We start from the raw sequence: 130,820 nt of genomic DNA on the forward strand, positions 1-130,820 counted from the left end.
CACTCCCACATCCGTCCTCCTTCCATGCCTCTCCTCAGAGAATACCCATGTTACTGTATATGAAAGAGAGAAACTCCTGACAAATGTTATGCACATACAACCATAAATACACAAATACCAGAAGACTTAGATCCACGTCCTGGCTCTACACTAACCATGGAACTCTGGAGAAGTCATTTAAACTCTTAGTTACAGGGCACATCTGCAAAGTGCCAAAAAGGATGATTAGGTTTCTTTCAATTCTAAAATAGCTCAGATGATGAAAGCTGACAACAGCAGTTTATCCCTCCATTTATTTTCATCTTGAAGTTGAAACATCCTTCTTTAATCTACAATAGGCAATTTCATCATTTTCTTACATGGCATGAAGAACAGGAACTCACATGCTGTCTGTAACTTCTGTTTGCCTCCCCTTCTTGACGTCTATGAGCTGAAAGAATCAGAACTCTGCCTTGCAGACTATTCATGGACTCAAAACTATTCCTTGTCTTCAACTCATTGATGTCCTGAGGAAATGCAGGTTCACAATTGCCAGATCTTTAAATTTTTCAAGAGAAACCTTTAACCCAGGTTTTTAAAAGTCTCTTGATTTAAAAATGTTGGTAAGCTTTTAATTATTTTTTCAGTTCAGTTTATACATATACACCACATCTTCTTTATCTTTATTCATCTGTTGATGGACATTTAGGTTGTTTCCATGTCTCGGCTATTGTAATTAATGCTGCTATGAACATAGTGGTGCAGATAGCTTTACAAATTAATATTTTCATTTCCTTTCAGTATAGTCCCAGAAGAGTAATTGCTGGATCATTTGGTAATTCTAGTTTTAATTTTTGGAGGATCCTCCATACTGTTTTCCATAGTGGTTGTATCAATTTACAATCCACCAACAGTATAAAAGTGTTCCTTCACTCCACATTCAAGCCAGCATTTATCTATCTTTTTGATGATGGCCATTATAATAGGTATGAAATCATACCCCATAGTTTTAATTTGCATTTTCCTAGTGACTAGCAATATTGAGTATCTTTTCATGTACCTGTTGGTCCTTCCTACATTTTCTTTGGAGAAATACTTATTTAGGTCTTTTGCACATTTTAATAGGGATATTTGGGGGTTTTGTTATTAAGTTATATGAGTTCTTTATATATTTTGGCTCTTAACCCCTTATCAGATATACAAATTGCAAATATTTTTCCCATTCCATAGGTTATCTTTTCACCTTGCAGATGGTTTCCTTTTCTGTGCAGAAGCTTTTTAGTTTGGTATAGTCCCACTTATTTAATTTTGATTTTGTTGTTCATGTAATATCCAAAAAAGTCATTACCAAGACCCATGTCATGGAGTTTTATTCCTGTTTCCTGTCTTCTTCTAGGAGTTTCATGGTTTCAGGTCTTACATTTAAGCTTTAACCCATTTTGAGTTAATTTTTGTGAGTGATATAAGATATGGGTCCAGTTTCATTCTTTTATATGTGAATATCCAGTTATCCCAGCACCATTCATTGAAGAGACTGTGCTTTCCCCACTGAGTATCCTTGTCTCTCTCGTCAAATATTAGTTTATCATATACGCCTACATTTATTTCTGCACTCTCAATTCTGTTCAATTGGGCTATTTGCCAATACCATACAGTTTTGATGACTGTAGCTTTACAATATAGCTGGATATCAGAAAATGTGATACCTCCTGCTTTGTTCTTGTTGCTTCAGATTTCTCTGGCTATTCGGGGTCTTTTGTGGTTAGATATACATTTTAGGACTGTTTTTCCTACTTCTGCAAAAAATGCCATTGGAATCTTCATAAAGATTTCACTGAATCTATAAATGGCTTTGGTAGTATTGAACATGTTACCAATATTCATTCTTCCAATCCAATAAATGGAACACAGGATACATTTCCATTTATTTACATTTTCTTTAATTTCTTTCATCACTTTTTTTTTTAACATTTTTTACTGATTTATAATCATTTTACAATGTTGTGTCAAATTCCAGTGTAGAGCAAATTTTTCAGTTATACATGAACATGTATATATTCATTGTCACATTTATTTCTCTGTGAGCTACCATAAAATCTTGTATATATTTCCCTGTGGTATACAGTATAATCTTGTTTATCTATTCTACAATTTTGAAATCCCAGTCTATCTCTTCCTACCCCTCGCCCCCTTGGCAACCACAAGTTTATATTCTATGCCTGTGAGTCTATTTCTGTTTTGTATTTATGCTTTGTTTGTTTGTTTGTTTTAGATTCCACATATGAGTGATCTCATATGGTATTTTTCTTTCTCTTTCTGGCTTACTTCACTTAGAATGACATTCTCCAGGAGCATCCATGTTGCTGCAAATGGCATTATGTTGTCATTTTTATGGCTGAGTAGTATTCCATTGTATAAATATACCACTTCTTTATCCAGTCATCTGTTGATGGACATTTAGGCTGTTTCCATGTCTGGGCTATTGTAAATAATGCTGCTATGAACATCAGGGTGTAGGTGTCATCCTGAAGTAGGGTTCCTTCTGGATATAAGCCCAGGAGCGGGATTCCTGGGTCATATGGTAAGTCTATTCCTAGTCTTTTGAGGAATCTCCATAGTGTTTTCCACAGTGGCTGCACCAAACTGCATTCCCACCAGCAGTGGAGGAGGGTTCCCCTTTTCTCCACAGCCTCTCCAGCATTTGTCATTTGTTTCATCACTCGTTTTTAGTTTTCAGTATAGAGATCTTGCACTCCTTAGTTAAATTTATTCTAAGTATTTTGCTGTTTTTGATGATTTTGTAAATAAGATCAATTTGTTTACTTCTTTTACAAATATTTTGTTCTTAGCATATAGAAATGCTATTGATTTTTGTATGTTAATTTTGTATCCTGCAACTTTTCTGAATTCATTGATTAGGTCTAACAGATTTTTTGAGTCTTTAGAATTTTTTATACATAAAATTATGTCATATGCAAATAGAGACAATTTTACTTCTTCCTTTCCAATTCTGATAACTTTTAGTTCTTTTTCTTGTCTATTTATTCTAGCTAGGACCTCCATACTATGTTGAATAGGAGTGATGAGAGTGGGACCCCTTGTCTTGATCTTAGAGAAAAAGCTCTCAACTTCCCACCACTGAGTATGTTAGCTGTAGACTTGTCATAATTTGCTTTTAAAATGTTAATCTATGTTCTTTCTATGCCTGATTTGTTAAGAGATTTTATAATAAATGGATGTTGAATTTTGTTAAATGCTTTCTCTCTATTAAAATGATCATATACTTCTTTCTCTGATTCTATTAATGTGATATATTGTATTGATTGATTAGTGTATGTTGTACCATCCTTGCATCCTAAGGGTAGATCTCACTTGATCATAGTAAATGATCTTTTAAATACGCTGCTGAATCTGGTTTGCTAGAAATGGATTGAGAGTTTTTGCACCTGTACCCAGCAGGGATATCGGCCTGTAGTTTTCTTATCTAGTAATGTCCTTTTCTGGTTTTGGTATCAGAATAATTCTGGCCTTGTAAAATAAGTTTGCAAGTGTTTCCTCCTCTTCTATTTTTGAAAGAGTTTGATAAGGATTCAGGTTAATTTTCCAAAATGTTTGGTAAAATTGACTAATGAAGCCATCTGGTTCTGAGCTTTTCTTTGAGAGATTTTTGGTTACTGATCAAATCCCCTTAATAGCAATTGGTCTAGTCACATTTTCTTTTTCTTTCTGATAAGGTCTTGGTAAGTTGCATGTTTCTAAAAAAAATCCCATTTTTTTCTAGATTGATAGTTTATTGGCAGATAACTGTTCATAGTGGCTTATTACGATCCCTTGAATTTCTGTGGTATCAGTTGTAATGTATCCCTTTACATTTATAATTTTGTTGATTTGGGTCCCTTCTGTTTTTTTCCTGGGTGAATCTAGCTAAGGGTTTATCAGTTTTGTTTAGCTTTTTAATGAATCACCTCTTATTTTAGTTAATCTTTTCTATTGTTTTTTCAGTTCTCTATTTCATTTATTTCTGTTCAAATTTTTATTATTTCCTTTCTTCTGCTGACTTTGGGCTCAGTTTGTTCCCCTTTTTCTAGTTCCTTAAGATATAAAGTTAGTCTACCATTTTAGTTCTTGGATTCAAAGTTAATAGAAATCTAATGCAAAATTATCCATAGCCTTCAGCAATCATCTGAAGAGTATTTGGCAAGCTGAGGGAAATATTTTTTGTACTGTGATTTCCACATAGTATCCCTGACAAAAAAATATAAGAGCAAACAATGTTTTCCTAAATTTTCTGCCTAATGTATTTTGATTAAACACTTTCTCATGCTTATTATAAACTATTCATGTGTCTCACAGAGAGACTTCTTTCTGTGAGTGACAGCTCTGTGATTTATAATTAACACTTTATGAGAACAAAGTGGAAGGAATATATTCCTATGGTTGCTTTACACTAAGCACATTGACAATAACTTAGTTTTGCTGAATGTTGATAACATTCTGCACAGCTACTATCAGATTTTGGCATAAAGATTCTCAGAGAGCCTTGTTAAAACTTACTATCATTTATATCAAAGATACTGGCTTTAGTATTTCAATAACTAATATTCTCCCAATCACAAATTTATTCCAAGCTCCACTCCAGTGATCTGACTCCATTTTTACTGGCCTGGAACCCTTCTAAGCTCCATTCTCACCAGTAAAAGAGCTTGTCTGGAAGGTGCATTTATAGAAAGCAAACTTTAAAAAAATCTAGCTTAATTATTCATTCATTTGTAGTGACTTTGTAGTTTGACAAGGTCATGGTGGTAATTATATGCAGGTGCAATTAAATTCTTGCAAAGCACAACTAGGATTATTATTGTCCAAGTCCTGTCTTCCATGTTCTCACATACCATGTACTGAAAAATCTCAGAGACTCAACTCTTCATTTACCAAAGATTCCTCTGAATTCCACTCTTCTTAGCGAATTAACTATATTAATGTAAACCAAGAGCATCTATTTAATCTGCTTTTTTAAATCACATAGCCAGTATGAAAACTTAAACACTGAAGTAACTTTAGAAACTGACTTCATTCCCTTGACTTTAAGATGGCAAAACTGAGAACTTCTTCAAGTTGTTAATTCATAACAGTCATGCATTTGGAATCTGATGCCAATTTTTTCTCTGTCTCATCGCAGAAATTTAAGCACTTGTACAAAGCTAGGCTAAGCCAGTTTCAGACATTGTCATAAAAAAATATAGTTTAAAAGAGATAGTACCTTCTTGTGCTGCATGCTAGATCATATCCCTTACAAGTATTGAATTTTGGTTGGAATCATATGAAAGATAACATAAGCTGTGTAGAAAAATCTTTATTAGCTTTTAATGTGTATCATCTGATTCCCCAGGTCTATCATGTATGCATATAGAAGAGATAATACCACTTAAACAACAAGCTTAGGAGTCCCAGGTGCAGGTTTTCCTTGCTGTAACAATTTGATCACAAGGAAGTAACTTTTAGAATGTTGTTTAAGGTTGCAGACAGCTTTTTGTTTGTTTTACTCAATGAAAGGAAGTTTGGTTCACCAATAACATGTAGAACATTTTTCAGCCTACTTAAAGTTATTCCATGAATATAATACTAGTGTATGATATTTAAGGTACACTCAATAATAGTTATTTATTCACTTAGTTTTACTAATTAATATACTTCAGTCTAGAGACCAGACTGATTAATAGGCAGATGTCTGCACATGTAGAGTGCTCATAAAAATGCAAATTTAACTTTGTCACCTTTAAATACAAAAATACTACCAGAAGAACAGACCTAAAATTCCTTCTACATACCTCTCCACCATTATATAAATAGAAATTGCAATATTTTAAGAGGAAATAACAGGTGCTTAAAGTTCCATTTGATTAGAGAAGTAATAAGTAGTTCTGGGAACTAAAATTCTGTACTTAACAGTGATTTGCTGGGAGGAACAAAAGTTTGATAGCATTTCTTGATGACACAATGAAGACATTAGTGCTAAAAGGTACACTTGTAATTTTATCTATTTTTCAGCCAACAGGAGGAACAAAAGCAGACTTCCAGGAAGCATGTCATATAATCAAGGAAAGAAAGGCACGTGTGTACCAGGTGATAATTTGGATATCCATGTTACTATGCTCTTTAACTTGGCTTTAGGAAAATCATGTCATTTTCATGTTATAATAGCTACTGTATTTTAATTGGACACATAAATATAAAAAAGAGTCTTATAGCATCTTCTCAATTAAGCATTAATAAAAGATATGTTTAAAAAAGAAAAAAAGTCTTATTGTAATTTTAGATTAAATATCTCATATACACATATAGCTAGAGAGTAGGCAAACATATTACACAGTATTAATTCACATTATTTTCAGAAGATGGGTTCTGATTTCCATTAACCTTGAATATCTTTACTTGTCAAGCAATTAATATGACAGACAAAATAACAGATGTACTTTTCCCATTAACCTTCAGAAAGGAGTGCCCCTTTCCCAGTATTCATAACCATCTGACACAATCTATTAAAGCAATGGAAACATTCCCCCACTCAGAGACCTCCAGTTTGCTCATTATGGATAAAATAAATATGTAACCCAAATTTAACTTCCCTTTCAAAGGCATATGAGACTGTCTCCTAACGTGTCTTGCCAATTTTTAAAATTTTTATGATGGTAAATAAACCCTGGAAAATTCCTTCTTCGATTTTACCACCTGAAACTGCTGCTGTTGGCTGCCACTATCAAAGCCACCCAACTCCAAACTCACGTGCAAACCTCATCAAGGGCAGACATTTCTAATTGATTCCAGAAGTATTTCTTTTGCTGAGATCAGGGGGCAAAGGAAGAATAATGAGCAGCTTTTTAGAGGGAACTAGGGGGTTAGGGTGTTGAGGAGGGGGGCTTTTAAAATCTCGGGCTGGGCCAGAAATGCATAGCAACTTTACGGTCAATTGGCGAAGAGTGTCTGGAACCAGGCATCCTGGCCTTGTAGTTGATGGTAGTGAAACCAGCTTACAGGCAACAGCAAGCCCATAACGAGTCCCTGTCATGTACTAGTGGAACCCACATTGATGTTCTGCCAAATATCCCTGCACCTTTTTCTCAGGGTCAGGCTTCCCCTTAGAGCCCTCATCTAGTATATGAAATCCTGCCTACCCATGGATCTTAAGTTATTTCAGCCATTATCAAAGGCAACGCAAAAAGAAAGTCTAAAAATTAGAACTTGTCTGTGTTTAATTCCTTGCATGCTGACAAGGCTTTATATCACAAGGCTGTGTTTGCTTTCATTCAGGGGATATATTTCAAACACAGCGGGCCATCTTGTTAGTGCATGGAGAGTGTCGGATGCTCAGGTCATAAGTCACAGCACAGCACGTGGCACACTCCGACTAGAGAAGACAGAATTCGAGGCTCTTTGTTATTTCAAATGTAGGACAGGTGATTATAAAAAGGGGCAGGATTTTTTTTTAATGCCAAGCAGAAAACCAAGGTGATGTGGAAATCATTTCTTATGAGTAAATGATGTTTACCCTAAGCTGCTGCTTGTAATTCACTCTTCTGACATTGGTAGATTACCCCCATGAAAGGACAGCCATGAAAAATGTAGAGTGACGTAAATCAACAGGATGGACACTGGTTCAGTGGTCAGGAAGGGGAGATGCAGAAATCTAGACTCCTAACATTCCCAAATTTCCATTTTAATCTAAGCAATATAATTAATAGAGACAGTATTCATTTGAGAACTCACTCAAAATTCCAAAATTTGTGATAGTGGAATAAATTCAAGATGTTTCTTCGTCCAGTTAATCTACTCTTGGCAAGTAAGCACTTCTTGTTTTCAAACAAGAGAAGTAAAATAAGTGAAAAAGCAAGACCAACTAAAGGAAACATACAAAAACTAAACAAAAAGACATGCATTTAAAATGTTTTTTTAAAAAACACTCAGAAAACTCAATATATATTTTGATGTACAAGTCTCCTTAAAACATCTTCGCTTTGATGATTTCAGCATAAGTTAACAGAAATATGTAAAATCAGTGCTCCTCATAATACATGTAGTATTAAAATGTGGGGGAAAATTGCTTGATAGTGAAGATTTCCTTGAAGCTAGTGTTTGCAAAAGCATCTGTACTTGGTAGTTGCCCACACTGGTACTTTTCAAATAAGAGCCTAAATTAGAAGGGATGGCATGATACTATATACACAGAAACTACTAAAGACACTACCAGAAAACTACTAGAACTCGTCAATGAATTCGGTAAAGTTGTAGGATACAATATTAACATACAGAAATCTGTTGTATTTCTAAATAGTAACAATGAAATATCAGAAAAAGAAATTAAAGAAACAATGCCATTTACCATTGCATCCCAGCGAATAAAATACCTAGGAATAAACCTACTCAAGGAGGCAAAAGGAACTGTTCTGAAAACTAGAAGATGCTGATTAAAAGAAACTGAGGACAACACAGACAGATGGAAAGATGCACCGTGTTCTTGGATTGTTAGACTCACTATTGTTCAAATGGCCATACTACTATGAATTTTTTGATAGTTATTTAAAATTTTTATACTTTTGAATATACATTGCTTCCTATGAAGCAGTCTTTTAAGTCCTTTCTACAAAGCCACTCTCTGTTGTGTATTTAAACCCATTTGCATTTAATATTTATGAAATTTTAAATACATTTTGTAAAATTAAAAAGAAAATAAAGTAGAATGGGCGGGTGGGTAAGAATATGTGATATATTTGTATCTCTTAATTTTTAACCATCTTAATAGGAAACCATGATACTTAGAAAATTATTATGGGTTAACATTTTCTCATATGTAGTTTCAAATTTATTTAAAAATCTCACACAAGGGCCAATACAATTCAGGAATTTTAATGTGATCATCTACAATCTACTGTGTCAAATGTAGCCTTTCTCTCCTATCATGAAACAGAAAAGCATATATTCTAACATTGCTTTATTTTGTTTACCAGCTGTTTTGTTGCTCATAGAAAGAAAAAGTAATTATTTCTAGAAAAACAGAAGAAGTGGAGAGGATTTTTGGAAAAATAGGCCTCATATAAATCATTCCAATTAGTTTATTTTCACCTGCTATTTAGCCTGCTACACATTCAATACATTAGTTACTTTCTATCCACGCTTATACAACAGTACATGAATGGACATGAGACATATATGTGCGTTATGAGTGAGTTTACACATAAAGCTTTCTGCACACGACCTAGAGCAGAATAAATGTATTTTATATTTGTGTTATTTGTATGTGATAATAAACCTTGAAAAATGTATATCTTTAGATTCTAAAAATGCAAGAATTATAAAGGACTGTGAAAGAGTAAAATATTTTATTTTATTTTATTTTTTATTGTAGTATAGTCAGCTTACAATGTTGTGTCAGTTTCTGGTGTACAGCATCATGTCTCAGTCATATATATGCATACATATATTTGTTTTCCTATTCTTTTTCATTGTAGGTTACTGCAAGGTATTGAATATAATTCCCTGTGCTACATGAACAATAAAAATATTTTAAAAGAAAGTGCCAGTGATAAACTGAATTAGAGGTAAAGACAGAAGAATGAAAAACTTTATGGTATGAATATGCAAAAAAATCTAAAGGGAATTTTCTAATAACCTCAATGGTTGTGTATTTTATGCCATTCCACGAATGCTGCATATGAGGCTAAAAATAAAAATCTCCTACATCCTATAAAATATATTCTCTTATGTGTCACCTGCAAGTTATTTTCAAATTTCTTAATTAATAGAGTAAGAAGGGATTACGTTCTGGGATGTGATCTGCCTCGTGAAGTGGCTTATATTCATGAATCTATTGGTAAATAGCTCATTAACAGAAAGAAATAGCTAATATTTGGTTTATTTAATAGAAGCCTCATATATTCTCTGCACATAAGTGAATTCCAATACATTTTAGTACTTTTGATATTATGTAAAGATTTTGGATTAATTTTGTTTGAATACTCTTCCCTGCAAAAGGATAGGGGAAATTCTGATCTGTGCATTTAAAATTCAAATAATTAATAAACTTTGCTAAAGAAGCCATGCTTGTGGAATTAATCTTCGTATGTTAGCTTTATATTTTTACATAATTATAGACTAGATTCATAACACTGTCTAAGATTCATATAGATGTATTGGTGGTTATAGGAAGAACCGTAACTGGATACACCTAGCAGTACATATATGGGAAAAGTATATGTTTTTCTGAATTAGTAATGATGGATGGTTTAGTAGTACCATCTTCATGTATAGAAATAGAATACTATTTATATGGCATTGCTTTATGGAAATAAAATGCATTTGAGTTCAATCAAGGGGCAATGAGATAAGCTACAAGTTGAGGAAAGATATTTTTGACAAATATAACTGACAAATGACTGTTATCATACATAGAATTTCTAAAAAGCAGAACTAAATAACAACCAAATAGAAAAAAATGCATAAGTGACATGCAAAAGCGTATTGCTAGAAAAGAAACATAAATGGCCAATTAAGATGAAAAAGTGATCTGCTTCACTCATAAACAAGAAAATGGTAATTAGGAATACAATGAGATATCATTTAGACCCCCAGATGAGCAAAAGTTAAGAAATCTAACAATTATGATTTATACTCTTACAGTGATAAATTTTACAACTCCTTTGGAAGACAAATTAGCGTTCTCTTAAGAATGTAATCAGGCCACATTTCCTACAACCCAGCAATTCCGCATCTAGCTGTATGATTCCACAGAAATTACATATATGTCATGCGCACTAGAAGATATGTGCATGAATTCTCGTGGCAGCATCATAAAGTCAAAGCTAGAAACACACACTAGAGAATAGATCTTGGACATGGTCATACAAGGTACATAAACAACAACTACATGTAAGAAAAAGGATACACTTTAGAAACAATACACTTAGTAAATTAAAGGAAATTGTAGGAAACTATATACATGTAGTATGATACCATTTTATTATACTGAAGATTTTTTTGATAAATCAAATATTGCTTAATGATAAACTTAAGAATATATGAAAAAATAGAATGTGTTCAGAAAAAGCATGGCTATGATAAACACAAATTACAATTTCATGGTAGTATCTGTCAGAGTATGAAGTAGAGGAGGGTCACATGGACAGCAGATCATAGTGTTAATAATACTTCACTGGTATTGTAATATTCAGTCTTAAGGTATGCGGATTTCATTTTATTATCTTTTAAAAACCATTTTATATAATTTAATAGATAATAAATATTATATAATGGAAAATTATAAGTTGATATGAAGAAAGTATTGTTTAAAACATACATAGCTATTACTCACAAATGCAAACTTTGTACAGTTGATAGTAATATTTGAGACTTGAAAAATATTGAAATAGGTTAGTTAAAATTGCTGGATATTATGAATATTCACAAATCAGTGCGTATATGTGTGTATGTGTGTGTGTGTGCACGCTATTTTCCCCCTTAAATCCATAATTATATTTGTGGCAGATTAACATATATTTCATAAAAAAAAAACTTGGGTGCAATTTAGTCTTCACATTCATAACATGGCCAGGTGTACAGCTGAAATGAACCGTCTAAGATGGCTTTAGACAACTATGTCTACATTTTGTGATATGCTGATTATCACTGTGACATAAACCTAAGTGATATAAAACCCAAGTGTGGTGGCTTGGATAATGGCCATAAATTTGGGCATATCCTTTTTTAATTGACTGCTCTTCTAATCAAGAGATGGAGTCCATTTTTCCACTCCCTGAACAGTGGCTGGCCTAGTGATGTTCTTGGAATGTGTATTAATTATGATGGAATGTGACAAATGGAATGTGACAAAACACATTCCAATGGAATGTGACAAAAATGATGCTTTTTGAGTTCCAGAGCCAAAGCTTCAAGAAATGTGGCAGATTCAATTGTCATGATCCTGAAATTGCCAGATAAAGACCAAGTTTGCTCCACTGGCACGTGAGAAGTCACGTGGAGGGAAATTAAGGGTATTCCTGCCAACAGCCCTCAAGTGACCCTCGTGCATATTCAAGCCCAGCTGATCCCCACACTTAAAAAAGCCTGATGAGTGAGGCCAGGTGAGACCAATAGTGGAGGGAACACAGAATAGTGAGAAATAAAATTTCATTGTTTTAAGCCATTAAGTTTTGGGTTGGTTTGTTGTGTAGAGATAGAGAACTTAAACACCAAAAAAAAAAAAAAAAAAGTAAAATGATTATAAATCAATAAAAAATGTTAAAAAAAATAAAAAATAAATTAAAAAAGGCTGAATTTTACTTGAAAAAAAGAAAGAACAAAGGAAGAATCCATGAAAATATGAAGCTGGTAAGAACTTTACTTTCTGAGACAAGCACTTTTACCAATTATTTAGATAACAAAGGACATCTGAATATGCAGGTTATTAGAAGTCAATATTTAATTCAGCAGTCTATGTAAGTTTAAATTCCAGCAACTTGCTCTCCTCCACGTTGGTGAGGAACAATTACAGAGCAGGTGACGCCAGTGCATATTCAAAATTTACTGAATAAATAAATAAATGTTGAAGCATCTTTACCATATTCTGCTGGCTAGAAGCAAGTCACAGGTCTCGCCCACACTCTAAGGAAGGGGATTCTGTGGACTGACAGGTCATAAACAGCAGGGACAACGATCACTGGGCCACTCTAGTTTCTATCTGCCACAGCTGGAGAGGGTGCAGAAAATAACTCAGACAAATCCTTATACACATATATATTTATATTCGTATGTGTTCATTAGCTACTGGGATGTACTAAGGTGAATAATAAATCAGGGGTGGAGAAGGCAAAATTAGAAAACAACAACAATAAAAATGGTACCCAGGGATGCTGTACATCAGAAATTGAGACAACATTGTAAACCGACTATATTTCAATTAAAAAAAAAAATGGGACCCAGGGAAGGTTGGCAGCATATTAGTTAAGACCTGATGTGAGGGCAAAATTCAGGTGGATTCATGGGAAAGAACAGGCAAAGGGAAAATCAAGAACAAAGCTCCCGAGGCAGGGTACACTGAACATGCTCCTAGAACACTGCACATGCCCAGAACTGAGCAAGCAAGAAGGAAAGTAATAGAAACATGGTCAGAGCACTAAAGCAGGGTCAGCTGATTTTCACTCCATGAAAGTATCCTGGATGAGCCTGGCTACATCAGGTGAGAGCCCTTAAAAGAGGGACTGAGCCTCACAGAAGCAAGTGTTTGTTCTTGTGGTTGGATGAAGTAGGCGGCCATGTGGAGGAAGCCCAAGTGCCAGGGACCTGCAGGCAGCCTCTAGGACCTGGGGGAAGCCCCTAGTCCAAAGCCAGCAGAAAGTGGGGCCCTAAGTCATACAGCTGCAAGGAAGTGAATTCTGTCAATGACCTAAGTGAGTTTGGAAGTGGATTTTTCCATAGTTAAGCCTCCAATGAGAACACAATCTAGCTGACACCTGAAATGCAGCCCTTTGAGACCCCTCACAGAGAGAAGAGGATAGAGAGAAATTGTGCCTGACCTCCTAGCCCGTGGACACTGTTAGATAATAAATGTCTGTTGTTTTAAGCCACTAAATTTGTGGTTATTTGTTACAGCAATCAAAAATTAATACACCAGTTTACATTGAGTCCCACAAAGGCAGGGCTTTTACTGTGATTTTGCTGCAGCAGGCATCTAGTAAGGGTTGAATAACCATTTCTGCCTGCCACTTAGAGCACTGGGCCAGCTGGGTTCTGTCTTCTGTGAACATTTATTTATCACCTATTAAGACCCACTCTTTGGGCTGTTGCTACATCTCACCACTTAAACAGTCCACGGTACCCCTGCTTCCAGCCTTTTCACTGTTCTCTCCTTTCAGCCAAGTGTTCACCAACTTCCACTCAGCTTGTTCAAATCCTACCCATCTCTTGTGCACATCTTCAGCAGATACAAGTTTAGAGGTAAGGTGCTTCCATTTTAATTTTAAACAAAAGCTATAGACCGGATTTTAGAATTTTTTTGAGGTCTAAATTTATAAATATTGCATGTTCTTTTGGAATCAGCTAATAAGCAGATATTCTCAGGTTTATGTTTTCATTGATTTTAATACCCTTGTTCTCAAAACATTATTTTAAGTGTGTGTGTGTAGTTTGTGTACATATGTGTGTATATAGTAAAGATAAGATCTTATATAATAATAATCTTATATAATAGTATATATCTTATATATAATAAGATATAATCATTATTAATGCTACTACTTACATGCTAGAACTTATGGTAGGTTCTGCAGACTGTCTTATTTACTCCTTTGAATATAGAAACAGCTCCCATAAGTTTTTTATTCTCCTTCTTGCTGAGGGATCTAAGGTGTGATTATTTTAGATAATTCCTCGAGGCCATACAACTAATTGGCAGAGCTGAAGATGGCTGTTAGATTTGTATGACTTCAAAACCAATGCTTTTTTCATTACCCTAAACTATCTCCTTAATTAAATATATAGTCACATGAAACAAAATATACATAGTATCAAAATAAATGCAAACAAGTATTTCTTATTATCTCATATACCTACATACTTATCAAAATAGCTATTCATCTTTCAACTTGCTATCTTTGTTTAAGTGTTCATCAGGTTAGATATCTTTAAAGCTACTGATAAGAGAAATTAAAGCAATCTCACATTCACAGGTGTACCTTAGAAAGAAAAAATTATACCTGAGCCAGCAGGAAAAAAATGTATGTGCTTAGACGGGATTTCAAAATTGTAGAATAGATATACAAGATTATACTGTATATAGCACAGGGAAATATATACAAGATCTTATGGTAGCTCACAGAGAAAAAAATGTAACAATGAATATATATATGTTCATGTATAACTGAAAAATTGTGCTCTACACTGGAATTTGACACAACATTGTAAAATGATTATAAATCAATAAAAAATGTTAAAAAAAAAAAAAAGTGAGCTCAGGGAACCAATAGAATTTTAGGGGTAAGTAAGCCATTTCAGAGGCAAAAAATGAGATAGAGCCTCTGGGCCAGGGAACCAGGTGGTGCTGGCAGGAGAGTAGTGGCCCTGCCTGGGGGTCCTACTGGTCTTTTTATGGGGCTTCCCACCTTACCTCAACATAATAAAGGTCATATATGACAAACCCATAGCTAACATCATGTTAACTGGTGAAAAGCTGAAGGATTTTTCTCTAAATCAGGAACAAGCAAAGGATGCTCACTCTCACCACTTCTGTTCCATTTGGTACAGGAAGTACTAACCAGAGCAATTAGTAAGAAAAAGAAAGAAGAGGCATCCAGATCTGAAAAAGGGAAGTAAAGTGTCCCTGTTTGCAGTTGGCATGATCTTTTACAAGCAAACTCTAAAGATTCCACCAAAACGGTAGAACTAAACAAATTCAGCAAAGTTTCAGGATACAAAATCAACTTATAAAAGTCAGCTGCATTTCTATACACTAACAATGGACTATTTGAAAAGGAAATTTATGACACAACATTGTAAAATGATTATAAATCAATAAAAATGTATAAAAAAAGAAAAGGAAATTGAGAACAAATCTCACTTACATTAGCATCAAAAAGAATAAAATACTTAGGAATAAACTTAACAAAAAAAGGTGAAAGACTTGTATATTAAAAACTACAATTGCTGAAAGAAATTAACAAGACACAGATAAACGAAGACATCCTGCATTCATGAATTTGCTTTATTTTTTTAGTGCTTGCTTAAGCATTTACAGTATGTATTTTTACCTTAATTTAGTCTACCTTTAACGAATATTGCACCACATTCCATGTTATATACGAACCTCACCATAGAATGTTTCCACCTTTTGCATTCTGTTCTCTGTGCTGTTGCTGTCATACACCTTACTTCTGCATATGTTATAAACCCCACAATACATTGTTACTATTTTTTTGCTTTAAGAAGTCTATTGTTGTTTAAATAAATTTAAAAATGAGAAAAAATTTTTAAAAATGGGTGAATGGAAGAATGAATGGATTGTTTTTCACATCGAATTTCTCATGAATAGAAAAGCAAGTTTAAAAAAGGTATGTGAATTGGCCAAAATACTGATGGAACTATTCAAAGAGAAATGTACAAGGGCATGGACTAAACTTTGCTCACACTAGAAAGATAATCATACATTGTATAGCAGTAAATTTTGCTCATAAGTAGCAAGAGCACTACACTCTTACTTAATTTTCTGGATATAAGCTAAAGGGAATAAGATTTCCACATGGAAATCCCAGGATCAAATTCAAATTATACTTTGTATTTCTGTCTCGGATTTAAACTACCTAAGAGCTGCTTTATAATCTAAGTGAAAAATAATTCAAGATCAATTTTCCAGTCTGTCTGTGCTCATGTGTATGTGTTTTTAGCTGAAAGTGTAACCAGCAGTATGCTTGTTTAGTGTAGGACTGTTGTCATACACACCTACGGAATTAGACTTTCAAAATAAAGTAACATAACAGACAGCCTCCAACCAGCCTTCTAGATGAATAGAGAAGAGTCACAGGGCTACAAGCTGATGTTGCCAGTCAGTATATACTACACTGATTTATAGAAGAAAGAGAATTAATTGCTTCTATGACACTGATTCTAATTATAGCCTCAAAGAAAAATGATGAGAACAGTCTTGTAGGATAATCACTCTTCGTTGGCCTTAATTCATATTGAATGGAGTCACTGAGGCCATATATTAGAGTTCTGGACAACTTGTGGGATGCAAAAAAAGTTTTATTAACACTATGATAAATAGCAAAATTTTACATAAAGTTCTAGGAAATAAAACTGCGAGGAAAACACAAATTTGAAATTCACAATTAACAAATAAGAATTGGTAACTCGTTTTAATTTTTAAATTTTTGAGCTTTAAAAAGAAGTGGAAAATGCAAATCAAAACTACAATGAGGTAGCACCCCACACGGGTCAGAATGGCCATCATTAAAAAGTCTACAAACAGTAAATGCTGGAAAGGGTGTGAAGAAAAGGGAATCCTCCTGCACTGTTGCTGAGAATGTAAATTGGTGCAGCCACCACAGAAAACAGTATGGAGGTTCCTTAAAAAAGTAAAAACAAAGCTACTATATGATCCAGTCCTAGGCATATATCCAGAGAAACTCTAATTTGAAAAGATACATGCACCTCAGTATTTATAGCAGCACTATTTACAATAGCCAAGATATAGAAGCAACCTAAATGTCCACTGACAGATGATTGGATACAGAAGTTGTGAAACACACACACACACACTCACTCACACTGGAATAATACTCAGCCATAAAAAAGAATGAAATATTGCCATTTGCAGCAACACAGATGGACCTAGAGGTTATTATACTAAGTGAAGTAAGTCAGACAGAGAAAGACAAATACCATATATCACTTATACGTGGAATCTAAACAAAAAAATGACATAAGTGAGCTTATTTACAAAACAGAAACAGACTCACAGACAGAAAACAACTTATTGCTACCAAAGGGCAAAGGGAGGGGGAGGAATAAATTAGGAGTTTCAGATTTGCAGACACTAACTACTATATATAAAATAGATAAACTACAAGATCCTACTGTACAGCACAGGAAAATATATTCAATAGCTTGTAATAACCTATAATGAAAAAGAATGTAAAAAAAAAAAATATATATATATATATATATGTATAACTGAATCACTATGCTATACACCAGAAAATAAAATTGTAGGGAGATTTTAATACACAAATGCCATCAGCACACTTTATTTTGTCTTCAGCTGCTAAAACTTCATGGAACGAACAAGAAGGATGTAATATTACCAGATACATCCACAAACAATGGCTGCTAGAGTAAGGCTTAGTTAAACCAAAAGTTACAGTAATTTTACTTACCTCTTGCTGGTGATTTCTAGTTTAGAAAGTGCCTCATATACTTTATCCTTGGATTGTTAGCCCTAGTGTAAAAAGAGTATAAAAATTAATTCAAAAATTGAGTGACAATTAGCAGAGCAAAAAGATTATCAACTTAATTCAAGAATTGAGTTGTGCTAGAATTCATTTTTCTAGCACAGCAGAAGCATCATTTACATAACAATTGATATGCTAATTTATTCTCCCCTAAGAACTCTGCTATGTGGCAATCCTTTGCCAATAAAGTTCAAGATATTTTGTTATTTGAAAGTTCAGAATTTGATAGGTGATAACTTTTTTTTGAGGGTTTTAAACTATAAAATCAACCTTAGGTTAGTGTGACATGAAAAAATTAAGATAAAACAGATGAAGAAATTCTTTGGAAGGAAGTTATTTGCCATTTAAGCAGAATATTTTCCTCTTTGCCCCTAAATAGGGAGGAATTCGTGTCTCTTTTTGAGAATGTGTGAAAGTTCTTTACTTCTGGTATTATATCAATCTACCGATCGGTAATTTTCAGATGCAGAAAGTTATGCCCCCCACCCCTTTCCTTCAAAATTTCTATATTTAAGCTTTTCACAAATTCATACTGACTAAACTAAGGAGGCTTAGCTATAATGATGATATTTTTCTAAACCATTTAAAGGATGATTCCAGATTATTTAGAAACAAATCACTAACTAGAGGATCTGGTCATGATAACAGATTGCACTCACATTGAAGCCTTATTCTATGACTCCCAAACCCTGGAAACAAGATAAAATAAATATAATCATCTGGTAAATCTGAAACCGCTCTAGAAATTAAGGACAGCAATTGAAGAACAAAACTATGAGGTTCTTCTAAAGTATGGAAAGCAGACAGGTCCAAAATTTTAAAACCAGAGCTGGAAATGAAAGAACTGCTGATGGACGGATGGATGTATTCCAGTGTACCAGTCAGGGAAGCAGAGAAGCAGGACCAGTAGTGGAGGTATCTACATCCCTGTGGACAAAGAGATTTGTTGCAGGGAATTGGCTTACCCACTTGTCCAAATGTGGAAGCTAGTTAAGCAATCTCTATGAAGCTTTGTCTCCACATTTGAGGCTGGAGATTTAAGTCCACAGGGCGGGCAGTGAGTGTGGAAAGATCATGAGCAGAACAGAACCCACAAATGCAAACTGGAACTTCATAAGGAGAGACTGAAACCTGTGCCCATTCTTGTCACTCTTGACCTTGGTGTTATTAGCGCCACTGTGTTATAGAGCTAAACCTGCAAACCTGGCTGAGGGTCAGAGAAGTGGGTCCAGGGGTAGGCAGGCTAATTGCAGGCCTAGCTGCAACCGCATCAGCAGATCAGTAACAACATGTGCACACCCAGACCAGAAACATACAAGAAAGGGAATTCTGGGAAATGTAGGTCAGCCTACTAGCCAAGGTTACCACACTACAAAGCTATATATTCAAGAGGAAGATGTGGAATGCAAGGGAAAAAATAATCAGTGAAACAGCTTATTAAATCTAAATGTGCCCAAGAAAGACAAATACTGTATGATTTCACGTATACATAGAATCTAAGAACCAAAACACATGAACAAAGGTAACAAAGCAGAAATGAAGTTGCAATACAGAGAACAAACAGGTGGTTGCCAGAGAGGGAGGAGGTGGTGGGAGAATGAGATAAATAGGCGAGGGGTACACAGAGGTTCAAACTTCCAGTTACTGGTAGAAAATGTACAGAGTGGGCAATATAGGCAATAATTATGTAAGATCTTTGTATAGTGAGGGATGGTAACTAGACATATCACGGTGATTATTTTGAAACACAGAGAAATATCCAATCACTATGTTGTGTAACAGGAACTGACACAGTGTTGAAGTTCATTATACTTCAAAAATAAACAGACAAACAAGCTCATTGAAAAAGAGATCAGATTTGTGGTTACCAGAGACCAGGGGTGGCAAGAGGGGGAATTGGATGAAGGTGGTCAAAATGTACAAACTTCCAGTTATAAGATAAGTAAGTATCAAGGATGTAATGTGCAACATGATAAATATAATTAACACTGTTATATGCTATATACAGAAATTATTAGAGTAAGTCCTAAGAGTATACTGTTGTAAGGTTATTATACTGTATATGCAATGATACAATATTATTTGATGATAGAATGTGATGATAAAGATGAATACTGCAAACTCCAGAACAACCCTCAGTACCTTCAAAAACAAACAAATAAACCAAACAACAAGCAATTCAAACAGATACAGCTGTAATGAAAAACCAGTAGAGAAGATACAGGGGAATACTAAAAAAAATACTTAATTAAAAAGAAGGAAGAAAAAGGGGAGGGGAGGAAAAAGAACATATGGGACAAATGAACAGCAAAGAGCAAGATGACAGACTTAAATCCAACTATATCAGAATTTAAATTAAATTTAAGTGGTCTAGACACTCCAGTTAAAAGACAAAGCCTTAGTGAAATAAATCAGAGGAAGGCAAATACTATATGATCTCACTTACAAGTAGATTGTAAAAAATAATACAAATGAATGATATACAAAACAGAAACAGATTTACAGACCTAAAAACAAACTTGTGGTTACCAAAGGGGAGAGGGATGGAGGAGGGACAAATTAGGAGTATGGGATTAATAGACACAAATTGTTATACATAAAATAGATAAGCAATAAAGATTTACTCTCTAGCACAGGGAATTATACTCATCTTGTAATAACCTATAATGGAATATATTCTGCAAAAATACCGAATCACTATGCTGTACACCTGAAACTAACACAATATTGTAAATCAACTACACTTCAATAAAAAAAAATGAAAAAACCTGCCAAGCAGGATAAAATATAAATGTCAATTATGCATTTCTTAAAAGAGTTACATATTAAATAGAAAGATACCAAAATGTTGAATGTTAATGGATAGAAACAGACAAATATAAACCATAACAAAAGAAAATTGGCATGGCTATATTAATACTGTTTTTCTGGCTTGCATAGTTTCAGACAAAAAGACGTTCTCTTCTTTACATTTGTTCCTTTGTATATAATGTGCCTTTTTTTTCTAGCTGATTTTAGAATTTTCTCATTATCACTGTCATTGTAGTTCTACTTTTTTTAACTGATTTTTTTTCTCCTCCTGAATATGAGTCACATATTCTGCTTTTTCGCACATCTAGTAATGTTTTTGGATGCTGGATGTTTGGAATATTATGTTGTTGAGTGTCTGAATTTAAAAAAAAAAACTTTCTTTAAAGAGTACTGAATTTTGCTATGACTGGTACACAAATTATTTGTGGATCAGTTTAATCTTTTTGATGTTTATTAGGTTTGCTGGGGGGGGGGCAGCAGTGGGCTTTACTCTAGGCTGCTTTAGCTCTGTTACAAAGTTTCAACCCTTCTAAGGTCTCTGCTGAACAGTCCAGCTTTTCAGTGTAGTTTCACTATTGTATCGAGTTAGAAAATAAAACACCTCCCAGCCCCACATGAGCTCTGGGAAATTTCCAGCCTACAGCTGCTTTGCAAAGCCTCATGGAGTTCTGCACAGCATTCATGTAGCTTAGTATTCAGCCCAAACCTCAACAGGCCTTTGAACAGATTTGCAGGTTTTTGGAGCTCAGACTCTGCACAACCCCCTTTCTCCCAATATTTGCCTTGTAAGTTCCATTCACCTTGGCATTCTCAAACTCCAGTCCCTGTCTTTTCAGTTTGGAGAGACCGCTGTCATCTGCCTGCTGCCCTCTTACTATGATCCAACATGGAAAGTACCTCTGGGAAGAAACAAATGGTGATCATCAGTTTCACCTTGTTTCATTTTTAAGAAGTGTTACAGCCCTGACTGGTTTCCAACTTCTGAATGTCTGTTGTTTCAGAGATTTTGTCCAATTTGCTGATTGTTTATGGCTAGTTCAGTACCAGGTATTCTGTCATGGCTGAAAGAAGAAATCTTACATTTTCTCTTGGTTGTATCATTGAACCAATGACTCCCATGAAAAATGACCTACTTCTGGACTTTTTAGATACATGAGCCAATGAATTTCATTTTTATTTTAAGACAGAATGAGCTGGATTTTTCCGTTGCCTACAACCAAAATCTGTATCCCAAGTGATATACTCTATAAAGACTTGGATTCAGAGCCAAGAATTGAAATATTGATTTGCTATTTTCTTATTTCTCCTGTATTTTTTCCCAAATTGATCTTTAGCAATGCAAGCACTGTTCTAATTCAGTTCATTTTCCTTCTATACACATTTACTGAAAAGTATCTACATACATTGACCTAAATGTAATTCTGTGATATGCTAGACACCAAGATTATAAAGATAAAGTTACTGCTCTCAAGAAGCTAACCGTATCCTAAGGGAAGCTAACACATGAGCGATTAAGGGCAATACTGCTTATTGTGGATAGAATTGTGTCCCCTAAAATGTTATGCGGAAGTCCTAACCTCTGATACCTGTGAGTGTAAAATTTAAGAATTTGGAAAAACGGTCTTTGCAGTGGTAATCAGGTTAAGAGACGGTCATATTGAATTAGTGTAAGCCTTAATCCAATGACTGCTTATCTTTATACAAAGGAGGAAATTTGGATACAGACACAGAGAGGAGGGTGCCAAGTGAAAACAGAAATGCAGATACCAGGGCAGAAGGCCACATGAAGACAGAGGCAGAGAGGAGAGTAATGCATTGACAGGCTAAGGGATTCTAAAGTTTGCCAGCAACCACTAGAAGCTAAGAGAAGGCAAAGGAAGAATTCTCCAGAGCCTTCAGGGAGAACACGGCCCTGCTACCACCTTGACTTTGGACTTCTAGCTTCCAGAACTGTGAAAGAATACATTTCTCTTGTTTTAAGCTACCTAGTTTGTGGTACTTTGTTATGGTGGCTCAAGGAGACAAATTCAGTTTTATACACACAGTGGTGGAAACACATGGCAAAGAAGCAGCACAGAGGAAGGAACGAAGCTTCTCTGGAACTCATGTGCTGCGATGCATCCGAGAGAGGCAGGGAGCGAGGGAAAACCAGGGCCCATTGTTCAGGGACTTCTTTAAAAAGTTTAAAATTAACCTATATCCAACTTCAGGAAATACTTTTGCTTGAGTGCTAGAAGAAGTTACCTTGAGGGAGCAAAGAGCACTGGCTTGACCCAACCTACACGACCACATGCTTTGAGGGTCCGGCTTGCTTTTGCAAAGTGCTTTCTCTGCAGAGCAGAGCAGCCTGGAGAATGAATGTGAAAAGAGCAGCCAGTGCGAAGATGACAAGAAGCCATCAAGAAGATGAACAAAAGGACCCAATAGAGGGAGTTCTTATGTCAAGCTTCCTGGCATATGGCTCCCCCACCCCTCCCCTGGAGCAGAAAAGCAGCTTTTCCGTTTGTCCCTCTGCCTCAGCTGTGAATTTTTCACAGCTGGGCCCACACATTGGTGGGCTTCCTAATTCAGTACTCTCACCACCCGCTAATACGTCTATTAGATGTGAGCTGAAGGACAAATTACTAGACACTGAACCAAGGTGTCAGTCAGGAGAAGAAAGACGGGAAGGGGAAGCAGAAAAATATTTCAAGAAATAACGGCCAAAATTTTTCCAAAATCAAGGAAAACCTTGAACCCACATATCCAAGATTCTCAAAACTCAGGGGCTAAAAATGACAAAGATTTCTCATGCACACAGAGCTTACTGCATTTTGGAAGAGCCTCCAGGGCACCTGTCATCCAGGTGATGGCTTCACAGGATCAGCCTCGGCTTTCCAGCCAACATCGCACCATTCTCGGGGTGGCCCCTAGCTGGTGATGAGCACGTCAGTATATCAGGCACCTAGTCATTTCTGCCCAATGCGGTACCCCTTTGAAGGGCAATCTTTGCTCCAGAGTTCTGTCTTTCTGAGCCAGAGACCCTGCCCTGCCTGCCCTGTAGTCTGACAGCCCCTCTGCCCAATCCTGCTTCCTCCCCCTCTCCTTGGTAACTTCTCCGTCATGACAAAACATTGACACTCCTGACTCCATCACCACAACTGCCTCTTGGAGAACCCAACCCGGGATCCTCCTCTTAGCCCTCCACCCCACCATCAAGGGAGGAACTGGGAAATCAAAGTAAAACCCATCGAGAAAAGTAACCTTCCCTGTTTGGCTCATAACGAGATACTTCCTGCTACACTGAGAGCACGTTTTAACGCAAACAGACCCAGCTAGAAGGCAACTTCTTTTCTAGCATAATAAGAGGTGTTACTGTGTAAGATACAGAGCCTAAGTCTTGGTAATAGGAGGAAGAGGCTGCCTCAGAAGAATACTAATTCCTGGTTAAGTCAGTGGAAACCAGCTGCAATCTATCACTGGGAAGAGAGGCCAAGTGGTCCCGCCCGGCAGCCAGGAGCCAGAGCCCCTTTCCTTTCTTTCAGAGCCAGGCCAGAGCTAAGGCAGAGGGAAACCCATCCACAGTGAGGTCTGGGTTAGCAGAGTTCACAAGCCCTTCAAAAGCAGCAGGATCTGACACCTCCTTATCTTGCAGGATTACCAAGCTTCCCCCCAAACGGGTGATGCAAAGAGATCTTAGGCGGCAAAATCCCGACCAGCCGACCAGCCGTGTAGCAGTGCTGTGCTGTGCTGCACAAGGATGCTTCCAGGAACAATCAGTGACAACCTTTTTATTTTAAAATTTTGTACAGGCTGCTTTTACCTCCATCTCAGTTTAGGGTGGTTTAATCTGGGAAGTGAGGCAGGCAATGTTTAGGAAGGGGCAGTTTCTGTTCCTAATCACCTAGTAGGTCACTGTCGGAGACAACCTTGATTTCTGTTAGTGATCCCTCTCCATAGAGGGTTGCCAGGGACATCCCGGTGGAATAAGGAAGTGTCCCCACCCTACTGGTGATATGATGATCTGTCTGGGTGTAGAATTTCCTGGGTGCAAATGGGTCTATTTTAATTTTATGAGCCTCCATAGTTGGTTTATTTTATAAAGTGGTTTCCCAAAGTGTAATGGATAAAGCTGAATATGCTTTGTATAAACTTCTTGGGCATAAGGTCCCTGCCCCTCCTTACAGGCTCTGTCAGCTCATGTCACGATAACTTTCTTGCAATCTGCAAAAGGTATTTTGTTCCTATTATGTCCTCTATCTGAAATGAGGTCCGCTCTTTGTCTATCAGGCTAAAATGAATCATTTCAGGAAATTCAGCTTGGATTGCCTGCTCCCTGGAGCCTGCCCACACCTTCTTCCTTCTCTCTTCAACCCAGGGCTGTCCTGTCCTATTGCACTCCTCTGATCCTTTTTATATCTGTTTATTGAGACTGAGAACTGTGAGTTATTGATGGAGTTTACATTAAAAAAAAAACAAACTAATATTTTTGTGGCCACCAGTGAACTCTTCTTGTAAATACATCTATTTCTAAACCAGTTCATATCATCCAGATGAACTGAAATGGAAAACATTTGTGAAACAAATTTTTAAATAAAATACCTTACTTAACTAAAGCACAGTATAAATATCCTAATTGATACGTTCTTTAGTATATACTCCTGAAAAGGGGGGCCTTAGCGTTAGTTCATAAAATATATGATGGGCCAAAACCTCAACAGAGGGGTGAGGTATAAATTTAAGTGATCACATGTAGTTTTTCAATAGACTCTTTTTGGTTGGGGGGAGGGTATAGCTCAGTGGTAGAGCACATGTTTAGCATGCATGAGGTTCTGGGTTCAATCCCCAGTATCTCCATTGAAAAACTAACTAAATAAATAAAACTAATTACCTACCCTCTGCAAAAAAAAAAAAAAAAAAAAAGACTCTTCTTGGCAGTGTCAACATTTTGCTTTTGAAACTATTAGTCTAGACCCAGAATTGCCAAAGCAATATTGAAGAAAAAAAGAATGAAGCTGGAGGAATAACCCTCCCAGACTTCATACAATCTCACAGAGCTACAGTAATCACAACAGCATGGTATTGAAACTGTTAGTCTAATTAAGAACTAATGCTAGTTCCAGTGATGGAGAATGAGTAAAATGCTCATAAGTTTTTATCTCCTCCCATCTCCTGAGACAGAGGGGGACAAACAAGAATAATCTTTGATAATGTAGGAATTCCCTCATTAGAGTTCCTTACTGTTTTAAATGGTAAGAAGATAAGTGGATAGAGTTGTTTCTGAAATGCCTAAGCTTCTTTTTTTTTCTCTCTCTCTCTCATTTTATTTCAATGAAGTTATCAGTAAAGAAAAGTCACATGACCTTGGTGGGTCAGATTTCTTAAACCCTGCAACACGAGGAACTCTAAATACATTAAATATTGTTACACATTCACACTTCCAATGTACAGGTACTTGGAGACAGTTACAGCCCTCACCAAGCTAGTTTGGGGACATGAAGTCCAACAGCATATGAAATGCTGTGAAGGTATAACTTTACAAATAGCAATGTAAGCTTACAGAACTTGCCTTCATTAAGGTGGTATGTTCATGTAATCCCAGCACCTTCACAATATAATGAACCAAATTTACTATACTTCACTTCTAAAAACCTAGATGAAACTTGAAAAAGAAGACATACGGTATAAATTGCAACTTCAGGAAAAGTTCTTGCTTTATTATTCCAAATAATTTTTCACATGTGAAATAAATGTCCGATTGTTCCTGGTATGTGGGAAGATAATATGTGTTAAAGTCACAGTGAAGCCTTATTGACGAAGCTTGGCTATCTAAACAGCACAAGTTGAGAAAAGGTTTAATCTCCAAACCTGTTAGACTGGATGAAATAAGATTAGTAATGGCCACCTTGCGACATTACGGGAGGTCTCATTCCCATCGGAGGTCGAGGAGGCCCACCTTGGTAAGGGGGCACCATTGATGGTCCCTGCCCATACAGAGGCATTGCACCAGGAAGGTAACCTGGCATGCCTTGATGATGACCACCATACTGACCATGAAGTGGCCTTGGGGGTCTTATTCCTTGCTGCTGTGGGATGCCTGGCTGTGGTGGCATCGTACCTCTAGTTGGTCCAACAAGTGGATTACCAGTGGGAGCCTGTCCTAGTCGAGGAAGATTACGTTGATATTTAGGTAACTGCTCTCTCTTTTCCAGTGATATATCCTCATCTGGATGGATCAACTTACTGGTTGCACTGGTTGTCATAAGTGTAGCAGGCTTACTTGTTACTGAAGCTGCTGGTTTAGCTGCAGTGCTATTGGTTGTACTAGTGGTCAAAGCTGTAGACTGTGTACATGCAGGGAATGTAGGCTATGGGGGTTCTGTAGTTGTTGCAGGGGTACTATTTAAGGGCTTGAAATCTGTACCGACAGGTCCTTGGACAGCTGCCTGAGCCTGTCCCGCACTGGGGAAAAGAGGCTTAGTAACTGGAGGCTATGGAGCAGGAACTGTTGGTGTTGGCGCAGGTGGTCTGTTAAGAATCCCTGGTGCTGAACTTGAGTTCAGTGGAGCCTGAGCTTGAGTCAATGGAGAAATCCCAGGACGTGGAATAGGAGGTGGCATATCCGGCATCAGAGGTGGTGTTCCTGGTCCAGGTGACATTATTCCACCCATTGGCATCATTATGTTTTCACCCCAGAATGACTGGGTGTATTTTCTCTGATGATGCAATCCAGGTGGCATGCCTGGCATAACTGGTGGCGTGCCTGGCATCAGAGGAGGAACACCTGGCATTAATGGAGGTATGCCTGGGGGCATTCCTGGTGCTCCCAGAACTGGTGGTGGTCCTGGTTGTGCCACTGTGGGGATATAACCTTGCGGAGGTTGAACTGGCTGTGGCTGAAATGAAGTTGAAGCTGCAGAGTCATCATCATCATATTCATCAGAATCATCCTGTTGGTTCATTTTTTGGCTCTCTGCTTGTGTTTTTTGCTCAAGAAGTCTTCTTCTTTCATCCATGTCTTTTCCTGGAATACCTTCCATATCATATATTTCCAGTTCTATGTCTGTTCTCCCAGGTATTACATTTGGCACAGCATCTATTGTCTCTTTATGCACCTGCATGCAATGAATAGCTAAGCCAGGTCTTATATACACTTTCTTATGACATATATAGCATTTAAAATGCTTTGCTTTTTGGTGCTGTATAAGGATATTCTCATCATCAAAATCTCTATTACAATACCAGCACTACGGCTTCAGCTGCTGCTTCTTCTTGTGTCCCATAACTGCCCTCTACTGAAAAAAAAAAAAAGGAGGATAAAACAAGCAGAAAAAATGAGTCAAAATTTGCTCACTCCTCCGACCCAACTGCCACCACCACGTCCCACAGGAAACCTGAAATGCCTAAGCTTCTAAGGAGCTAGCTTCTTCCTCCACTGGTTGGAGCAGGAGAACACTGGCATTGGTGGCCTCAGAGGAAGGGAATGGGCTTGCTGTGCATCCTGTCAACTCAGACTGTCCCTTTGGGAGGGGGCCAGAAACTCCAGATCCACCCATTTTGTCAAGCCAGACAGGACATTCTGGGTATGGGCTGCCCAGACACGTTCCCTGTTATTCTTTCCTTTTTGCTTTAATTTCCCACTTATAAATTATCTTATCTTTAAATAGCTAATGTAATCACATTACACAAAAGGGATCCAGTGTTATCCCGTAAAGAATAAGTCTCCTTCCAGCCCCTGCGCTCAAACCATCCAGTTGTTCCCCCTCGATTTGACAACTATTATCACCTGCTTGTGTGTCTTCTAGTTTTTCTCCTCAAATTGTAGCATAATATTCATGCTATTATGCACCCTGCTTTTTAACTTAGTATCTTTTTGAGATTATTTCAAATCAATACATATACATCATTCTTTTTTTAACAACTGCATATTATCCTATTACTAAATGAATTTTATTTCTTTGCAATTGAAAATCATGCTAGAATGGATATTCTTTCTTTCAGTTTTACTGAGGTATAACTGACAAATAAAACTGTAATATATTAAAAGTGTACACTGTGATGATTTGATAAATGTACACATTATGAAAGGATTCCCACCAAGCTGATGAACACATTCATCACTTCTCATATTTACCATTTCTTTTTTTCTTGGTGAGAATGCTTAAATTCTACTCTCTTAGCAAATTTCAATTATACAATACAGTGTTACCAACTATAGTTGCCATGTTACACATTAGATCTTCAGACTTATTCATCTTACAGCTGAAAGTCTGTACCTGTTTACCAACCTCTCCCTATTTCCCCCACCCTCCCAGTCCCTGGCAACCACTTTTCTACTCTCTTTATATGATTTTATCTTTTAAAAAATTATTCCACATATTAGTGATACCATGCAGTATTTGTCTTTCTCTGTGTAGCCTATTTCATTTCACTTAGCTTCATGCCCTCCAGGTTCATTCATTCATGCCTCCAGGTGGCAAATGGAGTTATCCTTTTTTTTATTATCCTGAATAATATTCCATTGTACAGATACCACATCTTTATCCATTTATGTGTCGATGGACCCTGAGGTTGTGTCCGTATGCTGGCTACTGTGAATAATGCTACAGTGATCACAGGAGTGCAGATAGCTCTAAAGATAATGATTTCATTTCCTTGGAATACATATCCAGGAGTGGGACTGCTGGATTATACGGTAGTTCTATTTTAAACTTTTTGAGGAACTTCCATACTGTTTTCCACAGTATCTGTACCAGTTTACATTCCCACCAACAGTGTACAAGGGTTCCCATTTCCCCACATCCTCATCAGCATTTGTTATCTCTTATTTTATTGATAACAGACATCCCAACAGGTGTGAGGTGATATCTCATGTCCAAGGGTTGCTCTGACAGCAGTTCTCACTCTTTATCCACAAGCATTGGTTACACATTCCATGAGGGCTGGCCAGCGGCAGAAGCCATTCTGGGGCACCCTTCAAAGGATGAGATGTTATTTCAAAAGGATAAGTTGTCTCAGGTTTTTGCTAAGTGGGGTGCACCCTATCTTTCCTCTTAAGCCTCCAACCTCTAGCAAACAAGCAGGTACCTCCACCATGCAAATTACAGAAACTGAGTTCGGAGTCCAAAGAATGTAAAAACCAGACTAAGCGCTAAATGAGTAAGCAGTAAACATGCTACATATGGACCCTGTCCACTGAGTTAAGCTGATTTTAAAGGCCTGGAGTCAAGTACACAATGAGCAATGTTTACTTTGAAACTCTATCTTTCAGGCTTTTCAATGATCTTTTTAATAGTGTGGCTGCCTTTCGTGTGAGGGGGTCTTATGTTTCACAGTGGGTGCTTAGCAGTATTACCCTTTTGAAAAGCCAGCAGGGCTCCCCACTGTTTCATGACCATTTGCAGAACAGCATCAATCTCTGGGGCCCCTTATTTTTTTTTCTCCCCTGGTACAACAAGACAAATGCACTGAAATTGTGCCAAGATTTTGCTTCCACCCTAGCGTGAGATAAAGAGGATTTACAGGCAAAGAACTCCCTTGAACAGCAGCCAAAAAAGCAGATAACTTTTAAATAACACAATGTGGTGGAAGAAACTGCCTTGTGGCAGTCGACTGTGGAGAAAAATAGCAACTATTTACAGTACATGTTGGCAAACTATCTGTGTTTATGTTCTAGAAAAGGTGAAAGGTCACCACGCTATTTCTGGCTTTCCTCACATCGCTAACACTTGAAGTGAATATTACAAACAGAAGTCTTACATTTTTATTATTTATCTTCAGCCAAGTTCAGTTGATTTACAACAATCAACCATCTGACTAATTCAATCTGAATGGAAATGAATTCAAAGAATACATTATAAGGAACCTATTATGATAAATTACCTAATATTATACAGATGCACCCCCTCATTTTAAGCAAATTTTGATTTATAAAGTGGATAAATAATAGATAATTGCTTTCTTTTACTGAAGGGCTCTTTTCTTTTTCTGTATAAAGTGATTCATCCTCAGATTCCTCTAAATAGTGAACTCTCAGTGTTCTTCAAGTATAATTAGATTTCAAAAATTCTTTTCAAAAACATATTTTCTGGACCACATCTATTGAATCAAATGAAGCTTGTTGTGCTGAGACTCTGCAGCTGTTCACATGGGAGAGTTAGTGTTAGGAGGTTTAATTAGTTTTCAAAAACCACAGTACTTGGGTGGAGCGTGATGGTGAGATTACCTAAGGACACTGACTTTTAAACATATATAATATGAGGCAACGAAACATCTTGTAGCCATAGAAATAGCCACACAGACTGCAACAGGGTCCAGAAGAGAAAGACACAGAGTCTGAAGGTTAGCACAGGCAAAAAAGAATTGTTGCCTGTGGTAAGGCAAGAAAATCCATCGAGATTTCTCCCCTCCCCTAGCCCTAGTTTCTATTCACTCACAATGTCCCAATAGTTAATTTGCCGCTCAAATACCTTAACACCAGGAAAGAAAGTACACTGATTCAGCGGAGCTGGGATTAGTGCTCATTATATGTTGTTTAACAGACATGTTTGATGATCTCTCCATGTATGGATAATATCAAGTTACTGGACTCGAACCACTGGGGACAAAGTCCTGTAGATCCAACAAGGGGCTGGTCAGCAAAAGACTTTAGATCAGTGGTTCTCAAACTTCTCCACCACATGGCACATTCAGAAAATGATAATATGTGCAAGTCACACTGAGATGAACTGGGAGGGACTTAAAAAGTCAACATGGGGCTAGGCGAAAAAAAAAATATTAACTTTTCTTTATATTGCACATTTAAGATAAGGAAAATAAAAATTAGTAGAAATATATTAAATACTATTCATAAAACATTTACAAATAAACTAGCCTCACATGTTTAAATGAAAAGTTGAACTAGCCATAGTGCTTCACAATAGGCACTTCTATTTCACCATCGTTTAATATAGTAACCTATTCTTAATAAGAGTCACTCACAGTTTATAAATGTCCTGGTATGCATTCTTTATAGTGAAGTATTACTACATTACACCTTATTTATTTTATCAAATCAGTATATTTTCTGTATTTAATTATAAAATGTTAACTTAGTTTTTGAAACTTTTTGGAAATACATTTTTTCCACTTGGCCCTATGGTTTGTTTCCTACTTAGCTGAATATGTAATGCAGCTTGTCCTAAGGCTGTCCACATACTTAATTTACTTAAATATTCATTTTAAGTAAAGCTCTCACTGTGTATAGGAATTTATATTTTGGAGATGCTTGATCTATCTACAAAGAAAAATTAGGAATTACTTTCTTATAAAATGCTCCTAGAAGACTTAATTGTGTTTATTTAAAAAAAAAAAAGCAAACCTGTAATGTTAGACTTGTGTGCATGGAAGTAATTAAGGTACATTGTTATTGTAGTCTGAAGTTGTAAATGATAAGACATATTTTGTTTGTACTGTAGGTTTTTACTGAATGATCTATTCCCCATCCCAAGGCAAGAATGAATAAAATTAGGTTAAATGTGAAAAAAAGAAAGAAAAGTTGAATTTGTTTCTGTAAATATTTTACACACATGCACACATACCCCCACACCTGATTTGCAGGTTGAAACTGCTGGATGTAATTCCTGATCAGAATCTTTCATACTCTTCACAGTTACCTTGATCAGCAACCACATTTACACAAGTAGAGGTGGCAAATAACAGACTGTCACTTTTCCTTTAATGAATGAGAACTACTTTCTTACCCTTTATCAGATAATTTGATCTTTAATTTTGCAAATTTTTACTTCATAGGTTTATAATTTTTAGGCATAAAAACTCTCTTAACTTTGCCAAGTGCAGCACTGAAATATTTTGTGATAATGAATAGATACTGAATTTTTTAAAATGTTTTCAAATTAAGTACTTCCAGTTTTTAACCAAGTTTTTATTCTAGCATAAACATATTGTTCTGCTGGTCTTACTAATTTTTTAGTATTCTAATTTTAACACCTGCTAAACATCAGTGGTGATTTTTTTCTTTGAATTCATTAATGTTAGCAGTACACATTATTATAATTCCTGTGGGCCTTCCAATTTTGGACCACGTTCATTAAGATGCTCAGAATATTAGTTAACACATTTTTTTAAGCCAACAAGCCAAACTTCAAATTTGCAAAGAATTATTTATACCCACACTTGCACTCAAAATTTCAATTCTTTTAACCTCAGAAACTCTTGAGAAAATTTTCGCTGGTCATCCTCTTTGGTACCAATTGGCAGAGTGTTTTTTGGGTCTTAATTTTTGCATAAAGCTGTAAACAGGGATGACTACTGTGTCTTGGATTCACCATGTTAAGACTATCATTTACTGTGCAATATAGATCTGTGGAGAACCGTTTACACCAACATTTTTCTGTAATAAAAACACTGAGTTTTTCACTGATAGGATTTTGGGAACAAACTACGGATGTAAACCCTTTCACCTGCAATTAAAGCATCAAAAGACACATTTAAGCATTGTTCCTAATATATCTTATTTATTTCCACATATTCATTTAGCACTTTAGATATCTTATCCTAAGGTCTTTGTTTTGGTACCTCTTTGCTGAATAAACAATTTTTTTTTGAAACATTTATCTTTAGGTTGTGTGACCAGATCTATTCACTGGACATGTTTTATAATGTCTGTAAATTCATCAATCATTTTTTGATTTAACTATCTTCTAAATTAGTGTTATCTTGAAGGCACTGCACATGCCAGAAATGCATCTACTTATGGTGCTATTCAAAAATGACATCTTTTCCTTGCTGGTCCCAAACATAGACAATTTCCACAGAAGCTGTCAAACTGAATGATTTTGCAACTGTGTGAGTGTGTGTATGTGTATGAGTGTGTGTGTGTGTGTGTGTCTTGGCTTTAGCTATGAAACAGCTTAATTTCCTACAGGTGTAACTAATTTCATAAGAGAACTTCAATTTTTATTTTGAACTTGCAGTTGGTCTAAGAAGTACAAATCTTTTTCTCTTTAAGGCATACATTGTGTGGAGTGGAGCTGGCCTGATTTGTTAGCTACTTCTGCTTCACTTCATAACTTTTCCATGACCAAAAGAAAAAAAAAAAAACAAAAAAAAACGTTGAGGAGGAAAAGAACAAATGGAGACTATAAATGCTAATTTGAGATAATCCTCATTATTCTGCACAAAAGTGACTTAAGCCTCCTGACTCCTTGGCTTGTTTGGCCATTTCTGCAGTATTTTTCCCCCAGCTGTATTGACATAAAATTTACATATAACATTGTATAAGTTTAAGGTGTACACTGTGATGATTTGATATATATGTATTGAAAAATGATTACCACAATAAGGTTGGTATCTGGTATACCCTTCACCCCACATAACCAGCATCTGTCATTGTGATCACTGTTCTGGTGAGAAGACTAAAGCTCAACTCTTGTAATAACTTGTAAGTGTACAATACAGCAGTGTTAACTATAATCACCATACTGTACATTACATCCCTGGAACTTACTCATCTTATAACTAAAAATGTATACCTTCTGACCAACATCTTCCCATTTCCCCTGACCCTTCAGCCCCTGGCAACCATCATTCTACTCTGTTTCTATGAGTTTGATGCTTTTAGATTCCACATATAAGTGAGATCATACCGTATTTGTCTTTCTCTGTCTGACTTATTTTACTTAAACATCATGCCCTCAGGCCCATCATCACTGTCATAAATGGCAGGAGTCCCTTCTTTTTTATGGCTGAATAATCTTCCATTTGTATATAGATACACATTTTCTTTATCCAGTCATCTGTCATTGGACACTTAACGTTGTTTTCATGTCATGCTATTGTGAATTATGCTCTGCAGTACTGTTTTGAAAGCCATCTCCAAAAGTTTAGCCCAGAACCTGTTTCTCCAGTGTTTGCAGCAATGTTATAAATCTCTAATTCCCTGCTAACCAGAACAGATTTTGTTGTCTGCAGTGGAACTTCAAGTGACACAGTAATTGAAACCAGCAGTGGTTACTGATCTCAGAGGCTCAAAGATGTAAACTTTGGACTGGTTGTTTGATCTGACTGAATTTGAAAACAGTGAAGATTTCCTTACTTTGAGAGGATGTCTTATGAGGAGTCACCTGTGGTGTCCTAGAAAGAATTACCTATTGGAGACAGTTTTGACAGACTGATTGCCATAGTACAGTATGGTGGACTTCAAGGGATGTAGAGGGGTGAATTAATTCGAATTATATTTAGTAGTTCTGAGACAGAAAAGGAGGATTTTAAGTCCCAGTAGAAGCCACAGCTAGAGAACCAGAGGTTGCCTATGACTGCCACACAGTGATATCTCTTATAACCGCAGTCTGGATCTGTAGATTTCTGATTTATAATGTGTGTTGAATTCAGAGCTTCACCAGGCTTCTGAGAGACCTAGAAGGAATGACCAACCTAGTAGCAATAAGCAACCTTAGTGTTTAGATTATGGTCTCTAAATTTCATTTTCCATTATAATGAACTAGAGCAGGAAAAAAAAATTCAAATTATATATATGACAAATGACCTGTATCCAGAATATATAGCAAATTCTTACAACTCAAAAATAAGACAAACAGCCCAGTTAAAAGTAGAAAAAATATTTGAATAGATATTTCACAAAAGAAGGTAGAGAAATGGTTAACAAGTACAGAGAATCAGCTCATCACCATAAGTCACGGAGGAAATGCAAATTAAAACCAGAAGGAGATACCACTATGCACCCAATAGAGTGACTAAAACTAGAAGGCCTGACAATATCAAGTGTTGTAGGATATATAGAGGGATTGAATCTCTGACTCACTGCTGACAGGAATGCAAAAATAGTATAATTCCTTTGGAAAACAGTTTGGCAAGTTCTCATAACATCAAACATACACATGGCATAAGACCCAGAAATAACACTCTTGGGTATCTTCCCAAGGAAGGAGAAACATATGTTCACACAAAAACCTGTGTATAACTGTTCAGAGCAGATTTATTTATAACAGTCCAAAGCTGGAAAGAACCCAAATGTCCATCAACCAGCGAATGGATGTTGTACATCCGTGCAGTGCAATCCTACTCAGCAATAGAGAGAAACAAACTATTGATACACGCAATGCCATGAACAAGTCTCAAAAGCTTTATGCTAAGCTGAAGAAGCCAGACAGAAAAGGTTGTGTATTGTGTGGTTCCATAGATAAGATATTCACAAAAATGCAAAATTAAAGGGAGAGAAAATAGGTCAGTTGTGCCCAGGGAAGTGGGATGGAAGGAGAGATCCAACTTCAAAGGGGCCATGAGGGGAATTTGGGATGATGGAAATGTTCTATATCTTAATTGTGGTAGTGGTCACACAGCTGTCAACATTTGTCAAAACTCATCCAACTGTATAAATAGGACCTCAAAACTAGACATGTGCAGTAAAGACTAAGTCTGCAGGGGAAAAAAAAGAATAAAAAGAGCCATTTTAATTGTTTCATGAAAATTCTTTACAATTTGTTATGACACTGTATTTTCAGAATGTGCTAGTATGATGTGTTGGATCAGAACATGGCTATGACAATCAAGCTGACCACAGTTCAAGTCCTGGCTCTGCCATTTACTGCCAATTACTTATGCCAGTTTTTTCATGTGTACCTTATAGGGTTACAGTGGGGGGTTAATGATACATTTCAATAAGTTCACAAGTGCCTGGCTCATAATAAGCACTCAACAAATAATAGTTATTTGAAGGATATTTAGGTGCAGAGATGCACACATAAGTAAATTACAATATCATGTGAGGAAAGCAGAAACAGAGCAGGTATAAGGTACACTGATGGCACAAAATGAGAAATGTTCACTATGTTTGGAAAAGCCAATTAAGACTTTCTGGAGGAAATCATGATTAAAATAAATTTTGAAAGACAAATAGATAAGTTTTCAGGCTGATTAGGAGAGTGAAGGGCATAAAACATCATGGTGTCCCTGGAGAACTATGAGAAGTTTGCTAATTTTTAAAAAAGTGATTAGAGAAGTTATCGCAGTAGAGAGGAGTCACCTGGAACAAGGTCTTGAATGCAAATTTAAGACTCTTTTTGCATTTCATCATGTATGTGGTGGAGTAACTGGCAACCAGCAGAGAGAGAGAAAAATGACAAAGATTACTTGGGTCATCTTGGAGAAGACGGACTGAAGCAGGAGAAAGCTAGAGGATGGGAGGCCTGTCAGAACACTTGTTCAATGAAATCAAGCCAAGGATGGTGATATTCTGCACCTGGGCTATGGGAATGGAAAAGTGAGAATAAATTCAGGAGACTTTTAAGGGAATCCAGATAACTGCATATGAAGGACAGCAGGTCTACGATGACTGTCAGACTTCATGCTTGGGTATCTAGGTGAGTGGTGGTAGCCCTTGATAAATAGACAAACATGTTTATATTGGGAAGATGATGAGTTTAGGTGGGTAACGTGGACCTTCAGGTGGAGCTTTCCATAAAAAGGATATATGAGTCTACAGCTCAGTATTGGAGTCTGGTGGGAAGATATATATATACACACACACACATATACATATACATATATACATATATATATATATATATATGGCATTTGAAGTCACAAAAATAAGTAAGATCACCCTGGAAAAGCATACAAATACAGCAAGAGAACCAGGGACAGATCACTGGGAAATATCAACATTTAAGACTGTACAGAAAAGACCTTAAATAATGGTCAGGAAAGTAGGAGTATCAAAAGTAAGTGGTACCAAGCAAAGCAAGGAAGGTGTGTCAAGAATGAGGTATCATCAAGAGAGTTACTGGCAGCAGTGATGTCAAGAAAGATGAACACTAAGTAGTAGACGATGGATTTGGGCAGTTTTAGCGGGAGGATCAAACTATGGTTTGAAGAGTAAGTGTAGGTTAATAATGTGGAAGTATCAAACGCAGGCTACTTTGGGGGAAATTCATGGTCAAGAAGAGAAAGGGAAAAATAGAATGATAGCCAGAAGGAGATACAGATTCAAAGGAGTTTGTTTTTGTTTTTGTTTTTTATGAGGCAAACAAGAGACTTCATTGTATTTGCATACTGAAAGGAAGAGAGAGACTGGCTAAAGATACTGGCGTGTATTATTCAAGGTCCAATCAGGAGACAGAAATCACACGTCATTTAACCACAGACAATTTTATTTAAGGAATTGTTAACAATGTATAAAGCTGTTTATCAGGTAATTTAAAAGGTGAGAAGAGGACATACAAGGATATGAAAGAAGCAATTGTATATAAGAAGCACCCAACACTCTTAGGACTGGGGAACGCACAGGAACAGAGACGAGACGGAGTTCAGAAAGTGAGAGAGGAAATCAGGAAAGGGAGAGATTTTTTGTTAAAGTTAAAGAGCATTTTGTGAAGATGGCATTTGAGCAGGGCTTCCATAAGCAGAAATGAAAGAATATTCCAGGAGCTGTACAAGTTGTACATGACCTGGCAAATGGTAGATGCTTAAAAAATATTTGTGGGATAGACGAAATGCTAAAGGAACAGAGTGAGCGAGAATCTAGAGAGAAGCAGGGGAAAATCTAGGGGAAGAGTAATTTGGCTGGGGCTTGTGTTGTGGGGGAGCGGCGGGCTGGCACAGATAGAACAGGCGCAGGGCGAATGGCTTTAGACTGCATTTTAGGAAGCCACTGAAGTTTGTGTATGGGAATGACCTGTCTAGAGCAGTAATTTCTGGAAGGTGGATCTGCGGTAAAAGGAAGAAATGGAAGGAGGGAGAAACAGAAGTCATCACCGAGAAGGCCAAAGATGACGACCTGGAGCAGGGTGACAGTAAAAATTTAAGAGAGGGAAGAAACAGGGGACAAAAAGTGGAGGGCCAATGACTAAATGCTGACTGGAGTTGAGGGTGGAGGAGGAGGAAGGTAAACAGATGTTCCATGCTTTTGGGAAGAAGGGCAGAAACAGGAAAGAAAGGTGTAAGAGGAATAGGTTTTGAAGGGACATGGTAAGTTCTGTGGGAACAGACTGGACACCTTTGTGCATGGAAAGGTGGCGATGCCGGCCAGCACCTCAGCGGAGAACGGGCAGAAAGTGATGATTTGGGAGTCACCTGCACTGAGTTTGCTGAGGCGAACGCTGAGGCTGCACTGCCTGCTGATTTACAGTTGTCACTAGGGCGGGCCCTCAACGACCAGAAGGGGAGGATTCCCAGTGTCTATCCTGCCCTAAAGCCCAGGACTTAGGAACAGGGATGCACACGGACCTGCGGGTACCTGTGTCTCCCTGACAGGACAATGGACACTGCGGACCGCGGAGCGCGCGCTTCCCTGGCGGAGGCGCGCGCAGGCGCGGCCCGCTGTCGCCTAGCAACCGGGCACAACAGTGGACCAGGAGGCGCGCGCCGGGGCGGCGGTTGCGGTTCGTCAGGTATGAGCAGAGACTGTGGGGCGGCATTTCCCGGCAGGTAAAGCAGGCGGGCGGCTGCGCCGCTGTCCCCGCGGTTTGGAGAGGCCCCAGGAAAACTTCGGGAAGGAGAAGGTGCCCCCTCCCCGTCTGGGTAGGGACATCTGGGGCGACTGGGAGGACACATTGTGAGGGCCTGTGGGTCCTGCCCAACACCTGCAGTGTTAGAAGGGGGGTTCTGGTGGATTTCTTATATAAGTGTCCCAACCGTCTCCTATTTAAACAGGTGACAAAACTGAGGCCTGGAGTGGGGATCTTAGGGTCTAAGATTCTGTTACTTCACAGTGAGCAGCTCAAAAAGTGGGTCCCCAATTGCTCTATCCTTTATCCTCAAAATAAATCTCATTAGAAAACGTTTAAGATCACATAGGCTGGACGTTCAGGAGGAAGGTCAGTAAACTTGTGAAAAGATTCCTTTCCAAGAATCAAGACGGTGCACGTTCAAAGCAGATTTGCTTTCATGTGTAGTGCCATGAAGTTCATACCTTTTCAACCAGTTATTTTACTGCTAGAGACAGATGCTGCAGAGGTAGATGGAAATTTTATGTCTAGGGATGTTCGTTTGCAGCCTGTCCACAATTCTAGAAAACTGGAAACCAATGCTCAACAATAGGGGACTGGCTATAGTGGATTTTAAAATATTTTAAATGACATATTGATCCATTGATGATGACTGAAGCAACAAATGGAGACTGAGATTTCATGAACTTGTCCATTAATTTAAGAATTTAGTAAGAAAATGGTCCCATGAAGGGAAGTTGAGAATAAGGGATAGAAATCCAGGTAGGAAGGTAAAAATCAGCATAGAAAACACACAAAAGTGGAACTACATAGAAATAGTGATGATCTCCTTGAGCTTATTTCTGAGTGATTTTTTTTAAAAAATTCCATGTGCCCTTCCTTGTTTTCCAAATTCTCTGTAATGAAATGTAATACCTTTGTTAAGTGTACAGTAGACGTAGAATTGTACACTTAAAATGATTTAAAATGGTAAATTTTATGTGATGTAATTTTTAGCAAAATAAAAAAACACCAATGGGCAAGTGGTAAAATAGTCAAAGAAAACAGACTTTATTTGCTTCAAAAAGTCAAAGGGATTCACTTTCTTCCCTTGACATCTCTATAGCTTTAAAGGAAAGCAAATCTTTAAAGAATAAAATAAGGTAATTTAATTGTATCATGTTGATTTTAAGTGAAATGTTTAATTTACAAAGTTAAAAAAAAACCCTTAGGGTAATCTCTGGGGCTCTCTGCCCCTGATCTATGTTGGCTGTATATTTTCTCCCCCATTAACTGTTATTCCCAATATGGAGAAAAACAAACAAAACGCTTCCCACTCCACAATGTTGCCAAGGACCAGTTCCATCTCTGTAATCCTGTATGATTCATCTATTCCAGCCTCTGTATTTTTCAATATGCAATCACTCAAAACCACTGTCCTGAAATGGGAAAAATAAATTCCTGAGTGAAAATCAGATGACCTCAAGTAACTTTCTACAGGTGTAACTTAATTGCTTCGAGAATGTTATTCATAAGGAATCTTTTGTAAATCAAAGGCTGCTATATCTTGGAATTGGTTATAAAGAGCTATAAAATCTCTTTTTCCTAGAAAAATCATAGGAAAGATTTTCATCTGTCCGTAATAGTCTGTGTGTCTGCCTGAAATGTTACAAGCACAAAGTCTAAGATCTGTGTGCTTTTCACATTTCTGTGAAAGATATTTGAGATCTGAAAAATCAGATTGGCTCTAAAATATGAAAAGCAAATCTGAGAATTAATGTTAAATGTTTTTATTAATGTTAAAGTTACATTTGAAAATTTTTTCTCATTTTGCAAGAATTTCCAGGTGTACAAACTAAGTCATTTCAAGTGCAAAGCTTCCAAACTTTTTATTATGAAAATTATATTTAACGGGAGATGTGGATGCATTTTAATGTTTTAACATATTGTAGTGTGAGATAGTAGTACATCACACAGTAAGCTTACCCAGGCCCTCAAAGATCTTGAAATTTATGTGACCTGAAGTTAGTTACCTGGAATAGGTATCTTTCAGAAGACACTGAGTTTCTTTGAATGTGTGGTTTTTTTTCTGTTCAGTGTCTCTAACGCTTGGGGTTGCTTTTGTCCCTTGAGAAGCCATTTGAACTAACATTGACATTGTAGATTCTCTCCAAAGATTTTCTCCTTTTCAGAATTTCTCTTGAGACTATAGGGATTTCCTTGGGACTAGAATATACCATTTGAGGTTACCATAATGCCAAACATAACCCTACAAACTCTTAATTGGAGAAAACTCAAAAAATTTCTAGTGTTATTCTAACAGTCACCAACATCTTGGAACACCTTCTCTCTACCCAGGTGGAGTTACTCCTCGTGGTATAGCAACTCTATACTATTCTGTTGGCTTTTATCTTCTTAAGCATGGACATATAAGGGCAAACGGGAAAGGGTCTTTACAAGAAGTAACCCCAATTTCCCTAGAATACGTCTTTTCAGATTCTCAATTACTTTTTTTAATTGAAAAGTGGAATATATTAGAGAAGAGTTTTTGCTATTTGAGAAAATGACACAAATGTTCATTTGGACTTGGTAGATCTTGGATACCATTCAGAAAGTAATTACTGCCAGGAAAAACAGAGTTAATGATTTTTAAAAATATCAAATGTCTACTATGTCCAGACACTGTCCTAGGTGTTTGGGATAGATGAGTGCCAGAAAGCAGATAAGAATCCCTCCCTTGGTGGCAGAACGTTCCTGAAAATCTCAAAAGTGGTTTGGATTTAGTCTCCCAAGCCCTACTTAAGTGGGCTATAAGAATGATAAACCATTACCTGTCATGTCGGTAAAATTTACATCATTAATCTAGTCTCCTTTCCAAACTGCAAGGCAGGACTAATGCCCAACAATCTTATCAATAAGTTCCTTTAAAATTGTGACGTTTGGGATGTAGGTAACATATTTGTACATGTGGAATAATTTCTATATGTATTGCATGGCCTCTTCTTAGGGTGAAATTTAGAGGGGGAAGTACATTTCCTCCCAGGGACATAGGTAACTGAGAGATTTGTGCATATACAATGTACAAATGACATTTTAATCATTTGTGGCATCTTTTTCCAGAATGGGTAAAAAGACAAAGAAGGAAGCAGAGCCCCCTCCCAAGGATGTGGTAAGTTTCTGATTTGAATACTAGCAGGACATTAACAACCAGTTTTAAAATAAATTGTTCAAACAGTTTGGCATGTTCCAGTGTATACATGAGTGCACAGTGGCAGAAGTCCAAAGTCTGACTAATGATAAGATTAGTCAGAGAAATCTAACATAATATAAACAAACATTTACAACGTTGTCATTACATAATTAGTGCAATTAGAGAGTAATTATTAGCTTTTCCAGTTATGTGGATGGCATGTTTATAAGCCTAGTTAATGAACAAATAGTTTTGGTTTGTTCTTTCAAATACTTTAAATTTACACTTGCCAGTCTCTCACTAATGTTCATTATCCAACTGAAGTTTTTAAAATGACTGGAAGTTATGCTGTAGCTATTGGATATGTCTGTAGAGTTGTCTGAAGATGACCATTTGGACATCACGAGTCCTGTATTTTCCAATTCTATGGAGAGAAAAGTCTGTGTTCATCACCTTTTTCTCTTTCAAATGCTTGAATAATGCATTCCCCACAACACAAACTTAATGTTCAGTAGGTTGGCTATTTGGGACAAGGTGGTTTTAGAAGATGCAAGATAATTTAAAATCATCATGGTAAATAAGCATGGATCATACAAAAAATTATTTCCATAGCAGTAGTGATTATAGAAGTAAAAAATTAGAAATAACAAAAATGTTTTATAATAAAAAACTTAGTTAAATAAATTATTCTATTTTGATAAAATAAAAGATCACTGAATGTTTGATAGCATGGGAATACAATCACAATATCTGAATTAAAAAGCTATCAAAAAATGAAAGCAGTATTCTATCTTCTGTCCTTAAAGTTTATGAACTACTGAAAGGTAGTGTTAAAAATGGAAATGTCCTTAGACAGTTTTCAATTTAGAAACATTTTGAAACAGACATTTGATGTAGTTTTTCTTTAAGATGGGAGTAGGAAAAAAAAAACGTGTACAGTCAGCATACTCACAGGATTTTACAGTTTGAAGGAACCTGAGCTTAGTGCAGGAATCTTCCCGACAGCAACTAGAACACAGTGGCTACAAATGTGAGCTCCGTCCCAGGTCTGCCCCTGGTAAACACTGTTATTTTGGTGACGTGGCCAAATTTGGAAGGCAGCTATGCTAACCGCTATACCACCAATGCTACGTGGCCAAATTTGGCCAAGGTATTTCACCTTAAAAAAAAATCTCTTAAATGAGAATTGTAATGTCCAGCTTGTTTCGGTTATTCTATGAATTACAATGAAATAGAGCACATGAAGTTTCACAATGCCTGGCACATAGTAAACACTCAGTAAGTAAGATCTGCTATCTTGGGAATCCTTTAGTTGCTGCTACACACACGCACACCCCTGTATAACTTATGTATGATCCTTCAATACAGCTGGAGACAAAGGCTGCAGAAGACCTGTCTGCCCAGGTCTCGGAAAGCTTTGCAGAGATAGTCTCTTGATAGATTTCATCAATCTGGCTGCTCTCCTTTGGACATACTCCTAAAATGTTCTAAATTCTTTTATTTCTTCACTGCACCTGGTTTGCATTACCCCTCTTTTTGCTGCAAAATAGCATTATTGACACCTTATTACCAGCAAGTGGCATCATGAACACAGTACTTGGTGACAAACACTTTCTGATCAAAATTAGAATTAAGGGACTATTAAACAATAGATAGACTTATCTAATACACTTTCCATAATTTTATAATGTCTCGCTGGTATTGTCCTCTGTACAATACCAGAGGGGCACACCAAGGACTTAAGAAACAATTCAAGTTAACAAAAATCTAGCTCTTGCTTCTTAAGGTCACAGCAGCAACCTTGAGGGCAGCCAAAGGCAGGTGTGACAGTTACCAATGGTCCCCGACTATCACCTTTCCCCAGGGTCCTTCCATCCTTCCCCTACTCTGATTTTACGTTAATAAAGCTGATAGAGTAGTATTGAAATATCTAGCTGCTTTTCTATCTTATACGTTCTAATATTTCAAAACAGTATAGCACAATTTAAAATATCTGAACTTGGAATCTATCCCAAAGTATACCTCTTCAAAGTCTGTGAGGGTTTGTTGTAAAAATTATAAATGAAAACCAGATTTAAAAGAGGGATATATATAATTGCTTGAGAAAATAAACTTTTTCCATGTCGACTAATGGCAATTTGCTTCTTGATGATTTCCTAAAACGTTGCTTCCAATGGTTTTTAGTTTTATTAGTCTTTGATCTAGTGGTTAAAATGGGCAGTGGGGATGGAAAAACAGAGTGTTTGGTGGTAAGAGTGAAACAAAAAGCTCCCTTTGCTTTTCTTAGTATTTTCATTGTCAAAACATACATTAATATGGGCATTTATGGTTTCTTGCTCCCCATTTCATCTTGTAAAAGTGAGTATTAGCTACAAAGATGCCTAGATGTGGGAAAGATATGGCTTGAACAACCAATTCAACTATATTCTGCTCTCCCAGATCATTTCGAAGTCTGGCTGAAAGGTGCTTTGTGATGCTTTGATAAAAGGCAGACTTTCTGTGGATTGACTGCATGAAAGAATTATAAACAAAAATGACCTTAATAGGTAATGTTTAGTGTAAAGCAAGATTTGGTGACTAAGCGTATGGGCTTCAGATTTATGCTGTCTGAGTCTGAACCCTTACTTCATCACCCACCGTCTATGATCTGGGGTGAATCTCCTCACCTCTGTATTCCCCAGGGAGGGTGTAATGATGTCCACTTCATAGGCTGTCCATGTCACACCCACTCACAGCAGTGAGGCAAGATTCAGTTAATGAAAGATGCTTAGAACAGTGCCTGGCATTAGATAAGAACTTTGAAAATGTTATTATTAATGTTGTAGTTAAGGGTGCTGTTCATCATTCTCCAAAACTATAGATGTTTGAATGAGAACTGTCAAAGGAGGCAGGGATACCAGCTGTCAAAGACCAGCTGATGGTCTTGACTTTAGTGGCTAAATTCCCAGAGACATAGAGCACGTCCATCATGATTCATGGTCAGGTCTTCGAGTTTAAGAGTATGGAAATTTTATTCCCTTATATCTCAGAGGCAAATGAACTTCAGTGGATAAATCCACAGTATCTAAACTCACAAGAGGCTACGATTTGGCTCTGGAATCTTAGTGATTCTGTATCAGGTTAACTGAAAATTTATGTTAATAGTTCAGTACCTTTTCTTCCTTGTTAAGTGCATACGGGAGCCAAGCACGGTGAGCGGTAAATCAGAGGAACAGGCAATAGCGTAACTGCTCCCTCATGTGGGCAACCAGACCCTGAGTTGGATGTCTCCCGGGGCTTGTTTCTTCCTGACCCCTTTCAGCAGCCTTAGAACTCAACCTTGAACTCTGTCATAGACTTTTTTTCTAGCAATGAAATGTCACAGGGACTTTCCCCCATCTTTCTCCCTCATCACAGATAATGATACAACATGAATTAATAAAATATAGTATAAATTCATAAATAACACATATACAAAGCTGTATAAATAAATGTCAGCTTACTGAACTTGCTCAGAAAAAATCTGCGGTTCCTGTTAAGGCTGTAAAGCAAACTAGAGTTCATTTTAGCTGTTTCCATTTTAACTTTTACCCTTTTGCAGATTTTAACGGCTGTCTAGAGAGTCTGTACCAAAGATTCATACTAGAGTGGTGCAGTCTACTTCCTTCTGTTTATCTGTCTCTTTTCCTGTTCAGTTGGCTCCCTGTGATCAGAGAACAGTGACTTGGTAAACACATTCCAACAGAAATCAGAAGAGCCTTTTATTTGCACTTACCAGCAGCATAAAAATCACTCCAACTGTCATGATTCACCTGTTTCTGCTGAATTCAGCTCTGTAATTTTACATTCTTTTAGACCTGTGCTGTCTAATACAGTAGCCACTAGACACATGTGGTGATTTACATTAAAAATAACTAAAATTATATCAGTTAAAATCAACAATAAAAAATAAATTGAAAAATTCAGTTCCTCAGTCGCATTAGTTACACTTCAAGCGCCCATGAGCCACATGGGGATTGTGTGTGCCCTTTCGGACACGCAGAATCGAAACACTTCCATCACTGAAGTTCTGCTGGGCAACTTTATTCCAGACAGTCTTATTTCCTTAACAGAGGTAGGAAAGTATCCCTACAAGTCTCTGGCTCCTCTAATTGATAGAGCTTAAAATTCAAAGCTCAGCCAAAACGCCTTTCCTTTCTTTCATTCTCTTTCTCAATAATTTTGGTTCATTATTTATTCTGCACGGAGCACGAAATTATAATTTCACAACCAGCCTGTTGGTGGCTGACTGTGAATTCCTCACGGGAAAGCAGATGGGATATGTAATTACAGCCCAGTATTATTTATTTAGTCATGTGGCATTCTGTTACAGCTATCATTTTATTCTCGGTGCCTTTTTTAATAAAAAATTACTATAATGCTGCAGGCTCTGTGGGGAAAACAGATGTCATGCCAATGTCTCCACTGTCTGCCAAGCACTGGTATTCCTCCTCCTGGGACAGCTCTTAGGATTATAACTCTCACATGGTTTTCCTCTTCCCTTTAAGCTTCTTGTACCCCCATCACCTTTTTCTTAAGGATGACCAGAAGATCTGGCAACATTCTGAAATGTCTTCTAAACCACTGACAGAGGATGCAAAGATCCTTACCATAGTTTTTGTTCAAGTGTATTTTCACGTACCGTGCTCCTTTGAGAAGTGTAGCCATTCTGTGGAGATCACGACAAATCTATATGCTTCAACAGAGTATATTTATTCCCATGCTTGTAAAATCAGCTTTAAAAATCTTGAAATATCAGAAGTCTTTCAAGTGAAAGTTCTAAAATGGAAGGGACGGTAACCAGCCAGAATGCTAGGGAAATTGTCTTAAGTGGAAAAGGTGATCGAAGACTGGGATTCTCAAGGGTTTGGTCAGGGGGGTCACCGGGCCTTATGAGGGTAGGGTGGTGACTGCAGACTCTCTCACCACAGAATGCACACCAAACGTTCTGCATGCAATTTCAGAGAGGCAGTGTGTCCCTGGAGCCCACTGATGGCTTCGTGAACCTGAGATTCAGAATCTTCTCTGGCATTAATAGATAGTAGGACAGTGAAGGCACTTCAAGGCCACATAAAAAAGAAGTTTCCAGAGGCACTTTCATACAGTCCCTTATAGACATTTTGAGTATTTCCACATCCCGGGTGTTATTCCAGGTAATGGAGATCGACGACACATAACATAGTCCTTTGCCTGAAGAAAGCCGTCCATTTATTGGATAGACGCTGAGTGCATACCACATGCAAGTGTTCTTCTGCATCTGGGGCATACAGATCAGGCCTCGAGGCAGCTTTCATTCTAGTGGGGGAAACAGCCAGCTAACAACAATATAATTTAGGGAGTGATAAAATCAATGAAAATTTCCCTGGGTTTTGTTGAAATAATCTAGAATTTCAATTCTAAGTCATTATTAACTTTTTTTTCCATACCATGTGTCATAACTTAGGAAATCCTTTCTTAAGAATTATGCTGTGATTCAGACCATCATTATCATTCAGTTTAACTATCAGTTTTACCACATTTATTGATTCCCCACTATTGTTTTTATATTTTGTCCTCCCCAATCTTGGCTGTAGTATTTTCCCAGGAATTTGTTTGAGTGCACAGTTGATATACTTGTTGAGCATGTGAATGCCTGAACATGTCGTTTTCACATATGAATGATGACTTAGTAAGGTGTAAATTTCTTGGATCACAATTCTTTCCCTTTCAACTTTGTTGATTTTCCTCAATAGAGGGTTGGTGAAGGGAGGATCTAGGTCATTTGCTGAGGCCTGACCTTTCCTTATTTTTCAATAATACTTTTGCTTCCTATCACGTATCTTCTACTTAGTCAAGCTCCTATTTTATTCACCATAAACACAACATTCATTCCCATTTTAAACCTTCCTGATGTGGTTCCCCCCATTTGAATATCTTTCTTCTTTATCTCAACCCATCCCGTTGTATCCATTCTTCAAATCACATCTAAAATTCTACCACCTCCACGGCCCTTTCTCCATTTACCCCAGTTCAAATGAATCTCCCCTCCCCCAGCACAACATTTATTATCTCTGCCATATATGTTCTTGTACCTCATGGAATCCTAGAATTTTATACCCAGAAGAGATCTAAGAGATATAATCCAACTCCCTAATTTTTCAGATTAAAAAAGATGTGGTTACTGAGTCATATGTGTCACCCAGATGACTCCACGTCCTCTGGCATTCTGGGGTTACCCTTTAATACCTAGCTTAGGTGATTCTCAAGCCTCCATCCCCGAATACTTTTAGAAGTTCTTCCTGAAAATTTCTGTGGATTTCCAGGTCCTTTTGCTCTCCTGTTCAGTGTTGGAGACACCATCCCAGCCATTGCCCTGGGCTTTCCCAGAGGCCACTTTTTCTCAGCGGTTCCCATCACTGGAACCCATAAGTGTCACAAGCTTGGGGCATGGAAGACTTTTACTGAAGATCTGGCTCCCCAGAAAAGAGTCTAAAAGGCTTGAGACTTTTTTTTAAACTTTTTTTTTTATTGAGTAATAGTCATTTTACAATGTTGTGTCAAATTCCAGTGTAGAGCACAATTTTTCAGTTGTACATGAACATACATCTATTCATTGTCACCTTTTTTTTTCACCGTGAGCTACCACAAGATCTTGTATATATTTCCCTGTGCTATACAGTATAATCCTGTTTATCTATTCTGCATTTTGAAATCCCAGTCTATCCCTTCCCACCCCCGCCACCTTGGCAACCGCAAGTTTGTATTCTATGTCTATGAGTCTGTTTCTGTTTTGTATTTATTTTATTTTTTTTAGATTTCACATACGAGTGATCTCATATGGTATTTTTCTTTCTCTTTCTGGCTTACTTCATTTAGAATGACATTCTCCAGGAGCATCCATGTTGCTGCAAATGGCTTTATGTTGTTGGTTTTTATGGCTGAGTAGTATTCCATTGTATAAATATACCACCTCTTCTTTATCCAGTCATCTGTTGTTGGACATTTAGGCTGTTTCCATGTCTGGGCTATTGTAAATAGTGCTGCTATGAACATTGGGGTGCAGGTGTCTTTTTGAAGTACAGTTCCTTCTGGATATATGCCCAGGAGTGGGATTCCTGGGTCATATGGTGAGTCTATTCCTAGTCTTTTGAGGAATCTCCATAGTGTTTTCCGCAGTGGCTGCACCAAACTGCCTTCCCACCAGCAGTGTAGGAGGGTTCCCTTTTCTCCACAGCCTCTCCAGCATAAAAGGCTGGAGACTTTTGCAACTCTTACAGCTGCTAATACAGAAGCACAAACAACGGCTTCAGTTTGGGTGTTTGATCATTCTGTCCTAAAACCCAACAGCCATCTTCCCTTTAAGGGGTATTTCCATCCCAGCCGTGTCCTTTCAGGTCACTGCTTACTGCCATCCTCTCTGTCTTCACTCTTCTAGCCTCACACAATTATGTCTCCTTACTCAGAGTAATCTAATTCTCCATCTAAAACTGGACATCAACTTTCTGTTATATTCCAAAACACATTACGGTGTCCATTTAGAAGAGTCAACACAAAGAACCAGCTAATGCTCTGAAATTCAATTTTTTTCCTTTAGTATAAGCAGAAATTCCTCTTTTACAGTCTCTGGAAATGGAAGAAAAATAGTGTAATAATTTGTTTTCTCTTTGACCCAAAAAAGCCCAGAGGGGCCATGAGTTTGTTATTGTTCATTTCAGCTACACATGAATGCTCAAGACCTCACAGCAGGATACACGTCTTCATAGAGTCCTCTACTTTTTCTTTATACTGCATTGCCTTTTCCCCTGTTCTAGATTTTACCTGTTTTGCATGGTTTCATACACTGTTTCCTTTTGCTTTCTAGTTGTTTCACACATGTAATTCCTGCTTTCCCAGAAAGGGTGTAGTGGTTGGAAAGCAGGTACTCTTCCCTGAGACTCTCAGGGCATTGAGTATATACAGGTTCATAAGGATTCTTGTGTATTGACTAAGAATTACACTAATACATGTTATTTAATGAGCAGCTAGCATGTGCCAGACAATGTGCTAAGTGCTTTACGTATATGATGATCCCTAATCCTCTCCTTAACCCTTTGCGATAGGTATTATTATACCTGTTATTCAAAGAAGGAAACTGAAATTCTAGCAGCTTAAGTAACTTGTTTGATTCTGCCTGACTAAACTGAGAAACTGCACCTGCCAGATTCTAGAATGCTTTGCTTCTCCCTCCATACCTCAGGAATTCCAGTGCCACCAATGTCGACAACTGTCTATCAGTAATGTTTTTTAAATAAAAACTCCACAGTGCACTTTGTGGGCAATGACCACATTCTTTTTTTATAAGATTATATTCTCTTTAAGTTTCCAGACATCATTCATGTTTTACGTGCATTTTAAAGCTCATGTGTGACTCTGATGTTTTTCTCTCTGCATTTCAGTTTGATCCATTAACAATTGAAAGCAAAAATGCAGCCACGGTGATGTTATTGCTTAATTCCCCAGAAGAAGAAGTTTTGGCTGATGTGTGTGAAGCCATTTATAGATTTGCTTTAAAAGGTTTGGATTTTTTCAGTTTACCTTTCTATTTCATTAACTTCTTAAAATATTTACCACATTAGGGACCCTTTTCTCCCTAGCCTTTAACTTTCTGTCAGATGAATTCTTTCAAACAACCAGACTACCATTTAATGCATTACCTGGAAGTACTATATCTCCCCACCTGTAATGTAGTCACTGGATAGAACAATCATTTTGAAGGTTTCACTGCAGTTTAAAAAATTGTAAATGACACAGGAGCTGAAAGAACTCCCAAGGATCAAAGCTGGAACAATTTGAGAAAAGAAAGGAAGGAAGGGAAAGGAAAGGAAAGAGGGAAGGGAAGGGAAGAATTAGATTATAACCCAAAGAAGAAAATAAACATCTGTGAATCTACATGGATAAATGATTGAGTAAGTAAACAAATGGGAGAGAAAAGACAAATCTCCAAGGCAGAAGGAAGCCAATTTAGGTAGATACTAGTCCTTCAAGGAAGTAGGATGTAACTTCCCACTTTTTAGGGGCTGTGTGTAGTGACATCTTCCCAAAGAGTGCAACACGGGCACAGCGGGAAGAAAGTAAGTTTCTAGCATAGAAGCCTGACCGGTTGATCAAAATCAACAGCCACAGGGATACGTCATTTAATAATAGGTGCCCTTGACATGACATTGACAATGAAAATGACACTTTACTTCTGTGTTATTTTCCCCCTAAAGCTATAACCCCAGTCCAAATATGATTTTTTAATAAATCAAACAAATTCCAACTCAGAGACATTCTACAATGACCTAAATGGTAGTCCTCAAAACTGTCACAGCTATCAAAAAACAGAAACATCTGAGAAACTGTCACAGCCAAGAGGAGCTGAGGACACACAATGATGAAATGTCATGTAGGGTCCCAGATAGGGTCCTGGAGCAGAGAAAGAACATTAGGCTAGAAGTAAGGAAATCTGAATAAACTATGGAATTTCATTAATAAGAATATATCAATATTGGTTCATTAATTGCATCAAATGCCCCTTCTAATGTAAAGTGTTAATGACAGGGGTCACTGGGTGTGGGAAATATCTGTATTATCTCTGAAATTTTTCTGTAAAATTAAAATCGTTGTAAAATATAAAGTTTACTAAAACATTGTAAATATTACACATTAGATTCTATTGAAAGGTTTAGTTCATTCTGAGTGGTGATAAAAGTAGACCTTTACTATACTATGTAACAATGTAAGTGGAAATATTTGAAGAGTTCAGCATAACTTGGTATTTCTAACAAGATCTTTTTAAGCTAAGATGGGAGCAATTTGATTTTAAAGAAATGATACTTGAAACATTGCTTTAGTGACTTGTATGAGAGAACAACAAATCATTCAATTAGCAAATGGTAAAATGCTCACCTGGCTAATTACCACCATCACCTCTTTAGTCATCACTAAGAATTCTGAAAAAAACCAGGGTGCTGCTGGAAGGTCTGACTCACCAGCAGATTGTGTAGACTACAGGGTCAAATTTCAGGGAGACATTGGATCATGCATCTGTATAGCAGCATGAGTCCCGCTCAGCTTTACAGAGTCATCAGGCGTCATCTCTTTTTATGTGACAGGATTTAAAGAAATAGGTAAGCATGTACATTACATGAAATCAACTGAAATTAGAAACTACTAAATCAAAACAAATAATTATAAGTCTGGTGTTCTCTATCAGCAGTATTTTCTGAAATATTCTCTTAAATGATGGGGATTTGCCTTCTGGCCAAGATGGAGTAAGGGGCCAAATTTACACTCCTGCCCAGAACAACTAAGAAAACAGAAAACATGTGAAATACAAGTTAGCAAAATGCTGAATACCAGGCAATGAAGGAGCGCAACTGTTGAGAGACAGGAGAGAAAGGAAACATGTCCCCTGATTATCCCCAGTTTGCTGATTTCAGAGAGTTTCCAGGCCACAGCACAGCATGGGAAGGCGCAACCTGTGGTGGACCCTCTGAGTTGAGACGATAGATCTGAAAATCCAGGCAGCAAGAGACAAAGGCTGCAAGAGTTTTCAGGACAGAGTAACAGAGAGGAAAGAGTTGCACACAGAGAGAACTCAGGAGATCTGTAAAGGGTTCCACTCAAGTGTTCAGCTTGATTCACATGTCCGTATGTGGGGACTAGTCAGAGTCAGACAAAGCACCCAACAGGATTAGATGAAAAGATGCCTGGTGCTCACCAAGCTACACTTCAAAAAACGCACTTAGAATATAATGACACAAATAACTTGAAAATAAAAGGGTGAAAAAAGGATACCCTATGCTAGCCAGTGTTCATCAAAAGAAAGCTGGAGGGGCTGTATTAGTATCGCACAAATAGAGAAAAGAGCAGTATCAGAGGTAAAGATGGCCATGTTATGATAATAATAAAGGGGTCAGTTAATTAAGATGCTATGAAAAGTCCTAAACAGTTATGTACTTAATGTCAGACCTTCAAAATCCATGAAGCTGGAAATGCAAAGAGAAATCGACACCCACAAGTATAGCTGAGGATTTTGACACTCTTCTCTCAATAAATGAAAGAACCACTAGACAGTAAATCTGTAAGGATATAATAGATTTGAATAGCAATATAAGTGCATTTAACCTAATTTATATTTATAGAACACTCCAAGAGCAACAGAGTATATACATTCTTTTCAAGTACGTACAAGACTTGGAAAAAGGGCCATAAAACAAGACTTAATAAGTTTAAAAGAATTCTAGTCATACAAAATATACACTATGCCACATTAGAATTGAGGTAAAAGTCAATAACATGAAGAACTCTGGACAATCACTAGAAATTAGATAACACACTTCAAGTAACCTATGCATGAAAGTCAAAAGGAAAATCTACATTGAAAATGAAAACACAGCATATAAAGATGTGTAGGATGCTACTAAAAGAGTATTTAGAGAGAAATTTATATATTGCACTAAATGCCTGTTAGAAAACAACATCTCTCAAATCAATGACCTCAGCTTCCACTTTAAGAAAATAGAAAGAGAAGAACAAATTAAACCCAGTCATTGGTAATAAGGATAGAAATCAATGAAACAGAGAATGGAAAAAGAATGGACAAAAGCAATGAAATGGAAAGCTGGATTTTTGAGATCGATAAGAATAATAAAACCTCTAGCCAGACTGATAAATAAAAAGAGAGAAGACAAGTTATTGAGATGAAGAATGAGAGAGGGCACATCATTACAGATCTACAGATACTAAAAGGATAATATGAATATTATGAACAATTTGATGCCAATAAATTCTACAACTTAGATGAATTGAGCAAATTCATTTTAAGGCACAAACTCTCAAAGCTCACAAAGAAAAAACAGATAGCCTAAAAAAACCCCTTATCTATTACAGAAATGGAAATCTGTAGTTAAAAACCTCAAAAAAAATCCTTCAGGTCCAGATGTTCTCACTGCTGAATTATACCAAACACTTACGGAAGAAATAATACCAGTTATACACAAACTGTTTTAGAAAATTGAAAAAGAAGGAATATTTCTCTATTCTATGAAGCCACCATTTATTTAAGTATCCTAAAATTTATCCTTAAAGTTTATTTTACAAAATATTTTCATCCAAGAAATTAACTTTTAGAACTCCAATAAAATGCAAATAATATGGAAGATCTGAGAAGGACGTCTGTAATAGTCAGCAATGCATATATCAGCATATTCTTATCAAGTGACAGATTTAACCACTTAGATACAGGGCAATTCCATGGGAAGGTAACAGTCTGTGTTTTGAGAACTGTGTTATCAGAATGAACCTATAACTTTAAGTACAAAATATTTTAATTTTATGAGAAAACTGAGGCGAAAAAGTTTAAAAGACTTTATTATACTCCTAAATTAATTTTGAAGTGAAATCTGTATTTTCATAGCCAGTGAAATTGAAAAGCTGAAATTAATCAGGACCTAAACATTATTCCATACTTTGCAGAATGACACCTCACTTATCAGGATATGGATAAACTGCTTCTACAGTTAGGCTCAACTTCAGCCTCAATAATCTGGTTCTGGGGCTTTTTTTGCCAGAACTAAGGAGTCTCCAGTGACCCGGATGACTCTCCTCTGTGCATGCACCTCCCTGCTGGCTGCAGGCAAACCCATCAGGAGAAAAATGAGCCCTCTAAACTCCATCACACATGCTTTAACTTGAAGTGGGGACTATGTGTGTTAATTTTTGTAATTAATTATGCAAGTAAGTATGATTGAGTGCCCATTATTACATGCCCGGCACTGTGCTAGGCACTGAGGTTATGAGAGAATAGAACAGACAGGGTATCTGTGTTCATGGAAGGTTAAATTACAGGGGAGTAAGCAAGTAATGCACAGAAGTCGTTAAGTGGTATGAAGAAAATAAAGCAGGATAAAGAGAGATCAGAAAGCCTGGGATGTAGTGATGACGTTAGGTAGGGTGGTCAGAGGAGACCTCTCAGAAGGTGCAATGTGGTCTCAGAACCAAATGACAAGAGGGAGCCAGCTTTGTAATCATTTGGAGATGGAAGAGCAGCAAATGTTCAGGATACCTGTGCTCTAAAGTTTATTCTAAGAGAAACACACTTGGAAGCAGAGGAATGTGAAAGGCAAATGGCAAATCAGAAATTGGAATGACACAGAGAAGAATTTTGATGGTACTGCTATCCATGTATGATTTTATTTCAGGTGAGGAAAACAAAGCAACCCTCCTTGAACTTGGAGGTGTGGAACCTTTAACTAAGCTGCTTACTCATGAAGACAAAATTGTGAGAAGAAACGCCACTATGATATTTGGAATCCTGACTTCTAATAGTAAGCATCCTCTTTTAAAACTAATCAAATAATCTCATGTAACGCATTATCTTTCTTTCAAATTTAACTCTAAGGGGTCTGTTTTAATTTTATTTAAACTGACCTTAATGTTCACAAAAAAGTTAAATACATATAATGTATGATTTCATATTTTAAGGGATATTTTTAAATATAAAAATATGTGCACATTTATCCATGCAAAAACTCTCAGGGTTAGTGATGTAGTATGTTCTGGTCTTACAAGTTAGGAGAGCAATCATTGTCTCTTAAAATTAAAATAGTTTTTTCTTGAGTTAGGATAATGTAATTTGTCAGTTATATTTCATGTATATGTCATTGTAAATGAAGCCCAGAGCAAAAAGTTTTGGTACATTTATTTTTTTGAAGCTGCAAGCTATATTTTGCCAACAATAAATTTAGACATGTATTTACCCCTTAAATCAGACTTATCACTTGCTTGAATATTTTCATAGATTTTAATATGGTGGAATGATAGTTAAAATATACTGTCATGTCTATTAGAATATCAGTTTGATCAAAATCCTGCAATTAACGCAGTCCCTGACTAATGAACAGGATATGTTTTCCATTTGTAAGTCATTGTCATGTTATAACGGTGGATTTTTGAGTTAGCCAACAAAAGCCTTGTTATTTATAATAATGACTTTCTTGGTGGAGACTTAATTCTACCATGCAACTCAGGCTGATAGGAATAAACCCGTCTCTCTCTACCATGGTACGTGGCTACAATCATCCTACTTTGTCCCTTTTACCATAATCTCAGCAAAAACACAAGCACAAATTCCTCCTCCTAACTTCCTGCGCTGCCCCAGCTCACTTACCAGGGATCCTGTGTGAGACAGTAGGGGCTGCTCATTCCACGAGGTCCAGCAGGGACTGTGGCCTTGGTGTCTTTAGAGACAGTTATGAGTGGAGGAGGGGGAGGGAGGGGAAGGAGAGCTTTGTCTGGCTTCCTTGCCATTACAGCCTCGGCTGCAGAGGCTCCATGATCAGCACCTGCAGTGCTGGGGCGAGGGTACTTCATAGGGGTTGTTGGTGGAAGGAGTCCTGGGGGCAACTTCAGGAGCTCTAACGATGGCTGTGCTGAAAGGTGGGGGAGTCTCTGGGAGTATTTCCGGGAATGGCAGCAGGCTGAGGACAGTCATGGGGGAATGAATGTTCCACCAACCTAGATTATAACGACACTGGTCAGAATGCTTATCCAGTGCTTACGGTGTGCCAGGCACCATCCTGCACGGTGCTCATTAATCAAATCATCTAATGAGGTTGGAGGTATTATTTCCTTTTCACGTGCAACTGAGGCACAGAGAAGTTACGGTGGAACTCATCTGTATAGTGGGGCCTTCATAAATCTATCTCAGGGGCTGTCTTATAGACTGGTTCTGCCCTGTTGAATGTGTCACAGTGAATGTATTTATAACCAAAAAAGGGAAAATCTTTAATTTCCTTATGTTCTATTCTGTGTACACACCATAGAATTTGAGAACCAAAGGTGCTTTGTAATATCTCTTGTGCAACTCCTCATTTTAAAAATAAGAAAGATTCCTCGAAGGAATCTTTGGGTTCCTTGCCCAAAGTCATGCAGGTGGCCAGCAGCAGAACTGAGATGAGAACTAGGATTACAGTTTTACTCTCTGACTCATACTTCAGTAGACTTCCTATTCACTAAATCCTTTATGATCCTTAACATTGGTGTACATGTTAAGTCAGGTTCTTGTTCTAAACTGGGTGAAAAAAAAAATCAAACCATTATTGGGGTTAACTTATCTGATTTTCTGTTTGAACCCTCTGAAGACATGAATAAAACACACGGCATCCTCAGCTGCTTGTGAAGTTCTTTTTTTTTTTTTTTTTTTTTTTTTTTTGGTTAAAAGAGCCAACACACTAATAGCTATTGCTTCACTTTCCATACATGCCCAAGGAAACGTGGAATGAAACACGAGCACCCAGTCATTTGATAGAAATGAAAAGTCACGTTTCCAGACCAGTATGTAAATAAATACATCTCTGAAGCCACATGGTTAAATCATCCTCTTTGGGAAGACTTAAAATAACTGATGCTTCTTCAGAAATTTGTATCTTCGTATGGTTTCCATGCACATGGTGAAATCACTGTGTTCGTAGTGGATTAACCAGCAGAAAGTCAGAATGTTCCAACATTCCAGTTGCTAAAGGATTGCTGTGAGAACCATCTTTGCCATTTGCCGTTGCAAATAAGTAGTTTTTTTGTTTTGTTTTGTTTTGTTTTGTTTTTTGGTACAATGATTGAGCTACGTGCCTGTGCCACATCTGGGTCATCAAAGATAGGCATTTAAATTACTTTGTTAACCCTTTAGCCAAATGGAAGCTGCTGTCTTCTTTCACCTGCCCAGCTGGTATTTAGTTCAGTGGGGCCATATAACAGAGACTCACTTAACAAAGTCAGCTAAGGACCCTTGTGAGGAGAAGCAGCCTTGGAAGCCCGGACTTGACATCACTTTGAAGAGCTTGCCATCTTAGGAGAAGGTTGATGTAAAAGAGTCTACCAGATCAAGAATAAATTAGATGGTCAATATTATGCAGCCAAAATATTGTGAATAAGAATGCAATGAAAATATACAGCATGAAGGTGCGCCAGGAAGAAAGATGCTGGTGGTTCTGAAACAAGGTAGAATTGCAGATATCACAGTGTTTGGCTAGAGCATGTTCACATGGTCTAACCACAAGCCCAAGTTACCGTGTCTGAGAGTGTTCTCTGGTGAGGAAAAAAGGGGGCAGAGGTCAACATTATGTTCAAAGTGACAGAAGTAGTACCTTGTCCATTATTTTTGCTGATTTAACTTCCAGAAAAGAAGGACTGTTTGAACAATCTGGTATCAAAAAGCAGAATAACAAATTAAACAACTGTGCCACCAGTTTACACAATCTGTCCGTGAATCTGAACCATCCATTGAGCCTTAAGAAAGTGGCGCAGTGGGTTAACTTACCAGATCTGTCCTTGAACAGATTTGCACTAAATTCATATCTGGAAGGGACTTTCATGGCCCAGAGCAGACCAAGGGGTGGTGGCACACACAGATGCAGCCAGGGGCCCCTTCCTATGGAAGCAGATCCTTCCTGCAGAGAAACACGAGCAGCATAGAGTGCCCAGAGCCCGGACCTTCCTGACCTCGTGCTCAGCGTTGCAGCAGAAACTCTGGAGTATGTGGAAGATTATTTTGTACACTAAACAGAGAATGTACCTGGAGATCTAGAAGCCCAGAAGTGATTTTCTGCCAGCATGTAAAAACAGACTTTGGTATGATCTTCAAAAAATCATTCCAAACAACACGGACTGGACTCATAAGAGTCAGGAGGCAATGACAACACACTTTTCCAGAGGAGACAGTGAGACTTACAAGGACCCGAGTATCAGGCCAAGGCTATTATTTCTTAACCTGTGGAGGTAAAATGTGTTTTTCAGACAAGTTTCGACTGTAAAATGAAGTTCTATACTTCCCCAGAACTCAATTGTTCTTTTGTGCCGAAAGCCTGTTCATGTGCAGATAGCCAGCTGTAGGTCTGCTAGCCCTCTGAGCCCCTTTGAAAAGAACAAAGATGAAGAAGTTGTAACAGGTTGAGGAACAGCCATACACCTGAATCCCACCAGGAAAGGTGTCTAATACAAGGCAAATATATCCAGCGGTTAACGAGGAAGAATTCATCCAGAGACCACCTGCTTCAACTGCTACAAAGTGAACTTTTCCAAACTTCCATAATGCTAGTTTTGGCTTACAGAGAGGATAATTGACCAAGAAGAGAAATTGCAAAACTAAAGTAGCAGCTATGCCTTATTTTTCAGAAAAAGGGGTTAAGGATGGCAAGAAAGAAGTAGGGGCATAACTGTTAGCTTTAAATAGACCCCTGTAAATAATACAAAAATGAACTTTAAAAAATCAATATACTTGTCTTTAAGCGTTTTTGGCATGTCTGATAACCAAATGGAATGTAAACATGATGTATTTATTGGAAAAGGCTGAGGATAATACTTATTTGCATTTTGTAGTCATTTTATTAAAAATCTAAATTTAAAAATATCCTTCCAACAAAAGAAAAAAAGAATTACTATTACATAAGAAGTAAATGTAGGGCACAGTAACTCAACTCTACTGATGAGTGTTCTGGGCACCTTTTGCACATCCATGGTTCTCTTTTCTAGTGTTTTGGAAGGTAGTACAGTTGAGCAGTCAAGGAACACAGGCTAGAGTCTGTCTGAGGTCAGACAGACCTGGGCTTGAAACCTGTCCCCACCACTTACTTTGAGTGATTTTGAGCCTCCAGTTCCTTCTCTGTAAAATTAGGTAATAGATCCTATCTCATAAGGAACTATTCCACAGACACTGCCATTATTATTAATAATAAACATTACTATTCTGTTCCTTCTTGTAGGTGACATTAAAAAGTTGTTAAGGGAGTTAGATGTCATGAGTTCAGTGATTGCTCAGCTGGCTCCAGAAGGTAACTCTACATCTTCTATCTATTTCACAAATGGGGGATGGTTTATTTTTCACATCTGATCAAACAGCCCATTGAAAATAATTTATGAAACACCAATTGTGAATTGTCCTTAAAATCTCTCAGACCAAGATGGGCTCCAACCAAGGTGAGATTTGTGGAGCTTTGGGTTTCAAAGCATGCTTTAAAGCAGTGGTTGAACAAGCCTTTACATACTTGTGTTATTTATTTTTGATACACAGAAGAAGTAGTTACCCATGAGTTTGCTAGTCTTTGCCTAGCAAACATGTCTGTGGAGTATATGGGTAAAGTGCAAATATTTGAACAAGGTGGATTGGAGCCTCTCATCAGACTGCTAACCAGCCCAGACCCGGATGTGAAGAAGAATTCTATTGAGTGCATTTACAACCTGGTCCAGGTGAGATTAATTTCTAAAAATGTGTGTTATGTTATAGACTATATTTCCCCAGTTTAAAAAAAGGAAAAAAAAACTTTTAAAAAATTCCGATTTAAATTGATCAGTTCCTCTTGGTACTATTTATTTAGTAGTTATCATTCAGAGGGGGAAAAAAATGGAAGTTTAGTGTCCATACTTTTTAGTTTTCACATTTTATAAATAATTGTCCCCCATGGAGGGGCATTTTAGAAATGTATTCCAATTTTAAAAGAATAGAATGGCTTGCAAATTAAGGCGCAGTTATACTAGATAAAATATATTTTTTCCAAAACAGGACATCCGTTACTAATGTTGAACTGATGTTGACCTGGGCAGTTACCTATTGACCTAATCTTGGTGATCCTCTCGGATGTGCCATGCACCCTGTGCCATGTACCAAGAATTTGGATTAGGCTTGTTTGTTGGTGAAAAATCTAGTGAGTTGAGTTTTGCCAAACAGAACTCTTCGTTTGCATTTGCAAGATGCTACTTCACGCTGCTGCTTTCCTCTGTGATGGAAGAAACTGCCTCCCTCCCCCTCCTCCACCTGTCCTGTCCTCTGGCCCCTCCCCCACAGCCCTCCATCCCCCAACCCGGCAGGCAGGGCGTCCTCGAACCCAAAGCAGGTCAGTTCCCTGCCGCTCTGGACAGCCTCCTCTGCTTCTTTTCCTGCTCAGGCTCCTGAACAGTTCCTACTCACATTTGAGACACTTTCAATCAATGGGAAGTACAAGACACTGTTTTAAATAGCCATGAATAGAATGTAAAAGAAGAGATATGGAAACAAAGATGAAGGAGAGTTCACTGAGAGGCAAAGTCTCTAGACAAAATATACAGAAAAAGAGGACAAATGGGTTCATGCCAGGAGGCACCCAAAGCTTGCATTCCTGGCCATGGTGCATCCTTGCCCCGCAGCCGGGCACTCACTGGGGCTACCTGCGCTCTTCCTGCAGAGTCAATGCCGCTGTCTTCCTCCTCTGGTGACTTGACTTCATCCTAGAGTCCTCAGTAATCCTGCAAATCTGGATTTGCATGTTTCATCCCAAGACTCCTTGTGAGCTCTGTTTCTCTATACTTTTTATCATGTGGAAATGAGAGGACTCACCTCCACTGGCCTTCAGAACAAGTTCTAGTTAATAGCAGTGTCCTCGGTTCCTAGGGCTGCGGTAACCAAGTCTCACAAACTTAAAGCATGGCTTAAAATGGCAGGAGTCTGCTCCCTCTCTGTTCTGGAGGCTGGACTTCTGAAATCTGGTGGCAGTAAGGCCATGCTCCCTCTGGGACCCTGGGTGGAACCCTTCCTTGCCTCTCCCTAGCTTCTGGGGGTGGCTGTGGGTCCCCGGCAGCCCCGGTTTCAGCTGCACAGCTGGGGTCCCTCCCTCTGTCAGCTGTCTCTCCTCCTCCTCTTACAAAGACACCAATCTTACAAGGACACTGTTAAACATCCACCCTACTCCACCATGACCTTATCTTAACTAATTATATCTGCAATGACCCTATTTCCAAATGAGGTCACATCTTGAAGTACTGAGGGTTAGAACTTCAATATCTATTTTGGGGGGATACAGTTCAACCCATAGCTAACAGTACCCTACGTTTTTCACGTCCAAAGGGAGCTGCATATTAGAGGTCAGTTAAAGGAGGGGTAGAAGAAAGCGAAGCTGGAAGAGGGGTCTTTTCTGCCTTTAATACTATTTTAAGTTGATCCTATTTTGATTTAAAATGTCACGATTTAGCAGTTAGAGTTTGGGGGCTTTTCATGGCTTTTTTGCTTTGTTTTCTCCATCACGCTCCCTAACAACCCCTCCCTCTACCATACACACACAGAAGATTACAGACACACTATGCAGGACGACTTGTCTGGCCTCTAATGACCCCTTAATCTTGTAAATGTCTTAAATAAAGGTCATGTGTCAGAACTAAACCTGATGTAAATTTGCATGCACAGGGCCTGCTGCCAGCACTGCGGGCAGATAAGCATTTTATAAACAATCTGTTCGAATGAAGATACTAAAGAATTTGATGCCATCATTTCATTTTATCAAATACTATTTGAAACAGAGTTTAGAGCATGAAAAGAATTTCATTATGCATAGATTTTACTGTAATGCCGTTTATAGTTATAGGAATTTGCTGTATACTAAATAGTAGATACTGAAAAGTCATAGATTATGTCTATTTCCCACTATTGGCAATGTGTAGTTAAAGGGATTATTTCGGTGTTGTCAGCTGAATGTTTGTTTATTTTTGTTTGTGAGTTATTTTGGAAGTGAATCTGGAATAAGTTATGGGAACATTGTAACTTACAATTTTCCTTTTTAGAAAATAGAATTTCTCCATTCTTGAGATCATATTTTGCTTTAAAAATCACTTATTTGATCATTTGTATTTCATGGCAGGATGTTCAGTGCCGAGCTACACTTCAAGAACTAAATGCAATCCCTCCGATATTAGATCTCTTGGAATCAGAATACCCAATTATTCAGTTGTTGGCTCTCAAAACCTTAGATGTTGTTACAAACGAAAAGGAGTTTCGGGCAATGCTCAGAGACAGCCAAGCACTGGACCACCTTATTAAGATCCTAGAAACTAAGGTACCTGTAACATTCGTTCACCTAAGAGGAGATGTATCTCTCCTTAGTGTTGTTATAAGAAACAAATTACTGAATTTTTTTTAAACTGAAATTTTATTATATGTAAGCTTGGTACTAAGTATAATGCTTATTGCTACATAGTTTATCAGCATGATTACATCAGACTAATGATAGAGGCCATTCCAAAATAATTTTTTTAAATCTTCTGGTTTAAAAGATTTAAGATTTTAAAATTCTTGTTTATGATCTTATGATTTCTTGAAGCACCTAAAATTAATCTTTTAACTTTTGTCTGCCAGATTTTTCTCTAGGGTAAAAAGCAAGAAGAGTCATTTAACCCCCATTCTGGGGGGCATCTGCTTTACTCAGTCTACTGATTTTAAAATTTCATTGAAAAAAGAATACCTTCACAGAAACTTCTAGAATAATGTTTGACTAACTATCTGGATACTGTGGCCTGGCCAAGTTAAAATATCACAAGTCTATCATTAGTCAATATGGCACCCAAACACAGCTCCTTAAATCATTAATCTTCATGTAAAGACAATGAGAACATCATACTTCCACTTAACACAATACGAATGTCTTGTGTAGAACCAAAAACACAGCAGCCCCCTCCCCAGAGGAGGATGCAAAGTCCTTGGATGACATTTACGCTTCTTCACATCCCACAACTTTTAAATACTGATATGTGAAGTTAACAATACTTAAATGCTATTCTATAAAGTCAGTACGTCTCATGTCACCTGAAGGGTAAAAGAGAGAAGAAAACAAAGATATTTCATACACCCACACATACACATCCATAACAGAATAAAAAAAGAAATAACTCGTAATAATTACAGTCTGGGTGGCAGTCTTAGCTTTTAGTTCAGGGGACTAACTGTTGTGTCTCCTGGTGTGAGCATCCCCTTCCTGTGGAACTGAGACTTCTAGATCAGAAGTGTATAAGTTATGGGTACAGGTAACAAAAATGTTGCTCCTGAATCACTCTGGGTAATGAGTGGGGCCCCTCCCACATCCACTCCTTGACTCCTGGACCCACAGACCCGGGCTATGGGAGCAAGACCACCATATATTGGATGCTGTGTCAGTGCACCCACGATCCCTGTGCTTGGCTACAGCTGTGACTGAAGTCTTCCAGAGGCCATTCTGTCAAACCAGCTGCTTCAGGATGGTGGGCAAATCCAGTGACTTCTGTGACCACGTTCCCACTGCCGTGCTTCCCCTGCTGTGAGTTCCTTGAGCAGAAGCAGTGCTGTGTGGAATGCCACAGCGGCGGTGCGGCATCCTTGCCGTGTCTCTCTCACTTTAAGGATTTCCACCTTAAGTTTCTAACTGTTCAGGCAAGGCTGCAGTTTCCCACCGCCTTGGGGATTCTGGAGATTCCTCATGCAAGAAAGCCACACACTCACAATACTCCCCTTTAGAGATTTTAAGAAATATACTTTTCCTTTAGCTCCTGTCTGCTTTTTCAAAAAGTTCCTTTCTTTACATTTTGAAATTGTTATTGGTAGAAGTCTGTTGGAGCAGCTTCACTTGGATACCATTCCTGGAAGTTTCCAGGAATTATTTTTTATCTATAAAATGTCTTGGAGTAGGGGAAATGAGAAGAGATGGGGCAAATGGTTAGGGAGAGTGATGCTACATTGAACAGAACTGTCTCGTTGGGCCTCTGTCACAACAAAATTCATTACATTATGTTCTGAGTGACCTTAATCCCTCTTGTAGTAAAATTTGGAAAGTGTGATTTTCTTTTATTATAGTTTTCTAAAGTTGTGTTTGCTTTTACTATCAGGAATTGAATGACCTTCATATGGAAGCGCTTTCAGTGATGGCCAATTGCCTCGAAGATAAGGAGACGATGGTGCTGATTCAGGAGACAGTTCTTAAAAAGCTCCTATCATTTACAGAAAACTCTACGAATCCTGATATTCAGAAGAATGCAGCAAAAGCAGTTACTAAAGCCGCCTGTGACCGTAGGTCTCATTTTATCACACCTGTTTCCTCTTGTGTTCTTGACTTTGATTAGTACCAGCAAACGCTAGAGTATTTGTCTACATTTAAACGGTCATTTGAAAATAGTGCTACACTTACTACTTAAGGCCAAAATTCATCTCAATGCCAATAAGTAAAAGTAGAGACTGCTTTGTCAAGGACATAATAAACTCAATATGATTTAATTATAAGCCCTTAAAAAAAAACCCCAATTCATTCCTAAGTTAAATTTTAAGACTTATTTCTCCTGATTTTGAAATTTTACAGAATGTATACATTGTTTGTGATCCTGGAAATGTTGTTCCCATAAATCCACATTTTGAATAATATCTATACAGTAATTTCAAGTTGCAGCTGGAGTCTAGCTGAGCCACATTGTATAGCTGGGAAAAATAATATGTTCATACTATGTACAGAATACAATTTTCATTTCACTGGCAAGCTGTGTTGACATAAATCTGTAAAATATGAGAGATTAATTACATCATAAGCACGAAAGATGAAATTATAGTTTAATTTATGTATATTTGGAGTATTTTCTTTAACAAAATATGTGATTTTATTTTCCCCCTTCCACATAACTCCTCTTATAAATGATGACAGCTTTGACTAGTTTAAGTGATTTATATTCTAAACATATATACTCACATCTGTATATATGTTTGTGTGTCTATTACAAGAAACATTTTCTTTTCAACCTGGAGTGGATTTCTTCAAGGCAAAGTTTTAATGCAGGATGCCGAACTTCACCATCCAGGACAAAGTTAGTAGAAAGGGGCTTCCTCAGTTAGATCATAAAGGCCAAGTATCAAGACAGGCTGTAAAATGAAGGGGTTTAATCAAGCAAAAGCTGCCTGATTCAGTATTTTCAAACCTGGTCAGTTCTCTTTTCTATCTGTCCCAGGTATGGTAAGAGGCCAAAAGAGAGGCCAATGGGAAGACATGGGCAATGTCAAAACTAAAATTTTTACGTATCTTAACTTCTCTTTGGTTTGCAGCCCCTCTTGGGATAATGAGTTTCTCAGGTTTATTGCCCATCCCGTGACAGAGAGGTGAAAAGAGTGCTGGGGGAGGGGGGGCGCATCCCTGTATTCTAGTTCTACTGCTGGTTTCGCTGCTGGCCCTGCAGTGACCTAGGGATGTGACTGTAAGCGAAAAACAGCCTCTCTGGATCTGTTTATTAATTTGTTTATTAATGATTTACTCAGCCCCCTCCCTTTGGGTCAACAAACCCAGGGCAGGCAAGTAAATACACAATCACAGTGCAGTGTTAAAGGTGCCTGCTGGCAGGAGAACAGGAGGGCCACCTGCTGCAGACGCGGATCAGACAAGCTTCCCAGAATAGGTGATTTACAGACAAGGACTTAGAGTAGGTGATGGGAACTGGCTGGGCACAGAAGGTCCTGCTGGGATGGGGAGGCTCAGCCGTGCTCCAAGGAGAAGGAGCAATGTGTAGAGGCCAGAGAGGGACAGAACATGGGAAGTTCCAGAAAGCGGGAAGTTCAGAACGGCCAGTGAATAGACTACAGCAGAAAACTGAGAGTTAAGGCTGGAGAAGCAATGAGGTACCAAATGCTAATGGGCATCACAAACCAAGTTAAGGGCTTTGGACTTTATTTTCGTGGCAACAAAGTGCCACTCAAGTGACTCGAGAAGGGAGGAAACATTAATTTTTCATTTTTTAAAGAAAGAGCATCTTTAGAGATGGGCCAAGATGGCAGAGTAGAAGGACCACTAGCTCACCCTCTCCTACGAATACGGCGAAAATACATCTACGTAGAGAACCAATCACACAGAACACCTACTGAAGTTTGGTAGAATATCTCTTACGTTGGAAATACAAGGAAATCATCACAAAACCAAGTAGGAAAAAAGAAAAAGAAAAAGAAAAAGGAGATCAGCGTATGACCTGTCCCCGCGGGGAGGGAGCAGCAAAGGAGGAAAAGCACCCTCACTCTGGGAAGCCCCCTCCCCAGCAGGGAGGTCAAAGGGGACAGAAAGGGGGCTTCAGAGGCTCGGAGCAGAAAGCAGCAGCTGCTTGGCAGACAGACCTGAGCGACACCGGCACAGGGGGTCCCTGCACTCCCTTGCCCAAGATGCCAGCCGAGGCGGAGCGGGTTGGGACTGGCTGCTGGAGCCTGGGAAGGGGACTGGGGCTGACTGTGCAGAGACAGCAACAAGGGGCTGGAGTGTGGTGCAGGCTGAGGCTGGGACTGCATGCAGAACACAACAGGCTGGGGCCCCCATGAGAAGCACCGCTGCTGGTGCGTACTGGGGACAGGGGTGTCACATAGCCACGCCGTAGGCATGGTTGCCACAGGCCCAGAGGGCTCTCCTGGCACCATTGTTGGTGCGTTCTCACGGGCAGAGGGGCAACGTTCAGGCACAGCTGTCTTTCCGCCTTGCTCCACAGGGCACAACAGCTAGTGCACGGCTCCCCCCACAGAGGCAGGGTAGAAGCCTGAATCCGTTCCCAAAGGGCCTGCCACTTTAGGTGGAACTGAGATTTAATTTGGTCCCCAAGTGGCAGTGGCAGATTTGTGCCACCAGGGCCTTTCTGGACGTGTGCCTCTGAGAGTCCTGAGCAGAGTTCTGGCACACGGTGGGGGCGGCTCTAGTGTTAACAGCAGCCAGTGTACAGGGACGCAGGGCTGGGGTCTGTGGCTCACGGTGGCTCTGGGTGTGTGACTGCACATGCGCTACATCGGGTCTAGTGCCAGACTCCAGCAGATCTGCACGGGTGGCTCCGCGGGTACAGAACCTGGGGCACACCAGGGTGGGTTGGCCAACATTCCCATGGCTGAGGCAGGGACAAGGGCAGTGTCAACAGAGTGTGCTTTGTAAACCTGCGTAACAAGTGACAGATGCCACAGAGGGCACTTCCCAGCAATTCCTTTTCCAACAGAAGTGCCTCAATCCCACCTTCCACACACTGCAACTCACAGATGAGTCTGGAAGCCTCCATCCCAACAACAGGAAGCAGGCTTGGCCCCTGTCAGCACTGTGACAACCGCAGAGCAAAGAGGAGGCCCCACTCAGCAACCAGGGCAGGCTCTGGTCACAACACCGACTACACCCCTAATCAAGGGGAGAGCAACCAGCACACATGGAGGAAAGACATGGCAACCATCTGGACTGAAACAGCCCTCATGATGAAAATATTAGCTGCACACAATCTATATGGGGACACTACTACATAAAAAAAAAAAAAAAATCACCCTTCAGGACCACAGTAAGTAACTGTGACTCCTAAATTCACAGGGTCAGAGAAAAAAATAAGTAAAATGAAGAAGCAGAGGAACCACTCCCAATTAAAAGAACAAGAGAAGTCCCCTGAAAGACAAACAATAAAACAGACCTTGACAGTCTGCTAGATTTTGAGTTCGAAAAGGTGACAAAAGCACTGAAGGGAATAAGAGAGACTATGAATAGAAATGCAGAATACAATGAAAAGGAAATAGAAACTGTAAAGAGGAGCCAATTAAAATCAGAAAACTCAATGGCTGAGATAAAAGCCAAGGTAAAGGCAGTCAAACAGCAGACTAAATAATGCAGAAGAACAAATAAGTGATCTAGAAGACAGAATAATGGAAATCACCCAGTCAGACCAGCAGACAGAAAAACGAATGAAAACCAATGAGAGCAGTGTAGGGGACCTATGGGACAATACAAAGCATGGGCCATTTTTGCTCTCTTTCTTCCATACCTATGATGCACTCTTTCATAATTTTGGTTTTTAATGTTTTATTCACCAGGAGTGTTCTGCCTAGGCCTGGTAATAATAAACAGACAAGGCTTATAGGGTGCCCTGCCCTGTCCTCCCCACCAGTTAAGGTGGCAATGGCATCCTTAAGCCCAGTTTTGGATGACAAGGCAGCATTCCTCTAATATGGTCTTACAACACAAACATGCTACTTCCTCCTGGTATGTAGGAGGAGCTGATATAGGTTTGGAACATTCTGAGGAGCCCATAATTCTTGACTGACCAAGAATAGTTTATAGAAATTTGTTTCTTCCTCTCTTGCCCCTGCCCAAGGGAGGGCCCTCTTTTTCTTCTTTTCTTCTCAATCAGCTTCCCACCTATGCATCTAATCTCCATCTCCTGACCTACTGCATGTGATTTCTGCTTCCACCTTCTGCCAAAATGGTCCTTGTAGACTTTGACAGTGACCTCCCAGCAACTAAGTTTTATAGACGCATTTTCAGTCTTGATTTCTCTGCGGCACTCCACGTGATTGATTGCCCCTTCCTCTGAAAACTCTTTTATCCCTTGATTTCCATAACACCCCTCTCCCCTGATTATTATCCTAATCATCAGACCAACCTCTGTCTTCCTCTTCTCTGCCTACCATTTCAGTATCAAACTTGCTTTCCCACCTTCTGTCTTGCTGTCTTTTAAATCTCACTCATGACTGTGTTTCAGCTGACTCTTTGATTGCTTATGAATCCCAAACCTGTATCTAATTATAACCTGTCTTCTGAATTCCTGCCTGTATTTCTGATGACTTCCAAGCACATCCAACTACACTGCCCAAACTCAACTTCTGAGGGGCCTTGCATTTCTTTGAAAATCTGATGAAAGAGTACCCTTCCCCTAGTACACAGATGCACAACATTCTGCATATAATTTCAGGAAGTTCATGGACTGCCTGAAACCCATCTACGCCCCCTGGATCCATGGACCCCAAATTAATACCTCTGGGATTAGAATGAACAGGATCAAGTCCAGATATCCTAGATTGGAATAAGAGATTCTTGCATTTCAAACAATCACATGGCCATTGGTTATCAATCTGTTCTTGCTCAGACACTCTCCATTGGGTTCTGGAATATGTGACTTATGCTCCACCGTGACTTTGTACACATTTACTCTGGTTTAGGTGTTTAGTCTGGATTCTCTTTCCATCATCAGCAAAAAAAATTTTTGTAAGCTAGGTAATGCATTATCATTGCATGTCAAAAACAGAGTTGAAAGAAACACACATAATATACACTTTTAAAGTTTTGCTTGCTGAGTAAAGTTTTAACATGCACCCCTAAATCAGTATGCCTTTGACCGGGCACCAGGAGGAGGAAGGTGTTAATTACCATGTTGCTATGAGGTTTATGAACTGACATTAACATCTCAGCAGGAGAACAGGTGGCCGGATAGCAACTTCCGAGAATGAGTAAAGAAAAGCATCATTACATACAGATTTATTTTCAGATACAAAACCTCATGCTTTTTATTTTAATGATACTGAACAAATGTCATTTTTAAAGGCCATTACTCTATTAGTAGCAAAATTACCTTGCCATCTTTATCATCTGTGTAATTAAAATATAAATACTTCTCAGGGTAGTAATTCGTTGAAGGTACGTGGTTAATATGTTAATTCATCTTTAAAATCTATTATAGCCACTCTGCAGTCAGCACTTTTGAGGTTTGGTGAACACAGCTGGATTTTGAGAACACTCCCAGCAGGGTTGAGAAACTAATTGCCCACAGTATGTAAATTATTTTAAAAAAATCGTTCCAATAACTGCATGTACACTGTTTTTTGACTGTAACAATCACATACTCCAAAGTTAGGTTGATTTTCCTGATAGAATCCATGCTCAGAGTGTTCTGTTAAGGAAAGTCAATTTAGCACCATCAGGGAAGTCTTAATTATAAATCTGAGCATTTTAAGTCAGGGATTCTGGAACAGTACAAGATCTTGTTTATTCAGTGAAAACTAATAAGGACTGCACATATTTTAAAACGTTTTAGGGGCCACATACTTGATATTTAAGTATAAATCATAGCTTTTTAATGAGACAGTTATGGCCTGACTGAATCCCAATTTTAAATGAAAGGAGCAAGGGATTAAAATGATAGGATTACAGGACATGGTTCATGACTGGTTTAAGACTAATGAACAGAAGTGCTAGTGACTTAGCTTGTGGCCGGGATGGCCAGATTGCTCGGCGTACATCTGTGTATCAGATGAACAAAGGCCAAAGAGAGTGTTTGCAAATATGGTGACATCTGACTGTGATACTGCTTCTGTGGAAAAGGGTTGCTTAAAGCAATCACGTTGAAAGAAGTTGTAACTCCTATATTAACTTAAAATGGAAACCTTGTTGCTATAATTTCTAAAGACATTTCTGGAGGGGGAAAAAACCAAGTTAATTAAAATACATACAAGTAATGAATGAGCCCCACATGTTGCTGTAATGTAAGTATCAACATTTTTTCAGAGATAGTTATTCAAACAAAATACTCTTCTCTTATATGTCAACATACTAAGAGCTTATATCACACATTCTTCTCTTTTAACCATCTGCATTGACTTTATAAAGGTTAATTAATGGAGAATCAAACCCATGACAGAGTTTTCTAAGGAGCTGTAAATAAATTAGCAAGGAATTATTTGTTAGCTGTTTCTTTCCCAACTTGTCTCTGATACTTATTATGGCATTAAAACTGAATTTGATTTAATACTGTTTAGTACATGCTTTAAGTGAATGGTAATTTATTCAGAATTAGCTATAGAACACAAAACAAAAAATTGTCTAATATTCTGATTTAATTTAAGGCAATATTTGCTTTTGTATAGTAATGGGATTATTTTTTTTTTAAAGATCAGACTAAATCAAGAGAAAAACATTAGGGAACAAAAAGAACGTTAAAAATACTTTGGTTTTTAATTTATTTAGTGTTTTATGGGGTGAATACCGTGCTATGTACTCAGAGTCATAACTTTGTTTTCAAACAAAACTGTGCTTAATGTATGTTTATGATAACTTACCATTAATAATTTTAATTTTTGCTATGTCAGCATGTATCATAATATGATAAAAGATGATTATAAATTCCTTCAGATGTGGGATCATACTTCATTACTCATTGTTACTGTCTCCTCTTCTCTGCTCTTCTCTTGAACATCCAGCTCACCAGTTTATACATCTTAGGCATTCTTCAGATACTGAGTTTTGTATTTAAATAAACAGGGTTTTGTGCTTAGTGAGAAGACTGCATGTGTGAACACAGGACCACACCAGGCACATGACTGGTGTTAAGTAAGTTCTTGCTAAATCTGAAACTTGCATCTTTCTTATCATAGAATATTCTCTGCCATAGGATTGATATCATATAAGGGAATATGAAAAAATGCAATATCCATTCATTTTTCATAATCACAGTCTAAAGGTTAAGTAGGTATATATTTGGTTTAGCTTAGACTGTAAAGCTTACAAATTATTTGAATTCCTATCATATTTTGGATGGGGAAGTCTTTATTTTGCTGCACAGTTTTTGCAGCAAAATTCTGATTTTCCTTTTTCCCTGTTGGTTTTTGACAGCTGAAAATAGAAAACTGTTTCACGAACAAGAGGTGGAAAAATGTCTCATAACCCTTTTGGAGTCTGAAAACGACGGAACTAAAATTGCTGCTTCCCAAGCTATTTCGGCAATGAGTGAGAATTCGAGCAGCAAACAATTCTTCAACAATCAGGGTGAGCAAACTGGGAAAGAAAACACTTTGAACGTTTTTAGGTTACCGTATTCCAGTTCACATGGATGTCTATAAAGTTGCATCTTTTCTTTTTGTGTAGGGATCCCGCAGTTAATTCAGTTGCTAAAAAGTGACAACGAGGAGGTACGGGAAGCTGCAGCCCTCGCCCTGGCTAATCTGACCACTTGCAACCACGCCAACGCAAAGTAAGTACTAAAAGACTCATTCAACAATGTTACCTCGATAAAAAAAGAAAGAAAGAAGATAAAAAAAAAAAAACTATTTACCCTTCCTAAATATGGTATGTGTATTAGTCAGGGTTCTTCAGAGAAACAGAACCAATAGGAAATATATATGAGATTTATTATAGGGATAAGCTTGTGAGTTTACAAAGGCTGAGAAGTTCCAGAATCTGCCACCTGCAACCTGGAGAATCAGGAAGGATGCTGGTGAAATTCAGTCCCAGTCTGAGAACCAGGACCACTGATGTCCGCAGGCAGGAGATGGTTGTCCCAGCTCAGGCAGAGAGCAAAGTCACCCTTCCTCCTCCTTTGTCCTTTGTACAGTTCCTCAACGGATTGGGTGATGCCACCCACACTGGTGAGAGGGACCTTTATTCAGTCCACTGATTCAAATGCTGGCCTCTTCCAGAAACACCCTCACAGACACACTCAAAACTCATGTTTTACCAGCTATCCAGGTATCCCTTAGCCCAGTCAAGTTGGCACTTAAAATTAACCATCACTGTATGTTAGTTTTTAACATTCATATATTATCGTTTTGTGGCATTGTGGCTAAAATTACCTTTTCTAGCTTGAAATAAATCCTCCCCCACCTCCGCCACACACTTAATCTATCTCTGACCCTTTCTTTCTTTCTCTCTACTCCCATGTGAATATTTTATAAGACCTGAATGGAATGACTAAAAAAAAATCTAAGAATACCCAATGAAAACACAGCTGAAATGCACAGGCATCAAGACAAAATCGTGTTCCTTTAATAGCGACAATCTTTGACACAGTAATTTCCTAATTCAGGGCCATCATCATCTGTGTGAAAGCACACACATTTCTAGAACATTTGGTCATAGTAAGTAGCAATTTGCAAACAGCATATTCAGTGATTTTTTTCCAATATAGGCATGCCAGTGCAAAAATCTTATCAGTGACATGAAAACACTTCTATTTCTTGTGTATTTATATATATATAGAATATAGAATACTCTAATAGGCTTTGTACAGCTGCTTGATTTGATGTGAGTTTGCCTGGCTTACAACATTTCACAGTTTTATATAAAATCATAGAAAATTAGGATGGTAAACAGTCCTAAAAGAAACCTTCTTCAGATTTTCTCTCTCAGTTACCTGTTTATCAGATTTTTGCCATCTGCCAAAGTCGTTCTGTTTTGTCAGCACAGAAAGGTCAATTAGGACTAAACAATGCCTGACTTTTCCTCTGTGAAGAGCAACTTTGTTTTTGTGATTTAATTTTACCTTTTTATAAATTTTAATCACTGCTATTTCTTTAACCTATTACATGCTTCGCATTCTGACTTCTTTTTTTTCCCATTTGTGTTTGGTAAGGAAAACAGGACATGAATGAAAGTGGCTTTATGGATGTTTTTTGAGATCTATGTAGTTTTTACTCTGGACTTTTTGAGCTTAAAAGATCATTGAAAATAAATGGTTTCTGAGGAGGAAATAGAGTCAGATTTGACCTGTTTGTGCCAAACGCTGAAAACTGGGGTCGACAAAGATTCTATAATCAATCAAAAGGGGTTAAAAAAAAAAAAAAAAAAAAAAGGCCCCGTTGTGGATCCTTCTAGCAAGTCTCCCCCTTGGGTATTACTTACTGAAGCTACCCACAGCAGGAGACAACAGAGATGATTGGTTATCTGCAGTAAAAATATTTATACCCGGATCATCTTTTAAAAATTATCCTAAATGTGGCATTGGTGAGTGTTTCCAGCATCACTTTTTAGAAGCAGTGCATTTCATCACCATTCCTAGCAAACTGCTACAGGACCAAGGCTGGTTCCCAGCATGGTTCCCACTGCTGGGTGGCTGGAGTTGGGGATTAGAAATACAGAGTTGCTTTTCCACCACACCTAAGTGCTAAGGGAAGAGGGCAAAACCCAGAGCTAATACCTTCCAGGTACATTTGATAGCTGTTTGGATACCTGATAATTGCTAGTTTAATTTTTTTTAATGCAGTTAAGTACTGAGAATTCTAATTTCGTTTGTTAAAATGTAACCCCTTCCCCTACACTCATCTCTTCAATGTGCCTAAATGGACTTCTTTTTTCTTGTTTTCTTTTTTGGTGGGGAGGTAATTAGATTTATTTATCTACTTATTTATTTTAATGGAGGTACTGGGGATTGAACCTAGGACCTCATGTGTGCTAAGCACACACTCTACCACTGAGCTATACCCTCCCCATAAAATGGATTTCTAATTTTTAACCTCAGGGTACTTTCTGGAGCTGGAGACTCATTTCGTGAATTGCATAATCATTAGCGTGTAATGACAACATATAATGCTGGTATAATTTCCTTTAAGTAACTGATTTTTGCCTGGAAAGTTGTAGGTAAATAAAAAATTTCTAAAGTGAAAAATCAGTTGGAGGAAGGAGGGGCATACTTTGCCATGACTCTTTTTAGAAAACTGACCAATGCTTTTTAAAGTATTTTTATCATATAAATTAAGGTATTTTTATAATCTAAAACATAATTTTTAAATATATGTAAAATAACTTATAATCTAAGATAAGTGAATTCAGATTTGCACACCTTGCTTTCTTGGCAAAAGAAAACACACTCAAATGTAATAAAATAGTACGATGATTGATTAGAAATTTTGTAGCAATGATAAATAAATAACCAGACCATCCCATACCCCTTTGTGGAAGGTTTTCAACTTTACCTATAAGTATCAAAAGATTGTACCTAATTGCTAGTCTCTGTTGAATGAGGCTTCCCAGATACTCGAGTCTTCGGGATATTTGAAAATTTACTTCTATAGTCAACAAAGCTTCTTAAAATATGTAATGAATTTGAATCAAAATCTTCTAAAATCCTTCCCTGACAATTTTCTGATCGTACTGCTGTTAACCTTTAGGGGAGAGTATGGTTATCATTTTGAGTAAGTGGCTGTCATACGCTCCACAGTGGTGTGGTCAGAGTCCCGGAGGGAAGGTGGGTGCTTGCCCCCTCTCTGAGTATGGCCTCCAGGAGGAGTGCCTTTGGGATGGATGCATTTTCCTGACTCCTTATTGGCAGGCTGGCAGTGTTAACGTTCATCACTGTCTGTAGATCTGAGTGGCAGGGCCAACCCTGCCAAAGGTTCTCTTCAAATCCCTTCCCTCTGGTCAGTGAAAAACTTGGACAGCAGGTAACTAAGCTTTATCAAATGTTATTTAAAAGTCATAAAGGAGGGCCTGGGCCAGTTCTCTAAGTAGTGTTTTGATCCTCAGGGGCCATTTCTTTCTTCTCTGTCTCTCTTTTCTTCCTTCCTCGTGTGTATTCTGGATATGTGAAGTCTCCAGGTTTTTGAGTTATGAATAAGTGAAATTGTAGCTTAAAAAATAATTTAACAAACACAATTCCCTTTACTTACAAACAAGCCAATGTCAAAGAGTAAAATGATGAATAGTAAAATAGGTAAAATGTATTCTGGAAGTATGTTCACCTTCCAGGAGTATTTTTATTAAGCCTTTTGTATGACCATCCTCTCTGCAGGGATGTTCTTCCATCCCAGGATGCCCACAGCTCAGCCCCTCACCCCTTCAGGTCTGCCCAAAAGTCAGCTCAAAGAGGCCTCTCATGACCATGGTGTTTACAGTCATACCCCCACCCCTGAAACATGTGTCCACAACCCTCTTTCCCTGCTGCCCTCTCTTCACAGCACTTCTCGTTGTCTTCTGTACCACGCAGCTCACTCGGTATGTTCTCTGACCAGCACCCAGCACCTCTGTCTCTTTAAATCACTGATACACACCAAGCATCTAGAATAGTGCCCATCCCATAGTAGGCATTCGGGGGCTGGGAGGAAGCCTTCCACTAAAAATACAACCAAAAGTAAAAACAGAAAACAAAAAACAAAAAACAAAACATAAACAGCGAAAAACAGAAGGTCTATCTGACATCAACCAGTGCACGTAATTTGAAACAAGTGATCAGCTGCATTGTTCTGTTAGTTTTCACATAATTTGGATCAGGAAGTGGAGAGTAACTTAGCTCTAAGAGTCTTCTAGTTTTACTTTTCATTGTTTATTATCTGCAGAATAAGGGCCACTCAAAGTGGATAAAGAAGGCAATGAATAAGAATAAAAATAACTATTTGAGGATACAGGAAAAGTGGACAAAAACAGCCAGATTCACTTATTTAAAGTGACAGGAGGAAAAGGTAAAATCATTTTTAAGTGAATAAAGAAAAAGTGAGGTTCAAACAACCCGTACAGAAAAAAAAAAAAAAAAAGATGGAAATGAGAACAAAGAAGCAATAATGAATTTTATATAAAAATGGTGTCCATTTGGTTATTTTGTACACCACTATCCTTTTTTGGTTCACTGTTAATCTTTTTGACACTTCTCAATTTATAATACATTTTGGAAAAGAAAAGTTCATTTTTGAAACAGGAAATACTATTTCAGCTAAATTTCAGGTTATGTTTACCTTGTACTCTTTTATCCAATTAGTCATATCAAGCTTTTACATTATTTACGCAAGTACTGAGAGAATTTATTCTTGGTTGACAGTTTCTGAGGGGACATATTCTACATATTATAAGATTATTTTAAACCATTAGTTTATAACATCACTGCCATCTGTTGGATGGATCTGATCAGAATAAGAGTTTTTAAGTTATCCCAAGAATGAAAAGGGTTCAATGCTTTTTATTTCCCAGTGCCAACACTAAATTTTGGCTATTGGTAAACACTTAAATGATTAGCGAATAATATGATTGTTGACTAGATAGTTTTCAAAAGATACAATTATTTTAGGAAATAAAACACAAATTAAATTATAAAATGTAATAACTACAATTATTTTAATATATATAGAGAAGTAAGTCAAAATGTAGTTTTGCTATAGAAAATACTTAATCAAGTCTCTGTTGTTTACACATGGATCATACTAAGTAAGTCTGATTCTTCATACTTATTTCACATTATTTCCATAAAGACCTGGATCATATCCCTATCTTAAAGTCTTTGTTATCTCCATTTCCTTATTTTTAATTTTTTGTTTGTTTGTTTTTTATACCCTTTCTTGACTTCCCACAACAGCAGTGACTCAAGGAAATTCTAAATGGCAACCTATAAAGTGGTAACTTTAAAACATTTTTTTCTTTTTTGATTGATGGCTGGGCCACTGCTGGCTTCCACAATACAAGAGACAAATAACTCTTCTCTAGGGACTGTCCTGCCATCGTGTGACCTACAGTCAGGACCACAACAAAGGAAATGAGGAGATGAGTAAGGAGTACACTCCAAAGGGACCCCAGAAAGAGACAAGAATGCCCCCAAATCATAGGGATGTGCATTTTGAGTGCTTTGGGAACTTTTCAGCATCCTTAACTATATATGGATGACCCTGTCATCCTGTGTTATTGGTATTAATATTTTTCCTCCCTAACAGAAATAAAGCATTGACTGAATAATTTTAATACCCGGTAGAATTATTCATGGGGCACTGCGCATAAGAAAGCCACGTACTGTGTAGAGAAAATTTTAAAAAGATACACGGCATCCAGGACTTCAAGAAAAGGCAGCAAGGCATTTATCCACAACCCCCTATCCATTCAGTATTGTCAGGGAAGGGCCTGACCCCGAGGGATTTCTTGCAATGTTCTATCTCTCTAGTGTGAATACAAAGCACTTTTCAAGGCTTTTTTTTTTTTTTCCATTCTCACCCCATTAAATAGAGTTAGTTAAAGGTAATGTACTTCCCTATTTAAGAATATTTCTTTTAGGCCGCCGCCATCGCCGCCGCGCTCCGCGGCCCGCCAGGAGCCCTCCTTCCCTCCCCCTCGCCGGCCTGGGTGCGTGGGAGACGGGGCGGCCCAGCCCGGCCGGCCGGCGGGGGGGGAGGGGGAGAGGGAGGGGAGAGGGAGGGGAGAGGGGCGGCCTGGGGGAAGGGGAGGGAGCGGCCTGGGGGAGGGGCGGGGGCAGCGGTGGGGGCGGCGGCCCGCGCCCCCAGCCCCCGCCCGCTGAGTCCCGGGGCCCCCGCCGTGGCCGAGGCCATGCTCCCCGTGTTCCCTTGCACGCTGCTGCCCCCCCCCCCCGTGCCGGGCCTGGATTCCCGGGGGGTGGGCGGCCTCCTGAACTCGTTCCCGCCAGCTCAGGGTCACGCCCAGAGCCCCCTGCGGGTCGGGGCTGAGCTCCAGTCCCGCTTCTTTGCCCCCCAGGGCTGCGCCCAGGGTCCCTTCCAGGCCGCGCCCGCGCCCCCACCCCCGCCCCGGGCCCCTCCAGGTGGGCGTGCTCCCGGTTCTCGCCGCCGCCCCGGAGCCCGCCGCGGCCGCAGCCCCCACGGCCGTGGGCTCCCTCTCGTGCGTCTCAGCCACTCCCCTCCCAGCCCCGGTGAGCTCCGAGCTGGGGTGGGGGGGGGGCGGCGGGGAGGATGGAGGGAAGTTCCTGGACACCAACTCCTCTTCCCCTTTCTCTGCTCACCGACTCCTCACTACTCCCCCCCCCCCCCAACCGCGGAGCCTCCAGAAGGGAGGGAGGAAGAAGTGTTTTCTTAGGGGAATTCACTAGGTTTTAACCAGTAGTTTCTCCTGCTCCTTTCTTCTCCCCATCAGACCTGACCCCACACACATCTGTCCCCTCGGTTGTGTTGAAGCCCCCTGGACAGTGAGTGGGCAGGGGTGGCAGAGGACAGGAGCAGCCACTGCCCTCACTCCCTCTCCTCTCTGTAACCCCCTGCCTCGGTGGTCCTTCTTGCTCTCCTCCTTCCAGTGCCCACCCCCATTGTCTGCTGCCCCTCCCGGGGGAGTTGGTGCTTTTTTTTTTTTTTTCCCCAGGGGGAGGGAGGAGAGGAAGGAAGGGAAGCAAAGATTCTGTCCCAGAGAGGGTAAAGGTGCGATCTGAGAAGGGGCAGAAGCAGGGAAGGCAAAGATTGTACCTTCATAAGGTGGGGTTGTTTGGGGTCAGGCCCTAAACATCATCCTACTTGAGCATCTGTCAGTGGAAAACAAGTCAAGGGGAGCAAAAGAAGGAGCCACTAGGGCCAGAGACAGGACAAGAGATGGAATCTTAGGGGGCCAAGGTAAGTGGGGGGATCCAGGGACTAGAGGTGCTTCCTGGGGGTGGGGGGAATGCAGCCGCAGTGTCTCCCCCTTCCCTCTTCCACCCCAGCTCCAGCCCTGGCCTTTTCTTTTCATCCCTCTCCCCCAAGACAGAAGCTGTGGCCCTGGCCATATCATCATGTTCCTGTGTCCCCTGCATGTTCCCCACCCTTCACCTCCCATTTTGCGAGGATCCCATTACAATAAATTTTAAATTAAAAAAAAGACTATTTCTTTTAATATCTTTCATTCTATAGACTTCATTATAGACCAGTGCTATTCCTTAGAATTGCCTGTATTTTCTCATGCATTTGAAGCTGTAGTGCAGTGAATGATGATGGTCATTTTGAAGGAGGAAAAAACCGACCTCTCATAAAGTCAGCAAAACACTGCAAGATTTACTTCCCTGTCTCCACTCTACGGGAAGAGATGGGAACGTATACCTCTGAGATGACTGGGGACAGACACCATCACCCTTTGAAAATAAATGTTAATGTCTCTTCTAGATCACACTTCTTGGCCAGTCTGCACAGATTCACTTAGAATAAGTAATCCTGTCATTTAGAATACTTTTTTATTAAGTACTGACCACAGAAGTAACCCATTTAGTAATAATGCTTAAGTTGTGCAGTTATTGTCTTTGTCAGGGTTCTCTTCCCACCAGGTAAATGTTTTCCGAGTTCTATTTTCCTTCTGGCAGTGGAGGAACTGTGTCTTCATACTGACCCCTAGTGGCAGTTTGGGAAGAAGTTGGGGGAGGGGCAAAAAAGGTAATGGAAGGCTTGCTGTGTGTTAGTGAAACGCGCGCTGGGTTAATTAGAAATACTCCTCAATGTGTCTAAAATAATATTTTAAAAAATTATTGAAAGATAATAGGGTATCACGATTTTAAAAGGCTTTTGAAGTCAATAGAGAAAACAGATGGGAAGAATCTTCGTGGTAAACTTAAGTATTATTCTTGCCACATTTCAACCCAGTTTACTGAGCGGACACTTTCCATTCTTACCCCTTAGCGCCTGGATTCCTTCTCTGCCTGTTGTCCTAACATAGCCTGTACCAGATTGGAAAAAAATCATACAGGATTTGAAGGAAGATATACCATAAAAAGCTGGATTTTGCAATAAAACAAGTTGTTTCTCTATCCCCATGTTGTGTCGGTTGATGCCTAGTGTGGACCTTCATGGTTTGAATTTTATTAGCCACCAGTTTTGTGAGGCTAGGTGAATCCCACAAAATGCTCAATTAGAAAATTATCTTTGCTGCTTTTATTACCTAGAGAGCAGAGACTGACATTTGCAACACCTTATTCTAAATTTGCTGGTACTTCTTTCTGGCTTAATTTCCAATGTTACTGATATTAAAGAGCTATCAAATACTTTGGATACTTTTATATTGTGTGACTTTTCTCTCAGCACTCTCTGTTTGAAGCAGTACTTAAAACCGACATAAATTCCGTTTTTGCTCACCCTTGATTTTTTTTTAATATTAATCCTTTCCTGTGATTTTTCTTCCCTCTGGAAATGGTCTCTATTGCTCATTGATTACCCAGGGAGACTTGGGTGAGATTCCTGAGGAAACTGCTTCAGCTCTAGCCCTGCGGGGGTTGGAGATTTGACCATCTAGCTGAAAAGTTGTCTGAAAATGAAAATTTCATACACACATGCAAATTTGGAAATAGGATACCATTCTGCCATGATCCAAGAAATGGAGTCAGGGCATGAGAAAGTGTCTGCCCTTGTGGCTCTCCGAGTGTGCATGGATGATAATGCTGGTGATGATGGCAGTGATGATAAGGATGATGGTGATGAAGAGAGCTGGCCTGTGTGGCCAGGCACTGAGCTGAGTACTCTGGATGGAATGTACCATTAAATCCTTGAAGCAGTGTATGGGGCAGGGAATATTATCATCACGTCCATTCTGCAGATGAGGAAACAGAGGCATAGTCCTTGCTCAGGGTCACAGAGGTGAGATGGACACTTCACACCAAGGCAGTGGGCTGTGTACGTGAGAGGGAACTCATGACTTTTCTCTCCCTCTGCCTCCTGCTCACTATCTCCCTGACTTTGAACACCAAATCTTCCCACCAAAATGCTTCCCTTTGCCTTTCTGGTCTCTCTGGATTCCCCCGGTGCTGGAATGGCCAGGGAGCCTTGTGAGTTTCCATCCTTCCTTTCCCACCCTTCTTCTGCCTCTCTCCCCGGTTCCTTTCCCCATTATCCCTCCTCTCCTCCTCTACCTCTTCCCCCTCCTCCTATAAAGAGAATAAGAAAGGGGGGGGAATGTATCCCAATCATTAGTAAGAATTTCCCACTATGCTATTCTTCAAAATTTGTCATTATTCCCTGAGGAATGATGAAGTGAACCAAGCAGATTCTGGATTTTTTTCCCCCTAGAAAATATGGTACTTTCTAAAATTTAAGAAATGGATAATTGTAAAGATACTGGACTGAAAGTCAGAATACCATGGTTTTAATACTGTGTCCGTTGATTGACTTGCTTCATGAGCAAATCCTAGTTTCTCTACATTTTACCTTTCTTAACTATAAAACAACCAAACAAGTGAACCTAGATTATCTATTATATTTTGTGCATGTAAGGGGTTACCTTCAATCCAGTATCACAGGGAGCCTGGAACCCAGCCTCCACTAGAAACTAGACGGGGTCACTCTTTACCACTTTTATCATTTTATCCCAAAGGCTAAGGAAGTTACTATCTATGAATTTCGCTTTCTTTTGTAGTTATTTTATTGTTACCTGGGCATTCTTTATGTGCTAGGCACCGTTCTAGGCTGTAGAGATGCTGGAGGGAACATGGCAACGGGTCCACTGAAACTGCTTTCATGAAACTTACATTTCAGACAGGGAGACAGGCAACACACGAGTGATTTTAAAAAGGTAGTTTCAGAACCAGTAACACTATAGATCACATAAAACCACACAGTGTCACAGAGAGGGGCATGCATGGCACCAGGGCTGGGGAAGGGGCCACAGGGATGACACAGCTCATCAGAGAAGGTCTCTCTCAAGAAGTGACGCTGGAGGTGATGAGACGGGGGTGGTCCTGTCAAGGGCGAGGGGTGTTCTAAGTGCTGTCACACTAGAGATCTCAGCATCCTTATTATTTGGTTAAGAGAATCAACGACGTGGTGTCTCTAATTCCTTTGGGATTGTCATTATCCAGATATGTAAATAGACTGATTTGCAGGTTAAACAGAAGCATTTGGTAACTGCAGAAAGCCACTGATTATGAGTGTGCTAACACCTTGACCATTATTGCTACTTTATCAGGGGGCGGCTCAGCCATGTAAAACGAAGACATTTGTTCTTTCCTGATGGCAGCTAGTTAACTGTTGGCAGGCATTCCTGCTTTTGAAACAGAAGGTGGCATGTATGGAAGTGAAGTATCGTGAACAGATAGGTCAATAAGGATTCCATGTCACTTGTAAGAAAATTACATTTGATCTCCCTGCACTTTGACTGACTGCCTTGTAATTGGTAACAAACATCCGCACGTTCTCTGTGGAGGTACCAGATGGGTGTGTACCTGTCTCTCTTTAACTAGCAGTTTTCTCTTGAAAAATCATGTCACAGCAACTGTAGCATAAAAGTACATTCTGTAAGTCCCCAAATCATACCTGTTAAGGCACATCAGTATGATGGAAACAGTTTGGTGTCACACACTTTAAAATTTTTTTTTTTTTGCATTTTTTCTTAATTTTTTTATAGGACACAAAACTTCCTGCATTTGTTTCTGTGGCTGGGTTTCACTTCATTTTAAGCTTTTTGCCTGCAGTTAATGGTGATTCTTTCCCTTACTATGGATAAGCATCTTTAAATAATGTTTCTTTTGAAGGAGATAATTCTTTTGACTACTTTTGTCAATCCTGGGGTTCAGCCAGAGTTGGGGGGCACATATATTAGTCTTCTGCAGCTGTGGGGCTGCAGTGGGGCGAAAGTTGTTCGGGACTCAGAAGTTGATCAATTTAACAAACACCCTCGACTTCTTGGATCATTACCTTTGTTGAAAAGCTGGCTGGGATGAGAGTCAGGAATCCCATTCACAGCATTCCAGATCTGGCTGTGATAACCAGGCGACCTGTTTAAACTAATGGCCAGCATCCCACCTGCCTTGCACCTGTACAGACTCGCTGGGAGCCCGCAAGCCTTCAACTCACCAACCCTGATTCACTGCAGCAAAGGCACCTCTCCCCGCTACTCCCAGTGTGTCTGCCACTGATACGTCTTCCTTGGTGTGACAAATCTCACGGAGACCTATGAAAAGTCATGCTGGTGGGAATGGTTGTAATCACTGTTAACAGACAAGGTTCTGATTGCCAATATTACCATCTGTTCCATTGGGTTCCACATATTACCCTGTATGTGGGCTCTGTTAAACAGATTTCCCGTACGGCCCAAGGTCACCCTTGATTCACGTTACCAGCCTTTGCAGATGGGTTAAATGTGAGCCTCCAAACAGTGGCAAGGATCAAAATCTGAGCGGTACCAAATCGTGTCCCCTGATAACACAACCTAAATAAACAGTCAACGATGTTTGCAAAGACAGAATGGAGATGTCCCTCGAAGTAAGAAAGTGGTGTCCCCAAGACACTGTCTAAAGTGCAAGGTTCCATTTATTCAACTTCACGTAAAATTTATTTCACTATATAATTAGAGAAGCATGGGGATGAGGAGGAAATAAACTGATTTCAAGAGCAAGGGAACATCCCAATTTTGGGGGGCCCTGTCCCTTTGTGCACCCTTAAAACTGAGCTGAGTACTTTTCCCCCTCCCCTTCTCAGCGCTGGCAGAGGTTTCCATCACTCCCTGTGAGTTGGTTCACGTCAGTTAAAATCTGTTGATGATCTTAGCACTGGTGATATAAATAAGGCTCACACACTGCCTGGGAGAAGTAGGTACCAGCCATAGACCTAGCAGAGGGGAGGGAATGACTGACAAGGAGGGGCAGTGAGGGATGTGGATGGCTTCACCGAGGAAGAGGTGGGTGGGCAGGTTTTGCAGGTGAGCTAGTGTTCCCCAGTGGAGATGCAGAGGGACAGGGAAGGGTATTTTGGGCAAAGGGAACACAAGTACCAGGGCACACAGACGTGAAACAGCATAGTATTTTCAGGGAGGCATAAGTAGACATCATTTGTGCAACTGAATTTTTCCCTAACAAGGTTCTTAGTGCCTGAGCTATAAGTGCGTTTTCACTGTGGGGCTTTGTGCCAAACTTTGTGCCAAATTCCTTTCCATAACTAGGTGCTGTAAAATAATATTTCAAGATTGTTATTATTCTCCAAGTGTGAACTTTGTGCCAAAAATCTCACTTTTTTAAACAGAAATGTATATGTTTAGCAAATGAATGCTCTGAGTTCATGTGAAAAAAGAGAGCTAACCTAGTTTGCGGGTCAAGAAATGCTCCCTTGAGGAAGAGACATCTGGGCCAAACCTTGCAAGATGACTTACCAGGGGGAAGAGGCCTCAGGGAGTGGGACTGGCATGTGGGAACACCCCGAGGTGAGACGGAGCCTGGCATATGGCAGGTGGCCAGGCAGGTCCAGAACACAGCAACAGGAAGAGGCCGAAGGGCACATGGGCTGGTGAGGGAGGTGCGGTCAGCTCCTGCTCAGCCTCTGAGATCATGTGAGAAACTTGAGGCTTTATCCCAAACAATGGGAAACCATGGAAATTTTAAGTAGGAGAGAAATATGATTGTATTTATTATTTTAAAAATCACTTTAGCTGTAAGATGGAGAAAGGATTAGAGGGGAGACCTGTTAGGGGAGTACTTAGGTCAGTCCACAAACTAGGATGTTGGACTGGACTCAGTGGGAGAGATGAAGATGGGAAAAAGGAAGAGATCTGAGAAATAGGCAGGAGGGAAATACTGAAGACTCGGTCACGTGACATGTCAAACTTCACTTCTGTTTATATATATCAACTTATATAGACAGATGTTTTTATACATTCCCATATCTGGTTTTTAGTCTGGTTAATTTTCTTTTCAATTTAGATTTGAAACTCTTAATCTGATTAAACTCCAACTGGATGGAGACAAATGATAGTAAATATCAGAAAATATTTTCATACCTTTGTGATGATACGTGGCCCTGTAATTCTGGATTTTGTAACAAAGACAGTTTGACTTCTGTCCTATTTGGATAATGCTGTACCATCTAGGAGACTAAAATGTGTCTTTAAAATCTGACAGGTCTTCCGCTTGTGTATATGTTAGACACAGGGCAAAATAAGACACAATGCCTTGGATTTGAAAGGCACAAAATTAATGTATTTCTTTTTTATTTTTTAAGTACAAACTCTGCACTCTATTTCTATAACTGAAATTAGGGTTTTTTAAAGACTAATAGGTTGATTTTTCACATCATAATTTAATCTGTTATGCTTTTTACCCCTAGAGCTGCACATAGCAAATTATGGGCAGCTACATACATACAATACACGTTGCTTTCCCAGCTGTGCGTGTATGATTTGTCTTTTGGTGCTGGCAGTTATGTTCAATTTAGTAAAAGCTATATTCCACTGTGTACTAGAACCTTTTTTTTTTTTTTTAACAGCTAGGTTTTTATGTACTTCCCTTTACTGCCTCTATAAAGAGCAAAGAAAAAGGAGAAGGTAGAGTATAAATGAAACAGGGCCAGACATGCCTTCATACAGGAGAAAGGAAGACACAGCAAAAGCCAAGCAGAAAGGCTGTGGGCAGAGGCACACCTGATGACAATTCCTGTTTCCATGACCCAGTTCTATATATATAAACTAAAACGATGGCGTACGATCCTATGTACTTGCTTAAATTTTCCCTAAACTCCCTGATACACACAAAAGACAAAGCCTTTGAGAATTTACTGTTACGTAATTACCTAAAACACTGCTGGCTTCTATCATGAATGCCGTTGAAACACCTCCATTGTGTGGTTTCCTTACTCTCCGATATGTTTTTAAAAGTGAGCATCGTCAAAGGAAAAACCACTAAGTGACAAAGGAATCGTGCATTTTAGCCAAGGTGTGTGTGTAATGATTAAAAATCACAGACTATTAAAAAAAATCACCGAGTATTTGGCTTAAGGAACTGACTGTATTAAGTACATGAAAAATGAGTCAAAGGAAAAAGTTTTTAGAAGGTTTAAGCATACATACATACATACATACATACATTAATTAATTAATTAATTAGAATACATGCATAATTTCAAAATCTTGCTGGCAGTGTTTTTTTTTAAGTCAACATTTCAAATGTAAGTTGAATATGAGAAGTTTCTGTTAGGCTAATAAATATATTAGAGCCTCCAAAGTTTCCCTTATTTGTCAAATCAAATGATTGCTATGTCAGTTAATATTAGGAGGGAGATGTAAATATGAAATTACCTTGAGTGTCTATTTTTATCCTCTAGGAAAGGAAATTAAATGCCATCCTTCAGGCTGTCATAGGGAGATGCACAGCCTTCCTGTCAATATTTTTCTTTGGCTTCCTACCAGATTTTGATCACATGTCATCTCACCAAATTTTAGTTAAGGGATGCCTTCCCCGAAAAAGACTGGGAGATGCTACAGAGGGTTAAATAGACACCAAGAACTAGAGGAAGGGAAACAGGAAACTGAGTGCTGACTTCGCCTTGATATCAATCAGTATGGTGTGTTTTCTGGCTGGGTTCATATAAACCAGGGGTAGGAGGTACCTCCAAGGTCAACACCAAGGATCCCTTCATTATCCAGGGCTGCGGCCTCTTGTCATTCCGTTCCTGCCCAATTGCTCTCTGCTGTTCAGTCTCCTTCAGAGCTGGCTTGTGCCTGATCACAGCTTCCTCTCACCTCAAGCTACCAGTCCCCTTGTCGAAGTTGTCCTTGCATTCTGCTTTCTGATGAACAATTGCAACAAATTCTGTTCTTGACATTGTCAGTTCCCCTTCACAACCAGCAAATTTAGGTGACAAAACCAAGTTACACTGAACTTGTCAGAATACAGAGGGCCATTGGCTAAACCACATAGCCTAACTTTTTTTTTTTTTCAATTTTGGTTATTAATATGATCCTAAATGAAAAAAAAATATGTCAAATAGAAACTGAAAAGAGATGTTTGTACTGTTGGAGTCTCAAGTGCACTTTTATTGTCTTGATTACCTCCATTCCCATGATGGTTTAAATGGATTTTTAACCTAACTTGGGGCCTTCCTTTAAAACCAGGATGCTCTGATATATATCTTATTGCTTGGAACATCTCTTATTTGAAGCAATTCCAAACATTAAAGAACATAATTAAATCATCTTCCACTTGTTAAAATGATCTCTTTTTTATTTTTACTATTTTATGAGCTTTTTGAGCAATTATAAAGCAAGGACTATAAAAACTACGCTAGTTTTAAAAGGAGGAGTAGACTTTCTAATTGTGAGAAAATGTTAATATATTGATGACTGTAGTCTTTTTGTACTAAAAATAGGAAACTTAACAACTGAACATACCTACATTACTAAAGTTATTTTTCAATGTCATGACTTTGATCCCTGATGTTTAATTTGTAAAAGCAACATTCACCTCCAAAAATGATGTGCTGTCTTCAAACATGTTAACATCTGCCCACCATTAACAACCTCATTTAAAAAGGAGGAAGATGACTTGAAGAATTTTAACTTAAATTCCCACGCTCATTCATGCCTCCTATTTAAAGCTTTGTTTTCCAACTGGTTAGGAATATTTTAATAGGCTTTCTTGGAATAGAATTTCCTGATCTCGTAAGTATCACTGAGTTTAAAAATGAACAGCTGTGGCAGGGTTTCTAAGAAGCAGTCGTGCATTTTTCTAAAACCAAAAGCTGTAGATGGTAGGGAAAGGATTATTTAAATTCCTTCATACCTGACATTTTACCCCAGACTCCATTTAAATCCCTAGGGCCTGAGTTCCAGGTTCATTGCCCAGGTAAATTCATTTACGTCTAAAATTGTATTTATGCAGTCGTTTGTTTCATAAGCTTAGTGGAAGGCTCCAGAGATCGTTTCTTGAACTGCGGTGAACAGTATTCCTTTCTTCTTCACTGACCCAGCGCTGCTGCCAAAGCGGACGGTATCGAAGCATTGATCAACACCCTGTCCAGCGGGCGCAACAAGGTGGTCGCCAATGCAGCCACGGTGCTGATGAACATGGCCACGCAGGAACCTCTGCGCCTGAGCATCCAGACCCACGACATCATGCACGCCCTGCGCGGCCCCCTCTGCTCTGCCAACAAGGTCGTGCAGAGCAAAGCCACTCTCGCCATCGCTGCCATTGCCTGTGATGCCAAGGCCCGGACCGAGGTGAGCCTTTTCATCCCTCATGTTCATTCCTCCTTCCTTCTGGTCTTTTGAAACATTTTCAAGGGTTTGAACCCACCCATCACTTAAATCCCTCAAATTTGGTGCAACACGTTAGAAAACAAATCGGCACCATCCAGCAAAGAAGGTGAGCCTTCCCTATCATCAGGCAGTTCTGTTCCTGGGTCTGTACTAAGACACACTCTGGCCTCTGTGCACCAGGAAGCATTGTTTATAATACCCCAACAGCTGGAAACAGACCAGTTGTCTTATTGTTAAGAGAATGGATGCATACATTTGTGGTATATGCATAAAATGGAATCTCATATCAGTGAAAATGAATGAACTGCAGCTACAGAGAAGAAATCAACACAGCAGACACTCAACCAGCATAATGCTGAGCAAAGTCAAGCTCAGAAGAGAACAGACTTGTGATTCTATTTCTCTAACGTTCAAACATATGCAAAGTTAAGCAATGTGCTTTTAAGCACACACGTATATAAGTTAAAACTATGAAGAAAAGCAAGAGAATGACTGGCCCTAAATTCAAGGAAGTGGTTGCCTCTTAAGGGATCAAGAAAGTGGATGTGATTGCAGAGGGCATATAGGGGTTCAAGGTCACTGAAATGTGCCATTTCTTAAGCTGAGTGGTAGACAAACAGGTGTGCCTTTTACTATGATGCTTGAAATTATGTGTATGGGTTACATACACTCCTCTTTTCCTTACATTTCAAAAATTTAAAACACGGAATTGCATTTTTTACAAGTGTGTTGGTCCTATTCATAGACAATATAAACCTAGAAGTGTATATTTTTCTCTTTTTTCCCATTTGCTTATCACATGCACTCATTCAAACAGCCTAGGACTCTGTCCCTCTCTCTTTCCAAAAGAAGTAACAATGTTGAGCACTTACTAAGCATCAGGCACTGTGCCAAGCACTTTCCATGCATTTAAGCCTCGCCTGAAATAGGTATATTTATCACTAATTGGAAACATACATGCTCCCCAATGTTCACAGAAGCATTATTTACAATAGCCAAGAAAAGGAAGCAGCCTAAATGCCCATCAACAGATGAATGGATAAAGACGATGTGGTATATATACATAATAGAATATTACTCAGCCATAAAAAGAGTGAAATCCTGCCATTTGCAACAATGTGGTTGGACCTAGAGTGTATTATACTTAGTAAAACAAGTCAGAGAGAGACAAATACTCTGTTATCATTTACATGTGGAATTTAAAAAATAAAACAAATGACTATAACAAAACAGAGGCTCACAGATACAGAGAAAAAACTAGTGGTTACCCATTTGGAGAGGGAAGGGGGAGGGGAAAGGTAGGGGAAGGGGAATAAGAGGTATAAACTATTAGGTATAAAATAAATAAGCAACAGGATATATTGCACAGCACAGGGAAATACAGCCATTATTTTGTAATAACATTAAATGGAGTATAATCTATAAAAATATTGTATCACTGCATCCTAAAACTAAAACTAACATGATAAATGAACTATATGTAATATGTAAACCAATTATACTCTAATTAAAAAAAAAGACATAGGTACAATTGTAATCCCCATTTTACAGATAAGGAAAATGAGGCTTAAAGAAAGAATATTTACAGAGTTGGTCGGTGGGTGAATCAGGGATGTGAGAACATACCTTTCTGAGTCTATCTGCTCAGACAACTGACAAATCTATTCTCTTCTGTCTCTTAGATGTCTTTTCCATCCTCCTTCTTTGTCCCCACTGACTCAGTTCATTTGTATTATTCCATTAAGGTAGTAAGACAGCCATCAAGTATTTATTTACCAACTACTATGTGCCAGGCACTACGTTAGGCAGTGGCAACGCAGTGAGAAACACCGGTGTCTCTCGGTCCCACTTCCGTGTGGCTTACAGAGTGGTCCATCTGCTTCCTGGAATATTGCAGCCAACTCTACAGCTCTCCCTACCCCTGCCATTTCCTCCTCCCCAAACTGCCTCTAAACTGATCTCTCAAATATATGACCCTCATCACATCATTCCAAGTCCCCAGTGGCACATCATTTCCCGTGGGAAAAGCTAAGCTGCCTAGTGCACTACGTAAGGGCTCGCCCCTACCTGCCTAAGCCGGAACTCTCTTCCCAGGTGTAACTCTACACTCCAGAGATACCATAGGATTTGTAATCTGTCAGCATCCTCTGTTCTCTTATTTATACCTCCTTGATTTCTCTGTTTGGGAAGCTAGTCTCACTTTTGTCCACCTGATAAATGCCTGTTTCTCCTTCAAAACCCAGCTCAACCATCCTGTCTTCCGTGAGGCCTTTCTTCAGTCCTTAAACATGGACTCCAACATCCTCCTCCGTGCTCCCACCACCCCCTCTGCATGCCTCCCTTGTCCTCTGCTTTGCTTAGCTTTTGTATGAAAGGCTAAAAGCTCCTCGAGGCTTTAGGGACAGGAACTGAGGTTTTTCTTCCCTATTTCCCTGTCATTGACACATACCTGGCCCACAGTCCACATTTCATAAACAGCTAGTGAGTGAATAAGCGAGTGAATGAATGAGTGGAGAAATTAATAAATGAATTAGATCTTTGCCAAAAGAACACATGGAGTCAGATTCCTATCTTGTATTATACTCAGAAATAAAGATGTTCAGAGATCTGGCTTGCTAAACATAAGATGCTTCAAGTAAACTTTTCAAAGCTGTCCAAGTTGAGTTGCTAACATGCAATCCCCGTCAGAGTCCCTTGTTTGAGAAGGAAATGCCTGGAAGCGGATCATTTCCCTCAGGGTCTCTCGTCTTCAGATAGTACGTGGAGAGACCAGTGCAATATTCTTTTGTCCTCGGGGCTCAGTTAATACCGCATTACATTTCAGACAGTGAGACAAGAGCTCTGTCAAATCTTTTTTTTCCCCCTGATTGGAAACATTTTATACATGAGTAATCTCTTTTAATACTGTAAGTAATGTAGTTCTGTTCAATTTCCCTCTTGTTCTTTTTTTACTCCTTGAAGAAAAGTGAGTGATGACAAAATGGATCTCTTTCTGGGGAACTGTTTCAGTATTGTTTTTGGCCACACTGCTGACTTGGCGTCAGCATCCAGTCACATGGGTAGCACTTGCCTGCATTGGTTCCTCCCACCCAGCCTTGGAAACTGTATCCGGTCATTTGCTGAAACAAACGACCACAGCTTAGTGGCTTACAGCAATACAAATTTTTTACCTTGCAGTTTGGGAGTTCAGAAGGCTGACAATGGGTCTTATGAGTTAAAATCAAGGTATCAACAGAGCTGTGATGCTTCTGGAGACTTGAGGGGAAAAATCTGTTTCCCGGCACTTTCTAGCTTTTACCATCCACCTACATTCCTTGGCTTTCGTGTCTTCCTTCACCTTCAAAGCAGATTACTGCTCCTGACACCCTCATCTCCCTCTTATAAGGACATTTATAGTTAAATGGGGCCCACCTGCTAATCCAGGACAATCTCCCCACCCTCAAATCCTTAACTACATCTGCCAAATCCCTCCCAGGAACACGGCCATCTCTGGGGGTCCATTACTTTGTCCACTGCAGGGCCAAGTGGACCTGCAGTGCTGAGGAGCAGAGTGAATGAACACACGGCAGCCCACCTGCAGGCAGGGAGAGGACAGGCTCCCTGCCCCGTCCCTGCACCGAGTAAAATCAAAATGACCTCCATCACTTTCCTGTGGCCTCTTCTTGACTTTGAACAGAAAACTGGGCTATCTGTAAGGTTTATTTGCAATAGATTCTTTTCCCCTGGATTTAATAAATCTAAAATATGGACACATCTTATAATGTTTTTATATAGACAAAACCTTTCAACAATCAAATAATGAGATTTTTTTAAAGCATTAATGTTTATGTTCTGTCCTCTTAATGTGTATAATTTTGGTTCCTCCTTCTAGTTGAGAAATTCAGGTGGACTGGAGCCGCTGGTTGAGCTCCTGCGTTCCAAGAACAACGAGGTCAGAAATCACGCCAGCTGGGCTGTGATGGTCTGTGCCAGTGATGAGCCAACAGCCACTGAGTTATGCAGGCTCGGGTGAGTGGGGCAGAATCGGGTGTCTGGTTCAGATGAAGAAGCTCAGTCACAAGCTTCAGGCCCAAGAAGGTCAAACAGAGTCCACGCACCGGAGTGTTCAGAAGTCCTGCCTGTCCCAATGGGGGGGGGGTGCTTACAGAAGTGGGGCCCTCCCCCGTTGCTCCCACCTAGAGATCTCCCTCACCACCGCCATAAAAAGCATCCTCAGCATTTCCTTTTCCACTTTTTTCACCTTGATGAATGCTTCTCTTTCACTTTCCTCTGCTCTGCTAGACACAATCGTACTTGTCTCTCAGCTTTCAAGGCTAAAATAAAATGGGCAAGCCAGGACTGGCATCTCTCCTCCTCTTCCCGACAAACCTTTCCACCAGAATTATACATTTAACCGACCTCACCAAATCGCTTCTCCTTACAGCCGATGTGTGAGCTGCCTTTAGCATATCAGCAAACAGGGTTAAAACAGGTAAACAGGTTTGCCCTATTTCCAACCATTTTTATTCTTAGTGTGCATTGCCTGGTTAGCTGAGAGAGCTGGAGCCCGATACTAATTTTGCTTCAGATGGAGAACTTTTTCTTCTGAAAGTGTCCTTTTCAACTGTTGGAGTATGAGTTACTACCTGGCATGTATGCTCTCAAGAAGGACTGATTTGTCTTCATAATTGTGTCAGGATTAGTTTATTGAAAAGGGTGGGATGGTTTTAACCTTTCCTCCTCAATTCCTCATTCAGGACCTTAGTGAGGTATGTAAATGGGTCCTTATAAAAAGCAAATCATGTTTTTTGGCTTTTATTGACAGGGCTTTAGATATCCTTGAAGAAATTGATCTATCAGTAAGTCGAAAAAATAAATTCAGCGAGGTAGCTTATAACAAATTGCTCAACCACCACCTGTCTCTAAAATACAGCAAGACTGGCTATTTGTCCTCAAGTAACATAATTAATGATGGATTCTATGACTGTGGTCGGGTAAGTGGCAGCCCTAATTTTTATATTAGTATGTGTGACCATTTCTTCTTTAATCATGGTGCCATTACATTGCAATTATAACCGCTTAACATAATTTATATTTTTATAGACAGAAACTTGGGAATCAGAACTTCATCCTTAAATTTTGTCTGGCTATAAGATTTTGTGTTATAGTTTTAACTAGAATCTGGTTACTTATACTTAAATCAGCTTGCTGATGCTAGTCTCAAGTTTCAGAGAAAATATCAAAGAAACAGCTTCCTTTGTATTACTTTTAGGGCTCAGTATTAATGATAAGGATAAAATTATAAGCTTTTCATTTTATTAATTATAGTTGAAATTAACCAAATTGTAATACTGAATTTTAAAATGTAACATGGGAGAATATTATTTTACTTAGCTGCATTTATGATTGTGATTTTCAAAAATTTAAAACAATTTATAGTGAAATTCAGTGTTACTGTTGAGAGAAATGGGAAGCTGAGCATTAGAATCTTGAGGACTTTCGGACATTACTGTCTCAGTCAGCACTTTCTACTTCTTCTGGAAACTGAAAGCAATAAAGGAGAATGGGGACATTTTTTAAAACCTACAAATCCCATTTTAGGCAAAAAGAGGAAACAGGTATGATCCACAGACTTCAGAAACATTTAAGAGTTAAAAGTCCCTCATTGTGCTGTACATCAGAAATTGACACATTGTAACTGACTGTACTTCAATAAAAATAAACAAATATATGTATATATTTTAAATGAAAGAGTTAAAAGTCCCTGAGATCAGGCAGGAGTATATAGGAGGAAGAATGAGAAGGGGAAAAAGAGCAGAGGGAGGGACAAGAGTAGTGGTGGATCTCAGAAAGCACCATCAAAAGTCTATTCTTCCTGAGTGGATGGAGAACTCAGAAGTGCACAGACTAATTGTTCAGTTTGCCAGGGGGCAGGTGGGCTGGGGTGAGCAGCGCTGGCAGCAGAATCCCTCTTGGGCCAATTTGGTTCAAAGAAGCAGAGGAGACAGGGCCATAAGAGAATCACAGCTCAGCCATGTTTGCAGGAAACACTGTATCACGGTAAAATAATTAGAGACATTCTGAATAATCAAAACAGCCAGCCTAAAACTTTACTCTAGCTCTTTCTTCTGCTTCTCCCGACTACCGCCACCACTGTATTCTCTGTAACGCACACACAAACTTGGAGAATTTACTGCTCCCGTTCAATGAGGAGTCATTTACAGAGAACTGGTCCAGAATCATTAGTACAAAGCTGCTTTAAGAAAAGTGAGGAAAAGAGCAGAAAAACCACCAAAGAGCCCTTACCAGAAAAATGTTGCCATGGGACAGATAAATTTGTGACAAAATACATTTATATATTTTATTATGTAAAACTAAGGAGACAATTTCCTTGTGAAGAAGAATTCTCTGGTTCATTCATTCAGTAAATACTAAGTTTCTAACATTTTAGGCTTGAAAAATGTCAGTACACAAAAGAAACAGCAATCTCTACCCCATGGCACCAGTGAGAGGAAACAGACGATAGACAATAAATCTCACAAATAACTTATATCACATGATCAAAATGGGAAGAGCTACAGTTGGGTGGGGAGTGGAGCAAAGGAGGATAAGGGTGCTCCATCGTACTGGGGATACTGGGGTTGATGGTCGTAATTTGACACGATGGCCAGGTAGCCTCACTGTAAGCAAAAATTTGAAGGAGGTGAGGGACTTAGCCATGAGGAGAGTAGGGACAGGAGCTTTTGAGGCAGAGGAAGCAGCTAGTGCAAAAGCCATAAAGGGTCAACATGGTTGGCACATTTAAGGGACAGCAAAGTCAGTGCAGCCAGAGCTGAGTGAACCAGGGATGGAAAAGCAGAGACGAAATCAGAGAGGTAAGGAGCAAGCACACCATGTCGGTCTTGTAGACCATTGGAAGGATTTGGGACTTTACTCCGAATCAAGTAGGGAAACATGGCAGGGTTCTGACCAGAAGAATGGCCATGATCTGTCTTACTTTAAAAGGATCAGGAAGAGTATCTTGGATAAGAGAGGGCCCTATTTCTTGATTGGAAAAAGACCTCAGAAGGCGATCAGGTCTCCCCCTCTTCACCAGGCTGATAAAATTGCTGGTATAAGGCTTTGTCCAGCTTGTCTTTAGTTATCCTCACAACATTTTTAGTGGTCTGTTTAGTAATTAGTTATTCTTACAGGCAATAAGCCCTCCCTTATGTATATAGATGGATTTTCAAACTCAAATACTTCCAGGGGCCAAGCTGATCATTATGGTGGGAAACAGCTGAGTATAAATCTACAGCGACTGCAGGGGAATTGGGGGCTATATCTTCCCCAAAGGCAAGATGCCCACAAGCTTCAGGCTCCTATTTCTAGGTGTGTGTGTCTCTGTGTGTGTGTGTGTGTGATATTAGACACCTCCATCAGTAGAGAACCTATTTATCAGTATTCATTAAGAAAACATATAACCCATGCAGATACTACTTTTTAATTCTTATATCTACAGATACTGATTGGCACCAAATTTTTGCCTTTGAAGGACCTCTGCTTACAAGAACCAAGTGATCTACATACTGTACTCTTAGTTAACAGCAGATCTTCTGATGTGTGAGTCTTTTCAGGGGAGAAGGGATGCAGGGAGGCCGATAGCCATCAGCGCTTCTTACCCTTCCGGGTAACATGAAGTAATTGAAGAAATTATAAATAGGAGCAAAGTGAGATGAATTATGTTTACAAATCTCTAAAACTATATGCAGGAATACCACTGCTGCCCAATTTTTTTTTTTCAAAATAGGAAGTAAATAATAGCACTAATAATGAAAGCTTCAACTGATCTTAAAATAGTCTTGTATTCCTATATATCTATATAATACATTTTATGTGACATAGTTTATAAAAATATTTCCAGTTCTAACTCCATGAAAAGCTTTATAATATTCATTTTGCCTTATCTTAACCTCTCCTTTATGCTTTTAAAAATAAAACGTCACTGTTAAAAGTCAGCTCCAAACATGATTTTTTCAGGAAAAAAAAAATCTATTTTGTAGGAGAAAGTCAATGTTGACAAACACATTATCTTAATTTGTACATAATTTCAAATATGTAAAATTTTAGTTCTCCACCTCCATCTACGGAAGATAAGCCATCAGACGTTGGTAATGGATGAAGTATTTCCTCTTCATCTTCTTTACGAAGAGCAAATAAAGAAAAGACCAAGTAGGGAAATGATATTTTATCTGTACTCAAGTAATTCTCTCCCTTAATTTGGGAGTGAACAAAAATTTAGATTTTAGATTTTTGGCAACTTAAGTTTTTATTCCTTCTCCTAGTCATAAAATTTCATGATTAAAGCCTGGAGACCTGGTTTGACATTCTGGCTGCTGTGAACCTAGATGGACATCTTGAGCCCCTGAGAGTGTCCGTGGACAGGCTTTGTTTCCTTATCTGTAGATGGAAATATACCTGGTGCCCGGCTTCCTCTCAGTGAGTGGAATAGAAGCATATGATGAAGTGAAAATGCCTTATAGATTATAAAATGCCTCACAAATGTAGTGTATTGTTATTTTCTATCTGATTGAAATTGGCTGTGGTTTTTTTTTTTTTTTTTTTTTTTTTTCAAATAACCAGAGAACATAGTTATCATTTTAGTGCTGGATTTGGATCTCCCACCGAAGAGAAATCAGAACCTACTTCGGGACACAATACTGCTCTTAGCAAAAGCGCCACTAAAGAGAAAGGATCAAGGTAGAAAATGCGTTATTTTATTCTTCTCCTAACTGTAATCCCATCAAGCGTTAATTTTCCCCGCAAAGTTGGTGAATGGGAGGGGTGGCTTTTAACTAGGAAGTTCTGCTTATGTAATCAGATGTAGAACTAAGCAGGACCCAGGAAGTGTGGTTAAAATTAACTTCATTTCTGTCTCTTGTCTCTTTAAAACTTTACCCAGAGGGAATTACTCCTCCTGCCTCTGGGTGAGAACCCAGGGCACTTTGATCACGTAAACTCCTGCAGACACTTTAATTCAGAAATGACAACAGAAACAGCAGTCTCCAGTCATTCTTTTCAAAGCCCAACCATGTGTAGTAATCAACTTAAAATGAACTTCTCTGCCCTCCCCTGGCGGCTGCCTTTGCAGGCAGTGAGCTACCCAGGCTGGAGCATCACCCCTCCCTCTTCCCTGCCTCTTGGTTCCATGTCCCCTCCCTACCTAGCTCACCGAGATCTCTGACCCTTCAGGAAGCAATGAGAAGAGGAAAGGGAAACAAGCAGGACCACATTCTTGACCTAGTTGGAACGGTTATAATGTGGTTTCATGTGTTTTAGGTCTGGCGTATTTGAAACATACTGTCTACACGCTGACACATTTTTAAACGTATTCTTCCTCTTATGATCATTTTCCTGGATTCTTCAAAAAACCACTTGGACCTCCTGCCACGAGCCCTGATCCTCCAATTACTGTTGACTTAAGCTCTTGAGAACCACTGGGGTACTGGAGGCTATTTGCCACACACGTATATTGAGCATCCACTTTCTAAACCGGGACTGTCCCCTAAGGTCTCCTAAGGAGGTGTCTGCCGGCCTCCTCAGACCTCAGAGCTGTGTAGTTTCTCTTTCTGTGTTTATGTTCTATCCTCAGTCTCTGTTGCCCACTCTCCTGGTCTCTGCTTCTGATCTGCTCCCGTCAGTCCAGTCCTCATCCTTTCTGCCCTCCCCTCCCCTCCCCTCCCCTTCCTTCCCCACCTCTTCTCCCTTTTCCTCCTCACTTGGCCTCTCGGGACTTCTCCTCCAACTGGACTGAGAGTGCCTTCAGGACAAGCACATATTCTGACTTGAAGAACTTCTCTTTTGGTCCCTCATGTTTAGCATAGTGCTTGGTTGGCAGACATAGGGCATTCGTGTTTATTCAAGAGAATAGAAATCCAGACTTTTGTAGGAGAAGGTTATTTTCAACAAGGCCCACACTTAACAAACCAGGTCTCTTGGGCAAATAGGTTACCTTCTCTTTGCCTGAGTATGCTTATTGGTAAGATGGAAAAACAGTAGTCCTTCCTCATAAGTGTTGAGAAGATGAAATAATTTAATGAACGTAAAGGGCCGAGGGCAGTGCCTGGCCCAGAGTAAACACTCAACAAATGTTAGCTCTGTTATGTGGAGCCCAAACCCACTCCAGCCTTGCAGGGGTTCAGAGGAATCCCCAGAATCCAGCGGTCGACAGGAGCTGGAAATAAAGTCCATAGCCACAGGGTCTGCTCGCCTCTCCCTCCAGTGTCTCTGATGCCGCATCACTGTCATCTTGGGTAGTTCTGCCATCCTCAACTCTTTTCCCATTATTTTATTTTTCTTACAGGTCAGTCTGGTTCATGGTCCTAAATCTTTTGGAGGAGAAACCATCAAGGTTGAAAGTTATTTGGTATACTTGTGAATGTTGAAATAGCAGTCTTCCAACAGCTGTGGGTTTTTTTTTTAACTTAGAATTTTAATTATGTACATAAATAGCAACATGAGAACGAGGAGTTCTAAGGCTTATACATTTTCTCTAGGTGAAAGAATTTCCGATTAGTCCACTTGTAGTATGGAATCATCCAAGAGAATAAAGAGGCCTAGTGTAGTTTTTCCTGAAGAAGAATGCCAATTTACTACATTCAATACTGACTTTTCTGCCATTTTTCTGTAGAAATATTGGTTTACTGTATGGAGTTTTCAATGTTTACCTATAACTGATTAAAATGGACAGAGCATGGAGTATTCTACTTATTTCCGGGTGAACTCTTCACATTTCCTGGCTTTTGAAAGTTCTCCTTCCATAAATCTTCTATGACTATGTATCCTCGTAAACCCCAGTCATATAATTTCTCCCCACTGACCTGGACAAATACGATGGCTTGTTGTGGGTAATAAAGAGAGGCAGCTAATCCCATGAAACCAGGTGGATACACCAGCTTCTTTATTTTTGAACCTCTAGCCAAAAGGAGTCCAATAATACCAGCAAAACCAATAACACCAAGTCTTGGAAAAAATCCAGGAGGTGCATTTTGGAGATATTCATAGCTGTCTAACCGCCATTGAACCAAATTTTGCATCTTGGGCTTAGTTTGGGAGTACATTTCCTGACACCAATTTGTATATGGCTCACAATAATGTCGGAGATGGGAGATGCTTTCTTCAAGTTGGGTCCTTGGCTCTTCCACATATTTAGACCGCCCCTCAGGAACGGAGTAGAGTGAAAGCTCATTAACTTTCACAGAAGCCTTGTGAGGTGAGTCCTTTTTTGGTGACGCATAGACTTTGAAGGTGAGCAGACTCAGGCTGGCCGGCCCCACAGACCTCTGAATTACCTTGAACATGTCGCTGGCAGTGGCGGCTCCGGCGGGGTCACCCCTGTGGGTTTTTAATTGTGATATCCGGTATTCATATTTTTCCATAACATTTTGAAGCATTCACGTGTTCATCTCATTTGACCCTAGTCGCCTTGTTCTGTGTGTAAGTCCCATCTTTTCTGGTTCTTTAGCTATCTCCTCATCCTCCATAAATATCTTAAATATTGGTATTCTCCAGAATTCTTCATCTACTCCTTTATTTAGTCTCCGTAGTCTTGGCTACCACTCACGTTTATGTGCCAGTCTGCACCCCTCTCCTGGGTCCAGACTTGTGTATCCAGTTGCTTTTTGGACTTCTCTGTCCTGCTACCCTCTAACAGCTCAAATTCGATATGTTCCCAACTAAACTCACCATTCTCCCAACTCCCAAACCACCTCCTCGCCCGTTCCCTGTGCCGGTCGATATACCCTCTTCCCATACAACTGCCCAAGCCTAGGAATCAGCTCCAAGTCCTCCTGCCTTCTCCCCAGTGCTGAATGCGTCTTAGTCCTGTTGCCCTATGCCTTATTTACCCCTTAAATTGCTCTTTTTTAATTTCCACCTTATCTTCCCTAGCTAAGGCCTTTATCTTATATTTCAACCACACTGACCTTCTTATTGTAAGATCCTCCTGCCTCGGGAATAGCTCTCCTTAAACCCGCCCTGCATGCTACACCACCACCCCTAGAGTCTGATCATATTATTCTGCCTGAAATAGTGATTCCCTGTTATCGTCCAGATGAAGTCCAAACTCCAACTATGGCAGGTTGTGGAATAACCTTCAATGTCTTGTATGCACGGCAATGCCTAGTCTTCATTTTCTTCACCTTTTTGTTTCTGTGAGGCCTTCCCTGATCACCCCAGGTTAAATATTCTCTTCACGGCCAGTCCTTTGTGAATTTGATTCTCTCTCTTGTATATAACCTGAACTGTTAATGCTGATTGTTTGTCTTTCTTACTGGGCACTGAGCTGCTTGAGATCTGAGACCATGCTTTTTTTTTTTTTCATCTGTATATTCATAAGCCTAAAATAATACCAGGCACATCAGGAACAGTAGAGGAATATTTATTGATTAAATAGTCACACATTATTTCAAATATTGAATGCTGGTTGTTGAAAGGAATAGATGCTTGAGTCCCTTGCAGTGTCCCCAGGGGGAAAAGTTATAAACAAGTGATGGTAATTATCTCTTCTTCACACCATTTCCACTCTGCTCCTTGTCTCTGCATATTCTGGCATATCACTCCCCACTTAAATATGAACTTTACTGTGCTCCTAACATTTAGAGGATTGTTGACAAGGAGGAGATCACACTGATTTTGGATTCAAACAAAAGCGGTCCTTGGTTTTCATATCTGTAAACTGGAAATGATGGTCCCTACCTCACAGAGCTGCTGTAAGAGAGAGTGAGATGATGTATGTAAAGTTCCTAAACCACTGCCTGGCTTATTTAAGTGATCAGTGTGTGTCCAGGCTATTTCCTCATCTTAGCCCTTGGTCCACTGGGTGAGAGATTTGTCATAATCTCATTGTCCCATTGTTTATCTTTTGGTCAACCTTTCTCATCTTGTGACTGTTAAAACTTTGGACCTCTGGACATAGAGTAAAATATTTTAACTCTACTCATCTGTTAATGTCATGGAGAATGTTTAACATTGACAAAAAGATCCTGAGCAATACAGGCAAAGAATAATGAGCCATCTGGAACCACAGAGCGGCTGAATTTTTGAAAGGGAGAGGAGAGAAGAGCTGGGAGACAAGTCAACCCCCTGCATGTGAGGTGCCCTAATACAGACAAGGAAAGTGAAAACGTGGGTTTCTGTTTTTCCGGATGAATATCATTACCATATACCATGTAAATTAAAATTTTTAAGCAAGAGGCTCTCGTTAGGTGACCATCCTATTTCTGCCTTTGAAATTTAATTTTAATTGCACTCTCTTTGATGGCACAACACTCATAGGAGAGGTGATCAATTTATTTCCTGTCTATGCAATCACCTTCTTCCATCCAAGTACTGACCAGGCCCGACCCTGCTTAGCTTCCAAGATCAGATGAAATCGGGCATGTTCAGGGTGGTATGGCATAGGCTCCAGTCACCTTCTTGATACTTCCCCAGGCTTCACTGAAACCAACATGTCTAATGCCCTCTAAAGCTTTTCCTCATAAAGACCATTCTCTTTACAATAAATATTTACTACACCCATTCATGAAATGAATTATAACTTGTCTATACTCTATTTTTGTATTCAGACTAGTCTTCATAAATATTTAAGTTGATTGCACATGAGTTTATTATACATGCTTGAAAGTTTAATGTTTTTCTGTCTCCTTTTTCACATCCTTCCAGTCTGTTCATCTTTGGAGACTTTTAGACTTTAACATTTCTGCTACTTAGATCATCTTGATCCCCATCACAATGACTTCCCCAAACATTTTTGCTTTTGAAATAATTTCCCTCAGAAAACTGGATAGCCACATGTATAAGAATGCAACTAGGTGACTATCTTATACCACAAACAAAAATTAACTCAGAACATAAGACCTGAAGCCATAAAACTCCTAGAAGAAAACTTAGGTGATAAGCTATTGACTTTAGTCTTGGCAATACATTTTTGGATCTGACTCCCAAGAGTACAGGCAACAAATCAAAAATAAACAACTGGGACTACATCAAACTAAAAAGCTTCTGCACAGCAAAGGAAACCATCAATGAAATGAAAAGATAACCTACTGAATGGGAGAAAATATTTGCAGATCATATATACAAAAAAAAAGTTGATATCTAAAATATAAAAATAATTCATAAAATTCATGAGAAAAAAAATCCAATCTGATTTAAAAAGGGGCAAAGGATCTGAAGTTTTTTTTTTTCCAAAAAAGATATACAGATGGCCAACAGGCACGTGAAAAGATGCTAAACGTCACTAATCATCAGAGAAATGCAAATCGATACCACAATGAGCTGTCACCTCACACCTGGTAGCATGGCCATCAGGAAGACAAGAGATAAGAAGTGTTGTCCAAGATGTAGAGAAAGGGAACCCTCATGCACTGTTGGTGGGAATGCAAACTGGTGCAGGCACCAAGAAAAACAGTATGGATATTTCTCAAAAAAATTAAAAATTAAAATGGTCCAGCAATTCCATTTCTGATTATCAGAAAAGAATGAAAACACTAATTTGAAAAGAATTCTACACCCCCATGCTCATTGCAGCATTACTTAAAATAGCCAAGATGTGGAAACAACCTAAGTGTCCATCAATAGATTAATGGATAAAGAAGAAGTGGTACATGTAGACAATAGAATAGTACTCAGCAATAAAAAAGAATGAAATCTTGCCATTTGAGACAACATGGTTGGACCTTGAAGGAATTATGGTAAGCAAAATGTCAGAGAAAGACAAATAGCATAGAATTTCACTTATGTGTGAAATCTAAAAAACAAAGCAAATGAACAACAAATCTAACAAAATAAAAAGCATAAAGTGAGCAGAATGGTGGTTGCGTATATTTTCTTCTAGGAGGTTTATTGTATCTTGTCTTATTTTTAAGTCTTTGACCCATTTTGAGTTTATTTTCATGTATGGTGTAAGGGAGTGTTCTAGCTTCACTGATTTACATGCTGCCATCCAGTTTTCCCAGCACCGTTTGCTGAAGAGACTGTCTTTATTCCATTGTATGTTCTTGCCTCTTTTGTTGAAGATTAGTTGACCAAAAGTTTGTGGGTTCATTTCTGGGCTCTCTATTCTGTTCCATTGGTCCATATGTCTGTTTTTGTACCAATACCATGCTGTTTTGATGACTGTAGCTCTATAGTATTATCTGAAGTCTGGGAGAGTTATTCCTCCAGCCTCTTTCTTTTTTTTCAGTAATGCTTTGGCAATTCTAGGTTTTTTGTGGTTCCATATAAATTGTATTATGATTTGTTCTAGTTCTGTGAAATATGTCTTGGGTAATTTGATAGGGATTGCATTAAATCTGTAGATTGCCTTGGGCAGAGTGACCATTTTAACAATATTGATTCTTCCAATCCAAGAGCATGGGATATCTTTCCATTTTTTAAAATCTGCTTTAATTTCCTTAATCAGTGTTTTATAGTTTTCCATGTATAAGTCTTTCACCTCCTTGGTTAGATTTATTCGTAGCTATTTTATTACTTTGGGTGCTATTTTAAAGGGGGTTGTTTCTTTACTTTCTTTTTCTGTTGATTCATCGTTAATGTAAAGAAATGCAATTGATTTTTGAATGTTAATCTTGTAACCTGCAACCTTGCTGAATTCTTCAATTATTTCTAGTAGTTTTTGTGTGGACCTTTTAGGGTTTTCTATATATAGTATCATGTCATCTGCATATAGTGACACTTTTACCTCTTCTTTTCCAATTTGGATCCCTTTTATTTCTCTCTTGCCTGATTGCTGGGGCTAGGACTTCCAAGCCTATGTTGAATAGGAGTGGGGATAGTGGGCAGCCTTGTCTTGTCCCAGATTTTAGTGGGAAGCTTTTGAGTTTTTCACTGTTGGGTACTATGCTGGCTGTAGGTTTGTCATATATAGCTTTTATCATGTTCAGATATGTTCCCTCTATACCCACTTTGGTGAGAGTTTTTATCATAAGTGGGTGTTGAATTTTATCAAATGCTTTTTCTGCATCTATTGAGATGATCATGTGGTTTTTGTCCTTTCTCTTGTTGATGTGATGTATTACATTGATTGATTTGCATATGTTGAACCACCCTTGTGTCCCTGGGATGAACCCCACTTGATCATGATGCATAATCTTTTTTATGTGCTGTTGGATTCTATTTGCTAATATTTTGGTAAAGATTTTTGCATCTATGTTCATCAGTGATATTGGTCTGTAATTGTCTTTTTTGGTGGTGTCTTTGCTTGGTTTTGGTATCAGGGTGATGGTGGCTTCATAGAATGAGTTTGGGAGTATTCCTTCCTTTTCAATCTTCTGGAAGAGTTTGAGAAAGACTGGTATGAGTTCTTCTTTGTATGTTTGGTAGAATTCCCCGGTGAAGCCGATCAGAAAACAATATTTGAAACCTGTGTATAATCAATAGCAGGAGATTAAAATCAAGAGAAATAAAAATGAAATGAGGTAGAGTTTTTAAAGTGATAAAAATAAAAATATTTTAAAAGAAAAATTTTAAAGGGATTAAAACCATAGACATATACAGTTGTTTAAAAAGTAAAAATTAAAAAGGTAATAGAAAATAGAACAGATATAAAAAAGATTTTTTAAAAAAGGGGGTGTGTTCTTCTGGAGACTGTGCGCTCTTAATGATTTTATCGAGAAGTCTTTCTGTCTTCGCCTTGTTTTGCAAACTCAGCTTGCTGTTTCCAGAGGCCCTCCATTGGTGCCCTTGTCAGTGCTGATCCCAGTGCCAGTTGGCAAGCAGACAGCGCCCCATCCCAATAGTGGGTCAGGTGCTGAGCTCTCACCCAGTGGACAGGCGGGTCACTCCCCCAACCGATGGCGCAGTCAGATGCTGCACTCAGGCAAGGCAAGTGGGCAGATCGCGCCCCCTCCCAGCACCACGGTCAGGTGCTGCATTCCTGCAAGGAAGGCGGGTGGCCGCCCGCCCTCTCCCAGCATCTGCTCCTCTGCTCTGTGCAGCTGCCCGCTCTGCCTCGGGAAGGCGCTCTGTAGTCGGGCTCGGGGAAGACCACAGAACAGCCCCGCCCCTGCTCCAGCCCAAATCTCAGCTCCTTGTTTGTCTTGGTGGCGCAAGTTCTCTGAGGTGCCAGGGCAGAAAGAGCCCATCTGCCTCGGGCTGTAAACAAGTCTCCATCCTGCGCAGGAGGTTGTGGATCCCCCAGTGCGGATTCAGGTCTGAGCCCCGCCCCAGCGCGGGCGCTGCGCATGGAGGAGGTGGCGGCTGTGGCCGCGCCAGCAATGGTGGCGCAGGTCTGAGGAGACAAAGGCTACGGCGCCCCTCCCCCCAGGGCACACCAGCCGTGTTGCTTTGCTTTTTTCCCCCATAATTTATGTGGGACCCAGGGGGTTCCGCTCCATATCCCCTCCCAGCCACGGCGCGCAGCCCCCCGTAGTCCCCGGGGCTCCCTCAGTGCAGCGTCCCCCGTCCTCCGCCCAGCTCGGGCCACCTGTCCCAGCTGCCGGCTCGTGTCTCGGGCTGGGTGTCGCAGGGACACTTTATGCTCGTTTAACTTAGTTCTGTTGGTCAAGGGCTGCTCCGTGCAGATCTGAGCCTCAGAGGCTCCCCCTCTGTCCCGCTGGCGTCTCCGTTGGAGGGGGGAGACCCAGCGAACGAGGGCTAGTTCTTTGCCGCTCCCTCCCTGTGGGACTGGTCCCACACTGTTTTGCTTTTTCTTCTTTCTTTTTTCCCTTTCTCCTACCAGATTTGTGGCATTTTTGTCTTTTGAAGAGGGCGATGTTTTGTTGGAGTTAAGCAGGTGCTCTGGTTGGCTAGGTGGGTCCACGGTTGTGAGTTTTGGTGTGTTTGTGGGAGAGGGTGAGCGATGAGCGTCCTTCTACTCCGCCATCTTGGCCCCTCCCCTCCACTTGGTGATTTTGATTGCTGTCCTTTACTCTCTAAGGAAAGGCAGAGGGAAAAAAGAGGAGGAAAAAGTGAAGGAGGAGGAAGAGGTTGCAGTAGCACCAAAACTGACTGGAGAAGGAAACACTGATAAAGAGTGGTGCCCTCCCTCCGACCCTGACTTCTGTGTTTATGTGTGTGAAGTGACCAAATCCATCCTTCCCATCACCAATATCAGGGAACAGATTGAGCTTCTTGCCAAGTAAGTCATCTATATATACATATACATTTTTTTATTTTCTGAAAAAATGTTTTTGATTTTAGTGGTTTGCATTTTTTAGCCAATTTTCAGACTACACCATAATAAAATTGAACTTTACAGCACCCTACCTCTGACTCTGAAGCATAAACACAGTGAACTGAAAAAACAAAAATCCTCCATTTCTAGTTTAGATCCTATTTCTGCCAAGAATCAGAGCTAGGAGTTGGAAATGGCTTAAAGAAAAATGACTAAGTCATTTTCCCCAGCTAAACCTTGAAAAGCATCTTTCAGGGTGATCCTGAAGAAGTTATGAATGAAGGAATCCTATTGTGAATTATTTGTAAACTCACAAGTTATTTTCTCATACAAATCACCACCCCCTACTTTTATGTCATACATCTGATACTTTGTGTCTCGTGTTGCTCTAAATTGGGCTTGTGGGTATTCTGAGAGATGGCTCAGCACTCTGAAGAAGCCAGTGAGGTCGCCTTCTAAGTTAGAGCATTTAACCTGATTCCGTTTAGAGGTGGCTGAGAACTTGACTTGATAGCTGTAAGAAAACTAGAAACAGAGGACTGCCTTCGTGCCTGACACCAGCCAGTCGTGAGCCCCTGGCTTGTGCAACAGCTGCAGTCTCCACAGGAGCTTGTACCTACTCCAAATGGAAGTGTGTCACAGCCGTCAAACCTGGATGTGACAACTGCAGAAACACAGCCGCCAGGTTGCCGACGTCCCGGCAGCCGGAGCTGGAAGAGAGTTGTTTCTGGCTACGGAAGTTTTCCCAGTGTCCTTGAGAAGTGATGACTCAAGCAGAACTCTAACTTAGCTCATTTCAACATTTGTCAAATTTCCTCATGCTCTGCTCCTATCCGAAATACTTTCTATCATTCCCAAACTATTAGGCTTTTAACCTGAGCCCCCACCAAGATAGATATTCAGAGACTTGTCCTCAAGCGTTTGGTTCCTAGTGGTCATTACAGGACACCTGGCTGGGTGGCACTGCAGCTTTCTACCCAACCCTTTCTCTTGGTTTTCACCATTGTTCTTCTTTGCTTGGTTCCACATACAGCAGGAGGAAATTCTTTCTTTAAAATGTGCAATTCTGCCTTTACTCCAAGATGAAGTAGGCTGAGTTGACGGAGGATTTTTGCAGGTGTGTTCACTGACATCTTGAGGGAGAGCCTGATTTTAGGAGAAACCCACAGGCAAAGTATGCCCCACACATCTCACCTCCTCACCTAACTGTTAGTTCTTCCTTTTTGCCTCTTCATCTCTCCTCTAACTTTAGTGTTATATAAATGCCATGTCCTTCTCTAAATTAAAAAAAGATAAAATTTAAAAGAAAAAGATGATGAAACTGGAATATATTTGTGAACCTATTGGGAAAATTTCTTATGTGTTTGTCTTTGTTTCTGAGTTTAAATTCCTAAAAAGAAAGATAGTTAGTATAATGCCTTGGATTTCAGATGGAAACATTTGAAAATACTTTCAAGAGTAAGAGAACATTTAATTGTGTTGATATAAATTTAGTGTGATGTGGATTTGTATCTTGCTATAAATATTGGGAAAATTAGCATTCCTGTCTTTCTTCCTGCTGAATGATACTGTTAGAATTTCAGTTGACATTTGATAGTTTGAATAGATTAAGCATAATGTTAACAGCTACTTACAGTAAGTACATTTTAAAAAGTAAAGCAAACAGAAATTAGAGGGGAAATATTTTTAACACATATAGTTACACTCAAAGCATCCAAAGTGAGATACTAAACTTGACTGATTTGATCTCAATGTGATTGACACAGGTATGTGGCAGAAAAAATGGGTGGTAAGATTCCAAAAGAGAAACTACAGGATTTCAGCTGGCAACTTCATATAAGTGAACTAAAATTCCAACTTAAATCCAATGTTGTACCGATTGGACAGATCAAAAAAGGAATCTTCTGCCATCGAGCTTTGCTTTTCAAGGTATTCAAAATATTTGGCCTCATTTCTGATTAGGTAAAAATGTTTCACCTTTATGATTGTGGAGTGAGCCAGTTGCTAACATTCAGTTGGGTGATATTTCTCCTGCCATTTAGATGTACTTATATTTGACATGTATATGTATGTGTACAGCCACACACCTACATACATATTCACTGGACTATTAGAAGCACATTCTGTCGACACTTACCACAATCTACTATAGGCCAGGGTCTCTTCCAGGGTCTGGAATACAGAGATACTAACGTGACAGTTCCTGTAAACAAGGGATGCCTGAGCCACACTTGTGGCTCTCAAGTGACATCAGGGAAAGTTCCAGGGGAGAAAGGGATATGTGGCCTCAGTATTAGAGGCTAACTAGGATTTCAGTCGGTAAAGAAGGAAGACAAGAGTGTTCTAAACAATGTGAACACGTGATTCAAAATAACAGGTGTGAGAGTCAGTGGTCCATTGGAGGGATGTAGTTTGTCTGGATGCAGAAAAGAGGGGAAGCGTTGGGGGAGGCTAAAGGGCCAGATGATAAAGCACCATGTGAGTTTGCACTTGATCTTAAATCTGTGAGCAGCCACTGAAAGTTAAGGGGAAAGTGGCGACATGATTTTGAAAGATCATCCAGGGAACGAATTAGAACAGGAGTGAGACTGGAGACAGATCAGTTGGAAGGTCACTGGAGCAAGAAGTAAAAGTGAGCAAGACTAGAGCCAGGGTGGAGGATGTCAACGATGGGGTGAGTTTACAGGGAGATATAGGAGATAAAACCAATCAGTAAGTCTTTTGGAATTGATAATTACATGTATATTTTTGTGTCTCTACCCCCACTATGAGTGTAAAATGATTCTAGGCCTAATTTCACAGGGGTGGGAGATGTTTTCCACACATCCAAGCAATTCTTCGACACCAGCCAGGTGTCCTACAATTCAACTCAGTTCTGACACTCCCTGCCTGGAGAGAGTGTCAGATCCCACAGGTTAAGGGATCAGTCCTAAAAGACTGCCCCACCCCACCCTCTGCCCACTTCAGATGCCAATCACAAGCCCAAATTGTCACCTGTGCATCTGACTGACCAGGCTGTAGACTGGAGGTTCCAATGACCTCCTCCTGGGGTTCAATTAATTTCCTGGAGGGGCTCACAGAACCCAGAGAAACATACTACTTAGGTCAGTGGTTTATTATAAAAGAGTATAACTCAGGAACAGCCAGGTAGGAGAGATGATCAGAGCAAGGTATGGGGAAAGGGCCCAGGGCTTCCATGCTTTCTGAGCACACTGTTCTCCCCAAACCTCCACCTGTTCATCAGCCCCAGAACCTCTCCATATCCTTCCCTTTCGGGTTTTTATGGGCACTTCATTGCATAACATGATTAAATCACTGGCCATTGGCTACTGATTCAACCTCCAGCCCTTCTCCCTTCCCCAGGGGTCCTGGGGAGTGGGTGTGAAAGTTCCAAAGTTGAGCCCCCTGGCAACAAGCCCCCTTCCATACAAAAGTCACCCCATTCATATAACAAAGGACACCTTTATGGCTCTCATCACTTAGAAAATTCCAAGCGTCTTAGGAGCTCTATGCTAGCAAGTGGACAAAGACCAAATATGTATTTCTTACTATATATCACAGAGTGCCACATAGCCAGATACAGTCATGTTGTAGTTGCCTGTTGACCAGACTAGATAGAATGTAAGGCCCTAGAAGTGACAACCATGTCTTAGTCATCTTGGTCGAGCCAAGATGGTAGCAGTCATTACATAGTAAGCAATCAATAATTACATTAATATAGAAACACAGAGATGACTGAAACGATGCAAGAGTTGCCTTCTAGTACTGAGCACGTTCGTCGCGCACTTGCTCTGTGCCAGCGTTCATAGCATGCATTCACTTCATCTTCACACCCAGCTGATGAGGAAGGTGGTTATACCTTTGTTAGCCTCGTTTCACAGATAAAGACGTAGAAGCACAGAGAGGCTGAGTCATTTGACGTGACAACTACTAGTCAGTGGCTGACCCTAAATTCAAACCCAGCCATCTTCCTTACCCACTATGGTGCGGCTAAGAAGCTCCCAGATTATTTTAAAGGTACATTCAAAATAACCTCAAAATCAGGACAAATTGAAGAGACTATTTCCAAGGAACATAAGCAAGCCCTGAGAACAGGGCAGCAGGCAGCCCTAGAAGGGCCCACCGCCCACGACCCTGCCCCTTCCTCCCCAGGACACCCGTCTACACCACCCAGAACAAATGGGCTAGAAACAGGCCCCCAGCAATTTGACCCTTCCATTCAATCCCACTGCATATCACACCCCAAGAGCAGCCCAGAAGCACAGAAAGATTGATAGACACACTAGTGCCGAAAGCCCGTGGAACAGCTTTTCTCCAATTACATGATCAATCTTGTGCTGATACAATGCAGCGTAACTGCCTGAAAAATGTCACTTCCCAGCAGGACTGACACAAATTTTTGAGTCCACAGAATCTTGAGGAACAAGGAAACTTACCCCATTTTATCGACTCCTATCACAACACTCTACATTTTTTCCCCCAGCCTTCCTCCTAAGCACTTTTTTTTTTGAGGGGGGGCAAGAGTTTTATATCTCACCTTCAACCAAGGTGCATCTTTCAACCAAGGATTTTTCTCCACCCCTCCCCTCCTCCCTCTTAATTGATGTCACGTTTTCTCCCACAGGCTCTGGCTGATAAAATTGGCATTGGCTGCTCTCTGGTTCGAGGGGAGTACGGCAGAGCCTGGAATGAAGTTCAGCTGATGAACGAACCCCAAAAGGGGTTGACTGGGGCTTTCTCTCCCCCTGAATTTTACATAGTTGACCTCATGTTCCATCCAGGGGCACTGATGAAGTTAAGAAGCCAAGAGGCAGATCTTTACAGATTTCTCTGAACTTCCAAATGAACACAAGAGGGGTTCAAACAAGAAATACATTTCATACACTTTCTGCGATGCCCATCAGTAGATTTTATTTCTTTAAATAAAAATGTTAGAAGTGTTTTCCCTGTGCAGAAATGAGGTCACTTGCATTGGACTTGGTCCTGCTTCTGATTTCAGGCTTTTGGCAAATGTTCCATCTGATGAGATCATATTATGCTCATAGTCCCTCATATAAAGCCTATTATTCTCAACATTAATCCACCCCACTGTTTCCTAAGGAGCATCTCTGCCCTTTGGGAATCACATGGAAAAGGCCCCAGCTACTGTCCCCAGGACAGTGCCTTGCGACTGTCCTCTGTGTACAGAATGCTCCAGGAAGACTTGGTTAAGTAAGTCAAACCAACTCTTTTTTTTTTTTAAATGTCTTTATGTTTTTAATGTCTTCAGTCGCCTTGTCTCACTCTCATAAAATAAGGTTATTGATATTTTTGAATATTTATAAATCTAGATTAGTGTTACAAATTCCTTCCTAAAATTTTTTGTTCATATTTTCCCAAATTTATCATCAAGAACACCATTTAATATGTGTCACTGAGCTAAGAATATCCCTAAAAACTATTGCCATTCACTGTCCTTGTCTATGTTGACTTGGAAATATACTTTCAGTTAAAAACAGCTCTGATTTGCTTGTACATGTTGCAATGCTGGGTCACAAACTCGTGTAACTTAAAAATTCTTTTCTGGAAAATTTTGAAATATAAGAACTGAGTAAGTCTTTGCTGAGGAATTTTGTTTTCAGTACTGAGCACAAAATGGGGAACCCATTTCAAATGACAAGAGAAAATGAATCTCATGAGGCATACACTTCCCAGTCAAGATTTAAGTCTAAAGTTTAGCCATCTAATAACCATTTTACTGGAAGGTTTCTAAAAGTGAGTTTGAGTTTAGAAATTTGAGCTAAGATTATTCTGTGTGAACTGATCTGTACTTTCAGAGAATGTGTCAGTCTTTATTTCAAAATAAAGTTCTTTATATCAAATGGTGTGGTAATTATATTTATCCTGCAGTTTCATGAACGAGAGCGCAGATTATCGGATACATACCTGCCGAAGCAGTTCTAAGTCCCTCTTGATCCAGAAAGCACTGACAGTGGATTACAAAGACGTATAAGATGTAACAAGATAAAAATAAGTGAGCAAGAGGCTTAAGTATAGGAAAGAAAGTTCAGCAAGGCCAGGAATAAGCTTAGAATTCAAAACGCAAGCCATGAAAATCCTACACATTTGTTAGAGGTGAGCGAAAATTTGACTCCAAGCTCTCTAGCAGCCAGCGCAGAGGGGGATGCTATCAGTTGCGTGATTTACAGAAGGGACCACTAGAGAAAAACACAAAGCAGCTTCTCAAGAGGAACAAAGTCCAGGGGAATTTTTGAGAACTTCATACAGATGACAAATATAATATAGAAAATAACATCTTTGAAAAGCAACCTCCTAGTAAGTTCTGGAAAGAGTTTTCATAGGCCAATGGCCAAACGTCAAAAAAAAAAAAAGGGAGAGGGATGTTCCATGCAGAGTCCCTATGATGCAGTCCAGGCAGACACTGCGTTTTGCAGCCTGGTGCAGACCAAAGATGCGTTTTTCTCCATCTTAGAGATGATTTTGTATTCTGTCTCTCTCACTTAGATTCTAGGTAATAACTGAACAGGAATGATTTTAAATTATATTCTCAGACAGGTCTTTGAAGTTCATCTATTCTGTGTTTCCAGTTAAGTATAGAGCCATAAGATTCGATAATAAGCCAATCTATTATAAAAAGTAAACACTTTCACAGTAGCAAACATTACAAAATACCTAGACACAGATTTAACAAGCCATATGCAAGAAAAACTATTAACATTTTAATGAGACCTGAATAAATGAAGGTACATATACCATTTTCCTTGATGGAAAACTCAGTAATATAAAGATTTCAGTGTTCCCTGTATTAATATATACATTCAGTATAATTTCAGCTAGAATCCCAACACATTTTCTTTCCTGGAACTTGACAAACAATAACATTTATCTGGAATGAGTGCATATGAATAATAACAATATTTTGAAATAGAAAAATGAATATGTCCATCACATATCAGAACATTTGTTAAAAGCAATAGTAAGTAAATTACTATGAAACAGGTATAAAAATTAAAAAAAAAAATTAAAGAGTCCAGAGACAGATCCACATATATAGGTAGGGATTTAGTGTTGCTAAAAATAGCTTTTCTGCCCAGTGGGGAAATGATAGCCTATTTAGTAAATGGCAATAGGGAAATTATAATCTTGGCAAAGAGAGAGCCCTTCTATTTATGGTAGAGAAACTAGAAGCCATAGAAAAATATATCAGACAAGTTTGGCTACATGAAACTTTTAAATTCCTATTCAAACAATACAGCATAAGAAAAATATTTGTTTAGCAAAATAAAATGTAAGCATAATTATAGACAGGGAGAAAAATGTGCAGCATATGTAATAGCCAAATGTTCATATCCTTAATAAACAAAGAGCTCCTATATATCAATGAGAAAAGGGCAATCCACTTGGAAAATAGGCAAAGAACTGTATTTGAATAAGACCTCTAAACAGTGCTTATAAGCAATCCCAGATATCCCCATATTATAATATATACATTTAGTATAATTTCAATTAAAATCCCAACACATTTCCTTTTCTGGAACTTGGCAAATAGTAATATTCATCTAGAAGAGTACATGTGAATACCTATAATATTTTGAAATAGAAAAATGAGGAGGATTTTTCTCCCAGATCTTAGTAAGATAAAAGCCTTTGATCACATCACATGCACAGGTCAGTGGAGGGGACTCTGCTTCATATGGTCACTCAAGGACCCAGGCTGACAGCAGCTCCACAACTTGACACCGGCAGGAGGTGGAATATTTGAACCTCTCAGTCACTGGAGCAGGAGGAGAAAATTTCAGGATTTACATGCTTTGGGCTGGAATAACATGTTATTTGGGCAGAACTGGACTTAGGCAGGATGGGGTAATGTCTGAAACCAAGGAGATCTGAGTTTGAATCCTGACTCCGTCCCTTAAAACCTTTAAAGATTCTGGCAACTGTTGTGGTTGTGAGATTTCAAAACAATTTATATGAAGTAACTTGTTACTCTATCAGAATCAAGAGCTACCGTTTCTCTTCTGGAGATCAAACCATTTCATTAAAACAAATACCAATCTTTTAAAAATAACTGTGAATTAAACTGGGGACAGTTAAACAGACACACAGACATGCTCACTGGCTTTGGAGCTCCTGTCTGCAATCATTCCCCATTAGGCCTATCTTTTCTTTTGATTCCATGGTCTTTGAGAAAAACTGAAAAACCCAGATGAGCGTATTTACGTCTCTACTATCAAGTCATTTATCTGCTAAATCATTGAAGGTCATAATCCTGTGGACACCACTTGCTGATTGTGGAATCATGCCCGCTTCACCAACACCTTGCCCACCCTCAGGGTGTGACCTGTGTGTGTCCACTTCATTGGAAAGGGACCTTAGTGTTTCTTCCTGGGTTTGATGACTTCCTACTGCTGCTTGGTCCAGCTTGCCTGTGCTTTTGAAAGGCTTGTCTTGCGTATTTACCTTTGAAAGCACTTTTAATGTGTGTGGTTAAGACTACTTACGTCCTTTTTAACTTGCTAACAAGGCATAAGGTTCCCTATTGGCTCAGACCTTTCCACCAAGAAGAACCTACACACGGGACGGGCCCTGGATTTAACAAGTCCCCAGGAATATGCATCTGCTTTAGGAATACATTTCGGTCCTGAGCATCTGGGTATGACCTCATCAGGATGAGATAAGGGCCCTCCACTTCCTTTCTTAACTCATGGTATCAGCCCCCAAACCCTGCAGACGGACGGACACTGGTTATCTTGAGAAAGTCCCAGTTTGTTTTACGCAAGAACAGCTGGCATACAAATGGAATCAAGCACTTTTAAGTAGTCATTAATCATACTGATGAGAACAGCTGAAATAAACAGTGTTCTCTAAGTACTTACATATCTGACATAAAATCAAGTGATAGTCCAATTAGTTTATTTATAGGTTCCTTTCTTTGAAAAATCTGAGTGACTATCTTTCGATTCCATAGTCTTTGAGGAAAACTTTGAAAAACCCAGATGAATGCATTTATATCTATTATCAAGTCATTTATCTGCTAAATCATTGATAGTCGTTATCCCTCATACACGATTTCCTAGATGTGTGATTTCATTTATTTCGCTTTCTAAAAAATTTTTTAAATCTCTTTTTATTAAAACAAGTAAGAGAGAGACAGAAAGGGAGAAATATGCTGGTTCTTTGGACTCTTCCAAAATTGAAAGCTTGGCTTGTATCCTTTGTATAAATTACTTACTCCTTTGAGAATTAGGATGAAAGGGAAAAATTAACTGCTGAATAAGATAAGGAGATTTTCCTTGTGCAGTTTTTTTTTTTTTCTTATCTAAATAGGAGAGTAAAAAATAAAAAGGGAGCTTACAGTTGCCAGAAATGGACTTCAGTGCCCCACTCAGAAGTAATCACATGGAACCTATCCTCGCTGGCTTTAAGAAGTGGCACAAAATTTAGCAATAGGAAAGGCCTCTCCATGCCCAGGATCTATGATCGCTACACAAACATTATTGATGAGCTAAAAACATTTACAGGATAACTCAAATGGTCCCTTCTTATGCATGTTCTTTATGAAATGAGTGCCCTGAGACTCAGTATCAACACATCCAGTGCTGGCACACCATCACATTCAGAGGACATGCTCTCGAATATGAAATCCCACAGAAAGGAAACAAAGAAATGAGCAAAGCCTTGGTAAATCTCTTAATGCAGACCATCTGCTTTCTTCCAGGCTTAGATTCAGGCTCACCATCGAGTTATGGGCTCAGTCCTGAAAGCCTGGGCTGGGCGGGGGATGGCATCTAGCTGGGAACCTAGTCCAGAGCCTTAAAGTAAATCACTTTGGGAGAGAAGCCAAGTCTTGCTTCAGTCTGTCCCTGGCTGAAATTCAGAGCCCTCGGAGTCAAAGTTCGGGGAGAGGACACTTGGAAAGTGGTTCCTCCAAGGACACGTCCTGTTACCATTTTTTACATACAATTGGCATCACTGTCAAAGACGCCATGATTCAAAAAGGCACAGAGTTCAGCTGTGAACTAGAAACTTCCATAGAGAAGGTCAGAGTCAGTCTTCGGTGAGTGCCCCAAAGTGTTCCTGCAGCTCAAATTTCCACATCCAGGGTTAAGTGTGGATGTTGAGACATTCAGCCAAGGAGAGATTTGCAAGTAACTGTTTTTCAAACTTTTTAAAAAATTGGGACCAAACCTTTTTTTAGATGTGTGTTCATGTCTATAAAAAGACAATTAAAAACATATGAAATGAATAGTCTAGGAAATGTGAGACCCCTGTTGTATTGACTGTCTTGGTTGCAAACACCATCAACTTTAAAGTTTTGTTATTTCACTTTTGTGGATTGCTGATGGCAGGGCTGAGAACACACTACTCCAAAGCCCAGCAACTTGGCAAACTGAATGGTTGTAGCTGAAAGAATGTGAGAAATGACACATGCGGGTGACTCTCACTGACCTCCTCCATCCCCCAGAAGTGGGTCGTGGGACCCTCCTGTGAGCGGTGCCCTCCTTATAGCAAGAGGAAAGCAGAGGCCTTCTCTCCAAAGACCAGGGGGCTCAGAGAAATCTGAAGAAACAGGCTTTTTCCACTTTTCCACACTTTACTACAGTCAGCTCACATCCTTTCATCCTATCACGTTTTTTTCCACAATGTTCCACTCTTCATCAAACCTCCCATAAAACCCCTCAGGTCTCATCTGCCCGGGGGTATTCATTTCCTATGAAGGCTCCTATGTCATGTAAAACTTATATTAAATAAATGCGTATGTCTTTCTTTTGTTAACCTGAATTTTGTCAGTCTAATTTACACGGCCCCAACCAGAGAACCTAGGAGGGTAGTAAGAAAAGACTTTTTCCTCCCCTGCACTGCAGGGAGCTGACTTGAGCCAGTTGGCCCACCTCCTTGTCTTTAACGATTCATGCCACTGGGTTGTTTAATCACTAAAATCCTTGGACCTTGAAAATATTTAGATGATGGGCTACCATTGGGCACCAGTGCTGGTCGGTATGCTATCTTTATTCTTGGGATTTGGGTCTGTGGTTTCCACATGGAGTAATATTTGTACCCTCCTTCTGCGAGCAACAGAATCACTCACTCCCCAGTCTCCTAATTACGGATGTAAATTGTGAGTGCATTATAATTAGCATAATGCATGGAAAGGTATTCTAGTATAATTATTTTTTTAAGACTTCTATGCACAGATGTAAGCAAAACTGGCAATGGCCATCTTGCAGACACCATGGTGGGAGGCAACGTGTATCGTGGTTATCAGCTGAAGGCCACCACCGAACACCCGGGTTCACAGCCTGGCTCTGCCGCTCACTCACTGAGTGCTCTCAGGCAGGTGACTCCCTGGCCCCCACTTTCTTCGCCTGGAAAAGAGCAATGACAGGAGCTCCTTTCTCATCGGGTTGCAGAGAGAGTTAAATGGGTGAATAAACATAAAGCCTGGCACAGAGGAAGCACCCGATGAGTGTCCACAAGAATGTTCATCCACACCGTGCCCCTGGACCCAGAGTTTCAGACACAATCACCATAAGGGCAACTCTGCAGACAGAAACAATTCACAGCCTCCTTTCATTCAGCGAGGGCTGCCCTGAATGTAATGAGAACAGTCCATCAAAACATCTCCCTTACCAAACCGGAAATCCTCCCACCTCTCCTCACTGAGGTTGGTAAGCGCGAGCTGGGGTCTGGACAGGTATGCCCCCTGCTTTTGCATCTAAAAACAAGACTAGGAAAATCTGTCCAAATGGTTTCTGACAGCCCCAGGACTATGATAAAAGTCTTCTTTTTTATTAAAAGAAAAATCACTTTTAATCACTCAGTGTTGGGAGCTAGAACATTCTGTTGTCAAACACCCGAAGCCTCTGGCTTCCTTTTCTGCCCCCCTGCAGAGGGAGGGCAGGAGGCTGTGAGGGCCTAGACAGAAAGAAATCTTGAAACTTGAGGGCTGGGGAGGGGCCCAGATTGTCCAATGTTTCCAGACAACAGCTGGGCTTTCCAGGAATTCAGCACAGAAAAAGCAGGGGCGCCCTCACATTTGTACTTCAGAGTCCCAGTTGCACCCCTGGCAAACCTTGTGGTGGGCAAAGCTGGTCTCCCAACCTGCCTTCTGGTCTTTTCTCCCAGCCCCCTGCCCCACACTCCTCATCAGAGCCTGCTCTGGAGGGAAGTGGCTGGATGGGGGAAGGACATCAACTCCAAAGCCTAAAGACACCTTCTACCAAAATCCACATTTTAAAAGCATAAAAAACTTGAAGCTGAATGAATGATTCTTTAATTGTGGAATTTCCAGTATCAGTGAATGTACAGAAAATGTATTATTTTATTGTTAAGAAATACACGCTCATTATAGACAGTATGGAAAATATTGCAAAGAAGACAGAATTTTCTATCAACCACAGTATTTATGTTTTGATATATTTCTTTCCAGTCTATTCATCTGAGCTCTTAAAAATGTAATGGCCTACTGAATATGCAGATTTTCCTATCCCCCAACACAGAACACATTTATTTAGAAATGATATTGGAGAGAAGGGCATAGACAAGTCAGAGAGAGAGATCCCCCCAGCATCCAGAAGTCACACTTCAATTGGCAGCTTCCTTCCCCTGTTCATGGGAGGGCTGAGCAGTAAGAAGCAAATGGGGAGAAAAGAACTTGAAAGTGTTACCTCTTCCTGTGCTTTGAGTCACTGGCCCTTTCTCTAAGGTCTGGCTTTACGGAATAGCAGCCACAACCCGTGACAAGCTGGGTGATAAATAGGATATTGATGGGTAATTACCTGACACCAAATAGCTCCATAAATCAACGTGCTAGAAGCTGTACCACGTCAAGGGCAGCTCTCAGCCAACGCAGGCCCCAAGCCCTGTGAGGTGAGGCTGGGAAGCAGGGCGGCCTTCTGAGCACCTTGCAGTGACCTGGAGATTTCCTTTTCGGGAGCCAACAGCCCTCCCCGGCCACCGGCGGCAGTTTGGGGAGTCACTGGCAGGTTTCCAGGCCCAACGGGGCTGCCCTCCTGTCTCAGCACCTTCCTACAACTACCAGCTCCATGACACCCCCTGACTTCCTCCAGGATGGGGAGCTTTAAAAAGAATTAGTGTTTTAGGATTCTGAGAGTGACACATTCTCACTGTAGAGAGTTTTGGAAATGTAGACAAATACAGAAAGAAGCAACTGTCACCCACAGTCCCATGACCAGAGGTAATTAACCACTGTTAACATACTGCCCCCTTACAGGCTTTAAAAAAGAAAACGGTGTATCCATCATCCCGGATGCTAAGAAGTGGTACATTTTCATCCTCTGCCCGCCCAGGACACCCACACAAGGAGGAAGCGTCCCTTCCGTCCCTTCACCACAGAGCCAGTTCAGCTTTCTCTTGCTCAAAAGGCAGGGAGCTCAAATTTCAGGCAACCACTTTCTTGCCAAAAGATGGCCCCAACTAGCTGCACTGATGCTTGAGATGCTAAATCCTTCCTGCTAGGTGTCACTCAGCTACTGCCAGATGTGCCATCCCAGCCACGGCACACCACCCCAGGCAGGGAAAATATCTTCCCACAAAAAGCAGCAAAAACAAAACTTGTAAATCGGGTCTTCAAGATGCACATTTTAGAGGCTCCATGCAGAACTGTTAACAGAAGAGACTGTCACCTTTACAGACCAGTGAACCTCCTTCGTGGGAGGAAGAGAAGACAGAACAAAGGCCTTTATTCCCTCGCTCCTACGGGAGTCATGCTTAGAAACAATAAATGAAGTGAGATTGTATGATTTAACAGAGTCCCCTAATACAGTTATTTTGCAGATAATCACCAAAGCTTTTTAAAAGAAAAAATTCCTTTACGACACTGTTTTAAATACATAAAAAGCAGGAATTGCCCCCAAATGAACATTCTTGAGCAGCCTGCATCTTTCAGCTGGTCTGTGCAGACCGACACAGCACAGATATGCTGACTTGCTGCGGGGATAGAGCTCATTTCTCACAAGGTTCCTTATCAATTACAGCCGAGATGGAATTTACCCCTTGTGTTCATAGTCACGCAAGCACGTCTTAATGAAAAACACACCTTGTCGGGCCCTCTAACAAAATCAATCCCTCAGCAGGAGAGTGAGAGCTTGTCTCTGATCCTGCATGGAAATGCACATTTGCATGCTAATTACCCAGAAAGCTCCTCCAATTCACCGAGGTGTTATGGAAATGCTGGGTCAGAATTCTAGAAGCCGGTCCACGGAGAGCAACAGGAACAGAATGGTTTTAGACGGAAGCCATTGGGATACAACTTATTTTTAGTCATTAAAAAAAATCCACTTTAGCTGAATTAGTCATGTCTGGCTTAACCAGAGAACGCTCTCTTGGAATTACTCCGATCGTGAATCAGAGCAAACAGATCCCCCCCCCCCCCCCCCGTCATTTACAGTTTAAGGAGGCTCTTTGACTCTGAGCCCCAACACAAGAAAATACGAACATCAAAACTGGCAGACTGCTCCACGAAACTACCTGATCACAGCTTCGAAACTCTGTTCAATGACTAAAAATATATTGTTTTCAAATAGGGTTATCATCCAAAAGAATTATTTTCCAATGGAATAAATGGAAGCCGCATCTACACAGGAAAGTCAATCTGCGAAGACAATTTGAAAAGTGATTTCTTCTGCTGGAAACAACAAGGGAAAGATGGGGGAACCTACTTTTATTCATGCATATAAATGAAAAGGGAAAAGCTCTTTTGTTTTCTTTTCTTCATCCTCTGTATCCACGGGTGATGGGCAACAAATTTCCCTCTTTCCCTTTTTAGGAAGATGCTGTTTCTTTGGTTCTGCCATTTTTCTGTTTTGCTTCCGGAAGGTTGTGCAACCCGGAGAATGCCAAAGGGAAGTGAACATTCTTCTTACTGTTTCTTAGACTTTGACCAGGGTAATTTATGCTCTGACTTCTTTCCATTTGTGCCAACCTTTCTTCTGTTCTGAAGGTTCTTTCACATGCCTGTGGGCCCCATGATCCTGTGCCCCTCACAGCAGTGCTCCCATATTAACCAGAAACTCCTGGAAGGCAGAGCCAGTGGGCCTGTCTCCCCATCCTTACTGACTCCAAACCAGCCCTACCAGAGCCCCTGGGATGAGAGGCCTCGGTGGAGGGCACAGGTAACAACAGATACCCCCTTTACTATCCCCTCAGCTTAAAATCTCTCTCTCAACATTGTGTGCATTTTCAAATCTTGAGTTAAAGTAGTGGATTAGGGCCCAAGAAAATGAGTTCTCCATTTTGAATTGTTTGATAGACAGGGACACTGAACTCCCAAAACCAAGGATCCTGAGTGTACATGAGGATGGAGCAGTAACAAAGAGGGCAGGGTATAGAATCATGCAGTGTAGACAATGTGATATGTGTCTACACTGTGCTATTCACTTAGCACTTTCTGAACACTACTCAGTAGTACACAGAGTTACTAAAAGTGTTTCCTCTGCAAAATGATGGAACTGTGAGCAATGCAAGAAAGCTTCTGGCACTTGTCTTCACATAGTAAACATGATGTAATGGCAGCTATTTTTCATAGACATGAAGGGTTCAGTCTGGTCTCAGGAGCTGATTCCAATGTAGTTTGTCCCCATGTCATATAATCCAAGATTCCAAGCTGCCTACAAATATGAGTGCTCTACAGACAGGTGATTGAGGATAGTGTCTTTCTTATTAACCAAAGAGGAACTTATCCTTCCACTAAACCCCCATCCCCTCCTCCACCATTTAATTTACTTGTAAAACAACTATGAAAAACATATTGTTGGATAATTATACAAAACATTCACCTAAAAATGATTATACTGTCCTTGAAATTAGATTATTTCCTCCCACTGACAAAGATTCCTTTCTTGACCAATTTTAGCCTAGTCCAGTTGTAGTAAAAATCCTGCTAAATCAGTTTAGCAAGAATCCCGCCATCCCTGAAATCTGATCAAATTGCTTATTCCCCACCCTTGAAATCTGGTCACCCCAGCCTGCCTCCAGCAAGAATCCCCCTACTCTTAGTGATTTTCATCCAATGACCCCATCACTCTGCTACTTAACTGTCCATCCCCAGCAGCCTTTACTGTATTTACAGTTAAGCCCAGTCTCTCTCCCCTATTGCAACAGTCCTGAATAAAATCTTCCTTACCCCTTCAACAAATGTCAAAATACTTTTTTCCTAGCATCTCCCATATACTCTTATTCAGAGCACACCTGCATGAATTACCCATTGATATTTTATTTTTACATTTTCAGAAGAACTTTTATGTATTGTCTTCCTCATTGCACGTATACCACCATTAAAGATGTAAATGAGTCATAATATGCTTAGAGCAACCAAGGAATTTCAGAGCAAAAGTGTGTTTCAGGCCTACAATTAATAAAACAAATGCTGTTGCCCCTATTAGGTTCACTAAAAACAACAGAGTTTTAAACTTGAAGGATTCCTAGAGACCACCTTGTGCAAACTTCCTATTTGATAACAGAGAAAAACTGAGGACCAGGGAAGCAAAATGATTTGCCCAAGATTTTTAATAAGTTCCTGGCAATGCTGGCTCTGAATACAGGTCTCTGCACTCGGAGGGAAGCTGTCTTTCCACTCCTTGGGGAGGGAGGTGTGAAACCAGGCCAACTCGCTCCTCAAGAGCAAAGACAATGCTTCTTTACTGTGGCCTCCCCCGACCCCCACCCAGCCCTCTGTCCCAGGAGCCAGCACCATCCTGGGTGCTGTGAGAGTGTCCACCACGTCCTGGGTGAGGGGGTGAGTATGGGAGCAAGTGCAAGAGGGAGGCTCTGGTCTGAACACTGAAGGGGGTTCGTTTCCTCACCCGGGAAATGAAAGGGCTGGGTCAGAGAGCACGCACTCCTGCAGGTGTGTTCTGGTTTGCTGGGGGATCCACGCGATGGTTCAGAGACCCGGGAGGCAGAACAGGTGCCGCTCATCCTCATCCACAGCTCAGAGAAGTGAGGCTCAGTGAGGTTGTTACCTGCCCTGTTTTCCCATAACCACCGGGTGCCAGGAGCATGACGACAACCTGGAGGCAGCCCATGACTCCAAACCGTTTTCTCTCTCCTCTCTCCCATGTGGATGCTTCTCTGGGGGATTTCTAAGTCTTCTACAGTTAGAGACAGAAGATAGAGGAGGATGAGGGGGTGAGGAGGGAGGAGAGAAGGAAAGAAAATCGAATCTATGCCTTTGTGTGCATATGTACCTTTCCACATCTCCTTGCTAAGATGACTCATGAGAAACTGTCCTTACTGCATCACTGGCAAGTTGGAAAGAAAATAATTTATAGTGATCCTAGTTAGACTCACAGCCCTGTGTCCACATTATCTATTTCCCCAAGGAGTTTAAATAATCCAGAAATCATGGCAGATGACTGGCCTTGAGCAGTCACCACAGTGGCTGGCCTTCTGTCCTGGGCAGAATCACATGGGCTTGTCCTATCCTGGGAGCCAGGCCCCCTTCCTTGGTGACTTCGTAGACATTCTCTCACAGTCCAGCCAAATCAGAAACTGGCTGATGTGAGGGAATTCTCTTAATGCAGGGAGAACGAAATTTCTCTCTGCCTGGAGTGTGTAAAACACGAACGACATAGCATAGAGCAGCTCTTAAATCACTTATATTTCCCCTTTTTATGATGCCATTGCAAATTAGCTGTTTTTTGCATTTGTAATTAGAGGCTTGAACAGATGGGGAGGCCGCAGTGTAAGGGGATAAATTTGCAAATGTGCAATGGCTATGCAGGATCTCCTGGCCGTAAGTCACCCAAATGCTTCCCAGGGCAAATCTCTTGCCCCCATCACCCCCAGCAACCTCTCTCCCATTCGGGGAGACTCCTGCTTACCAATGAGGGCGCCTTCCCAATTACCGCGGGGAAACCTCCAAAATGGGTGCCACATTTCTCACAAATATTCTTCAGCGCTCATCTTGATCTCGAACAAGTAACAAGAACTCTATCCATCGCATGTAAACCTGGGGCACTGGTTTGAAAGTCACAAAACTAAGCATTTTCAAACAAGAGCTGGTCATAAGTCAGGCGGTATTAGGGAGAGAAGTAGGGATCACTGCTTATCGCCAATGTCTTGTTTTGTCTGGAAAACAAATTCCAAGGAAATAATGCAAATGGATCTTGAATGTCTTGTGCGGCTTGGTGTCTGCCACACAGGAAGTGCTTAATCATACGTGTGAAAGGACGCTTGGCAGGGGGGATAAAATACAGAGGAGCTGAAAGGTCATTTTGTTGTACAAGCCTCTTCCTGGAGAATCCAACCAAACCAGGGATTCCCCCATCTTAGGCTGAGCCCCCGGACCCTGGGAGCTGCCCCAGAGCCAGGAGCCAGGCAGGGGCCACCCTGTCCCAGGAACGCTCCAACTCCCACTGCCCCCAGCTGGACCAGTCACCCCCTTTCTTTCCCAGAGTATCTCCTCTGCTCTGAGAGCCCATCCAGCTGCAACTAAGAAATTGGAAGGCCTCAGAAAATGAAAGGTAAACTTTCCAAAAGTTCAGCCCGTTTTCCAACCCTGCAGGAAGCAGTTTACGTCTGGGGTATCGGATAGCCGTTTGGGCCCAGTTAACACATCTCTCCCACCACAAATCACCCCGTCGCATTCTCAGATGACACTGGCCAAATAAACACTGGGATCGGAAGGCGCTGCTGCCCTTTGCTGAAATGTAAAACGAGGTAGGGGAAACTGGATACAGGACCTTGGCCTGAGAATCAGGAACTGATCTCAAATCCACTTGGAATCCTGCTCCTGTTCCCTCTGCCGTGAAAATGCAATTCTGGCTACACAGCATATGGGTAATAGCGCACGGCCCTCCCTCACCATCGGTCCTGTCCAACCGAAACCAGCCTGCAAAGAGCTGCTGACAGCCAACAGCTGAAGGAAGACGTTCTCACTGGTAGCGGGGAGCAAATGTTTGTATGCCGGGAGTCTTGGATGGGTTAGGGCATTTTAGGCTTGCTTTGCAAACTAAAACCCTCCATGTGTTACCATTTGGAGAAAACAGAGAAAACAATATTTTAAAGAAGGAAGTCCTAAGGAAGGATAAGCTATGCTCAGGAATCAGTTTAAACTTTTTTTTTAAACTTTTCTTTTTTAATTGAAATATAGTTGATGTGTGGCTTAAACATCTTAAAAACACGATCCCCAGAGCAGCAGGGAGGAAGCTTAGCTTTGTCCCTTGTCATCTGACATTTCTTTTAGGACAATCCAGCATCTTTTTCAGGTGAATGCTCGATGTGGGTGACAAAACCTACTACGGTGAAATAAGGGGGAGAAACTGGCTTGCTAAATAATGGAATATAATTAAGGAATTCTTTCAAAAATATTAGATCCATTACATTCATCTACACCCTGATACTAAAAACACATGTTTACTGGACCTAATAGATGGATTAATTGATCCTTGGGTAACATCTGTTTGCTTTTTCTGCATCTTGTTGGCAGGTTACAAGTGGGAATCTTCACCAGCCTAGCCAAGGTGTACAGTTGCTTGTGAAAGGTGGTCCATGGTAAATGAGTACGTTACACGGAGAAGGCTCTTCTCTCAGTGGCGTCCTCCGGGCCTCTGCCTTTTGTCTGGCCTTGGTCTCACAGGATTTCCAGCCTCCCGAGGGTGAAGAATGCTGCTCGTAAAGCTACAAGCTAGACTCAGCTCCAGTAGCTTGTCCATTTAACAGACATGCTGTAGTAACAAGTGCCAACCCCTCTTCCACGTGTATTATTTTCTCACCTCTATATAATCTATTAACAACAGGAGAAATAACAGATCTTTTTTTGCCCAACCTGAGGGTCCACAACACCTGTGTCTTTATCAGAAAATCTGGGATGGGAAGAAAACTGCAAATAATGATACTCAGAACAGACAGCATGCTCTTCTGGAATTAAATATTACACCAGGATGAGTGTTATGTCTGTCTCCAGAACTGCCTGGCTATTTAAGATTAAACATACCAACACACAACAAATATTAACACCAAAGGGAGCACTGATCTCATAGGGAATACACAGGGTGCCAGAAATCATTTAAAATGGTAATAATACTAACATGTTGAACACTTACATTCCAGAGACTACTCTAGATGCTTGGATACATTCCTCATTTCATTATTTCTATAATTCTTTGGAGGACTATTATTATCTCTCCTGTGGAGATGAACCCTGAGGCTGGAACATTAGGTAACCTACCCGCTCCCAGGGTCACTTGGATAGTAAATGGTGGGGCTGTGATTTCAACCTGTATTTGTATAAATATGTGTCAGAAGTCACTCAATTTCTCCTGTAGGTCTTGGCTCAGTCTGGAGATACCCCACTCTGATTTTGTATGAATTTTTAAATTGCTACAATTTAAGTTTACCATGTTAGCATCCGGAATTCATAGTCTTTCCAGGAGGCTAGAACAATATACAAAAACTATTTACAGTGGGTCTCAGGTGGTGGAATTTCAGAGGATTTTTGGTTTTTTCTTTCCTTTGTGCTTTTCTATAGTAAGTTTCCTGTATTAAATAATGTTACATTTACACTGAGTAGAAAATTGAAACTTTTTTCTTCTAATTTTTTAATGTAGCTATAATTGACATGTAACATCGTATTAGTTTTAGGTGTACAACATAATGACTTGATATGTGTACATATTGTGAAGTGATCACCACAATAAGTTAACATTCCTTCACCTCACAGTTACAAATTTTTATTATTATTTGAAATTATCACTAATTCTTAAATTATTTTGGAAACTAGTTATTTTGTCAAAATGTGTTATTTGTACACACGAACAGTTTTATTACTATTATTTTTAAATGAGCCAATAAATAATTAAACTTCTTGGTTTGAATTTCCAGTACAGTAAATGGTGATTAATACAAACTGATAGAAACAATTACTTTTTAAAGTCTTCAGTAATTATATTGTAAAGGGGTTCTGAGACCAAAATATCTGAGAACAGTGAGAGGATACAGCAGGATTTGAAGATGGAATTCTAAATTCAAGTTTCAATTCCATCACTTAACTGACTTCAATTTTAGATAACTTATGTAAGTGCGGGCTCCAAAGTCAGGCTGTCTGGGGTCATAATTTTGGCTCCACTGCCTGCTGGTCGCATGACTCTGGGTGAGTCATTTTACCTTTGTAAACAGGAATGACTGTAATACCCCCTCATCAGGTTGCTGTGAGGATTAAATGGCATTATCCTTCTTAAATGCTCACTACTCTTCCTGGAGCAGAGTAAGAGTTCAGTAAATGCTAGCAACTATTATTAGACTCAAACATTCTAAAACAGGGGAGAATTTCCTTCCTTTTTCATCCTCTTGTGGCTCAAAACTGTCCGTCATAACTACATATGATTCTAAAGGGCTGGGAGCTACAAGAAAAACAACCTTCTCCATCCTCACCACCCGCTTCCATTGAAGTCAAAATGGATCACTTTTATTTTCCAGAAGGAGGATGCAAGCAAGGCAAGTTGTGACTCTGAAGCGACAGAAAAATTATAGAGGTTGCAGGTTGACACAGGGGCCTGGAAGGACACCGGGGAGACCCAGACAGCCAGGCTCACAGGATGCCTAAGACCCGTGGGACCTGGGAGACATCCTGGTCCCCTAATAAAGCCCAAACCTGGCTCCTCCCCTGTCCCCCTGCCACACCATATGGTCCACAAGAACCCCATATCCCAATGTCTCTGGAGCTCCCCAGTCCTACAAAAACCATCCTTCCCTCTCCGTCTCCTCCCCTCCCTTCTGGGGGCTGGCAGTGCCCTTCTCTGTCAAACCCATCAATAGACAGATGAAGGCCTTCCAGGAACAGTTCCAGAGCCTCCGGAGTGAGAGGCCTCCCGGCACCGGGGCTAGCAGCCCGCCTTCTCTTGCATTAAACGTGAACTATTCTGAGGTGCCCAGCGCCCCCTCGTGGGCCCTTCCTAATACCAAATCCCACAGACAGAATAACCTCTTTATCCACAGGGGAAGATGCCTTTCTTGAGGAGCAAGCAGGTTACAAAACAATGGTTCTAATCTATAGAAACCTTCTCTGCTCCCTCACTCTGCAAAGTATTTTTCTAAGAAGGTAGACAGAGTAGAAAGGAAACTGTTAAACGAAGAGCCACCTCACTTTACAACAGTGTTCAGTTTGTCTAGAGTCCCCAGTAAGACTCCCTAACACAAAAACAGAATGAAACAGGCTATGGAGTAAACAGTGATGCAGAGATGGGACCAGAAAAAGCAAAGGCAGGAGAGATGTGGACACAGCAATGGCTGCGGCGTGACCCAGCTCTGGCACCTTGAGCTGCCGGTTTATATTTGAATGTTAGTTCAAGAGCAATGAATGGAAGCTCAAGAGCATAAGAATGCCCTTTGAGGACACGCACAAGCAAAATGGTCAGCGTCTGCTCTACACCCTGCTCTTCTGCAGTGGCCCTCCCCGGGCAGTAAAGCTACAAACCTCAGACGAGGGGAGAAAATGTCTCTATTCTGAGCACAGCCACGTCTCTCTGGAAAGCCACGCCTTTTCAGGCTGCAGCTGCCTCCAGAGGCCAGGAAGGAGTCCGAGCCACAGATTCTGGCTCCTTCCACGGCCAGAGACCCCACTCTCTTTAAATGGCAGATTGTTCCAATGGAAAACCTCTTCTGTGCAGTCAGCCCAGGATGCAAGCAGACTGCTTTAGCTCGTAACTTTCAAAGGCAGGCCATCATAACCTAGAACTCTGGGAAACATCGTCAGGAAATCATAAAAGCTTGGATTTAGCCAAAGTGGCGTGTTCTTGTATCAGTCATTCACGCAAACCCATACAAATGCAATTTTAACAGCTGTTAGTACACACGTGAGCTGGTAGAGCATCTCCATTAATAACTGTCTGCTCATTCTGGGAGACTGGGACGACCTGTCTTAGCGACGGGCTCAAGTTCAAGGTAGGCTAGGAATAGTATTTCCACTTAGACATTTTTAAAATTACATTAGTAGAGGCTTGAAAAGTTCCTGACAAATGGCAGGACATAAATATGTGACCAGTGTGACTGTTTTTAACCAGTTCGCATAGGCAGTAATTACTCCTTGGTCTTATTTGATACATGTTAATTCCTACCTTGTCCAAATTGACTCAACTTGAGGTCCTTGTGTCTCTTAGTGACAACGGTGAAACTAAGAGGAAAGGTGACATTTTCTAAGGAAAAACAACTCCCAGATGTAACCCAGAGGAAGAAGAGGCTGCCCTCAGGGCCAGTGGCTGGCGGCTTGGCTCCAGGTACAGAGAGAAACTGAGGGCAGGTGGGCAGGGGCTGGAATATCCTGGCACCAACCTTTTCATTGGCGATTGCCCATCTCATTAATAG

General features: G+C 39.8%; 2 protein-coding genes and 1 pseudogene across 2 annotated transcripts; 1 reads left to right on the top strand and 2 right to left on the bottom strand.

Moving 5' to 3' along the window:
- Nucleotides 1-26,532: 26,532 nt before the first annotated feature.
- Nucleotides 26,533-28,128, bottom strand: LOC105100433 (BUB3-interacting and GLEBS motif-containing protein ZNF207-like; annotated as a pseudogene).
- A 10,999-nt stretch (nt 28,129-39,127) lies between these two features.
- On the top strand, nt 39,128-112,760 carry ARMC3 (armadillo repeat containing 3). Its single transcript, XM_031444702.2, has 18 exons — nt 39,128-39,163; nt 42,320-42,368; nt 50,822-50,939; nt 55,610-55,735; nt 60,164-60,232; nt 60,472-60,647; nt 63,065-63,259; nt 65,058-65,238; nt 72,584-72,736; nt 72,836-72,941; nt 89,077-89,326; nt 93,237-93,373; nt 94,170-94,338; nt 96,846-96,946; nt 97,967-98,083; nt 107,262-107,462; nt 109,265-109,427; nt 112,123-112,760. The coding sequence occupies exons 2-18, from the start codon at nt 42,321-42,323 to the stop codon at nt 112,330-112,332; spliced, it is 2,520 nt and encodes an 839-aa protein (XP_031300562.2). The 5' UTR covers nt 39,128-39,163; nt 42,320; the 3' UTR covers nt 112,333-112,760.
- Nucleotides 99,799-100,711, bottom strand: LOC105100431 (MICOS complex subunit MIC26). The gene has a single exon (XM_010993448.3). It carries the CDS (start codon nt 100,681-100,683, stop codon nt 100,087-100,089), a length of 597 nt encoding a protein of 198 aa, XP_010991750.3. The 5' UTR covers nt 100,684-100,711; the 3' UTR covers nt 99,799-100,086.
- Nucleotides 112,761-130,820: the final 18,060 nt, after the last annotated feature.

This window comes from Camelus dromedarius, chromosome 26 (assembly GCF_036321535.1).
Source record: "Camelus dromedarius isolate mCamDro1 chromosome 26, mCamDro1.pat, whole genome shotgun sequence".
NCBI lineage: Eukaryota > Metazoa > Chordata > Mammalia > Artiodactyla > Camelidae > Camelus > Camelus dromedarius.

Coding starts and splice junctions, on each gene's coding strand:
- ARMC3 (XM_031444702.2), top strand. CDS start 42,321: ATGGGTAAAAAGACAAAGAAGGAAGCAGAGCCCCCTCCCAAGGATGTG. Junction 72,737..72,835: donor ACAATTCTTCAACAATCAGG/GTGAGCAAACTG, acceptor CTTTTTGTGTAG/GGATCCCGCAGTTAATTCAG. Junction 109,428..112,122: donor ATCGAGCTTTGCTTTTCAAG/GTATTCAAAATA, acceptor TTTCTCCCACAG/GCTCTGGCTGATAAAATTGG.
- LOC105100431 (XM_010993448.3), bottom strand. CDS start 100,683: ATGTTCAAGGTAATTCAGAGGTCTGTGGGGCCGGCCAGCCTGAGTCTG.